The 139241-nt window shown below is 44.0% G+C and overlaps 2 protein-coding genes across 4 annotated transcripts; one reads left to right on the top strand and one right to left on the bottom strand.

Annotated features, from left to right (window-relative positions):
• Positions 1-6306: 6306 nt before the first annotated feature.
• Positions 6307-84464, bottom strand: ERCC6 (ERCC excision repair 6, chromatin remodeling factor). 3 transcript variants are annotated; one of them, XM_081157825.1, is made up of 21 exons: positions 84371-84464; positions 79072-79504; positions 77116-77236; positions 74725-74839; positions 69765-70482; positions 51345-51473; positions 46458-46616; positions 38625-38760; positions 25209-25379; positions 24558-24734; positions 21823-21939; positions 18196-18291; positions 15401-15616; positions 14565-14675; positions 13669-13788; positions 12858-12952; positions 11422-11567; positions 10641-11336; positions 9087-9291; positions 8422-8497; positions 6307-7376 (listed from the first exon to the last, which is right to left on the bottom strand). In XM_081157825.1, exons 2-21 carry the CDS (start codon positions 79488-79490, stop codon positions 6960-6962), a joined length of 4440 nt encoding a protein of 1479 aa, XP_081013951.1. In that variant the 5' UTR covers positions 79491-79504; positions 84371-84464; the 3' UTR covers positions 6307-6959. The 3 variants fall into 3 exon arrangements, with proteins under 3 accessions (XP_081013951.1, XP_081013950.1, XP_081013949.1); XM_081157824.1 differs by having other exon boundaries at positions 74731-74839; positions 84371-84441; XM_081157823.1 differs by having other exon boundaries at positions 79072-79500; positions 84371-84437.
• A 49800-nt stretch (positions 84465-134264) lies between these two features.
• SLC18A3 (solute carrier family 18 member A3) lies at positions 134265-135851 on the top strand (the record flags this gene model as incomplete). The annotated part of the gene is made up of 1 exon (XM_081158494.1): positions 134265-135851. The coding sequence occupies one exon, from the start codon at positions 134265-134267 to the stop codon at positions 135849-135851; it is 1587 nt and encodes a 528-aa protein (XP_081014620.1).
• Between the last annotated feature and the right edge of the window lie 3390 nt (positions 135852-139241).

A 139241-nucleotide genomic window follows, 5' to 3' on the forward strand; every position in this document is an offset into this window, starting at 1 on the left:
GTTGTATGTTCTCAATGGGTTGACCCCTTTATGATAAAATGTCCCTCTTTAGTAACAATTTTTTAAATTTTGAAGTTTTTGTCTGGTATTAGCATAGCACTTCAGCTTTCCTATGGTTGCTGTTGGCATGATATATCTTTTTCCATTCTTTTTGTCTTTGAATTTAAATTGTGTCCTGCAGACAAGATTTTTTTTTAATTCAACCTGACAACCTCTGATTTTTGATTGGCTTGTTTAGTTCACTCATTACTGGTATAGCTAGGTTTCCATTTGCCCCTTGTTTCTTGTTCTGTTTTATGTGTGTCTTTTTGCTCCTCATGCCTTCCTTTCCTGTTTTCTTTTGCACTGGTTTCTAATGCAGTATTTTAATTTTATTAATGATTTCTTCACTATTTTTTGAGTTGTTTTCTTAGTGGTTGCTCTAGGGTTTACCATATAACTCTTCATTTATCAGAATCTATTACAGATTTATACTAGTTTAACTTCTATAATGTAGAGACATTACTACTAAATAGTTCTATTGCCTTTTCCCATTTTCTGCAGCATTGTGATGATACATATTTATTACAAATCCATCATTACATTGTTATAATTATTACTTTACCACCTGGCATTATTCATTAGCCCATGACACCCTTGCTTGCTCCCATCCACCTCCTTTGTGCTGCTACTGGCAAATACGTTACATTTCTGTATATGATAATCTCAGCAATACATTATATACATATTATTTATACAACTGCTTTTTGGGTAAATTTAGAGGAGAAAAACATGCAGTTAGTGCCATTTATAATGATATTTTTACTACAAAATCTATTTTTCTATTGCTCTTTGTTGTTGTGGATTTGCATTACTATCTGAAGTCACTTGCTTTCAGCCTGAAGAACTTCCTTTAGTATTTCTGGTGAGGCAGATCCGCTAGTAACACATTTTCTCAGTTTTTGTTTATCTCAGAAAGTCTTCATTTCACCTTCATTTTTTAATACCTTTGCTGGATACAGGATTCCTGGTTGAGTTTTTTCTTCAAGCACTTTTGAGTGTTATCCTTACCTTCTCACCTCTGTTGTTTCTTCTGAGACTTTAACTGTTAATCTTGAACTTCCCTTGTAAATGATGCATAATTTTTCATTTTCTACTTTCCAGATTTTCTTTTTGTCCTTGATTCTCAGCATATGTACTATGATGTGTCTGTGGGTCTCCCCGCATTTATCCTGTTTGTAGTTCATTAAGTTTCATAGATGTTTTTCAATAAATTTGGGATGTTTTCATCCACTATTTGTCTGAGTACTTTTTCTTCTTTCTCACCCTTCTCCTTCTGGAACTCCCATTATGTGTCCTTTGATGCACTTCATGGTGCATCACATTTCTCTGAGGCTTTGAACATTTTCCTTCATTCTTTTTCTTCTATGTTCTTTGGACAGCATCTCTATCAATCTATCTGCAAGTTGGCTGAATCTCCTGCCATTTCAAATCTACCACTGAGCCTGCCTAGGAAAATTTTAATTTGTTGTTACACTTTTTAACTCCATAAACTTAGCCCCTGAACCTTGAAGCTGGAGAGGATGAGAAATGCTGGCAGCATGCCCTCCCAGGGAGATACTGTTCCCTTAATTGGAAACTGAGGGAGGGAACCCAATTTTCTTAGCTAAACATACCTGGATTACAGCATCTCTCATGACACTGAGGTGGGGAGAAATAAGTTGTGGCTCAAAAGTCATGGACTCTCATTGTAGGTTTCTTAACTGTTTCTCTGTTTGCAGTGTTCCCTTGGGGCTATTTCTGGAAACATTAAATTTTTGGGTGGTGGTGGTGGTGGTGGTTTGTCATCTTAGAATTTTGTCTAGTTATAGTTGCTTTCTAGATAGCAAGTCCATGGGGCCCCTAACACTGCCATTCTGGAAGTGGAAATCTAAGATGTTTTAATGTTGGAAAACTTAACTGTGCACTTTATGACACTAAGAGAGATATTTGGAGGAGAAAAATTACACAATTAAATAAACAGATGCAGGAAAAGTATTTACTACAACTCAGCACTGGATTCAGGACTGCAAAGGGCATTTCCTTAACCTGACAAAGACCATGTGCTACAAAACAACAGCAACTGTATATTAAACGGTAAAACCTTAGAAGTTTATCTTCAGTGTCAGACATAAGACAAGAATGCCAACCACTGTCATTTACATTCATTATCATATTGGAAACATAGAATGTATATATATTGGAATGGAAGAAATGCAAATGTCGTTATTTGCAGCCAACATAACTGTTACATACAGGACAACTGATAGACTATTAGAATTAATAAAAGTTCAGAAAGATTGCTAGATATGACCACTACGTAAAAATCAACAGTAAAATTAGAAAATGAATTTTTAAATGTCACTACTGTAGCAACAAAAACTGTAGGATGATTAGGAATAAATGTAAAATATCAGTGAAAAATACAATGAAATTGTCTTCACAATAAATATGTATTATAAATAGAGTGATATGCCCTATTCATAGATGAGAAACTCATTATTATAATCATCCCCAAGCAATCAAAAACAACAAAATCCAAATATGACAAGGTGATCTCAAAATTTACATGAAACAAAAGTCCAAGAATTACAGCATTTTGGAAAGATGGTGGGAATCATTCTATATATATTGATAGCCAATTATAAAGCTACAGTGATTAAAATGGAGGGTTATTGGCAGTTAGATAAGTGGAGCAATTTAATAGAACAGAGCCCAACAACATTCCCATAATTACATGGAAATTGAGTATGATGTAGAGGTGGCCTTATGAATGAGGAGGGAAAGGATGAACTATTTTTTTAAAGGTGCCAGGAAAAATAACTATCCTTATGGAGTTCATAAGGGAATATGTCAGAATGTAATCATGAGTTTAGGTTATTAAAGAGGTTGCTAAATAAGTCAACAAAACAAAACATGGAAGGACCAAATTTTACTGTACTTAAAAATTTCTGTATAATAAACATAATAAGCAAAGTAGATACACAGATGTTCCAGTTCCTCACATTTTTATGTACAATTGAAAATTCTCACCCCAAACTAAAAATCTACAAAATACCTAGAAATAAGCTTAATATGAAATGTGCAAGATCTTTATGAAAAAAGTTATTAAAAATTTATCCAAGACTATAAAACATTTTAATCTGCCTATCATGATACTGAGAAAAAATATATTAATTATAAAGAAGTCTATTATCCACAATTTTAGTGGAATTTAATAAATTGAATCTAAAAACTCACCCAGAACCGAGTGTACAAGAAGATAGCAAGGGAGACAGAGGGGAATTGCCCATAGCCAGCAAAACGCATACGGAGTCAAGTAACAGTGAAGAGCAAGGCTGGGAGGACAGACGGCCAGACCCACTGTCCAGAAACAGGCACCTTACCATACAAGAAACTTGGCATTTCAAGTAAGTGAAAGAAAGAACAGACTAGTCAGTAACCGCCTTTTCATTTTTGCTGGGGGTGAGGCGGCTAAAACATAAGTAACCAATAGTAAAATTAGGCAAATGTGACATAAACAGGAAACATACAATAGAGGGTCTACAAATGACAAAAAACAAACAAACAAACAAAACAAACGAACATAAAATGTTTGGTTTTAAAAGTAATCAGGGAGCCTGGCCAAGCGTGGCTCGGCAGTTGAGCGTCGACCTAGGATCCAGGCAATTGGGGTTCGATTCCCAGTCAGGGCACATGCCCGGGTTGCAGGCTAGGCAGCCAATCAATGACTCTCTCATCATTGATGTTTCTGTCTCTCTCTCTCTCTCCCTCTCCTTTCCTCTCTCTGAAATCAATAAAGATATATTAAAAAATAAAAAATAAAATAAAAATAAATAAAAGTAATCAGGGAAATTCAAATTAAAGCAAGATTATTTTCAACCACAAGATTGGTTAAAAAAACAAAAGGAACTACTATCTACTGTTGGCAAGGGTGTTGAGTATGGTCTTCTGAATTGAAGGAAACAGTTTTATGACATCCACTAAAATTAAAAATATACCTGACTTTTAATCCAGCAATTCTATGAAGGTAGAGCTGTAATGACAGGAGTGAAAAGATGTCTTGCACGTTAAAGAAAAAGTTAATTCCCAAATAAGGGTGATATAATCCCATTTATGTCAATCATATAATAAAATAAAACTAGCTGCTGTAATAAAAACAAGCCAAAGGGCAGTGGTTTAAGCAAGTCAGGGATTTATTTCGCTCTTAATAGGTGAAAGGAATTTCTCCAGCCTAGACAGGACTGCTGTCGATACCAGGTCACTGCTTAAGCTCCCACTGGCATCTCAGCCAGCAAGAAAGGGGAATGACAGGAGTGTACACCCAACTCCTTAGTTAAGGGCCTAAGCTGGAAGTTCTACTCACATCTATTGCCTAGTCATGTGGCCACAATTAACTATAAGAGGCTGGAAAACAGCCTTTAGCTGAGCAGCCATGTGTCCAGATACAACTCAGGTACCTTATCCGTAGATGAAGGAGAAAACAGGCCTCAGAGCAGCCACCTCTGCCATGTGTAAACAGCTCGGAAGACTACACACCAAATATAGTACTTATCTTGGGAACAGGAGCAAGAGTGGTGGGGAGGCAGTGTATTGCCCAAAATTTTTAAAATAGTAATTAGTATATTTGTATATTAATTTTTTAAATTCACAATTTAAAATCTTTTATTTGTAGCTTGAAACTGATATAACATGTTAAACACATTAAATTACCTATACTGTTCAAAGCTTTTAAAGTTCCAAAAATTAGATTTTAATCTAAATGAGAAAGTTACTCTATATGTTAATGCTATTATACTTAGAGTATCTTTCTCTCAGTCTCTCACCCCGGAACCATAATGGCAATGTTTGTAGACAGTCACACTGAGACACAGGCAGGGCAGTGACCTCCCAAGGTCCCAGCATACTAGTGGCCGAGCCAACTGTGGTGAAGGCCTCCTTGCTTTTACTGAATCATAACTTGACAGGAGTTCCTACTCGTTGAGGTGGCTACAACTTCTCCAACTCAGTACAGTTTAATTTTAGACAATGTCTGTCACCCAAACACTTCCCACTAATTAACTGCATCAGGACTTCAATCTGAGAATGGGACAGAACTCTCTAACAGGCTAATGATTACAAAGATAAAAATAAAACAGGGCTTCTCAGAAACAAAACAGTCATGTATGTCCTGGAATACCTTCTGAGCCAAGTACTCAGTTTAGGATTTACTGACCTGTTTAAAAACCCCTTCTATGGCTTTTAGATAATGATGGCGAGTGAAAAAAATAACTGAATCTTCCTCCTCTAACATATAATGAATCATTCTACAAACAGAAAGAAAATTGAAGAAGCCAGAATCCCCCCAAATCAGCAGAAAATCCTTGTGGTAATCATGACTCTATGACATCACCTGCCAAAGGGGAGGGACTCTTGGTCCAAGCTATTGACAAAATCTGAGTAGAAAAGTAAAACCAAGTCCTCCAACCTAAGATGCATGCTGCCCAGCACAGGCTCTCCCTCACCCCAAGCCCAAACCCCTCTCTCGGGGTGGCAGGGAGAAGCTTACAGAAGATCTGGACACAGCCGCTCACTTTCAGCAGGAGTAAAAAATTTAAAAAATTGAATGAGAGGAAGGCAAGTATAATACAGAAAAACCAGAGGATAAACAGCAAGCCAGAGAACACAAACCCAAGAAACAAGCACGCTGCACTGTAATAGCTCTAGAACAAAAATTAAGGAATACAATTAATTTAAGAAAAGACTTCAGGACCTGGCCAGTGTGCCTCAGTGGTCCTGGCCCTGGTCGGGGTCCGTGCACGAAGCAACCAATCGATGTTTCTCTCTCCCCCTTTCTCTAAAATAAAAAATAAAATAAAAATAAAAGACTTTAGAGCTGAGATCTTAACAATGAGAAGGAAACAAGAAAAACAAGGCTAAGAAAACAAACAGAGGGTCAAAACACCATCACAGAACTACAGACACATAAATAACAGCCAGAAAGAGAAGCCACTGAGAATCAAACGTCTTAAACAGGAGAGTCATCACGAAGGCAGAGAGAGATGGAAACAGCAGGATAGACAGTAACACACAAGAACAGTGCTGACTATATAGAGCCAACAATGAATGAAATATACAACGTCAAGTTACCTCCCATCACGGAAGCAGAGGGCTGGGAGAGTGGTCCCTACGTGCCAACGGCGGTAGATCTGGTTGAGCTCTGGAGTCACGTTTGTGTGCATGTGTGTGCGTTGGTTGTGTTACTTGTACTTACTTTTGGTTCTGCTTGTTTTTTGTTTTTCTGTTTTTAACACATTTCATTTTCCTAAAACCGAGAGTCACTGTAGGGACTTTGCTTGGTATAAAACTGAGTACACTACAACTTTCTACAAACACGTCTCATTTATTACCAAGCTATTTCACACTTTACTAATAAAAGTACCTGCCAATTCAACAGCACCTTAAAAGAGAGACTGTTTAAAGGCGATTAAAATGATTCAAAAGATAAATCTGATTTTCTGGGTGGCAAATGATTAAACATTTTAAAAAGCACCAAAAGTAATGCTTTTACGAGATACTGATGAATTAATTTATTGAATAGGTCTGGCTGAACTTAAGACATGTTTTAGCCCAACAGAAAGCATTCTTGAGATTTCGGGTCCTCAACGAGCAGTAATGTGCTCCTGGACAGCAGCTTTTGGGAAAAGGAACAAATGAGCCCAAGGGCTGTGAAGCCCCTGGTTTTATAACATAATTCACAGTACCAACAAAATTAGCCCAAGTGTTTGTAGAACTTTTAAGTTCCAAAGAATCTCTTCTTCCTTAAAGTTCTAATTATGAGGTAGCTATCATTCAAAGTAAAATCAAATGCAGCCAACCTCTGTTGACAAACATGAGTACTAATCATAATAACTGGAAAATTCCATTGGAAAAAGTCAATTAAAAGTTTAGAAATTAGTTAATCAGCAGTATTCTGGCTTGAGTTTCCAAATTCCTTCACCACCAGAAGTTCTATGAAAAGTACAGAGGTTTCTCAACAGTTCTCGGAAGACACAAGACTGGGAAACTGACAACTTGGACTCAAACTCGCGCAGAATCTCCTGCGTGCTGGCTTGGCCGTCCACGCGGGCCTGGAAGGCGATGAAGTTCCTCATTTCCACCAGGAGGCCATCATGCTCTGCGCTGGGGGGCGGCGCGGAAGCCCCGCCAAGGTGCACGTTTTCACTTTCCAGCCGTTCGGGCAAAATCAGGTGGTTTCTGGCTCTCATTTTAGCCAACAGTGAGGACGAGGCAAGGGCCCCAGATGAGGACTCATCTTCCACCTGCCCACTAAAATGCTCAGAAACGCTATCTTTTCCACTCTTTTTCACGATGCCATCCTGCAGAAGTAAGAGCACTGTACTGACACATTTAACTTCTAATTTACGGTCCCACTAATTTCCCCTAAGGCTCTGAGAAGACATAAAATAACAGGCACGCCGGGGCCAGGGTGGTCAATCTCATGGGGAAAGAATGAGAAACCACCTAGCACAGAGCAAAGGAGAGTCAAGCATCTAAATCCACCCACTATTACAACATTTCCCCAAAAAACAAAAATCGAAAGGACACTATGCACTTGGTAGTCACTCTGAGTGGTGAGAATGCAGGGAGAGCAGAGGGCTGGGGACAGGCTTCCCAAGCAGCTTCTAGGAAGCGGCCTCCAGGAGAAACGAGTCCTGTGGGCACTTCCTGTTCCTCCCAAAGTTGCCTTGATCTAGGCTGGCACTGGGGTAAGGGGCAAGGCTGAGTTGTGCTTCTTCACTTTTAAATCATTTTATTCTTTACTTTATTGCTCACGTGTTGCCTTAAAAGCCACAAAGGTTCTCTATTCCTAACTGTGTCTGTATTATCTTAAAATAGGAGTCTGGACCTGGGAGTTTTCCAATTTTATCAGTAACATAGCCCTTACCCATGAAAGACCAGAGAGTGCTCAGTGGAGCACAGCACTCGGGAGTGAGTTACAGGACAGGAAGAGATGGTGCAGAGCTCTGGCAGCTGGTGAATTACAAGCATTCTAGGCAGTTTCTAGACCTTTATTCTAAAGGGCAGTGGTCTTTGGAATTGGTGCTGGACCTCTGAACGGGGCAGGCTGCATGGGCAGTGATTCACATGTCACCTATCTCTGTATTAACTGCCTCCTATATTAACTTTCTAAGGGCAAAATAGAGATTCTGCTCCAGATCTTGGGTTAAAGACTTTTTCTTTGAGAAAGTTAGCTGGCCCTTTTCAATTCAAATGAAAGTGCTTTATAAATCATAGCAGACAGCACAAATAGCAGGTGTCATTATGCCAGAGACTTTTTTCACATCAAAACTGGGTTAAATTTTCATGACAATTCAATCAGGTCCATCTCACACACGGAAAGCAGACAGGCTGTCATATTACCTGGCATTTCTCCTTCGGAGATGTTGAAGGATGCTGCACAGAGAAGCTGGAATTCCTTTTCTGACCAAATCTACTCCTAAATAAGGAAAAGAATAATAGTAGATAAAATGTTGTTTTTGTGACTTAAGAGATAAAAGTAACTTCTCAACAACTAAACTCTTCCTGGAAAGATTTTTTTCTGCATGATTCTTTCATAACCATGACACCAATTCCTCTATTCTCTCCTGGGAAGTAACTGCTGTGTCTCGAGTAAGAACCACTCAAGATCCTTGTTCAACACATGATGGAAACTTCCCTCAATCCCAGGTAGGAAAATCCTTCCAAAAGAGTATACTGAACAGCATAGCAACTGCTGATTGTTGAAAATTGGATAAGCATCTTATTAAGGTTTAACCGTGATTCTGCATCTCTTACTATTTTTAACTAAACAGATCAGTTCTCCTTTCCCTGAAAAATGGCTTTGGAAAGCAGAGACGAAAGCAAGGAAGAAGGTAAGATTACAACTGTGTTTCCCCCAAGTCACAAAAGTTGGCTGACCCAATCCCTCCCTGAGAGACTTTCTATTACTGCAGATTATCAGGATAGGTGCCATGGCTGCCCTGACTTCATTCCAAGCCTGGGTGGACTGGCCTTCTCACAAGCACAGCAGGGCAGCAAGTTCTTACTTCATTCCTGCTGGTGCCCCAGAAATCCCCCTGTGGCCGGTCCAGGTGGGAACACCAGACTCTGCCCCCAGACACCGCAGCCGAGAGAGTCGTAGTGCCTTCAGGGCGTCCTGGGCCACTCGGTTGGCCTCTGCCTCCACTAGCACATAATCGGCGCTGGCTCCATCCATGATGGCATCGTGCTTCATGACACTGTGCACACCAACTAGCAAAAACACAGGAAACGTGCTATATCAAGTTGTTACCAATCAGTTTTTCTTCTGTTTAGTCTAGCATGTTGTGGGTTTATTCATTCATAAAAAATGAACATTTTTAGCTGCTATTTACCGAGACCCAGAAACTTACATGCGATGGCTATGTATCTCCATCACACCGTATGAGGTAGAGACTGTTACTACCCGTTTTACAATAACTGAAGCATAACGCTCTGATCGCAACGTCAACATGACCTCTTCCCACCTATCTAGAAAAATCTGAAAACCTTCTATTCATAAATTCTTCACTGAAGGGAAAAGTATAAACCAGAATTATAGAAATTCTAAAATGTAACCACCATGAAAATACTACATATCAGAAGAATTTAATGAATTTTCCACATATCACTGGAAAACTCATAGCCTTAAGTATTTATATCAATAAAAATAAAAAAATAAAAATTAAGCCAAAAAATTCACCGGAACACAACAAAAACAAAAGCACAAGGAGAAAGCAAGGAAGATAAAAGTAAAAATTAATGAGGCAGAGAATAATCATGGGTCTAATTAATAAATAAAAATCTTGGTTTACTGAAAAACAAAATCACAAAATAGACAACCACTAGCTTAACTTGATCAAGAAAAAGAAATGGGGGGAATATACAAAATTAGAAATGACAAGGGGGAAATGATCTAGAAACGGAAGCAAATTCAAAAGAAATATTACAAGAGTATTTTCTATATCTCTATGCAAATACACTTGAAAACTAGACAAAACAGGTAATTTGCTAGAAAATTACCAAAGACAGTGATGTGCAGAAGTCAGGGTGTTTGTCACTGCACAGTGACTGCCAGGCCTCAACAGGCCATACCCCCAGCGATGGCTAAGCGTGGACTGCCCGTCCCCCAGGGTCCTGAGCAATTGTTGAGTCTCTTTCCTAATGGCTCTCCCTTGATGTCAGCCATTCAGCTTTCCTGCTTCCGAAGTGCCTGCCTCTGGACATACCCCTGCCTCTCCCCCCTATGCTGTTACTTTAATCTCCTGTGGTTGAAAAATCAGATAAATACAGCATATAGAGAAATTAATGTTCAGACAGTACAAATCCATTTAAAGCACTGCACCCTTCCCATAAGTGGTTATATCAAGTACTATTGTTTCCAAAGTTTCAAATACTTCTAGGCCTTCAAAAAAGAGAGGTGAATACGTTTTTCAAAACTGTCATTAAATTTCAAATCTTAATTTTAGAAGAAAAAATACTCCCAGTGGAGCCCCCTCTGCACTAGCAGTAGGGCTGCTCCTGCTGAAAAGGCCTACGCGTGTTCTGTTCCCAGCACAATGGTAAATTCAGCAAAAGGTTACCTGACTTCTTGAAAAGCTTTTCTAAAACATAGTCATCACTGCTCTGCTGCTTGTTCCCACTCTCGTTTTCACTGTCCTGCTTCTGGTACTTTCTTTTCTTCACAAGGTGTGGAATTCGAGTTCCTTCAAACTTGGCGTCTCTGTGACACTTCGAGCCCTTAGGCTTTCGCTTTGGCCTCAGAAGCTTTTCCGGGGTCTCTTCTTCTGCCACACTGTGTTTGGTTTTTGATTTGTGCTTATAAAAATTATTTTCCATTTGTTCATTCTCCCAGAGGGGTTCCGTTTGAATCTGGCAGCTTTCTCTTTTATCAGAAAGATCTGGCTTTTCAGCGATGTCTTCCTTGCCAGATGTCCTATACGTTTTACTGACTCTTGGAGAAGTTGAACACGCCCCATCTGCACTTTGCACTGAGTCCTCCAGTCCTCCAGGAGGCTCATCTGTCTCCTCTGCAAGTCTGTCACTGTGAGCACTAGATGTCTGAGGGGCCTCTCGCAGAACGTCACCTTGATTAAAAGGTACTGCACTTACTTCAGCTCCTACAGCTGTAGCTGTCTCTTCAAAGGCTGTGCCATCACTGGCAGGTGCTTTAGAATCAGAGAGCTCTTTGCATATTGGAACGTTATGGTCTGTTCCAAAGGCCAGTTGAAGTTTTCTTTTTAAATGGCATTTGGGTGTCTGAACATCTGAGCCAGTTCCTGTAAAAGGAGAAAACACACTAGTGTTACATTTCATAATTCTGATATAATTTATTCCTTCGAGTTAAATGACTTTCTGTAATACCTGCAAAAATAGCACTTGTTTCAGTGCTCTGGGATGCATCAGGACTGGTCAGAGTAAACAGCTCATAAAGGTCATTGGACTTGAAAAACCGCCGCTGCTTCGGGTCTTTTAGCACTCTGTTTGTCAGAAATTGCTTGAAGATTTGTCTGAAAGATAAAAATTACACTGGTAGGAAACAATATGTAGCTCTACCTCGGAATTCTAATTATAAAACAATGTAGGAGAGATATGATCATTGCAGCTGTATGGATGTCTAAAATCCCCAAAACTTTTAACCTTGGAAATTACAATTCAAGAAGTTCAGAAAACATCAGGCGGTCTCGCATGTTTTACAGAATTTAAGTTAGAAACACTAATTTATTATTATTATTCATACCCAAGGGGTTTCTGTAACTTCCAAGATTCACCGCATTTCAAGAAACACCTTTTCACGCACATCCAAATGATGCACAGCCTGTCTAAGCTGGAAAGAGCCAGCCTCCTGGCTCCTGGACCAGGGCGCCCCTGCCTATGCAGGGCTTCCCATGATGGGGCTCAGCAAACTCTTACCTGGGCTTTGCAAAGATTTCACTGGGAGCTATCTCACCAGCTGCCACCTCCTGAGACCCACTCCATGCTAGAGCCCCATACCAATGTCACTCAAAGCAGCCCTGCCAGCGTAACTGCTTATTCCTCAGGCTAAGGCGTGTATTTCTAAGATCAGGCCTCTCAGGACTCAACTCATCTCCAGCCCTCTCAACCAGGCCCCTTAAGAACATGCACATCCCACGAGTGGCCCAGCACATGGTGGAAAGCAGCAGTCTTCCTATATGAGCTGGCATGTGGCTCAATCAAGTCTTCAGCAGGGGAGAGGGGGAAACTGGCAATATCTCCATCCCACTGTTTGAAGTTAGCCTTGCCCAAATCTCCTCCTCTTTATAGAGAGAAAGAAGGAGAAAAAAAAGAGGCGTCCTGGTCAACCCTTCTCTGTGGGGCATCTGACTCAAGGCCCATAGCACACTCACACCAATGACACCCACACTGATGACGCCCGCGTGCTATTTATAAATACAAATATGTTACCATTTCAACTTTGTCACTTCTTAAAATTTTTCTGAAGATGGCACACTGTATAGTAGGTAGGAACATTTCTCTCAAATAACAATATGAAGTTTAAACATAAGTAGTCCTTGGAGTTTAGTAAGGTAGAAAAATGACCATGTTCAAAGACATTTTAAAAAACTTACAATAAGCCATTTAAAAAAAACTAAAGTAAGGCTTACTTTAGTAAGAAAGAAAAAAAACAAAAATTTTTAAAAATTATATTATCCCTCAGGTTACAGCAACTATTGCTCCAAGATGGAAAGACTTTAAAACAGAGCTTTATAAAAGCCCTGCTTGCCCTCGGCGTGTGCTTCTGCCCGCCACAGTCCAGGAGTGGGCACAGCTGCACTGACCGGTGGTAGATCTTCTCCTCAATGGTGCCCGCAGTCAGGAGCCTGTACACCGTCACCTGCTTCCTCTGGCCTATCCTCCAGGCGCGCTCCCGGGCCTGCAGCACAGAGGTAAGATCAACAGGGGCCTCCCAGTAAAGAGCACTGACTAAGGAAAAGAGAGACAGCTGGTTGCTGCCTTCCACTCCCAAAGTGAGAATTTTGGCTAATGAGGCTAAATACACCTAAGGTCTGTTATGGAAGGTCAACAGGCAAGTGAGAGAGAGACCAATCTCTCTACCTGAAACACAGCACGTGTCTGTAAGGTCACACATCCTCTTTTCCAGCCCTGGTGATGGATGCCATGAGCAAACTGCTGGAACGCTTTCTGCCCATGGGGCTGGAAGGTGTCCTCCTCATGCTGAAGACCAGGCAGCAGCAAGGGGAAGCCAAAGTGCCCGTGAGCACTGAGGACACTGCCAGGTGCTAGCCATTAAAACACAGCGGACCCCGCACAGTCAAATAGCCAGTGTAGCTTCTGACTCCCCCAAAACTTAACTACTGACGGCATACTACTGAAGGAGGCCTTATTGATAATATAACTGTTGGTAAGCACATATTTTATATGTTATATGTATTATATACTGTACTCTTACAACAAAGTAAGCTAGAGAAAAGGAAATGTTAGGAAAAAAATAAAAAAGATAAAATACATACATTTACTGTATTTATTAAAAAAAAAACAACAGATAAATGGACCAACACAGTTCAAACCTGTGTTATTCAAGGGTCAGCTATCTGTCACCAACCCAACCCTTTATAAAAATAAACAGACCTGTGTGTCGGTGCTCGGGTTCCAGTCGGGATCGTAGATAATGACTCTGTTTGCTCCTGTCAGGTTGACACCCAAGCCACCCACCCGAGTGGTTAGAAGAAACACAAATATGGATGTGTCCTAGAGGTGAGACACACAGCACTTAGTATGCACATTTAAGACCAGAATCTCTGCCCTTCCATACTCTACACATAGAAATATCCCTGATATAAGGAATGGGTTATGTCCTAAACACCTTCAGTCAGTCAAGATGCCATCTCACAACTCCTTTTTTCGAAGAAAAAAAAAATATATGTATTTTTAGCCCAGCCAGGCATGGCTCAGTGGTTGACCATCGACCTAGGATCCAGGAGATCAAGGTTCAATTCCCAGTCAGGGCACATACCTGGGTTGCGGGCTCGATCCCTAGTCGGGGGCACGCAGGAGGCAGCTAATCAATGACGACACTCTCATCATTGATGTGTCTCTCTCTCTCTCTCATTGATTTCAGAGAGAGGAAGGGAGAGAGAGACAGAGAGAGACACATCAATGATAAGAGAAAGTCACTGATTGGCTGCCTCCTGCATGCCTGCTATTAGGCTGTGACCGGAATCGAACCATGACCTCCTGGTTCATAGGTTGAGGCTCAACCACTCAACCATGCTGGCTGGGCACAACTATTCTTAATATGAATATTAGTAATATGTAAAAGTTGGGCTTTCAAAAAATATATAAACATATTAATAATTTTAAACACACACCCCAATAATCCAGAAATGCACAGAGTTAAAAGCAAAAAGTCCCCCTCCACCTGCTGCCCAACCCAGATATAAGCACTACTTAGGCAGGTGTGCAAACTTCCTGTCCCTCTGCCTACAGCAGCGTTCTCTGAGGTTCCTGTTGTAGTCACTTGTTACCTCATTGTATCTTGTAATCAGTGGTTGTCTTGAAGCTATGGTAGTGGTACCATCCATTTTGAGATAGGAATACTTCCGGGCTCTAAGGAAAACTTCAAGTATGTCCAACATCTGTTTGGGAGAGGGGATGAAGGATAAAAGTTTAAAAATCAAATACACATCCCCAGTGAGTGCTTCCACACTTGCGTAAACAGTCACACTTTCCCACTAGTCTTAAATTAAAAGGGTTTCTTGCCCAGGCTGATGTGGGTCAGTGGTTAGAGCACTGGCCTGTGCACCAAAGGGCTGCAGGTTCAATTCCCCATCAAGGGCACATAGCTGGGTTGCAGGTTCAATCCCCAGCCCCAGTTGGGGGTATGTGGGAGGCAACCAATCGATGTGTCTCAATCACACTGATGTCTCTCTCCCTCTCTCTCTCCTCTTCCCTCCCTCCCTTCCACTCTGTCTAAATATCAACAGAAAAAATATCCTCCAGGGTAGGATTAACAACAAAAAACTAAAAGGGTTTCTTGCTTTGAGGTAGGGAAATTGCTATTTTTGTTATATAGTATTTTTGGCATTTCTCTCCTGTTAATTCTTATACATTTTATAAATAGCTGAGCATTTATTTGAGTTCAGGCCCAAATTCACCCAGACCCCAGAATCACACAGTAACTAAGCCTTTTTAAAAAGCCAACTTCTGGGTGCCAAATCTAGAGAAAGAGCTAAGCTCCCAGAGAGATTAATAGTAGACTTGCTTTGGGAATCATTATTTTAGATTATATCCCATATTCTGGATTAATAATTATAAGCCATAAAGAATCACCTTGCCTCGTGTACGAGAGTTGTCTACTCACCTGTCTTGACTGAGAAAACAGCAGCACTCGCTGACCCTGCTTATGCCATATCTTCAACAAGGACTCAACAACGATCATTTTCCCAGAACGCTTCCAGTATCCAAACTGATCCTCCTCTGGTTCATTATCTGAAATACCTTTGAGATTCTTGGGGCCTCCAGAAAAGAGATCAGGGTGGTTGCAAATTTTTCTTAGGGCTATCAGTCCAGAGAAAATCTATGGTATAAAAGAATTATGTGCACTCAAGACCATTTCGTGTATACTCATATTCACTCAGGAAGGAAGGGAAGGAGGCTGTTTGGTACATAACAGATTAAGAAGTAATTCTTCACTAGCTTCTTAGTGTCCTCCCTAATCACAGCATATTAGGAGCTGGAAGAAATCCACCTTCATGCATCTTCTTCTCCTGACAGGGCAAGTTCTCTAGAAAAAAATTCTATTGGACCAAATATATCTATAGGGGTAATCTTCAATTACTAGCTATTTATTTTCCCTCACTAGAAAAAAGGTATGCAGTTCACAGCATTAGAAAAACTTGATATATAAAACTGACTCAACTTTTAAATACAAATAAAAAATGTCATGCCTATCTAAATTGGCAGAAATCAGTCATGTGACTTAGCAAATGCATTTAAATATTACACTCCTAAGTGCCTTATCTAAAGTTCTATAATTTAGTATGAGTCAGAGTTTTACATTAGTATTATATCAGAAATATATTTGCATGGAAAATACATAAACAGAAAAGATATGAAGGGTAATTCACTCAGCAGGACACTGACCAGGGTAACTGCCTGCCTTCGAAGCCTGGCAGGAAGCATCAGTCACAACTTTCAGAGGGAGAGTGACTCACATCAAGCTCACCAGCATAAAGCTCAACCATGAAAAGATAAATCATAAATTAAGCCAGGTAATCAAAGAGTATGACAGTTCTGACCAGTAAACAACAGTTAAACAAATACACTATAAAAGATCTGGACATGCCCGGCCGGCATGGCTCAGCAGTTGAGCATGTACCTACGATCCAGGTGACTGAGGTTCCATTCCCCGAACATGCCTGATTCAGGCTCGATCTCCAGCAGGGGTGTGCAGGAGGCAGCCGATCAATGACTCTCCCTTACTGGTGTTTCTCTCTCTCTCTCCCTCTCCCTTCCTCTCTCTGAAATCAATAAAGATATATATATATATATTAAAAAAATATCTGAATAAGTCAGGAACATTGTCAAAATTCGAGTCATCCAAACTCATCTTTCTTCCCCTAGGCCTATGCTGTCCAACACAGCAGTCATAAGCCACATGTGGCCACTAGGTACAGGAAGTGTGGCATCTAAAACTGAGATGAGCCACATATGTAAAATACAGCTGACCCTTGAACAACACAGTTTGAAATGAGAAGGCCTTCTTAGATACAACTTTTTTCAGTAAATACAGTCAGCCCTCCATATCACAGGTTTAGCATCCGTGGATTCAACCAAACACTGATTGAACCAGTATTTTGATCTGAGGCTGGGAATCACACATGGAGAGGGCCAACTGTATGCACTGTTCTACACCATTTTTATTAAGGGATTTGAGCACCTTTGGATTTTGGTATCCGTGGGGGATCCTGGAACCAATCTCCCTCGGATACCAAGGGATGACTACAATTAAGTTTTTGAGGAGTCAAAGTTAAAAGCAGGTTTTTGACTGTGTGGGGTGGGGCTCTAGCACTTCAACCCCTGAGTTGTTTAAGGGTCAACTGTATCCAATTTTGATGACTTAATACAAAAAAAGAGTAAAATATCTCAATAATTACTGATTACATAGTCAAGCATTCTGGGTTTATCAGGTTAAATATGTATATTGAAAGAACTGATTTTGCCATTCTTCTTTATCTTGTTTCATGTGACTACTGGAAAACTTGAGTCACACGTGTGGTTTGCACTGCATCCTGTCCCTAACTGGACAGTGTGGATCTAGACCATCAAAGGCTTCACAACTGGGAAACACATGAAGATAAAGGGAAGTTTAGGACAGAAGAATAAATATGAATAATTTTAAAACCTCCAATAGAAGACAAAATAAGAAATTATGAGAGATGGTCAGAAGGACCGACATGATTTAACCTGGAGGAAAAGCATGCAGATGATACGGAACACAGGTAGCCACGTCCCCTGCATTCGTCTCTTTATCTGCCTCCACAGGCGAGTAGGAAGGCATGTACCTTGGAGCATACCGTGCCACTCAGCTGTACCTCCGATGAGGACAGATAAAGGACTAAGAAAGTGTACATGTCAAATAAATAAAGCACAATTTAAGATCCTGAAACACAAACCCACTGAATGGTTTACATGAAGTTTTAGACTTAAATGCTGATTATAAACCTACTACATACACTTATTGAACAGACATTTACCCACAGATTGCTGAGTCCAGCCAATAACTAAAATGTTATAATAGAAAAAATTATAATGATAATTCCTCCTCCATGAGCGTACTAACCCCAGCAGGGCGAGGCTGATCCCCCCATTCTGCATGGGATCCACAGTCCCCGAAGGACTCACCATTACAGACGTGTCATCTAGAGCTGCTCTTCCACTAGACCACTGGTGTTGGGTTCAAGTACAACAGTACTCCACCCAGACAAAAAGGGAGCATGCTGGCTTTTAATCGTGTGCTCTCTTACTTCTGCAAGGGTTCCAAATGAAGTGAAGGCTGGCACTGAAATGTTTTCAAGAGAGTACAGTCCCCCTGACTGGTACTAGTTTCTGTTCTTTCTCTGCTTTAATTTCTCTAGCTTCCATCATTTAACTGACCTGCATCTCTCCATTGAGAATTCTGTAAACTTCTTTGGAATCAATGAAGTTTTGATAGACTTTCTGTTGCTCATCTGTAAGACGACAAAATAAGACCTAAGGGGGAAAAAACAGAGGAACTATAATTTCAAAATCAACAAAATTTCCTAATCAAAACAGCACAATGTATGCAATTTTTAACAATCTCATGTGTAAAAAAACAAAATGAAGCTACATGTCAGAACTGAACAATGAGTACAGTTCCCTCCTCTCACCAGCCCCCATTTCTGTCATCTATCTACCTCTTGGTCCCCACCCCACTGTCCCCAAAGTCCCTGAAGACTGGCTCCTTGCTCACAGGAAGGTTCAGGACTAGGAGCACAGACCTGTGTCCATCCTAGCCAACAAGTGTCAGACCACTCACCTCCCACACCCTCGCCCACACTCCAAGTCAGCACACCTAGGCTGCGACCTTCACTGTACCTGCACTGCCCCTTCCCTGGAGATCTGTGCAGGTCCCGACGCTCACCAGACTCTCTGGCAGCAGCCCCTACCCCCAGCCCCACTGCAGTAGCTGCTTCATGCCCTCATGTCCTCTGACTCTGCTGCTCCACTCTCTGTCCACCACCGCCACCTCACAGCTTGACTTTATTCCTTGGCTAGTCATATTCCCAAGGAATTTCCCTTCAGCCACCCTCTGCCACCCGCTGCATCTGCCCTGCAAACTTCCAAATGGAGACCACCTGGCCCTCCTGCTCTGCTCCTCTCAGAAAGTGCTGAGCCTGTTCGAGAATGTCACCCTGAGGCCCCGGCCTTCAGGGCGACCCCCTATGCACTCTGCCCAACACCTTCCACAACCCAGAATGGCTGGAACAACACTCCTCACTCTCCCCAAGCCACCCACCACCTACGCTGTCTCAACCTCTCCTTAAAAACAGTAAGAAACAAAACAACAACAAGGACTGAGGCTATCAGGCACAAGTCTCTAGCTTTCACTCCTGAAAATGTATCTCCTCCTCCACCTACTTCAGCTTATTTCCCTTTATTCTCAGAGGAAGAGGTTCCCAATGGGGTCAAGAGCGACCCTTCAGCCTCTCTACCAGATCTGAAAGCCCCCTCATCTTCCTCAGGACTGAGGTACCCTTAGGCTCTCCAAACACTGAGGGGAAAGCCCCTGGCGGTTTCATGGCCAGTCACCAGCTCCGCTTCCTCACTTTCCAGTCCCTCGTGAGCCCAGCACGCTCCGGAGGGCGCCTCCGCTGGTACCACTGAAACGGTCATGGGTGAGGTCACTAATAAGCTCCTAGTTGCCCAGATACACCCATCCCCAGGGCGGACTGATTCCACCTCCCCTGGCCCCCTCTGGCCTTTCTGCATGGCCTCGCGCCTCCTGCACGCTCTCCTCGGTGTTGCTGTCCCTTGGGCTGCCTGTCTCCTGGTTCTATACGGACCCCCTGGGCACGCTCACCCCGTCCTAACTTCAATACCTTCTCTGCTCACAGGTCACCTACACCCCAGCCCAGAACTCTCCTCAGAGTTTAACCCCATTTGCTGCCTACAGGCAAGTAGATATTCCACAAGCACCTCAAATGGAACCTAAATTAAACTCATCAGCAGTCTCCTCTGAGTTTGTCCTTTTAAAGCCTCTGTCCCAGCAGATCCACCCCAGCATCCGAGGGAGAAGGGGAATCAGAGGCCCCTCAGCTTCCTGCTGCTAGCCTCACCTTGCCTCGGTTCAGACCCACATCCCTTCTCCAAAGGACTCTGGGGGACTGGCTAACTCATCCCTTTGCCTCCATTTTCTTTCCTCTTCAATGCTTTCAAAAGCTACCTAAGTAATCTTTCTAAAATATGAACCTGAGTCCCTGGCCAGCGTAGCTCAGCTGTTGAGCACTGATCTAGGATCCAGGAGATGGAGGTTCGATTCCCAGTCAGGGCACATGCAGGGTTGTGGGCTGGGTCCCCGATAGGGGGAATGCAGGGGGAGGCCTGTCAATGACTCGCATCATTGATGTTTCTCTCTCTCTCTCTCCTTCTCCCTCTCTCTGAAATCAATAAATACATATTTTTAAAATAAATGAATAAATAAAATATGAACCTGAGTATTTATAATTCTTAATTTTTTAAACTCACATTTCAGTCCTTTAAAAATGGCAACAGAAGAGCCTCCCCTCTCAATCACCAAGTTAATTCAACAAGTTAGTCACCAGGTAACTAGTGTCCACAGCCACACTGTTTTAGGTGTCATGCGGAACCTAAAGATGGGTAAGACAAACCCCCACCTCGAGGAGTCCAGTCTAGGAGAGGCTCTAGTGGAAAGCCTGGGAGGTCTTCTGTGTGTGTGTCTGTGGAGGTGGGAAAACCTTCAGGAAGAGGGAACCTCAGATGCAAATAGAAGGAAAAGTGGCGCGTTTTTAAAAAAATAGGAAGTAATTTGCCTTGGTAAAAATAAATTGTCGCAAATAAACTAAATAGATCTTCTTCATTGGGAGAGGGATATCAAAAGTATTTTGGTGAGAAGCCTCAGATAAACTAATCCAGCAACACTCTAATACTGAATGGAGTGGGGAGTGCCGACGGCTGGAGACCAGTCAGACCAACTGCGCTGATCTGCGAAGATGTGAGGCAGCATGAGAGAACGAACTACCACGGAGAAATCAACCACCAGAGCAACTGACTGATGTGGAATTGGAGACAGCTCAGAGGGCTGTGGCCTGAGCAACTGGCAGGAATGGGAGACCTGTAGGGAAATGCTAACACGGGCTAAACCTGAAGATGAGTTCAGGGTAGGGAGGGAAGAGGCAGCAATGAAAGTAGCCTTGATGACCAATCTCTAAGATCCTTAGAGCTTCAACACTCAAAATTCACATGGCAATTATTTTTAGATGCTAAATAGAAGGTGTGGTCATCTTCTGAGACAACAGAACACTAGGATGAAATTTAAAAGGAAGATCCTTTTAAAGCCTAAGTCAGATGAGGTCACTCCTTGCTCAGTATCTTCCTGTGAATTTCCTCTAGTCTTCACCATGACCACTGGACCTGGTGACCTGGCCAGCAATCTGACTTCTTCCTTTGAGCCCCCTCCTTGCCCCTGCCCTCCAGCCACACTGGCCTCCTTGAACGTACCAACACCCCCCCACTTTCCATCTATCTAGAACACTCTTCCTCCAAAATCCCCTGTAACTGCCCCTTCACCATCTTTAGGCCTCTGCTCCAATGACAGTTATCGAAGGTCTTCTCTGGCCATCCCATATAGGAGCCTGCTTTCCCAAATCCTTGCCCTTATCACCCCTTAGACCCCATACCTTGCCTCCTCTTTATCTCCACACTTACTAGCACCTGCCATCTGCTTTATTTATTTACAACTGTCTCTCCTCAAGAATGAATTGAGTTCCGTGAGAACTGCTACCTCCCAGGCAATGGCTGGCACCTAAAAAATTTGTAGCATGAATAAACTGGGGACTTGAGGAAAATAGAGAAGTTTAGAAAGAGTAGCTGTGGGGACTCATGGGTTAATAAGAGAGATCTAACCTCTGGACTAGAGAACAGTCCTGCTGAGGGCAGAGGCCACAGCAGACTCACCTGTCACATACTAGTACCTACAAATGTAGATCAGCCTGCCCCACAGTAACTCCTGGATTTACAGACCTGTTCATTTTTATCTGGTAAGGAGAGGCTCATTTTGACATCTGACTTCATTCTCCGCAGTAGGTATGGATTTATGGCATCTCGTAAGACACACGCACACTTATAAGCAGTTTTAACCTGTAGTAAGACAAAAGCAGAAACAATTACTGTATGTTTAAGGAAGGCATTTGTTCTTACTTCTCAATTCTAATGCTTAAAAAAAGTTTTCAAAAGAATGACCAATGACTATACAAAATTGGTTGGAAAATGGTTTGGAAAAATTAGTATAAGTCCAACATGATGTTCATAATATCAGTAAAAAAAACTTATTAACCAAAATGTACAAAGAGAAGAACAGCTGGTAGCTGTGCACCCTATTCCTCTCCTATGCTTTGCTTTAGCTGTGATTGCAGTTAGACCCCACAACAGAGATTCCTCCAGTTCTCAGCCACCCTCTAGGGAAAAAACTGCTTTCAAGCAAATCTTTTTATAATCTTGTATTCTCCAAAAGCTACAAAGGAACTGCTACTCTGCAAGCTGAAGATCAAAAGGCAACTGTGGGGGAAGCTGCAGCAATGCAAGCACCAGATCATCAGCAGAGATTACTGCCCTTTGGAGACTTGGGAGAGTAAGTTCAAGACAAGCCCTGTGATCCCAGAAATGAAAGGTCACTCTAGTCTGAAAGGGAGCAGATGGCTCTGTAATGGAGCACAGCCACATGAGATGGGTGTTAACTACGTAGAAAACCAAGGGCCACAGCGCAGAAGCCACTCTCTACAACTCGCTTAAAGGCAAATAAAGAATTCAATAAATTATTGAAAGTAAAAAAAAATCTACATAGGTCTTAACTAGTAAGTTTCTGTTAATGGAATAAGAAATATTCCAACCGAAGTTTAAATTTAAGAAAATCAGCTGCAAAATGAATGAGAGGTTGATCATAATAAATACAGAAAAATTCATGTTACAAAATTAACATGGTAAAAAAGAAAACATTCTAAAAGACCCTAAGAACACCTCGAGTATGTATACATGTATGTGCATATATGTGTGTTTATCTTCTATGATATTCTTGCCAAAAACGCATAACCTGAATCCAATCACAAAGAATGGAAGACAAACCCTAAGTGAGGCACATTCTATAAAATAACAGGCCTGTGGTCTTCAAAAATATCAAGGTCATCGAAAGGTATAAGAAAAGTTAGAGAAACTATCCCAGACTAAATGAGACTAAAGAGACACAGATACTACTAAACTGGAAAATGTAAACGACATATACTTTAGATAACACAATTCTATCAAAGTTCAATTTCCTCCTGATTCTAATGGTTATGCTGTGGTTCTGTAAGAAAATGTCCTTGTTCTTAAATACACACTGAAGGACCTGGAGGAAAGGGCATCATCTGCAACGTGCTCTCAGATGCTTCAGGAACAGCACCTACATCTCTGTGCATAGAGAGAGTCGGGAGACAGAGGGAAGGGAAGACCAAGCAAATGTGGCAAAACGTTAGCAAGACGCTAACAACTGGTGAATCTGGGTGGCGACTATACAGTCCTTTCTATGATTCTTGCAACTTTTTGTTAAACTTGAAATTATTTCTAAATAAAAAAACACTATAAATGAAGAATAGGGATTCAGCAGAGGAAAAGAGCCCTTACAAAAATTAATTAAAAATCATTCAATCTCAAAATGTAAAAGGTATTAAAATAGTTGTTGACAATCCTCTAATTGTAAAGGTCTAAAATTCTATTTCTAATTAAGCATTTCAAACACAGCAACGGCTCTTTCATGAAAGGCCTTGTGTCGTGGCTGTCATGGCCCAGCGCAGGCCCCAGGGCTGTGCAGAAGCCCTGCCTCACCCAGGATGGAGCCTGCCCTCAGGCCTGCTTCATATCCTGATGTTCCTGCCTCTCACAGCCCCATCCTACCAGTCTCCCAGGCCTAAAATTTCAGGGGTCAGTGGCAGCAAGCTCACCACCACCTATCCCATTTCCTTTATCTTGTCAGCCTCCACATTTCATTTGTTCCGACTAAAACATTGCCACCAGGGGCCCTGCTCTCCACCTTCTTTCTCAGGACCAACATCCAGGTCCAGTTCCAAGTCCAGGTCCTCATCACCCTCATCCCCAATGATTCCTGCAGGTCCCTCAATGCCAGCCTCCCTTCCGTAATGGCCTGAGTAACCCTCCAAGAACAGTGCTCTTCCAGTCACCTGTTCAGACAACCTCAGTGGTTCGTCCCTGCCTGAGTGCCTCTGCCTGCTTCTCAAGGCTCCCATTTCCAGAATCCACAGCTCTCCTGGTACGTCCCCCACAAGCATCCGGTCCAGTCAAGTGTGTCTCTTCACTGCCCACGGCCACATAATGTGGCTGTTGCCTTAATCTAATGCCCTAGGTTCTTCTCAGCCTGTTTTTCCAGAATCAGGATAAGGGATACCTGTCTCATTAAATCTTCCCTAAACAATTCTCTCTGGCTTGCCCTTTTCTAAGACTTTATACTACTTTATAAGATGCACTACCCAAATTTGCAGTAAATTATATGCTGTCCAGAACTGATTCACTGTTGTTTCATAATTTCTGACTGCTCTTGAATATTTTACGATTTTTAAAAACTCATCTGGAAAAATATGAGATATCAAACAAACATAATTTTGTGATTTTTATCAGACACCAATTTATAGGCTTGGCCATTTTCCTTATTTCTGAACAACTTGGCTACAAAGTATAATATTAAAATATTGAAATACTGGAAGTGTTACCTGTACTGGGGAGGCATTTGAATACCCCCCCATGGTGATGGGGACCGAGAACTGCTCCATAAACACGGGCAGCGTGCCCAACTTTCCCGGGAAGACAAAGTCAAAGAGTGACCACAGCTCACGGAGGTTATTTTGCATGGGGGATCCAGACAAGATGATGCGATGCGGGGTACGGAACTATTTTGGGAAAGAAAATATTTTCTTATTAAATTCAGCTTTTAACAGATGATCACTAATCCTACACCAAAACACCCCACTCAATCTTCTTATTTAACACATTTACATATCATTTTGGTCACCTCCAAAACATAGAAGGCATTTTATGCAGTTTTAATTCTTCAATTGTATTAGGGAAGAATTTTTTTTCTTATTGTCCAAGCTGAATACTATGGATTTTGGTTGGATTTGGTTACATTCTAACAACCAATCCTTACAAGAGACATTAGGCAATATGAAGAATTAGAATTTCAAAAAACATGATTAAGAGCAAGAACAAAGAATTTTCTGCATGAAGGCAAAAAGTATACTTCAAATTCCTTATGCAAGGGCACAAGGAAAGATTCAGTAAGTGCATTACTAAAATCAGGGAGTTTATTCTCAGTTAAACACTAAGATCCACCTGAAAATCCCTCTTGTTATAAGAGGTCATACCTGTTTGCAAGCAAGGGTGATGGCAGCATTTGGATTTCGAATTTTGTGTCCTTCATCCAAGATCACGTAGTGCCAGTCATGCCTACTAATATCATCTTGCATCAGTCGAATGTAGGAGTAAGAAGTGATCAAAATTCCATGACAATGAGCAATATCTTGAATTAGTTTCTCCTAAAATGATGATAAAATGGAAAAGCCAGTTTTAAATAAGAAGTTGAATTAAATAAGCATGACTCTTAAAATGACAATCTTCCAATCATGATGCAACCTAAAGCACTTTATAAATATGTATACAAATGTAACACATACAATTGTAACTGTGCGTTATCAGCAATGGAAGGTTACTGCATGTTTCATTCATCTGTAACTAGTAAGCACTAACATATCCACTGGGGGGAGGGGCTCAAAAGAAGACCACAAAAAGTTATACAAACCCTGGCTCAACTTTCATTTTTCCAAAACATCCTTTGTGTCAATCCTTGTTAAACTTAAAACAAGGTAGATGAAAAGTGACTTCTTTTAATATGAAAGCAAGAAAATAAAGAGAAAAGCTAAGGAGACAAAAAAAAAAAATCCAGGAGCTCTAACAATTTATAACATGAATTCCAGGAGGGTAAAGTAGAAAGGATATAAAAGTAATCTTTTTTTTTTAAATAGTAGAAAAAATTCTGAGGAGAGACTTGTATCTATAGAGCAAAATGTCTGAGAGTGTTAGGTAGAAATGCTGAAAAAAGACACAGACCTAGGCAAATGCCAACTAGATGTCTGAATTCCAAAAATAAAGGAAAATATGAGAAAATACTGTTGCTTCTAGTCAGAGCAGACGAAAAGATTTCCTTCAGAGGAAAGACAACTTGTGTTGAACACCTTTTATGCAACATTAAAAATTTCAAAAAGCAACGGGAAAATCTTTTCCATAATTCTAGGGGAAAGCAGTGACCCTGGAATTCTGCATTGATCCAAAGTAGCAGTCATGCTTGAGAGGAAAAACAAATTCCACCTTCAGATAGGTAAGGGCAGCAAATAAAGCAGCAAGAGGTGGGCTAGGTTTAGTATGCGACAGTCAGCCAGCACAGGGTTGAGGTCACTAACAGAACACAGTGAGCCCAAGACCACAGACCTCCCAGACCGGAAGGCTCTTCACTCTCTCAGAGTACTCAAGGCAACTCTGAGAGAGGACAGAGATCCTATTACTAACCCCATTTCACAGATGAGGAAACTGTGGCTAAGAGACAGTAAGTAATATATCAGGTCACAAAGCTGATAAGTGGTGGAGTCAGGATTTGAATATAGAAAGGCAGCTAAGTCTAAAGCTGGATTAACTAAATATTACGCAGCACTGCCTCTTACTTAAGAGAATAGGGGAAAATAAAAGTGTACTAAAAATCCCACCCTGTCCAAGAATGGTGCATAGGTGATAGATACAGTTTAATTCTCAATCACAAGAGAAAAAGGTTGAAATATACTTGTAAACCATTTATGCCCACTCAGATTCACAGTTGCTACTCCAGCATAAATACAAAAAAAGAAATAGAGTAGAGAACTAGCAAACCACTATGGGGAAAAAATGACTAAACATGCCAGGGGTCTCCATATGACAGTGGATTACTAGCAGCTACACTTTGCACTGGGCAAGTACAGCAAAAACACAGTCTTGTGTTTAAAAGAGAACCAAACTGGACTGGCATTAAAAGCTGAATTTATGGGGATTATCAAAGATATACCAAAGGAATACAAACAAAAACAGGGCAGGATGAGAAATATAGATATCAGAAAAAAGAATTGAACCTAAAAGAGGGGTATTTTATATTTTAAAGGAGACTCATAAAGAAGAGCCATGAAACTTTACCTACCAAAAAAGCACTATAACAAGACATGAAAGCAAAGCCCTTAATGCTACAATGACAAAGTGGCACACCCACAGCCTTCAGGGGACGTGACCACTGCCTCTCAGAGTGTGGTAGATCAAAAGAGAGAAAACATTAAAGAAAACAAAAATTTTAAAATTAACATACAAAGGATCTGAGTGTCATCGTTAGTGAGCTCCTTTTACTAGCTATCAGCAGTGCTTCTCAGCTGTGGGGGGGTTCCCACTGAGAGATCTGGTAGGTCTAAACCCCAAGCTGGGCTTCCCAGCCCAGAGCACCAGAACTGAGAAAGGTGCCCACATAACTTCTGGCTGTGAAAAAAGCAGGGTTTCTGTATGCCAGGGAGAGACAGCTGGAAATGTAGGCACCCTCTTAAAGGCCAAAATGCACAAAATTTCATGTGCAACCACTCATCCTGGGCTTCGGGAGAGGGAGGGTAGAGTGGACTAGAGCAGTGTGAGGAGACTCCAGGGTTGGGGGCTCTGGGGATAGAGCCCAAAGGGCAGCCATCTGGATTCCAATGCTGAATCATTCCCATATACGGCAGAGGACATCATTCTCAGGTAGATCTGACGAAGTTTCTGCCTGTGGGGGAAGCAACTGCCCCACCCTGGTGGAAAAACACTCACCCTACCCTGTGGAGTTTACACCCAGCTGTGGTCTACAGCCTGAGGCTCATTAGGACACTGAAAGTAACAATCAGCCTACAGGCAAAGGTGGATCTCTGGATGCTTTGAGTCTTTACCTGATCTGCTTCTGGGCCTAGGGCTTGGAAAAACAGATCATGGTGAGCATCTTGGTCCTTTCCAAATGCACCCAGCCCCAGGAGAGAAAGCCACAAGCTGCGGGTTGCTGATAGCTCCAAACAGGGTGCTCAGGGTCAGTCAAAAACAGCATCTGACACTGTCCTGCACCAGAGACTTACCAAAAAGTCTGGAGGCATAGCAGATCTACCTAATACATAGAAACAAACCCAAACAGGGAGCCAAATTGGGGAGACAAAAAAAAAAGAGGCCACAAATGAAAGAACAAGAGAATTCTTCAGAAGAGATAAATAAAATGGACATAAGAAATTTATCAGATACAGAGTTCAGAATAATGATTACAAGGATCTTCAACAGCATGAGAAAAGATACAGAAACTATGAAAAATGACCAGACGGAAATGAAGAATGATATAGAAGAAATAAAGAATACACTGGAAGGGATAAAAAGCAGATTAGGGGAAGCCAAGGATTGGATCAATTAATTAGAAAACAGGGTAGAAAAAAATTACTCAATCAGAGAACCAAAAAGAAAAAACAATTAAAAAACTGGAGGATAATCTAAGGGAGCTATGGGACAAAATTAAACATAAAAATATTCACATCATAGGAATGGCAGAAGGTGAAGAAAGTGAGCAAGGGTTAGAGAACCTGTTTGACGGAAACATGGCAGAAAACTTCCCTAACCTGGTGAAGGAAAAAGTCACACAAGTTCAAGAGGCACAGAGAGTACCAGGCAAGAAGAACCCAAAGAGGCCAATGACCAGGCACATCATAATTAAAATACCAAAAATTCAAGACAAAAAGAGAATCTTAAAGGCAGCAAGAGAAAAGCAATCTGTTACCTACAAAGGAGTTCCCTTAAGGCTGTCAGCTGATTTCTCATCAGACACTCTACAGGCCAAACGGGAACTGCATGAAGTAGTCAAGGTAATGAAAAGCAATGATCTGAAACCAAGACTATCCCATAAGGCTATCATTCAAAATAGATGGTGACATAAGGAGCTTCCCAGAAAAAAAATGGCTATTGGAGTTTAGCACCACTAAACCAGCATTGCAAGAAATGTTACTGTAATAATAAGAATAGAGAGAAACATAGGCATAAAGAATTAAAATGGCAACAAATAAGTACCTATCAATAGTAACCTTAAATGTAAATCGATTAAATGCTCCAAACAAAAGATATGAGATAGCTGAATGGATAAGAAAACATGGCCCAAATATATGCTGTCAACAAGAGACCCTCCTCAAAACAAAAGACTCAGTGAGAATGAGAGTGAAGGGCTGGAAAAAATTTTTCCATGCAAATGGAAATGAAAAAAAACACACCACAAAACAAAACAGGTACCAACACTCGTATCTGAAAAAACAGACTTCAAAATGAAGACCATAACAAGAGGCCAGGACGGTCACTACATAATACTAACGGGATCAATCCAACAAGAGGATATAACTCTGATAAACATATATGCACCCAATATAGGAGCACCTAAATATATTTTAAAAAGCTTCTGGTGGAGAGATTAACAGCAATACAGTCATAGTAGGGTACTTTAACACCCAACTGACTTCACTCATCCGTCTTCCAGACAAAAAATCAAGAAGGAAACAGTGACTCTTAATGGCACACTAGATCAGATGGATTTAACTGACATTTACAGAACATTTCATACCAAAGCTGCAGAATATACCTTCTTCTCAAGTAAACATGGGACATTCTCAAAGATAGACCGCATGTTAGGACACAGAACAAGTCTACAAGTTCAAGAAGACTGAAATCATATCAAGCATCTTCTCAGATCACAATGGCATGAAACTAAAAATCAACTATAGTAAAAACACTCAAAAACATTCAAACACGTGGAGGTTAAAAAGCATGTTATTAAACAATAAATGGGTTACCAATGAGATGAAGAAAGAAAAAACTTCTTGGAAAAAAATGAAAATGAACAACAACCCAAAGTCTATAGGACACAATGAATGCAGTCCTGAGAGAGAAGTTCATAATACTATAGGCCTGCCTCAAAAAAACAAGAAAATTTTTTAATGAACTATCTAACCTTACAACTAAAGAATTAGAACGAAAACAACAAGAAGAGCCCAGAGTAAGTAGAAGGAAGGAAATAATAAAGATCAGAGAGAAAATAAATGAATAGAAAGTAAAAAAAAAAGTACAAAAGATCAGTGAAACCAAGAGCTGGTTCTTTGAAAAGATATACAAGATTGATGAAAATTAAGCTAGACTCATCAAGAAACAAAGAGAGAGGACACAAATAAATAAAATCAGAAACAAAAGTGAAGTAACAACTGACACCACAAAAATATAAAGGATTATAAGAAAATACTATGAACAACTAACTGTATGCCAACCAGCTGGACAATGTGGATGAAATGGACAAATTCCTAGAAAAATACAATCTTCCAAAACTGAATCAGGAAGAATTAGAAAAGCTATACAGGCCAATAACAACTGATGGAATTGAAGCAGTAATAAAAAAACACACCCAGCAAACAAAAGCCCTGGTCTGGACGGCTTCAGGGGGTAGTTTTACGAAACACTCAAAGAAGAACTAACACCTATGTCCTCAAGCTATTCCAAAAAACCCAAGAGGAAGGAACACTTCCAAGCTCTTTTTACGAGGTCAGCATTAGCCTAATTCCAAAACCAGATAAAGACACTACAAAGAAAGAGAATTACAGGCCAATATCCCTGATGAGCACAGGCCAATATCCCTGATGAACATAGATGCTAAAATAATCAACAAAATATTAGCAAATTGGATCCAGCAATATATTAAAAAGATCATACACCATGACCAAGTGGGATTTATTCCAGGTATGCAAGGCTGGTACAACATTCGCAAATCAATAAATGTGATACATCACATAAACTGAAAGACAAAAATCACATGATCATATCAATAGATGCAGAAAAAACACTGGACAAAACCCAACACTCATTTTTGATAAAACCTCTCAGCAAAGTGGGAACAGAGGGAACATACCTTAACATACTAAAGGCCATATATGACAAACCTACAGCCAACATTATACTCAATGGGCAAAAACTAAAACCATTTCCCCTGAGAACAGGAACAAGACAGGGATGTCCACTTTCACCACTCTTATTCAACAAAATACTGGAAATCTTAGCCACGGTGATCAGTAAGAAAACATAAAAGGCATCTAAACTGGAAAGGAGGAAGTAAAACTCTCATTATTTGCAGATGACATGATATTGTACATAGAAAATCCTAAAGACTCCACCAAAAAAACTACTAGATTTAATAAATGAGTTTAGCAAGGTAGCAGGATACAAAATTAACACCCAGAAATGGATGGCATTTTTATAAACCAATAATGTACTCTCAGAAAGAAAAACTAAAAAACAATCCCATTTACCATTGCAACAAAAAATTAAGATACTTAAGAATAAACATAACCAAGGAGGTGTAAGATCTGTACTCAGAAAACTACAAGATGTTGAAAAAAGAGATAGAGGAAGATATAAACAAGTAGAAGAATATAGCATGTTCATGGATTAGAATTAACATCATTGAAATGTCCATACTATCCAAAGCAATCTACAGATTCAATGCAACACCTATTAAAATACCAATGGTATATTTCATAGATGTAGATCACTGCAAAAATTTATATGGAACCAAAAAATACCCCAAATAGCCGTAGCAATCTTGAGAAAGAAGAAGAAAGTTGGAAGGGTCACAATACCAAATATCAAATTATGCTACAAAGCTACTGTAATCAAAACAGCCTGGTACTGGCACAACACCAGGCATAAAGATCAATGAAACAGAACAGAGAACCCAGAAATCAACTCAAGCCATTATGCTCAATTAATATTTGACAAAGGAGGCAAGAACATACAATGGAGTAAAGACAATCTCTTCAATAAATGGTGTTGTAAATATTGGACGGGTACATGCAAAAAAATGAAACTAGACCACCCACACACACCATACACAAGAATAAACTCAAAATGGATAAACAATTTAAATGTAAGACGTGAAACCATAAAAATCCTAGAAGAAACCATAGGCAGCAAAATCTTAGACATCTCTCAGAGCAATATGTTTGCCCACACATCTCCTAGGACAAGGGAAATAAAGGAGAAAATAAACAAATGGGACTACATCAAAATAAAAAGCTTCTGACAGGAAAAGTAACCATAAACAAAACTGAAAGGGAGCCCACTGTATGGGAGAACATATTTGCCGATGATACATCTGATAAGGGGTTAATATCCAAAATACATGAGGAACTCATACAGCTTAACAAAAGGAAGACGATCCAATTTAAAAATGGGCAAAGGATCTAAATAGGCATTTCTCCAAAGTGGACATACATATGGAAAACAGACATATGAAAAAATGCTCAAAGTCACTAATCACCACAGAGATGCAAGTTAAAATGACTTGAGGTATCACCTCACACCTGTCAGAATGGCTGCCATCAACAAATCAACAATGACACGTGCTGGCAAGGATGTGGAGAAAGGGGAACCCTGGTACACTGCTGGTGGGAATGCAGACTGGTGCAGCCACTATGGTAAACAAAATGGAGTTTCCTCAAAAAACTAAAAATGGAACTGCCATTTGACCCAGTAATGTCACTTCTAGGAATATATCCTAAGAATCCCAAAACACCAATCACAAAGAATATATGCACCCCTATGTTCATAGGAGTGCAATTTACAATAGCTAAGATCTGGAGACAGCCCGAGTGCCCATCAATAGATGAGTGGATAAAACAGCTGTGGGACATGTACACCATGGAATACTATGCAGCTGTAAAGAAGGATCGTGTACCTTTTGAGACAGCATGGAGGGACCGGGAGAGTATTACGCTAAGAGAAATAAGCCAGACAGAAAAAGACAAGTATCACATGATCTCACTCATATGTGGAATTTAAGAACATAATAAACTGATGAACAAAATAGATCCAGAGGCACAGAAGCATGGAACAGACTGAGGGATCTCAGAGGGAAGGTGGGGGTGAGGTAGTGGATGGGAAAAGATTAACCAAAGAACTTATATGCAATATGCAGAAACAAGATTAGAAACTCAGTATAATTTTACATTCTCCTTCCTCTCTCCTCCAACTCTGTTGATATGATCTGGGTATTAATCCATTGTTTTACATTCTATAATTTTGCATTTAAGAATAAATTTTGACAGTTGTATTTGGCTTATTAAAAAAATGATGCACCACTCTACCTCGAGCACCACAGCCCACCAGTCCCAGGACTTCTAGAAGCCGTGATGATTTCAATAGTTCCTCCACATCTAAATTTTCAATAGTTCCTCCACATCTACATTTTCCATGGAGATTCTGGCTGCTAGAAGTCATGAAGCAGGTCAGGCATGAGACACATGATAGCAAGGGGCCAGAATGTTCCAGGCCCCATTTAATCCAGGCACAAAGCTGTGCACATGCACAGAGAGAAAAGGAGATAAAAACAACTGCTTGGGGCTTGAAATACAGCAGAAGTTAAATTACCTCTCATTTATAAAATTTCCACTGGGTCATGGCTGACCCCCACTGCTGGCCACACAGAATTCCCACGCTCACTTCACCGACTCCAAGGGTCGCCACCCAGAAGTCGCTCCCGGACAGCTCTTCACCAAGTTACACAAAAGAGACCCCAGCCTCTTGAATGTGTGCCCCTGGAACCATGTTCAGCTTCTTTTGTATGTTTAAGAGTTCGAGTTTATTTTTTAAATTCTGTAATGTCAGCTATGAATGCATACTGATGAATAAGAAGAAGACACTTTTATAAAGAGAGTAAGAAAAATCTGAAAATGACCCCAATGAAAAGGTAACCTTCACACACTCAATAGCCACTGAGTAAAAATACATCAAAGGCTATTTGTTTTCACCGGACTCAATCACAGAATTCTGTAACTGCTAAGACTGGAGTTTCGATAATGGTGAATTGTTGAATATTATGGACGTCTCTATCCAAATACTTAAGACAAATTATCTCGGGCGGTTTCAAATTAAAAGCTTGTAAAATATGTAACCTCTCTCCTAGTTTTTGCAATTAATAGGGTACGTCTGCAATTAGCCTGACTTACTGAACGCAGTGCTGCTGTCATTAAAAGATGTCTGTGCAAGTGCTGCTGTTATTACGGAGGCTCAGGAGACCAATCGCTCCTAGAGGGCAAACAGTGGACTGGTAGGAAACAAGAGCCATAAATCACACTGTCAGGCAGCGGGAGAGCCGAGTGGAGCACAGGCACATGAAGGCCATTCACGGCAAACACAGCATGGCAGCTTCCCAGGCAGGATTTACTGCACCTGTAATTAATTAAAATTTCCTTCAAGCTAAATCTTTAATAAACAAGGATTTGTGCTGACAATGAAGAAAAAAGGGCTCCAGCAACATAATTTTACAATATACCTCACAGAACAAGCATAACATCTATCATTTCTTGTATCAGGTGAACATACCGTCTCTAAAGTTAATAGAAATTATATCACTTTGCGTAATAATTTGTGTACATGGAATGGGTCTAAAATATTTTGGATGCTTGAGGGACCGTGTGGCCCTTTTCATTTATTATGTTTTTACTCCCTTCCAGCTTTTTAAAAAGCCAAGTGTTTTTACTGTAGTGTTTCAGAAAACAGGACTTTCTAAAAAACACACGATAATAGTTTCATAAGATGCTCATGTTTTTGTGTGGTTTGTTCTTTAATCACACCTTGTATTACCCAAAAAGAAGTTTAACATTCTATTTCACTGTTTCCACTGGGGGGCCAAATGCCAGGACATGAGAAAAGAAGGTCTATTCATGAATGACCATGAACATTTTTTATGTATTTACCTGGAATCAATCAGAAATGCCAGGGCATTTTTCCTTTCTCAGCAACTGAGATAGAAGCCTACAATATTCTTTGTTTTTAATAGTTCCCTGAGTAAATGTAAGCTTTTCATGCATAGTCCGTCTCACAGGAGATCAAACAGGGCTCATAGAGGCTAAGTGACTTGCCCAAGGTCACAAAGTGATAAAATGACAGATTCAAGATTCAAACCCTGGTCTAGTAATTACAAAATCTATGCTTTACACCTTTAAGCCATTGTAATTCTCACTCTTGAGCCTCTAAATGCCATAAATGGATCAAAATGAGATAAAACTCTGAATTATCTAAAATGCCCCACAGAATTACTATTCCCTACACAGGAGAAGGAGGTGGGGGAGACTTAAAGGGACAACAGTTTCAGAAGCAAGAAACTTCCCGTTATAAATCTTCCAACAAACTGAAAAAGAGGTCCTAATAATCGAACAAACTGTACAACAAGTGTTAAAGATGCCGCCACCACAGTGAGTTACGGCAGAAGTATAACAAAACTGTCTTCTTTTATTATCTTTTCATATATTTTCTTTCCCCAACAAAATAGTTAGCTTTTCAAGGTCAGTTAAAAACAACATATCCATTTTGGGGAGCCCTAACAGCATCAAAAACCTGGAATATCATGTTTATAATTATTTAACAAATAAATACTAATTGACAAGTTAAGATTCTCTACGTTAGAAAAAGGAATCACAAACCATGAGAAAGAGAAAATCTTTTGACTCCTATTAAACAAGGTTTCAACTGACTCCTGAAGGAGATTCAAAAGACTAGAAATGTCTTTATCAGGGTGGATCATTTGGTTGAAAATATCAACCATACATTTTTTTGCATGGAAGCTGGGTGTTCATTTGACAATTCTCAATTATGCTGTCAAAGAGAATATTAGCACAGATAACATAAGACAAAACAGTGAGGAGGTGGGAAGCTAACAGGTTGAGGAAGAACGGATGTGCCCCATTTAGAAATTGATCATTTAATATGCTGTCTAAATGCAAACATTTCAAAATTTTATGTCATACCAGCTAAAACAAGTCATTACGAAAATAGAATCTATTTGAATGATAAACAGAACAACTCTGGCATCATTACTCTTTTAAGTATTTTAGCCCTAGCCGGTTTGGCTCAGTGGTTAGAGTGTCAGTCCATAGACTGAAGGTCCCGAGTTCAATTCCAGCCAAAGGCATGTACCTTGGTTGCAGGCTCAATCCCCAGCCCTGGTTGGGGTATGTGCAGGAGGCAACCAATCAATGTGTCTCTCTCACATGAATGTTTTTCTCTCTCTCTCTCTCTCTCTCTCTCTCTCCCCCCCTTCCACTCTCTCTGAAAGGCAATGAAAAAAATATCCTCTGATGAGGATTTTTTTAAAAAGAAGGAAAAAGGTACTTTAAAGAGAAAGTCTCTTCTCTTCCTTATTTCCCCAGCACTGAATTCATTTAGACAGGGCAGCTGGTAGGCACAAAAAGCTCCCCGGTGGAGAAAGGAATCTTAGCCAGTAAGGATGGAAAGCAGGTCAGACAATAGATTCCAGGTTAGAAGCCAGACTGGCATTGACAAAATATTTGAAATATGATTAAGAAACATAAATTCTATTGCAATCCAACGTACCTGTAAGCCAACAGGTGTGCGTGGGGTGGCAAAGATCTGTACATACAAGTGTGAAAGGACAGAGCAGAGGGATCAAATACCACTTGGGTGCTTGAATACAGAGGCAGAGTTCTGATCTTGGAAGTGTTACTAGTAAGGCTTGGGCAAGGAATTAACATTTTTTTATGTGTCATCATCACAAATAGTAAAATTATATTAGCATTGATTGTGTTTCTAAGTCGAGAGTTTGGTTTGAATGATGCAAGAGAACATCGTTTTGATCTTTGGCTTGACAACTTCCATATTTAGAGATCTGAGATATTTTGCAACAAAAAAGGAACAGTAGAGTTAAAGGTCAGAGTAAAAACACAAGCCTACTGCTTTTCTTGAAAAGTTAAGAAACTTCACGTTAAAGTCCTGAGTGAACTGTAAAGCACTGAGAAATAATCATGGCTGCATGTGTCTGTGCATGCAAAACAGCCTCGGAAGGTAGAATCACTATGATCAGAAGGGAAACATCTATCCTTAAGGTTTGCCTTCTGAACAAGTTAAGGAAGCAAGTGTTACCAAGAAACACTGGCCAATTTCAATTCTATTTCCATTAATGAGTCAATGTATTTCATTTACACGAAAGTAGTTCTTCAGGTTATAATTACAGAGGAAATGCAGGTGAGTATGGTCCAGGTGAAGGTGTGACATATACACCCTTTACCACCCCAAAGAAAAGGGTAAAGATGAACACATAAAAAATTTGCCTTTTAAAGACAAGCATCAACTAACAAACCCTTCTACAGAATTTTGCAAAACAAAACACTAGAGATGTCAATAGACGATGGAAGTCAAAAAAGGAATCAACATGTTCACAAGGGTGATGACAGGATGGTTACAACTTATTGTGACTAGAAAAACAATCTAAACTGTTATTTCCATGCTGCCAGAATATCATTTTTTTGCCCAGCTGGGCGTGGCTCAGCGGTTGAGCATCGACCTAGGATCCAGGCGATCAGGGTTTGATTCCCGGTCAGGGCACATGCCCAGGTTGCGGGCTGCAGCCAAATCAATGATTCTCTCATCACTGATGTTTTTCTCTCTCTCTCTCTCTCTCTTTCCTTTCCTCTCTCTGAAGTCAATAAAGATATATTTAAAAAATAAATAAATAAATTAAAATAAAATAAAATATCATTTTTTTATATCATAGCATTATATTTTAACTCAGTTTGTTTTCCATTTATCATTTAAAATTCAAGGCAAAGTCAGTTGGTTTTAACAACAGCTAATATGTAAAGTAAGATTCTGTCTCACCAAACTTGAGCTACCAAACTATGGATATTAATGATTCACTTCTATCAAAAGTTCTGTTTATTCATAATCACAAACAAGATGAAATCTGGGAGAAAGGGGTACTGGCAAAACTACAGAAACACTGAAGTTTGGTGGCTCAGGTGTGTCTGTCTCAGCAAGACCAACATTCACCAGCTCTTTCATGGATACACAAGCACTCACTAAGAGCTCCAAAGACTCAGGAAAGAAAGAATTCGTAACAAACTGCCACTTCTTGTCAATAAAAGAAACTGCAGACCCACAGTGAGAATGTGTAATTATTATTTAGTCAGCAAATGCTTATAGGGCACTTGGGATACAAAAATGAGGAACACAAAGTTCCTACTCTAAGGAGCTTACAGTCTACATGGTGAGACAGATGAGAATAAAAAAAGCATAAACAACATACTTAAGCTACCCCTAGGAGCACAGATAAACCTCCTTTTAGATAATGTGGTAAAACTATGAATAAGTTAGGAAACACATTATCAAAATAGAGTGATTATAGTTACATGATGATCAAGGATTCAGAGAAAAAATACAAAACGCAACAATGCAAATTGTAAAATTCTCCAAATGGCAGGTTGTTCTTTTGTTCATTAAAAGCATGTTTTAAAAGCATATTAACAAATGCATTTGCCAACTGAAAGTTATCATGATATTTTGTACCCACCTTCCTAAAACTGTTTGAAGCTGCCACTGCCCCAATCAGCCAGTGGGCTGTCTGTGGGCCCTGACCTGTGCTCTCAGGCAGAGCCCTGTCTGTGCCCAGCGGCTTCACAGACAACAAACATGTTTCAATCCCGCTAGGGCCTAGATGATAAACCTACTTCACAATTGTTTTCAAAATACAGAGTTAAATTAGCCATAACAGTTTAACTGCATGAAGAGAAACACAGAAACATACACTTGATGTACATGGATCAAAGGAAAAGCAAGGATGTAAAATGGAGGGCTCTAAGATGAAACAAACGAAAAGGTGTGAAGTGCTGTGATGTTACCTTTTTGTGGGTGTAGGAGCCTGTTTCATGCAGAACTGCCACTCTGAACGGAGGCCACCACGTGTGAAATTCCTTCACCCACTGATGCATCACTGTCGTGGGGCAGACAATGACCGTCGGACCCAACCCCTCAAACCTGCACCCAAATGTCCAAGAAGAAAATACAACCATAAGTGACAGCACATGATGATCAACTGCTAAATATAAAAAAGAAACAAACAAAACTCAACAGTTCAAAAAAAAATCCTAGCTATGGAAATTTATTGATATTTTCTATAAAGAAAAAGCTACTAAGGCTAAAACCCAGTCAGTGAAATCTCCAGGATCCCATTCATCAACCAGTGACTGCAGGTATTAAGAGAAAACACCAGCTAATCCACTGAAAGGTAACATCTAAAGTAAAAGAAAATCAAACAAAAAGTATGTAATAAAAATAGTTTTCTTTCCTCTATTCCAGATTAATGAAGGTATTATACAACGTATCTTAAACTAAGGGAACATAAGATACCTTCCATTTGTTTCACCCTATATAGTCTACCAAAAGTTTTCACCACAGAACTCCAACCAATCTCACAGCCCTGGGGAATAACAGGACAGAAATGCTCTGGTATTTGGGGTCTGGAAGGCTGACATGTCCAAGGAAACCAGGAGATGGGGCGATGCCTAGAAGTCAGTCTCCTGAGTCTGCAGCCTGCTCTTTTACTACTTCATGCTGCTCACTTCTCCATGCGATAAACAAGTGGAGGAGCATCAAAGTGACCGTCTCTAGTGGTAAGCCCACGCCAATCGAGCGCAGGCTTCTCTGTTCTTGTGGAAAACAACTGAACAGCACTCAGCAAGAGCCTTAGTAAGTCACACGCTCACCCAGCAATCCCAGAGACATTTTTGTACCAGAATAAGCACCGTAGCATTATTTACAGTTACACTGTGGAAAAAGTAGGCCTATTTTTCTACTTATTTCCTAGTTCTACTTACACATCTACAGAAAAGAGAAGGGTTCACTAAACCACCCTGTTCTTCAGTGCAGCACACGCTAGTGGTCAGGAGCACGGCCTGGGTCTGAATCCCAGCTCTGTACACACTAACTCTGTGATCTTGGGCACATTATTTAATCTCTCTGAACTTCAGTTTCTCATCTTAAAGTGGGAATAATAACAGTACTGATCATACAGAGTTATATAAAGATTAAATCAGTCAATATCTGTAAAATGCTCACAAGACCATACAGTAAATACTGTAAGTGCCTGTTAATTAAGATGGAATATCATGTAACCATTAATAGTCTTTTTGAAGAATATTTAAAGCCTAGAAAAATGTTCATAAGTCTTTTAAAGGACAAAATTATTTGTGGAATCACCCCAATCCACTTACGCATAGGTAGCTGATAGACTGGCCATGACACTATCTCAGCACGCCCTTCTCTTAGCTCCTTCCTAACAGAACCACCATTCTGGGCAGGTATCCACTCTCCCTTCCCAGACGTGTGCTTGGCGGGACTCTGACCACTGTCTGGCTCTAGTGAAGAGGGGAGAAGCAGGAGTCCTGGTTCCTCTACAGGCTGTCAGCACACACCTTCCCCTGGCAACGCTCACCAGTCCACTGAGGGGCTGGGAAGACTGGCTCACTCGGTATAAGGAAGGACTTATAGTAGTCCCCCGTTATCTTCGGTTTCACTTTCTGTACTCTTGGTCCAAAATATTACATGGAAAATTCCAGAAATAAACAATTCATAAGTTTTAAATTGCACATTGTTCTGAGTAGCATAATGAAATCTCACAGCCCAGCTTCATCCATGCATCATCCCTTTGTCCAGTGTACACGCTGTATACACTCCCCACCATTAGCCACTTAGCAGCCACCTGGGTTATCAGATCGACTGCTGTGGTTCCGCAGTGCTGGTGTTCCAGTAACCCTTAGATGGCCTAAGGCTATGTGACAGTGCCTGCACCACTCACCTCCTTTCATCTCATCTGTACCATCCCACATCATCACAAGGGAAGAAGGGTGAGAACAGTACAATAAGATACTTTGAGCCCTGGCCGGGTTGGATCGGCCTACAGACTGAAGGGTCCTAGGTTCGATTCCAGCCAAGGGCACATGCCTCGGTTGCAGGCTCGATCCCCAGCCCCGGTCAGGGAGAGTGCAGGAAGCAACCAATTGATGTGTCTTTCTCACAATGATGTTTTTTTCTCTCTCTTCCTCTCCCCCTTCCACTCTCTTCAAAAGCAATGGAAAAAATATCCTTGTGAGAGGATTAAAGAAAAATTTTTAAAATATACTTTGAGTGAAAGAGACCACATTCACGTAATTTTTATTATAGTATATTATATTTATTTTATTTTATTAGTTATTATCGTTAGTTGCTTACTGTGTCTAACTTATAAGTTAAATTTTATCATAGGTGTGTATGCATAGGAAAAACAGTATACAAAGGTTCGGTACCATCCCAGGTTTCAGGCATGCAGTGGGAGCCTTGGAACACACCCCCTGTGGATAAGGGGACTGCCGAGCCTTCTTGTTGGTCTCTCCTGCTGAATGTGCCCAAAGAAATAGCCCAATGGCCACAGGGCAGCTGGGCTACAGTGCGAGGAGATCTTATGACCACAAGGAGAATTGGCCTTAGAATGTAAGTGCCTGGGTCCCTGATGACATCCCCAACCTACTGATCAGGCTGTTACAGCCCACTCCTGTAGGTCTCTAGGTATAGCACACATACTGTGAACACTGAACCCAATTTGAGACCGGGTTTTATTTGCTTAGTCAAAATATCCTGATGGGCTGTGCACCACAGGTACCTGCCTGAATCTACACCATCCTGCCCTCCTGGAACAATGGCACAGTGTCCCTTTGCCTTGCTATAAGCCTGGGTCCCACCACAGCAGCACTCTCACTATGGTCGGGTCGCTGCTTCACCATCAGTCCTGCAGGGAGTTGGGTGCTAGCAGGTACACAGGTGAATATTAAGCAAGTCAAACTAACTATGGGGATCTCTTAACACTACACTCATGCAGCTCATGCTACAAGAGGCAACAGGGAGCCAAGACTGTCCAAGGACACTGCTGACCCACACAGGCCCCTCTCCCTCATTTTGGAGCAGTCACCGACACTTTTTAAATTGTCCTTCTTCCCCTCCCCTACCTTTTTCTGCCCTACGCTGTATTGACTATCTAAAGTTCGATGCACACAGCATACACTTTCCCCATGTTATCTCATTAATTCCCAGTTTCAATTACTCCCTCTACAATGATGATGCCAAATCCAGGTCTCCAGCCGAGATCTCCTTCCTGAACTCAAGTACCATATGCTTGGATGTCACACTGCTGGTTATATTTCCACTTACATGCCCATGGCATCTTCCTCCCCACACCTTGCCCTCCTTCCATGTTTCCTAATCCAATGGAAAGAATTGTCACCTGTTCTCCAGGTGCCCAAACGAATCCAGGCCTCACCCTTGGTCAGCCCCTCTTATCCTCCACCAGACACAACCTATGGAGTTCACGTCTCGTCTGGCCCTAAATCCTCGCAAAGCCATCCCACCTCTCCCCTTATGCTGCTGATACTCATTTCTGACCACTATCATCTCTCACCTGGGTTACTATACTAGCATTTCAAAAAAGCAAACTGAATCCCTTTGCTTTAGAAAGCCTTTTAATGTTTGCCTGTTGTTCTTGGGACAGTTTAAACGCCTTAACCTGGCCTAGGAGACGACGAGGATCTGAGCTCTCCTCTCCTCTACAGCCTCACCCCTCACTGCCCCACCCCAACACCTGCCCTGAGGCTCAGCACTCCGATAGCCAGCACTGTCCTCAGTTCCTACAAAGACCACCCCCCTGGCCTCACGCTTTGCGTGGCCCCTTCTTACCTGGTTACCCCAGCTATTGTCTGTCTGTCCTGCAGACCTAAGCTACTTCTATAGCATCTCCGTGTCCCTGTCCCTCCAGGGGGCTAAGGACCTTCCTCGGTGCATCCATACTGAGGAGACCCTGCACTACCCCCATCATAATGCTCTGAGAGCCTCCTAAGCTCCTTGAAGGCAGAGACAGCCTTTCTTCAAATGCTCTCTGCTTAAACCACAGGAATTAATGAATATTGGGTTTATTAAATGAAAACTATTCTTAAAGATTGGAAGAAAACATTGAAATGTTAAAAGAGATAATTTCTGAGTTGGGGAATCATGGGTGATTTTTATTTTCTTGTTACAGCTCAATAAATTATACCTGAACTTAAAAAAATATAGAGTATATCACACAGCGCTTGAAATATTAAAAACAATCTTCTGCAACGCTGAAAAATACCTTGCAGTTCTAATAGAAAAACAAGCCGTAACTTAAACGAGGCTTACTCTTATACTTCAATGTGACAAAGTGTCTCCACCTGTTTCTAAAATCTTTCAACCTCCAGCTACAGTCATGGCCCCTGCCCCTCTGCTCCGCACCAAGGGCTGAGGCTACAGAAGCCAGAGGCTGCAACAGACTCTGACACCTGCAGAATTCCCCAAACTCTCTGCTTCTCACAAAGACAGGCCCTATGCAGGCTCCCTCGGGAGAGCGTGACCCTGCCCAGGCCCCTTCCAAGACAATATTCCTTTCTAAAAGGATTAAATGCACCAGCTTCTATCCTCCAAGGGGAACAAGAGTTATCATCAATATGTACTTAGCAGGGATTAGTAAACAACCAATCAAAACCTGTCTAAAATAGTTAAAAACAAACTCACTTTAAAATAAGCATAAATACATACATATGCTTTTTTTAGGTTCTACAGTTTTTCTCTTCCTGCAAACTGCTACAATGATGACTCACATTTTGTTAAGGCCAATATTTTATTCTGGCTGAACATCTATCTGGCATTATTACACCTTTTAATTTCTGCCTTTCTCCCTTTATTTGAAGACTATGGAGGTTTTCAGGCCTAGTGGACATCTAGGAGCATACCCACCTTGTTCCTGAACCACAGGAGGGGCAATCAAATCCATTAACAGTCACATCTACTAAAGCACCCTTTCCAACCCTCAATACCGGTGAGATGACCATTGCAAGTGACTAAATATACTAGAGTGATTAGCATCAATTACCAAACTGGCTACAATTCCTTTCATCTTTGACTATCACTGACTGTCTACTAAATTTAGGGCAAGCCGATAGTACTAGAGTCAAATATTTCAACCTGCAGGATGATAATCTGCTACTTGTAGCCTAGAACTTAACAAAAATTACAAAGTAAAATATTTACCTTTGAAAGTTTATTAACTTCTCCAGGCCACTTATTTGTACTTAGGAATTTACTAAATGATATCCAAGACTTTTAAGTATTAACTGAAGTTTTAAAGATAAATAATTTATTTCCTCTCCATCATAAAATTTGGGGGGTGTCTATCATAATATGAATGGCAAAGTGAAAAATAAGATGGTATGTGCACTATGAACCGGAAACACAGCAACCATATAGATTTTTATTAACCACATGTCATATGCTTCTCCTCCTTAAAAACAAACACAAGTACACAACACATTAAAAAAAAATCCACCAAAACTTCTTTTACATTAAGTTTCTTCTTTTATCCTAGAGATTCACATTATTTTAATGATCATGGACCTTAAAACTGCAACACTAAGACCATCTCAAATCAGGGCCCAAAACTGTACAGCTTGGAGGTGGTCAGGGAAATGTGCACAGCCAAAGAAGTAAGGCCGGCTCGCAGCACTTGACCGCTCAATTTCATTTGAACTTCATTAGACTATTCACCTGACTTCCTTTAGGACATAACACAGAGGAAAACTCTAAATTCATTCAGTTTCAGAGAAGGACATGTTATAAAACTGTTACACAGTTTGCTCTGGCACAGAGGAGTGGGGGACCCTCAGTGCACCTCTATTCATACAGAGCCCAGTTGTTCTGATGATGTACAACCACATTCTGGGAAGCCACTCACACCAATACTATTTCAATGAAGACGATCTGGGCTACAGTCCAACATGTCACACTATTTCATTATGAAAAAGAGGATATGAGAATTGATAGTTAATTGATTACAGCTGTTCTCATTATTAGCCCTGACTTCACTCCTAGTAGGATTGTCACTACTCTGGAGAGCATGTTTTAATTTTTAGATCAAAATTATACTGCAGGGATGACTTTAGGTTTCCTAGGCTCAGATTACTAGATTCCACACAAGTTTCATAATAATAGGAAAGGAAAGGAAGAAAAGACATGGGAAATAAGAAAATCCCAGAAATCATTTAAGGAAAGAAATATAATCCTAGAAAACATCTGGGGCAGCTTAGAGCATTCTAGTTGACAACAACAACCCAAGTGGAGTTACAGAGCCAAGCCCACCTAAGAGCTCTTTAGAACAGAGAAAACATTTTTACAAATCTAAATTAATGGCAGTCATAGAAAAGAAAACATTAAATGAGCATCTTCAACTCTGACTTTTCCCCTGGGTTAGAATGTCTTCACTAGTTTCCAGGCAAAACGTAACAGAATTCTAATATTTGAAGAAAAACCTCTGCTTCAATGCAGCCTCCTTGTAATAACAACAAAATATTTAGTAGTTTAAAATCTCCAAATGATTTTTTCCCTTTCCCATATTTACATAAACATTTCTAAAACATTCTAAACCTTTAAATACTCACAAGAAGTGTTGCTCTGCTAAATGAGCAAGAGTGAGAGATAAAAACAAAGCACTAAACTCTGAAGGTAAAAACAGTTCTTCACTCAGGAGCCCAGGGTTGATCTGGCTCCCCACTAACACTGTCTGTGATGAACCAGAGGACAGCACGGCACAGCGACTTTCTGCAGCCGTGACCTCAGGTACCCTGAGACATATCTAGAGAGAGCCTGAGTTTCTACCACATAACCCTCTGGTAAATATCTTGCTTTTGCTCCTAGATAAGCCTATTAAAATCTAAGAAGCTCTCAGATTAACTAGGTTCAAGATTAAATAGCCCATGTAAGTTACCTAGCATTACTTTTCCCAATACCAAACTGCATAAAGCATCTTTACAGCTTAAAGATGGAAACAGTCACTGAACTGATTTTAAGATAAAGTATTTCAGTCCTATCATACCGAACTAACAGTTTAAAATGCTTATTCTTTCAGAATACTAAAGCTTTAATAGTTTATTTAAATTCCTAACGAGAATAAAGACTAAAATCTAAACATAGTTTTCTATTATTTTAGCATTTCAGATAGTCATTTAGGATGTGGCCTTAGAATTTACATAAAACCCTTAAAGACTTGGAAAGGGAGTAGAAAGCACAGTGAGCAGACGAGTAACTTCATTTAAAAAAAATCACTGTCTATAAATGCTCTCATGCATACCAATTATTAAAGAAATTCGGGAGAATGGCTTTTCCAAAGCTCCAACTTTCCCCATGAATAGACTTTGTACTTACTGTAATGCTCACCTGGTCTCCTGCCAAAACAAATATTTTAATATAAAATTTAATAAATGGAACTAAAAGTATTATGTCTAATTTAAAATTCCATATTGTGTAAACTATTGATATTAACATAATTGAGTTTGTAAACAATCCATTTGTAGAAGCTAACCTTAGACAACTGTATTGACCCAAAATATCTAGTGGGGCTCATCTGCAAAATGAAGCCTCAATGCCTGGAATTCATTAAAAGTGTTACATGTTTAATTTCTCTTGCCCTACAGCTCCATTGTCTCGTAAAAATTTTCCTTTGATGTCCCCCACTAAAAGAATTAAAGGAATATTGTAATTGAAATGTCATCAATAATTCACAAGACCCTCCTCCACAGCAATACATCTGATAAAATATTAATTGAGCTCCACAGACTGACAGTCTGCAGAGGAGCACTTGCCTGTAATTTGAACCACGAGTTCTGATCTTGCTGTAGCTCAGACCTGCCAAGAAGGCAATTATCTGGATGGTCTTGCCCAATCCCATTTCGTCTCCCAGAATTCCTCCTGCCTGCTGGCAGTGCAATTCCCACAGCCACCTAACACCTGTCTGCTGGTACCTACAACAACAAACACCAACAAGAAAAAGAAAATGGCAAATGGTAGATAATACAGATCATAACAGAAAGTCCTCATGAATTAATCATTTCGCTAAGTTCTAGCACCAGTCAGAGAAACACGCCGGATGTGTGTTTTACATGAGTATTATAAGGTCATACATTTTTTATTACCTAGGCATAAAATCACAAATTTTTCTTTACAGAATGTTAACACATTTCTAATTAAACTGATAGATAGGGTAATTAGGGAATATTTTATTTCTTTCACAACGTGAAAAATAGCTTGGTAAATACGCATAAACTTATTACCTTTTATTCGGTATCTCTCTGGAAAGAAATCTCAAATATTTTTAGTTTTATAAGTTCCAATCATTTTTCTATTAAGAAACAGGCATGAACAGCGTCAAAAAGCAGGACAAAGAAGACCAATTTACAGCATATACTGTTGAAAAGTCACTTGGTAATCTTATTATCTTTTTATAAGAAAAATTAAATTCTTTAAGGCCATAAACAAGTCTGAATAATAGGGGTCCTCACAAAATTAATACACAACAGATGATTCTGTCATATTACTAGCAGATGCAAAAAAAATAACAGTTTAAAAAATCAACAAAACAAAAAAGCTTTTAAGCATTTTAAAGCAGAACTTGATTCAGGGACTTTTTCATAGATACAAAAACATCAGAGCTCTTAAAATTTTAAATAAGGAATACAGGTCAAAGAGAATAACACAGTTCCCTCTATAAAAAAAGATTTTAAAAAGTTAGTATTTTCCTTTCTCAATGCATGTTTAGTTAATCTATAATCTAAAAATGAAGTTTAAAAAAGGAATAGTCCAAAAAGAATTTTTGACAGTGAAAGAGAGAGTTAACATCATGGAAAAGTATAAAGATTATATGCCAAGTTAAAAAAAAAATCTAAAACAAAAAACACCTAAGTTAAAAGACAATTAAATTGATTTTTTTCCCCAAAGAAAATACCAAGACTATGAGTCTCCCACCTTAAGAGAAAGTGACTTTGCTGTTTTACTGCCCAAATGTTTACTATGCATTTGGTATGTGGTATGTCTACCTAAAGTAGACATAGAATCATAGTCCTTGTTGAACTAGTTTTAATCTTCTCTCAGTAAATGTGTCATAATTATCTTTCCCCCAGTATTTTGCAAATCAATTCCAGAAGTTTGACTCTAGCTATTGCCATTATTGCCAATCATACAAGGAAAACTCTGAATGAGAATTTTGTTGCTTACTAAGTTTGAGAATCATGAAATACATTTTGAATATGCACCCTGGAAAAAGGATTAGAAATCAAAACATAAAAAGTGCACTATGAATAAAAGATCACGTAACTTGGGAAGGAGGACAAGTTCTATTAGCACGTGGCATGTAACCAGAGAACAATGGCAACTACTTAGGGAGCCCAGAGCCTGCTGCCAGGGAGGCACCAGGCCAGGCAATTGGGATACAGTCTCAAAATCACCCTATGGGGAGATGGTCAGCCCATTTAATAGTTAGGAAATGAAGGCACAGAGAGGTGAAGTAACTTGCCAAAAGTCACACTGCTAGGAAAAAATGAGCAAAGCAGAACTGAAATCCAGAACCTCTGATTCCAACCACTTTAGAGATAATCCTGGCCAATGGTTCTCAAGGAGGGGGTTACTTTGCTCCCTGGGGGACATCTGGCACTACCTAGAGACATTTTTGGTTGTTACAAGCTGGAAAGTGCCATTGTTATCTAGTGATGGAAACCAGAAATGCTGGTCAACATCCTACAATGCAAAGGAACAGTCCCTACAACAAAGGATTATTCAGCCCAAAATATCGTTGTGCTAAAGATGAGAAATCCAGATCTAGAATAAAAGCTGACTGTGGCCTGGCTGACGTGGCTTAGTGGTTGAGCATCGACCCATGAATCAGAAGGTCACGGTCCGGTGAGGGCACACGTCCAGGTTGCAGGCTCAATCCCCAGTAGGGGGCGTGCAGGCGGCAGCTGATCAATGACTTTCTCATCATTGATGTTTTTCTCTCTCTTTCCCTGTCCCTTCCTCTCCCTAAAATCAATAAAAAAATATTAAAAAAAAAAAAAAAAAAAAGCTGTTTGTGAACTGGCTACAATACTCTAATCCCAGCTTTGGAAAAAGATGTATTCAAAAAGCTCTCCAAAATACTGATGTACAGTAGTAACCCCTTCCTTATTCATGGTTTCACTTTCTGCAGTTCCAATTACTTGCAGTCAATCACAGTCCGAAAATATTAAAGAAAAAATTCCAGAAATAAACAGTTCATAAGTTTTAAATCTGCACACCATTCTGAGTAGCATGATGAAATCTCTAGCCTTCCCACTCCATCCTGCCCAGGACATAAATCACCCCTCTGGTCCAGCGTATCCACGCTGTATATGCTCCCCACCCATTACTCACTTAGCAGCTCTCTCAGTACCACACTGACTGTTGGGATATTACAGTGCTTGTGTTCAAGTTACCCTTACTTTACTTAATAATGGCCCCTAAGCACAAGAGTAGTGATGCTGGCGATTCGGACATGCCAAAGAGAAGTGAAAAGAAAAGTTTGTTAGTATCCACAGTTTTAGGCATCAATTGGAGGTCATTAGGGAAAGTTAACAACTTTTACAAACTACTGTACTATAGTAAAGACATTATTATACTCTGTTTCTCCCATGAGACTAAAACATTACAAAACAACCACAGTTAACTGGTATATTTTGGCATTGTCACACTAACCCAAGATTGCATTTACTAGTGTAGCTAAAAGTAAGGTCAAAGAGTGAAGTTTGTCATTCGATTGCTAAATTATACAGATGAATGCATTTGCTGGGCAAACTTTCAAAACAGTTTTAAAAGTTAAACATGACCTTGCAGAAAATAGCACATAAATGGATAATTGTACCTTCTGACTCCCTTGTGTACAATACCCTGTTAATCTAATTCCACAGAGTGCAGTAAATACAGTAAAAATATATATCTAGAGTTTAAAATTAAATTGGCCTACCTAAAATTTAATCATAAAAGAAAAATGGAGACTATCAATCCTATTACTTTTTTTTCATATAACAGAAGGAAAAGAACAGAAGTTTTATAAATTTATAAAATATTTAAAATCCTGTTTTTGAGAGATGGAAGACAAAAACAAAATACTTTCCAGGAATGTGCAATGAAGATAAATTTAAAAAACAAACAAATGTGCTTACATTAACTACAATAAGGTTAACAGTCAATACACTGAATCATATACACTCTTAATAAGCAAAGTTTGGTTGTATTAGCTGTGAAGATTTTTTGCTAGAAAATTTCACATGTATAAAAAAATGCACATTCGACTTGAGTCCTCAGGGTATTTGCCAGATCACTATACAAACAGAAGTATCTTGTCTTTGATAAATCAATTTAATCTGTAATTTGGCCATTCCTCCTGCTAGTACAATACTGATATTATCTGGCCTATTACTTAATAAGCAGTTGCTTTAGAGATGAAAAGAGTTGCCAATAAATGTCTTTATTTACCGTTCCATAGTTAATTTTCATTTGGGAAAAGCCATAAACAAAGTAGCCACTTCTCCAAGATAGATAATCTACAGAAATTACTAGAGAGGTTCAGATTTTAATTTCTTTCCAGCCCTTCTGCCCAGTTATGGCAACCCAACCAAAAAACTTCACATCTCTAGGAGTCAGCTTTCCTCTATGTTTAGTGGAATAAAATAACTCTCCCAGTCTTGTTTTCTTTCCCACACTCCAAGAAAAATTAAAACTATAAATAAAAGCTCCTTAAGAGGAAATATAAAAAGCATGCTCTTTTTAAATAGACATCTTGCAAAAGTTTAAAGCATGGCTGACAGGTAAATCTATGAAGAACATTAAACATAACCATCTTAAAGAAAGAAGTTTGCGTCCTGCACCCAACTACCAACTGATGATGAGAAACAGCAAGAAGCTATTTAATGGTTTAACTTCCTATGCGCATCTAAGAAGCCTTCCTAAAGTACCTTGTTAAGCAAGTCCCAAGAGTGATGAGACTGAAAGTGTGCCTCAGTGTTCACATTCATCACGGGAGACTGGCCGGGCCTTGCAGGCTTTCGGCGAGTGTCTACCACACAGCATCCGGTTCTCTCTAACACTGGGGCCACTTGACATATGAAACATAGTCAGTTTCACACAGCAACTTAATCCTGAAGGTGTTTGCCTGTATCTTCCTTTTTGACATTAGAACATCTACATAAAATATTTAGATGCACATTTGGTCAGCTCGAAAGTATTATACCCTTAGGTACAATATAAGGCACTCAGAAAATAATCTAAACAGTTTTTTTATTCCACACAGGAGTAAAAAAACTCCCCAATATTGATTTTAATATACAACTCTTCTTAATTAATCTGATTTAAGAAACTGGAGGTTTGGTTCCTTAAAATTACTAAGAACAAAAAAATAACTCAATGTAAATGGCTTTTAAATGTGCTGCTTTTAGTCCGCTAAGACAGGTCTATACAGATCCATCAGTTTACAAACATACCCAGTGCGCACTTTACTCAATTTATTATCATCTAATTTTAATGAACAGCATGTGGCTAAAATTTCATTTGACAGTATCTGTATTTGCAATAAATTGCTGCTAGTACCTAAGGGCCCACAGGTAACTACTATGTAATTCCTAAAATATTAATCTGCACACAACAGCTTGATGACAGATATAAAGGGAAGAACACATGGCACATACTTAAAAAGCTTTTTGAACAGAAAACCTGGCACTTTAAAACCTTCATCAAACTCGGCATCACTTTCCTCAGAATCATCTTCAAACTTCGGATGTTTCTCTTTGTCCTGCAGTCGCAGTTTATTCCATCTCCTACCATGAAAAGAAAAATCATATTTCCATTATTTTGATTATAAGACAATTTAAAATAGATAGTTGTAGATAATGCACAGGAAAAAAACAGGCAAATTAGAATGATCTTTTATTACCCAAAGCACCAATATTCAAAAAAGAAAAACAAATTCTCTTTTTCTTCTTTCTCAATTCAATTCTTATTTGAATTATTGTAGCTGTGCTAGAAATATTTTTGTAAGGTCCCATTTCATTATCAAAACTACTTGCTCCTCTTGTGGCATATACCCTAAGGGGAAATTTCTCTGTTAGTTTCTAAGATATATGAGCTTAATTCTACAAAAGATTCAGTGAAAATTTCAACATGACTATCTCCAAAGTGGCAGTATAACAAAAAAGATTTTATTTATAATTACTATTTCTGTGCAAAAAATATACAAGTAATAGTATAAAACAGCACAATATCTTGAACATAAGGCAAATTTTTGGTCAAAAATTTTTGGTCATAAATTACTATATATCAGGTTCACATATTGATTACTTAATGGGGGGGCATCAACAATATAAAAAGACTGATAATTATACCACTAAGGAAAAAGTGATCACTAAATAAAATCTAAGTTATAAATTTAGTAACATGATGCTTTTTAAATATCAAATAAAATGAACATTTATATTTCAGAAGGGCAATGCCATAAAAGGGTATGCATAAAAGAACAAAATGTGTAAGAACTGGGAGTCTCAGCAACACACCAAGGTTGTTGGTTAGCCAGACTAATTCTGTGTTCATATAACGATAATGGAGACTGGTGGCACAAGTTAAAAAAAAGTCAGTAGCCTCACATTCTATTCACTTCCAAAATAAATGGATGACTTTTTCCAGTATGCAAGTGACATTTTGAATTTCACAAAGTGGTGAACATAAATTAAAGCAATGATACAGATAAATGCCTTCGCAGTAAAAAGCTCACAGGAAGGGGATGAGAGCAGCAACATACACAAGAAGGCATTTATCTACCTGCACTCGTGCAGGAGCAGCAGCGAACACGTGAGGGCAGGTAAAGGAGAAAAGGGAAGGCTAACATCGCGCACACGGCCGGTGGGGCAGCGGTGGGCTTTCCGTTATCGATTAGCAAACAGCATGGAGGCCAAGCCGAGTAACAAGCAACCCCATCCAGGGAGCTACTAAAATACATCCTCTGATAAATTCTTGCCTTGAGGAAAATTTCGACTCTTCAAAGTAACAAAAGGAAGGGTCAGCTGAAGTTTAACTGTAACCAATAAAGAAGAACTAGCTGGTGATCTGAAGCTGCTTCTCAGGGTACTAAGAGAACCTAAAAGCAAGCACTCTTGGCAATTTCCAGAGAACAGCAAATGGAAGAGGCAGTATATGGTCAAGTCTAAGGGAACAGTTATTGTATAAGGTTTAACACGTGATATCTCTTTATGTAAAAAATTAATGACCTTTTTGCGCTTAACTTCTAAAGGCACTCTCTTCCTCTCTTTCACTTGTATTTTCCCTTCCTTAATAATAATTTCCATGTACTTGATGAAATGAAGAGTGATGCAGGGGCTATAACAGTCTCTGCTATTCTCCTGCGTTTCACACTATCTGAAACTTAGTTCCGTGCAATGGCATACAGCAGTGGTCCTCAAATAACCATCCTCCATTGTCCCCCTTTGCTCCCAGGGTAATTTGACAATGCCTGGAGACATGTTTGGTTGTCACAACTCCTGGAGGAGGGGAGATATACTACTAGAATTCTAACGGGCTGAGGCTAGGGATGCTGCTAAGCATCCTACAACATACAGGACAGTCCTCTACAACAAAATGTTATCTGGTCTCAAATGTCAATAGTGCGAAGGCTGAAAATCCCTGGCATACAGGTATCCTTTACTAGTGGAACTTAAATGTTCAGACATTCTCTTGACATACATATATGAATTCTTGCTGCTCACTACATGAAATTCAGCAAGCAAAAAAATTCAGATGAGATATTCCTCAGTATCCAACTCTTACTATCAGAGCTCAGAACCAAACATCTGCATAACAAAGGATACCTGTATTTAGCAAATTTGTGGGAAAAATCACAAAAACTATCACAGCCACTTAAAAAATACTTCATCTGCAAATATGCAAAAACAACTCTATAAGAAAAAAGAAAAACACCAGAAGTTACTGGTTTTAGAAATCTGGCACAACAGGTCATTAAATACTTGACATACAAGAGGATCACATGTTAAGCTTCACTGACAGGTGATCACCATTTCCTTAGACTCAACCAGTGGCTATTAAATTTCCCACCGCATCACTGTATCAACAACAGGGTTTCAGCTTCCTCCTTCCTTCTCCCTCCCTCCCTCCCTCCGTTTTAAAACACAGGCATCATGTCAGCACAGAGCACACAGCACTAGGAAACCACAGAAGCCACTACAGAAATGACTGCATCCCAGTGCCTTCCGCTTCACAAAGAAAGATGAAAAGAAACATACATTTATCCAGTTTGGCTAAAGAATGGCTGAAGGCGGTGGGGAAAATCATTATTGCCTACAAATATCTGTATCACTGTGAAGACAAATCACCCCAGTAGAATCGTATACACATTATTAAAGACAGAAAATACCAATTATGAAACCACATGCCCATGTGGCCCAGACTGAGAGATTCTTGTTGCACAAAGCAGCAATTCCTCGCGTGGCTTATAGCCAAAACAGACCTGCCCCTCTCACCGGTGCCCACTGATGCAGCGCAGCACCACGCGCAGGCTGACAAGGCGGACAAGGCACGCCGTGGAGGTGGAGGACGCCAGAGCCACCTGAACCCTGAGAGAAGCAGGCGCTTTTCTCATCCTCGATGCCATCGAGGCTCTCAGGCTCTTTTCAGTGTACGAAGCCTGCTTCTCGCAGCCTGGAGGGCTAAGGGATCTGTCTGGCCAGCAGATGTCGAGGGGATTCTGTGCTCTGAACAAACTGGGTTAGCCATGCAGTAAGCACAGGCCCGAACATCAAGTCCTGGGTGCGGGCAGCTAGAACCACATCCTGACTGCCGCTTATTCGCTCCTTAACCCACAGCAAGTAAACTGACCTCTTGAGCAGCTAAGTTTCCTCAGCTGTGAGATGGGGAAAACAGCATCAGCCACACCCCTGGGTTTGGGGGAGGGTTAAATCAGTTGACACATGTAAGCACCTATCGGCATAAGCCTATAATAAAGTAAGTGCAAAATGAATTAAAAGACTGTTATATATAACGCCATCTATCTGTGCAAACCCTCCACAACCCTGAGGCAGGAGCTATTACTACACTTGCTTACAGAGAGAAACGAAGGCAGTATGTAGCCCAATACAAGCGCATGCGATACTGAAAAGCACCATCAAGTTTGACGGAACTCCCTGAACAAGTTTTCTGAACTAAAACTAAACTGGTTTTTCAAATGGATGCTAAGTTATTACGAATAACATGATCACCAGGAATAAAGACAGCTAGCCATCAGAGGGTGCCTGCTGGAATACCTCAACTTAAAAATTCCGTAACAGACTTGTTACAGTGAACCACCATGAAGTATGTCCATCTTTTATAGAAGAAAAAATAGACACAGATTGGCTTAAAATTAGTTGATGGTGGAAAAAATAAGATCCAGGCCCAAGTAATAAGAAATCTTAAAAATTCGAAATGGCTCCAAAAATGTCTAAATTCTGTTATTTCAATAAGTAGGCTAGATAACCGATTTAAAAGTGGAAGGAGGCAGTAAGTAGTCCAACATTTACATTTCTGGAAAAGAAATAATTTTTTCCTGTTTCCTATTCTCTCATTTTAAAAAATCCACATGTGTAATAGTCACAGCTGCAGCCACATAAAACCAAGTGGGCATGGTGCTTCTGGCAGTGTCTCTAACTCCTCACACAACTACCACAGTCAGCCTGCTGCTGACTCCACTGGCAGCCACTTAGAAGAGACCTAGTAATAAACATAAACTTCAATTCCAATCAGATGCAAGCAGAGAAAACACTCCCTGGCTCCCCTACATTCATACAGGAATGAGAACCTGGCCCAGGCCTTGGGGCCTGGGGATGATACTACAATAATCTATCAGAAGCAACTCAGACCCAGGGCCACACTGCCAGCAACAACAGCAATGCGTAACCAGTTGAACTGCACCAGGAACAATACTTCCTCCTGTTGTAACCTACTGGATGCCTTGTCAACGAAACCCTAACAATACACTGGAGAGCTAGTTGCCACCATTTAGTTAATTTACTTCCAAAAGAGAATTTCCAGCATGTCAATGATGTTCAATACACACAAGCGGAAAAACACAGCAGGGTGGCATTATGTCACACCTTGTAGCCTCTTCATGTCTGTGCATCTGCATTCCTGCACGGTCCCCAACCTCCCTCCCTCCAACACACATCCACACACTCTATGGACCCTCTAGACCTCTGCCCAAGCACCGCCTCCAGAAAGGAAGCCTTCCTGACCAGCCAGTTAGCCATCCTGTCCTTTCGGTGCCTTCCCAGCCCAATGGAACCATAGGCACACCTGGTGTGTCTACAAGAACACTCATCAGGTATTAGCATCTTCTGAAATCTGTATCTGTCTCTCCCTAAGACTGGGAGCCACTTGAGATTACAGACTGTCTTAGTCATTTTTACATCCCTAGAGACTAGTACTAATGCCCACCTCACCACAGACACTCAATAAATGCTGAATGAATGAACGAGTGAATGAGGTTCAAAACTGGGTTAGGGAAAAGGAAAACATCAGGAACTAAGAGGCACAACTTGAAAACGGTCCAAGTGGGTCACTCAGAAATGGGTTCAAGAAACTGCCAGTTCCATCTCATTTACCGACTCCCTCCCACTGCATTTCCTACTCCTGGCTGTATCCACTGGATGAACATGGGTAAGGTCCACTACAAAAAATCAGCCATGGCAAACAGCAACTGCAAAGACAAACTCTTAATTTAGAATTTTGTAACCAAAAAATGTTATATTGAATATAAAAAATATGTAAGACATTTTCAAGTCCTGAGTTGTTTTTTGGGTTTCCCAGTGGATTCACTTTGCAGCTGGGTTCTGCACACAGGGTGATGGGAAAAATCAGAAGCCCCAAGTTAGGATTCAAGTTTCCCTAGGACAGGTGGAAAAGGGGGCAAAAGATTAAACTTTTTAAGAAAAAAAATCTGTCTTCTGATAGAGGAAAAAAGATATTTAACTAGCCCTAAAGTATATTTACATTAGCAGAAAGGAAAGAATGTTTTTGATGTTCCCACCTTCGTCTTTTTCTTTAATCCACACATATACTAGTCACAGCTGCAAGCAAATAAAATGAGTGGGCATATTATTCACTGGAGGGGGCGGGTTCTAACTCCTACAGCCCCTCCGTCTCCAGTGGTGGCCACTAGAGAACCCAGTAAAAAGCAGATTTAAGACATCCAGTGAGAACAGGATGTAGACAGAGAGCTGCATTATAGATCTGTAACAGGTAAGGAGAGGTCTGAACTTTAGAAACATCATTTAACAATTGCTGCATTTGTCTCCCTGACCACAAAATGAGCAAATATTAGGTTCTTATAGAACTAAATGAGATTATATATGTATTATACCCTTTGGAAATGGTTTGGTGGGTTTTTTTACACAACATACATGTCAGATGCTTTTATAATTATTGTTAGATCATGCACAAAAAAGGTAAAATCGAGAAATTTTAGTTAACTGTAGGTTAAATGTGAGTAAACAGTAAACATCAAAACCTATACAGCAATCTTGGGCAGGCAGGAGGTAAGTGCAGCCCCCAGTCTAAAGGCCACCGTGCTACCCCATCCCTACTGCCAGCCAAGGTCGCGATCATTATAGTCCACCCTGGGCATGACCTTCTGCACAGCTAGGACAGCAAGAGTATGGAAATCAAGCCTTACATGGCAGAACAGAAGGATCTGGGACACTGGCCTTAGAACAGAGGGATATGTGAGGAACCAAAGTAATCTTGACCTAACCACAATTAGAACCAATGAAGTTTGAAGAATACTCCCTGGGCAGATGTCTAGCGCCCCCTAGTGTGTTTAAAAGAGATATAATTTTTTATTTTTCCCCTAACTACTAAAAACGTACTTATATTTGTATATCACTAAGTGGAGTCTTAATCATATTAATAAAAAGGTATGAAAGGTAAGAAAAGCCTAACATCAACAATACTAAGTTTATATATAACAGCTAATGATCTGGCTAAGCATATTAATACCAATTGTGAAACTGCCTTTTACCTCAGAAAGAAATCACCTTTTCATATATATCAGTATTTATTATGATTTGCATGGACCCCCTTACTGGCTTGATGGGATCTTTGTAGTAAATGTTTTACCTAGTGGGCATGTAAATGACACAAACTGCTAGTATTTATTGAGTGCCTGACACGTGCCAAATATCTTGGGTATATTACTGTTTGTAATCCTTGCTCATAATGCCTTGACGAAGGTACTGCTATGATCCTATTTTATGGATGGGGAGACGCACAATCTCAGAGCTACGAGGTGAGACTCAGGCATCCTGATTTCATGGCCTGCGATTTCTAACCTCTATGCCAAATAACACTTCTTAGGTAATGTGGGCTAGCTCTGGTCAAGTTGTTTTTTGAAATTATATGTATACACATACATACAAAATATATATATACATATATACACATATATCTTGTGTGTGTGTGTGTGTATATATATATGAGAGAGAGAGAAACATCCATTTGTTGTTCACTTACTTATGCAGTCATTGGTTGATTATTGTAGTGCCCTGACTGGGGATCAAACCCGAAACCCTGGTGTGTTGGGATGATGCTCTAACCAACTGAACTACCCGGCCAGGGATACGTTTATATGTATTTTTAACTTACAAATACTAAGCAATAACAATGGCTTATAATTACTGATGCTTGCTGTGTGCTGGGCACTATTTTAAGTAGTTTTCATGTACTAACTCATTCAACCCCTACCATCCTTTGAGGCAGATACTATCATTGATGTGTTTTTCACAGTTAAAGAAAGGTGGGCAGGAAGAGGTATAGCAGCCTGCCCCAGGTCACCAATGTGAAGATTCAAACCCAGATCATCGGGCTCCAGAGTCTGCACTCCTAATTCTTACATAACCTTGCCTCTCAAAAAGTATTTCTCAAAATCCCTAAAACCACCTCTTTTCTCCTAGTACCAGTCAAAGAGTCAATAATCACTTCTTTAATTGCTATACAATGAAAACAACTATACATGAGCAAACCAAATTCTAAAACTTCAATTCAAACTTGTCTCAAAAAATGTCAATGCTAAAGTTTAAGGAGGGGAAAGACGGCCTTCATTGTTGTACATGATTTCTTGCCCTCTTTCCAAGGAGCAGTAAAATCAGCGTAGTTCTTGACTGCAGATAATATGGGGTGAACAAGTACATAAGATACATTTAATATCACACAAACCAATATACTCAACTGCCTATACCAACCCACAAAAAACACAAAATATACCTATTAACAGGAATTGTCAAATTACTAGTAACCTGACGTCATATATTAATAAAATGAACATGCCCTCTCTAAAACTTCAAGGAAGTCACATACTGAGCTGCTTGAAATTCAAATTTTACCTTACTGCTCTGTCTTCGCTCTTACATTTGCAAGGCCACCAAGCCCAGAGCAGTTCAGATCTACACTGACTGTGAGGAAGTCGCGCATCATACAGTTAAATCATTCTTAATACAGGGTGAAATTTCAATCTGAGGATCATTCTCCACTTATTGCAATATCCATGAAAGAAATTCTACAACAGAAGCACAATAAGTACAATTTGATTTTTAAAAATATATTCAAGGCACCAAGCTGGGTATTTAATATAGTTTGCATTTCTGCAGTGCACTAGGTTTTCTATTTCAGACAGCTAAGAATCCCTTACAGATTAGTCTAATTTGCTAAATTGAGATACTCGGTGTTTTACTTTTCTTATCTGCCTTTTTATGGTCTTTCTGGGTGGACTTAATTGGCACATCTAAGCAGATGAAATAGCCTCAGTTAGGAGTCCAGATCTCACAGAGTAAATTAAGACTGATGCAGACAATTATGCACTGAAGCTGAGAATAAGAGGTGTGTGCAGAGCACAAAGCAAAATTAGTCTTCATTTGTGTCTTAGCTTCGTCATTTAAAAGAAGTCAAGACACGCTCTAAGAAAATTCCTTAAGGCAGTAACTTCTGCTTCTCTTCAAAACACAGACTCTTAGAAGAAAACAAAAAAAGGACATAGTTTTATTTCTTGAGAAAGAAATTAAGTCCCAGCAACTGATTATATTTAGGTTTCTGGATCAAGTCTAGATTAAACTGTTCCTAAACTCAGATTTTGAGAACTCAAATAATTTTTTTTAAATTGGGATAAAATTAACAAGTAATTGACATATATAGCATTGTATTAGTTTCCAGCACACAACATAATGATTTGATATTTGTATATATTGCAAAGTAACCACCATAATCCATCACCATACATAGTTACAAATTGTGTTTCTTGAGATGAGACCATTTAAGATTTACTCTCTTAGCAACTTTCAAATATGTAATACAATGTTATTCACTATAGTCACCATACTGGTTTGTGTTTTTTAAAAAGAGGTACAAGCAAATCAAGCTCCACACGGTAATTTGGCCTTTGTCTAAGCTGAATTGTCATCCAATGTAAACCAAGATCCAACTGAAGGACAACCAGGGGACAATCCCAGTACCAAGGAAGGCATCTCCATGAAGACAATAAAATGGAGACAGGGCACCTGGGAGAGTGGTTCTAGGGGAACAGCCTTCGGCAGCATTCAGGTGAGCAGCGGGAAAGCATGCAGTCTTCCTCGAGTGACAGAGAAAGCAAACACTGAGGCCAGGCTCTTCTGAGTACACCCCACCTGACCAAGCTGACAGTTCACTTCCCCTGACCCACACCACCTTCAGACCCCAAATTACTTCAGCTTTTTGGGCTCAGGTTCCTATCTCCTAGGGGGTGGTGAGGATCAAACCAATGAACCCACATAACATGAGGCACTGCAAAGTGGTAAATGTTCAATAATGTTAGCTATCGTTGTTCTCACACAACCTCCTCTCACCACAATGATGCCACCTTTGCTCAGGCTACTGAGGCCTCCCAATTTCCAAATCCAAAAGACTTTTTTTCAACAGATATCCTACTTAGCTTGACCCCTCTCAGCAACTGAAAATGCTAGGTCTTTCTTCCCCTTCTAGGATTATGTGTGTATACAGCCAAACCCTCTGAACCAGAATGCAACTCACCCCTGGTCACAAAAGCCCTAGTGCTCAAGGGGGAGGACAATGAAGGTATTGTTTTCCCAAAGCATTGAGCCTTGCAGAGTATTAGGAGATTTTCTGTAAGATTTACATAATTAATGGAGTCATCAGTCCTATTTAGCTCAAAGTTACTTAGTAAAATAAAGTAAAAAATAAGGCAAAAGAAAAAAAATCTTTAAGGTCAAAAAGGTCAGTCACATGAACAGACATCATGGCTATGGATTCATGTTACACCAGATCTTGAGGCAATGGGTTCAATTTCTGGTCTGGGTACATGCCTGGATTGTGGATTCGGTCCTCAGTTGGGGCGTGTATGAGAGGCAGCCGATCAATGTTTCTCTGGCACTGATGTTTCTCTATGTCTCTCTCCCTCTCTTACTCTCTCCCTTCCTCTCTCTCTAAAATCAGAACATATCCTCGAGTGAGAATAAAAAATCCCATCTGCACCCACACCACACTCAAGTCTAGACTTCCTAGCAATCTCCCCAAATCTCCATCCACTCTGCTTTTTTGGTTTGGTTATAGTCAGGGAGGTTGCCACAGCTGTGTGCTGGTTCTTGGCCCCACCTTGTGGTCACATTTAGATATTACACATTCCACATAATTCCACAAGTGGAAGGAAACTGATATTTACACAACCCTGTCCTGGTTCCCAACCCCAGTTCTCTCTCTTAACAGTGAGATCATGGACAAGCTGGTCAACTTGAAAGGGACAAGAGAAAGTGTCTGTACTGACTACAATTACAACAACTGAAAGATATGCATACATCGAATCTAAGACTGCAATAAAATGTACAAAAACAACAAAAAAGAGGTGTAGGCTGTCAAAATGGCTGTCATCAATAAATCAACAAGTGCTGGCGAGGGTGTGGAGAAAAGAGAACCTTCCTGCACTGTTGGTGGGCATGCAGATTGGTGCAGCCACTATGGAAAACTGCGGAGTTTCCTCAAAAAATTAAAACACTAATTCAAAAGAATATATGCACCCCTATGTTCATTGCAGCGTTATTTCCAGTAGCTAAGACATGGAGACAGCCTGAGTGCCCATCAACAGAACAGTGGATAAAAAAGCTGTGGGACATTTACATAATGGAATACTCGTCGACCATAAATAAGAAGGAAATCATACCTTTTGTGACAGCATGGATGGAACTAGAGGGTATTATGCTTGGTGAAGTAAGTCAGAGAAAGACAAGTACCATATGATTTCCTTATATGTCGAATCTAAAGAACAAAATAAACAAACAAAACAGAAACAGACTCATAGATACAGAGAACAGACTGATGGTTGCCAGAGGGGAGGGTGATGGGTTTTAAAAAAAGGTGAGGGGATTAAGAAGTACAAATTGGCAGCTACAGAATAGCTGCACCACCTATGAAGAGTCTGTTTCTAAGCTCTACTGTTTCAGTGACTGGAGGGGGTGCAGGGAAAGGGAGTGGTGGTGGAGATTTACTCCAGCAGCAACACCAAGCTGACTTTGGGCTAGAGGAAAACATTACATTCTCAAACCCCAACATCCATTCCAACCGCCTCAAAGGTTTCCTAAATGGGAACATTAAGTGCCTATGACAATGAAGAATGCCCCCAGCCTCACCTCAGAATTCATGGGAACTTGGTCATAGTGCAAGTACAGGACCCGGGCTCCTCCTACCCCTGACCTGCTGCCTCAGGTATTCAGGCTAAGCCCTGGAGATGCTCCTCAAGTGATTCTGCAGCACATGCCCCAATAGGAACCAGATGACTATTATGTATAGCACTTAATTGCATGAACTGCCCCAAAGTTCCTCTCCAAACCCACTCCTATGTAAACAAAATTTGCAGGGTACACATAAGAGGATTTTAGACAAAACTGATGTACAAACAGAATCTGCAAAAAGCTACAGCCTCAGAAAGGAAAATATATAAATCGATTTACATACATCAATACTGGTTCCCAAACTTGACAGGGCAGTAGAAGCACCTGGGAAGGCTTTTTAAAATTATTGCTGGTAGCCCCACACTAGACTTCTTGAATCCACACCTCCAACAGTGGGACTCCCAGGAGATTCTGCAGAGTCAGCCTGTGGACTAGGAGCCTTCGCTTCAGTCTATGCTCATTGCCTAGGAAACATGGGCTGTTGGTCAGCAAGTGAAACAATAAGGCCGGCAAATGGAAACAGAAGAGCTTCAGGGTATGGGTTTAAGTCAAATTATAAACACTAACTCTAGTCATGCTGGCAGAAGACAAATCTATTTGGAAGTGCACCCTCTCACTGAAGATGTAGCATGACCTATACCCCAAGTCTGACCCAAGCAGTGTTGACTGCTGCTGGAGAAAGAGGCAAGAGTTGGTGGCATTTGTTGTTTGTGTTGTATCTCAACATTGGCATATAGCTGCAATGAATGCTACTGCTTGCCTCCACTGTCCCCCTGCCAAGGTAGACATCACTAATGGACTCTGGCACTCTTTTCCAGGGCACCCACACATGGTCTCAGTATGACTCTGAAAAGACTACCGCTGCCCGAGACGGGAGCTGGCTGCTGAGGTGAGGGCTTCTGCTCTCCCTGCCCTGAAGGAGACAGCTTAGAAACCAGGCCTCTGCGGATGATGGCCACCACACCACTATCTAAGGCAATCCAAACAAGACATCCAGTGAAATAATGTGCCTCCAAGCAAAGCAAGCATTTTCTTTTCCAATGATGCACCTGAAGTTTTGGGCAAACGTGGCAAGTGTTTCACCTGCATTCTAAGGTCCATATCAATGTATCTGAACTAGAAATCAGCCATCAGACAAGGCCCACAAAGCCTTCCCCAAGTACCCAGTCTGAATCCATTATTTTCCTCACACTGGTTAGGCCCTGTCTGTGTCCAGGTTCTCTAAAATACTGCAGGTTCTCTGCCAGAAACCTCAGCAGCCACTCCTAGAATGCAGACATGCATTCGTGCACTGAGAGCAAAGATGAAGCTGTGGCAGTGGACCTACCTCAACTGGGAACTGAATCAACAGCAGAGGTGAGAGGCCCACTGAGCTTTGCTCACCTTGAGGAGAAAGTACACATATGGAGTCTGGTCTTGTAGGCCACCCTGGGCTGCCCTGGCTTTACGAACAGGACTAGATAAGTGACATGTAAGTGCACATCAGGGACGCATATCACTCAAACACTGAAAATGTGTTAATTCTACTAAGTCTTTATTCGGCTCCTGAAGCTCCCAGACCCAAGCTTTCCAAAGCAGCAATAAATTTTAAGAGCCAAACCTCACTTCTAAAAGCCATACCCTCATGGAAACTTTGGTACCACAAAATTAAAATTAAATAATAATGGATGTTTTTAAGAACTGACAGAATATTTACTTCTAAGAAATGGCTCATCCATCCTGGTACATTATCAGAGATACAAAAATCAGGGAATACCCCCGAGGAGACAGCTTCTAAAAGCAATTTAGCAAAGCGAAGGAAGCAGGATAAAAGTGTGGGAAAGGCAAAAGACACAGGCAGCTTAAGAAATGGTTAAAAGGGCAAAGACTGATTTGAGGTCTTGGGTTAAATCAGAAAGTAGGATCATAAGTGCTATGATCCAGTCCCAGAAAGGGTTAAGCTATAGAGAAGGCTTGGTAGGAAATTCCCACTAAGCGTCAGCTGAAAGATGCCTAGTTAGGACTAACCTAGAGCTAATGAAAGACCTATGGCAGAAGTTGAAAGCATAAAGGCGATGAGATGTCTAGGAGTCACCCACTTTTACTTTTAAGAATTTAAAAGAGCATTATAATTAACATGGCTATAATACAGACTTAAGTTCAAAAAATGTGCCTAGACATTAGTATGTAATGGGGGTGGGGGTGCAAGTGAGGTCATCGAGCAGGGTCAGGTGGTTTGAACAAGACCAAGACGAACTACAACCAGGCACGGGCAGTGGACGAGGTTCTGCCAATCGAAGATGGCAGTGAACATAAACTCAGCGTCAGTCAGGAGCAATAACCTAAGTCAACGTGACTGCTGGCCTGGATCAATGCGTCAGTCTCTGCAGCTGAATCTGACAAAGATCAAACAGTTGTGCTCAGGGGCTGCTGCTGTCCATTTATGGACATGCTGTTCCCTGGCTCCACTGCCTTAAAGAAAGGGAAATTCCAAGCTACGTTAGGATATGAACACATCCAGAACTTCAAAATACAAGCAGGTTTTAAGAGGATGGGTGTTGACAAAATAATTCCTGTGGACAAATTAGTAAAAGGAGTTTCAGGACAATTCTGAATTCATTCAGTGGTTTAAGAAGTTTTTTGATACGAAGTATGATGAAAAAACTATGACCCTACAGCTGTCAGACAAGGTCAAGAAACTGCAGTGGCTCCCCCTTGTTGCTCCAGCTCTAGCAGTGCAGCCACACAGAAGCCCACTGCGAAACAGCGACCACACCGCCTAGGCTGGCTGGGGCGAAGGATCCAGCGTGGGCAGCAGGGGGGAGGAAGCAGCCGAGCTGATGCCGGTCAGCGCACTGAGACTTACTGCCCAAGACTTGAGCAAAGAGCCGTTCAAACTCTGGGAAGCTAAGGAACGGTGGCTTGACCTGCCAGAACGAGGGCGAAATCACCCTGTACCACAGAGGACGGTGGACACTCTCTGTGCCACAGGCGACGGGGGCCCATAGGAGGAACAAGAAGAATGTTAACAGCATGGACCAGCAGAGCAACATCTGAACTCATTCCAAACCATGCACTTAACTGTAAAACACTTTTAGTATTCTGAGGAATCACTGATTTCATAAGAAAAAGTACCTCTTCTTAAAGTGCACTTTGCAGAAGTTTCATTCCTTTTCTAGTAAGTTTGGAGCTTTCACCTTGTAGCAGAGCAGTATTAACCCTCGGTGGTGCACCTAGGGAACAAAGAGGCTGACCATGGGCCCACCATACGGCTGCTGGTGACGCCTTGCTAGAAAAAGTGTTCTTAAGTGATATGCTGAGGTGCAGACCTCAGTAGAGAAATGTAAAGGCTGATTTGAATTTTAAGCTAATGTAAAATCTTGCAGAGAATGTTTTAATAAATAAATGCCTTAAGAGTATTTGTTTTGAAATGTGCTTCCATATTTCAAAACATAAAAGGTTAACCTGACAGGAGATTTTGTGTTTGACACTGTATCTGGGAAGAAAGCGCCAGACCTTGGGAGCTGCTGTCAACAGGACTTGCAGGGCTGCTTGAATCTTCATAGTCCTAACCTTGGCCCAGAAGGAAAGTTCAAAAAGTTGCTCAGGAAAGCTATTGGGTGTCCTTGACCAACTGCATCTCTGCTAAGAAGCAAGAGGCATTGTTGCCTGAATAAAGGGTGTTTCAGCCCTGAGATGTTTTAGATGAACAGCTTGATTTTCACTGAGCATTTCTCTGATGATTTTTCCTATTATCCCTGAAATTTCTATTTATTGTGCTTTGTTTTTTTCACTCTGGGACCTGAATAAGGGTTGCATCCCATTTTACTGTCTTTTAAGTTTACATTTAGCCCTAGCCAGTGTTGCTCAGTGGTTACAGACTTGGCCCATGCAATAAGGATTATGGGTTCTATTCCGTTCAAGGCCATGTACCTGGGTTGCAGGTTTGTTCCCCGGACCCAGTTGAGGCACGTGCAGGAGGCAACCAATACGTCTCTCTCACATCAAAGTCTCTCTCTCTCCCACACTCCCTCCCTCCCTTCCACTCTCTCTAAAAATCAATGGAAAAAAAATATCCTTCAGTGAGGATTAACAACAAAAAATTTAACATGCTTCTCTTTTCTGCTCCCCTGCCCACAGGGGATTCCTCTTTGGTTCCTTAAAGTTTGCTGCTTAGAGTGGAAGTTCAACAGGCAGGTGATCAAGTTCTTCCTGCACCTCTGACAAAGGGAGTGAAGAGTGAAGACCATCGCCGCCTTGGGATCTGCAACGCTGGGTGTTTTGGCACCTGCTTCCACAGCCCTCCATTTTTACCAGAATACTTTGCCAGTGCACTAATCTCTTTGGAGATAAAATTCTTTAGTGTGTTACTAAATGTTAATTTTCTTTTGCAAAAATACAGCACCATGTCTGAATTATTAAAATATTCCATTCCTTAACACTCCCTCATTTGCTTTGCCCATAGCCTATTCAGTTTGTGATAGGCAGTTAAGACAGATATGAGCAGAGCAAGGACAATAGGCTAGGTTGTAATGTCACCAGGGCAGACAGCCCCAGACACCTAGCAATGGATACTTAGCATCGGGCAGAACAGGGAGAGCAAGTATTGGAAATTAGTATTGTTAATCAGGACCTCGCCCTAAGGCACTCTTTCCTTCCCTAGACTGTCTCTGGTCATGTGGGTCAGAAGGAGCCATAGCCCACACCCCAGAGCAGCTCTTTGAGCCAAGCTCAAAACTTTCTTTCAGATATACTTTTGCTTTGCTTGCTGAATAAAGCATCTCTCATGAGTTTGAGTCTTGGCTCTGAATTCTTTTCCTAGCCAGAACTCAAGTACCAAAGTCTACTTTCACAGTCGTTTACAAGTTCATTTGGGAGAATTCTGAAATATGTGTGTCACCCACTACTGAGATTGTTCAGCCCCTGGTGCATTTGTATTGATTTGTTTCTGGTGGTAGCTTGTCCTAAAATGTATGTAGAAAGCAGGTATTTCACAATAAACGGTTGTGTAGTGCAAGCCCTGTGTGGAATTCAGAAGAAAGTCCAGTGATTAACAATGCCAAAAGTGCAAGTAATTAGCCACTGTTCAAATAACAGTGGTGCTATTTCTCTTTTGTGGCCTTTGACTTTTGTTGTCCTAAAATTCCATTTTATTGGGAACCCAGTTTCTACCTGGTCTTGAATGACAGGGTCTTTTCCTTTGTTAAGCAGTTTCTAATTAAATTCTGTATTAAAAAAAAAAAAAGTTCCTAGCCTGGGTACATATTCCTAAATTCTAAGCATTAAGAAAACCTCACTTTCTATGTTGTAAACTACATGGAGCTTTATTCAGATCACCCATCATTAAACCAGGGCTAAGCTAAGAAACCCTAGCCTTTTTCCACTCAAGGGAATGCCATTACAATTTCAACCTGTCCATAAAGATCAACAACTAGAAGTAACAAAATACAGAGTGACTGGCAGTTCTAAAATGTTCTCAATATGCTTTCTCAAGCCTGAGCATTTTATTTTAACATCCCCCAATCCAAAGAGTACCAGAGGAGATTAGTACAAACATTTCAATTTAGATATCTGCAGTTTAACAGCCTTAATAACTATAGCTACAAAGTTTTTAAGAGCTATAGTATTTTGGTGGCAATTAGAGTTATTGATATTTTTGAAATTCAGTTGAGGTTTTACTGTAACTTTAGCAAAAAAATTGACTTATGATACGGCTTTAGAAAAAAACTGGTTTACAATCGAAACATTATGAAGAAAAAACTTAGAATTTAAACTAAACCCATATTTAAACTTCAATCAAAACAAATTGTTCTTGATCAAAATACTGATATAATTAAAATATACTTAATATTGACCCAATTTAATGGGAAGAATATATTGTTCCGTTTAATCAATATATTGAGATTAACTTTTATTAATTCTCCACAATAGTTAAAAAAAAGACTGTTCAAGAGTATTGGGCAATATCCCCCCCAAAATTTCAGATATTAAATATGCAAAATAACTCTTAAAGTTGCGATGAGAAATAACAAATTTAAGCGACTCCTCCTCAACTATGTATTACTACTACAGTGTGGGTGTAACAGCTCTAGACAACTGGATTTAGGTCATAGGTCCTCAAATTATTTGTGAAAAGAACTATGTTGCATAGCCTTTTAAAAGGTTAGGGAATGTAGATGGCAGTCTGGATGTGGGCCACCAGCAGTTCTAAGTAACATAATTAAAAATATCTGGTCAATCTTCCTTCAAAAAATATCATAAACAACCTGTTGAGGATTAGGAAACAAGCCATCCTGGGAGCAAATATTTAAAAAGCAATCTGTTAAAGGGATTCCTCCATTCTGTGAGTTTCTTGGTGCTCTCAGTAAGCTACAGTGTGAGCCTGGTGAGACTGGAGACACGGCAGTGTTGTGCTCAGAGACACGGTGGAGAAACTTGCAGCATACACTGTTAGCTCAGAGAAAGTGTGTGGCAACACGGAATCCTGACGTTACAAGGAATACGTTCACCTTCCCTCTTATCTTGTAACTTACTTGCATCATATACTAACAAAGTCATGAAAATAAAAGCCAAAGTCAGTCTTTAGCATTAAAAAAAAGAACAGTGAACAGGAAAGGTATGCTGTGTATACGAAGTACATTTCTGGCATGACAGTGGTTTATAATTCTGTAAATAAATAACTACTTTTTCAAGATAAGGAGGGAGGGTTTAAGAAACCAAGCTTATTCTTTCACATGTTAAAGCTTAAATTTCAGCTCTTATTTGAAGTAAAGTCCTCTTAAATTACTTCCCGGCTTCAAAAGAAAAAACAAACCATCCAGCAAACCCCACATAAGTCAACCTTTTCCTTCTCCTGACCCTTGTCTCTGGGCAACCACTCCTGGTGCAAAGCAGGGATGGGGAAAGTCCGGCCTACAAAATCATCTGGTCTGGCCTGCTAAAGCAACCACAGGCAGGACTCAAAATTCAATAATCTAGCAGCTTTTTCATAACTAATTTTTAAGTTGATAATTTTGTATGGGCTTCAAATGATGTTATAAATATCCAAATGGCCCTTGAAAGAAAAACGGTTCCCCACCCAGGCACACAGCTCGTGCTTCAGACCTCCGCATTTCTTCTTGCCCAAGCCCTTCTCCTAGGCTTTTATTCTTAGACTTGCCCCCAAATCTGAGTGAAGACCCAGAAGCAGAAGCATTTGGGTCAGCTCCCAATGAGGACTCAGGGGCTCTGATAGTTTGAGCAGGCTAAGGCTGCAGGAAGTCCAACCTTTGGATAACGGGGGTCTAATATATTATGTGCGATCTAGACCTCTTATTTATTAATAAACCTGCTGCCTAAGATAAAGCAAGCAGTACAACCTGTTTATAATCATCTCCGCAGACTGACCTTAGCCGCTGTTTATAATAATCTTCATCTCCGTCATCTCGGCATCTCACTACTTTCCGACTTCCTCCTCCTTCAGCAGCTTCAGCTTCTTCCCCAAAACTTGGGAAAAAGTCATCACCAATCTCCTGCACTGTGACTTTCTTCTGCCCTTTTCGGCGCCTGGGCACAGGCCCCAGTTCAGAGTCGGTGCCTTCTGCAGACAGGTCCAGCCCCGCCGCCTCCCGCTCCTCCTCCTCAGTGGGTAAGTACTCGGACTCTTCACCCTCAGAGTCCCCCTCTGCCTTTGGCCTCACTTCAGACTCCAAGCGTTTCTTGCCCCTCGGCAATCCCACTTTCCCCTGGAACTGGAGAGCCCTCTTCTGGAGTTTCCTGATGTGCTTTTTCAAGCGCTTGTCTGTTTTTGAGAGAACTCTGCTTCTCTTGTTTGGTTTGTTTTCACTGAGTGTTCGGCTTAGCTCAGATGTGACCAAGGCTGGAGTCTTCCTAGCTGCCCTTTTATTACAAGCTTGCTTCTTCCTTTCAAAAGACAGTTTTGCTTGATCTGCCAAATACTTTTCAAAGCCTGATGCTTCATTGAGCATTAGCTTCCTAGGCTTTTTCTCCTGTTTCTGAGGGATCCGGGTACCAAAAGGTGTCATCTGGCCAGTGCGGATGAGCTCTTCCCAAGCAGCCTCCTGACCAGGCATGAGCATGCTGCCGAGGCAGGACGGCCCCGCTTCTGAAAGAGGGACAACAATGCATCGGGCACGAGCGTAAAACTTTCCAAGAGTACAAGGGATAGATTCACCTACTCAATAAATAATAGGTGCCTACAAATAACTCATATTAAAAAAACATATCATTAATGTACTAAAGCATATTATCTATGAATAGAGTAAAATTTATTATAGCATTCATCATTCCACCTTCAGTATACTCCTGTTCAAAGAGGTGATTTCTCAGTAACTTTTTCCAAAATATGGCATTATAAATATACTCTCATGCATCCAAAGACAGACCTAGTCATATGTAACATAAAGACAGACAGACAAATTTAGCTATGTATCCTTATTAAAGAGTAACCCAGGAGGAAGCAATCTCCCAAGTTTCCATGTCATTGCCAATACCAGCCTTCAGGTGGACTTAAATTCAAGAGTCAGTAAAACTGAAGACAGACATCTAAAGAATCAGCATGCACCTAAATAGGTAAAACATAACTGTTAGATCTGCACTGCCCAATATGAGAGTCACCATGTGGCTATTTAAGTTGAAAATTCAGTTCCTCGGTTGCACCTGCCATATTTCAAGTGCACAATAGCACAATAACACAGACAGGCACGTCCATCACTGGAGAGCACTGTGCTAGGTGTGAGAAGTTAACTGGCTGAAGGGATAGACTAAAATTGGCAGCTGTGCCATAATAATAGAGAGTAACCTAGAAATCATCCTTCTCTCATTTGTTGAAATTAATAATCTCTGGCAAGATTACTTTAGCTATTGCCAAAATACCAAAAGAAGTAAGGCTTAACAGGAAGAAATTCATATTCTAAACTCTACATTTCTTGTAGGCCAATAATACCACCACCAGTTTCTCACTGAACTTGAACTTAAAAAAAAAAATTTACAAAGTGCACAAATCCTAAGTGTACAGCTCAATGAATTTTCAGAAAAAGCATACCCATACACCAGTATCCAGATCAAGAAACAGAAATCACTAGCACCCCAGATGTGCCCTTCTTGGCACCTCCAAGCCTCTATCCACCCCCTCAAGATAAAGACCTGACTATCAACAGTAAAGACAAGTTGTACCTGACTTGGAACCTTATGGAAATGGAAATGTTCATACTATTGTCTGGCTTCTTTTCCTCATTACACTTGTAAGATTCACACTTGCTGAACACAGTTGCAGTTTGTTGATTCTCACTGCTGTTAGTATTCAATTATATAATTATACTACAATCTTCCCATTCCATAATTAATGAACATTTGGGTAGTTTCCAGTTTGGGCTGCTAGGAATAATGCTGCTCTGAATATTCTGGTACACATCCTATGGTAATATATGTTTACAGTTTTGGGGGCACGTTAAGCTTTAACAGGCACTGCCAAACAGTTTTCCAAAACGGTCCTATCAATTTTAAGTTTCTCCAACGTTTGAGTTTCAATTGGTCCACATTCCTGCCATTCTGTTTTACCTATTGTTAGGCATGTGGCTGTATACTTTATGGTATAATTTTTATTTCCCTGATGATTAATGAACTATGGCACCTTTTCATAGATGTACTGATATTTTAGATAGCCTCTTTTGAAGAAAATGTTGAAGTCTTGAGCCCATTTTTCTTAAAGGTAGTCTGCCTTTTTTAAAAAGATTTCTAGTCCTCCATGCATTCTGGATTCAAGTCTTCTGACTGATTCATGTATTGGCAATATCTTCTCCCACTCTGCTGCTTTTCATTCTCTTAATGCTATCTTTTGACATACAGAAGTTCTTAGTTATAATACAGTTCATTTATCAGAACTTCCCCATTTTTGTGTCTCACTAAGTCTTTGCCTCAAGGTCATAAAAACTGTTTCCCTGTATTATACTGTAAAAGCTTTGTTTTACCAATCACATTTAGATCTACAAGCCATTTAGAATTTATTTTTGTATATATGGATTAACTCAGCACACTTACTGAAAACATGACTATTCTCCACAGAATTGCATTACCACATCTGTCATAAATCAAGTGACTGTAAATGGGTGGGTCTGTTCTGTGCCATTGGTCTGTTTCTCTGTCCTTGTGCCACTACTGCAGTGACTTAATTACTATAGCTGGATAAAAAGGTGTTGATATTTTGTTCTTCTTTAAGATTGCCTTAACTAATTCTTGGCCAATGAATTTTTATATAAATTTTAGAGTCAGTTTGTTAATGCCTTATCCTACACTTTCCACTCTACAACCTCTTCCTCAAAAGCCCTGGGAAATTTATATTGGCGTTGCACTGAAACTATAGATAGACAGAACTGACATTACAATATCACATCTTTGATCCATTACCATGGTGTGTCTCCCCATTTATTTAAGTCTTCTTTTTCAATTACATTTTCTAGTTTTTAATGTAGAAAGCATTGCAAGAAACTATATTTTTTGTTAAGATTTATTTCTAGGTATTTGATTTTTATAATTGGCATCCTTATTAAATTTTATTTATTGTTTTTGCTGGAATATAAAAATATGACTGATTTTTATATATCAGTCCTATCTTCAATGATATTGCTAAATTCACATATTAATTCCAATAGATTGTCCACTGATTCTTTTGGATTTTCTATATAAACAATCATGTGTTGTATGATTAATGATAATTTTTTTCTTCATTTCAATCCTTACGCTTTTTCTTTTTTTCCATTACTACACTGTCCAGTACAATGTTTTAACAGAAAAAGAAGCAGTGAGTACTTCATCTCATCCAGATAAGAGCAAAGCCTACTTCCAGGAAAGGATTCATCATCAGATAGTCCTCACAACTGCCTCTGAAATGGATCACTATGTGGAGAACAGGGGAAAGAAACCTCAGGGAAGCATGTGAGCAGAAAATGAAGCTCTACCATACTTATGCCTATCTCCTAAGTTCAAAACAGGCTTGGAAAGGTTCAGGAACACAGTCAAGGTCTATGCCTAGGCAATGCAGAGCTGGGTCACACAAAGCCTGGGCTCCTATACACTGTTTTACTGCCTCTCCAAATCGGGCACAGGGCACCAAGGACCAAGAAAGGACAGAGGAGGGAGAACAATAAGAGAGACCAGGAGTCTGAAGTGCTGGCTGGGCCCCCAATGGAGAGATATAATAGGAACCAAGAGCTCACAAAAAAGGCAAGGCCATAGGTCTACAAATTTGTAAGATACTAGAACCAAAGTGCCCGCAAAAGCCATGGGGAGTGGATGAGATTATTTGGGTAAAGATCCAACAAGAGGGCTCAGTAAAAAATCCTGAGAACAATTAAAGTTTAAGATAAGGCCAGAAAAGCTAGCCAAAAATAACTAAACGGGAATGGTCAGAGGGCAGAAAGGAAAATCAGGAGAAAGCAACCCCGGGAGCCCCAAGAGTATCAGTTGCTGATACAGACCAGTGGAGCAGGGTGAAAGGAGGCTTTTGGATTTGGGGAAGTACCTATTAATCCTGGGCAACGTTTTACCAAAGAAGCAATAGGAGGTGAAAGATAGTAGCAAGTTTTAGGCAGCCAGACAAGAACAAAAATTTGTTCCCAATGAGAAATATGGCACCCAAGCAGCATGAGCTTTAAAAGCACATCTCTCAAATATTTTTTCTATTGCCTCAATTAATTCTTCATAATTCTCTTGTCTTATTGAATGAAGTTCTGGAGCTAACAGAAAATATTTACTTGAAGAGCTTAAATGGTAAGAAGCCTTAATCTTAATTTCAAGTAGTAAATGAATGAACAGCTACCAATAATTTCTAAACACATAATTCACACACACTGACTTACAGGGGTATTTCGTTTCAGAGCTTATGCATTTTCTCAAAAGGTTTCCCAAAAGACGCCCATCCAAGGCAGTGATATAAACAAAATCATGGCCATGAAGGTATCTTTTCTTAAACAACAGAACGGATGTTTGAAAAACCTGTCAAATATGTCTCAAAAAGATATGCGAAAGCATTTCTAAGAAATGCTGATTGATGACGCTGGGCTTCCAAAATGTAACTGATTCAAGATGTTAGTTTTCTTTATAAACTTAACTATACAAGAATGTTAAGATTTCTAATAAACATAATACTAAATGTGGACCAGCAACCAACAGTAGACTGAGGTAAAATTTTACTTTCACTCTCTAACTTTGGTTCTGCAGGTGTAGAGAATAAAATTTTCCTAAATCAGTTTTGACACTAAGGCAAAGAAATATATTTTCAGAAAACCTAGGCCAGGACTCACTACCAGCCTCAAGCATCAATTCCAGAACGGAGTCAGTATCCCAGTACCTTCACCTGTGTCCTCCTCTGGATTGGCATCATCTATTTCAGCTTTTACCTCCACTCCTCCCAAGAGGGCCTGTAGACGCTTCTGTTTTGCTGTGATCTTCTTTAGCTGTTGTTCCTTAAATGGTAAATAGTGAACACAGAAAACGCCAATGCAGTGATTGATTGTTAAGTACAAAAGATAGCATTATAAAATTTAAAAATTTTAATCAAGAGCAAAATAAAACTAAAACAGAAAATCCATGTATTACTATTACTATAGAGAACCTTATTTGAGCAACTGCCATTTTTCAAGCAGGAAGTAGGCCTCGAAGCATTTCCATCAGGCAGGTGTCCCTGTCCCCACCCGCTCTCCCGACACAACTTTCTAAGTGCCGAGTACTGATATCCACATGTACTGACTCTCTGCTGATTTGAGAGGTGGCATTGCTCTATACTTGGTTCCCCCATTACAACTGGGTAAATCACTACCCTTCTCGGTGTTTCAGACCTTAATAGCCAATGGGCTATGAGGTCAATAGGCTGTAAGGATAAGAAACATAAACATGAATGTCCAAAAGTTGAAAAAGTGAGCACCCTTTAATAACCCACCATATTTATGATTGTCCTTTACAGTATTCTACCCAATAACAAACTTGAAAAGGAAAATATATTTTGCCATACCCTTTTTACCCCACTCACCCTGTTCCTCTTTGTCTTGTCACCCTCTACATCACCAAAGTTCAGATATGAGAACATTCCTGTGGCTCCCCAATTAACTAGGCTGGTGGTACCTGGTTCTTCTCAAGGTCAAGAATATTTAAATACCAAATATGAATGTGGGGCAAGGGGAAATCCTGAAGATAAAGGCCATGTTAGAATGACTTGTAATTTTTCTCTTGCAGTTGTTCTCAGCAAAATCTTATTTAAAACAGCCTTTCTCTCTGAATAGTCTACCTCTAATCATGAAAGAGCCACTAAAGAAAAACAGGAATAGCCTGGCTGGGTGTGGCTCAGCGGTTAAGCATCGACCTAGGATCCAGGCGATCAGGGTTCGATTCCCGGTCAGGGCACATGCCCGGGTTGCAGGCTACAGCCGATCAATGACTCTTATCATTGATGTTTCTATCTCTCCCTCCCCCTCTTCTTTCCTCTCTCTGAAATCAATAAAGATATATTTTTAAAAAGAAAAACAGGAATATATAACTGAGTTGGACTACCTAAACAGCCTAAAATTTGACCCTCTCCTCCCCTTGAAACTCCAGTCCACCAGGAGTCCAAGGTCAGAGAGGGCCTCTGCACATTAATGCACATGCTCTCACAAGAGGCCAGACGCTCCCTTTCTGATTTGAGAAGGCCAATAGCTGCCTCAAGCCAAGCTATGACTTTTGGGCTGCTATTCTGTAGGCGAGAGAAGGTGGGGTAGTGAAGACAATGGACTGGTGAGTGGAAAGCAAAAGGAGGAACTGAGTCTATACACCCCCCACTAGCAGAGTTTCAATAAAAGATGCACAGGCTCTACTCACTGCAATGAATCAACTGCAAGCACAAGGATATCCATTGGCTATTTCGGATGGCAGAAATAAAATGATCAAAACTGGTCACTCCTATCTTCTGCAATGCATTTCCATAAAGTGTATATAAATCCTAAAAAGTGTTTCGAATCTCATGAAAACAATGTCATAAGTAACAGTCCCCATCCTTAAGCCCTACAACTCTAAATGCAGGCGCAGTGGGGCTGGGTGACGGCTATAACACCTGAGGCCAGCCTCTCAGAATGGTGAGCATATGTGAGGATGATGGCTACAGTGCACGCAGGAGCGAAGCAGGGGAAAAAAGAAAGTCCACACAAGACAAGGAGACGGTGCAGAGGCCGCACACCAAACAGGAGCCCAAGCTGGGTGACAGAAAGTGGTGAGGTAAGGGGGCCTGTGAAAGCACACGAGAGAGGAGGCATGCAAAGCCACAAAAAAAAGCTTCCTCAAATATGTCTGTATGTATGTGTGAGTATGTCTGTGTGTAGTTTTCTTTTCTTTTTTTTTTAAATATATCTTTATTGATTTCAGAGAGAGGAAGGGAGAGGGGGAGAGAGAGATAGAAACATCAATGATGAGAGAGTCATCATTGACGGGCTTCCTCCTGCATGCCCCCGACTGGGAATCGAACTGCGATCTCCTGGATCCCAGGTAGATGCTCAACCGCTGAGCCACGCCCAGCCGGGCTGTCTGCATGTATTTTTAAAAATACTCTTTAACAGAGGATATTAAAGGGAAACAGCTGAAAAATTAAATATACAAAAAAACTCAAAATTTTCTATTACAAATATTTGCTTCACATCTTGTAAGTACTCTTCAGAATACTTTCTAAACATTAAATGAGTCCAAATGATGACTTTTATGTGTTATTTGAAATCACCTTATTATGTTTTTGCCGGTTTACAGAATCTAGTTTCCTTTTGATGTCTCTGTTGGTAGCAGCTTGAGGGCTAAGTTGTTCAATAATTTTATTGATTTGCCTTAGGGATGTCGTACATGACCTGAAAAATAAAATAAAATGTCTATTTTCCACCCTGGTAACATTTTTAATAGTATAATATAAAGAAAGAAATACTAAAAACATGTCCCTTTTACTTCCTATTAACTAAGATAAAAGAAACTAAACCAGAATGCATATTCTTGTTGGCGACAAATAGAACTTGAAGGGTTGTTAGAAGTTTAAGATGACTACTAGTGTTTTATCTGGCTTATTTAAATCAGCTCACTCCACTTTGTAATTTATTCTACAAGCATTTCAAGTGCCTATTTTATTCAAGAGACTGTGCCAAAGCAATGTGCAATATATTGTCCTTTTATGTGAAAAGATGCATACATGGTTTCTTTAAGACTATTTTTTATAGCAGTCTTAGGTTCACAGCAAAATTGAGAGGAAGGTGCAGAGATTTCCCATATGCCCCCTACCTCAAGCATGCACAGCCTTTCCCATTGTCAACCACCCAACGTGGGTTTTAAAAGCCCATTATAAAAGTCTTCCGAAGTTTGGAAAAGTACTATAAATGCTTAAACATCTTCTTGTATAAGTCAGACATCTGTGGCAATATTTTTCTGTCATATGACCAGAAGACATATTTGCTGTAGTATTACCCTTTGTAGAGTGAAGGGAAAAAATCCATTTTTAATACATTGCTCCTAAAATAGACACCATAGAATTATAGCTCCCAATTTTCAAAACACAAATTCAATCTTGACACTTGCGTAATTTGCTGTTGTATTCTTTCAGGATTTTACATAAAAGATGTTATCAACGCAAGTTACTGGGAGGCTGAACACCACATGTCACTATCCATCTAGTGTTAACCTGCCTTGTGACTCTGCTGCACTCTGCTCTGTCACCTCTTTAAGCAGTGGACACAATTCTAAAGACAAATGTAAAAGGTGTGTTCATTACAAAGAGCTGAGGTGCTCATGCCCAAAGGTCATACAGCAACTATTTGAGAACATCTGCAACTCAAGAGGCCAAAAGTGCATACAAGGAAACTTAATAGAAAGCATGTCCTTTCAGTGCCAACAGCTACCTGTACTACAGCCTTCCCCAGTGGGTAACCAGCAACTCCATGTTCCTCCTTTCTCTCCACCACCCCCAACCACCCTCATCTAAGATTGCACAATCCCTCCACTCAGTCCTCCCCTTCTCTTTCTTGCTTGTCTGACACTGCCTAGAATACTGACCAAGGGAGAGAAGACCAGCGATGGAGAGTGAACTCAATCCTGCACCCCCTCCTGTAGCCCAGGTCCAGAGTCTCTCCCTTCTCTACCAATGTGTTAGGCTCCACAGAACCCAAATGAAATCACCATGGGACTTCATCTTCCCTTACAGTCAAAAGTAGGACAGAAGAAAGAAAAAGCAGAGAGATGTTTCTCATTATTTCTAGAAATGAAAAATGTGAAAAATTACCAAAAGACTGACACTTGGTTTAGGGACAGGAAACTGGAAAGAAACTACAGGACAGAGAGAAATGTGAGGGGCAGGTGTGTTCCTGGTTTCTCAAGCAGGACACCTAGGAACTGTAAGTACACTTCTTCTGAGAACCATTTTGTGCACATGCTTGTGAGTTCTGGGTCACTTCTCTCCACGACATTACGCATAAACAGGCTGAGCTGGGCTGAGACTTTAAATACCATGTGCAATGCTGCTCTGGAGGGAAAGGGCTGAGGCTCACACACAAGGCTGATGCTGCCCTTACTGACCCTATCCTCCATACAGGAAGTTCTACAGATCTCCTAGTATTTCTGGACTACTACAGCTATTACCTGAATTTCTCCATCATACGTAAACATAAACTCTGCAATTAGAGAAAAGGTGGTCCACACTCACGTGAGGTCATCCAGGACCGACTGATACTCCTTCTCTGCATCAGCGAGCTGGGCAGCATGGCTGGCCTCCTGGATGGCACTGTCCACCTGCTGAAGCACACCTTGCTCCAGCACATCCTGGTCATAGACATCCAAGCCCAACCCCTGCAGTTCAAGGGCCTGCGCACTCTGCTCCACTGCCTGGATCTGATGTCTGTCGATGTGCAGCAGGGCAGGCCTTCTCCTCCAAACTTCCCACGGACACCCCTCAGTAGAGGTGGATGGCCCATCAGCAAGGGAACAAGAGGGGAGGCTTTCCTCCATCTCTGCATCACCATCATTTTTTTGCTTGACTATCATTTCTTCATTATCACTGACACAACAACTCTGTAAACAGTCTTGCTGAGTTTGACTTGAATGGGAAATTCTCTCATTTGGCATCCTCTACAGACTATCTGAAAGGAAAAAAAAATTTTCAATAAACTTTTGGTTATATAGAACGGATAGTTACGTAGTTTCTTAAATATTTTATGAAGCAGACTGATTTCTCAAAAGATCAAGTAATCATCCTCCAATTACACAAATTCAAGTTTCCAAGTATGACTTTTCTAAAAATCGATATATTTTCTTGAGTTCTGATAATAAGTAAGAAAAACTGACAAGAAGAAAAAAATGCAGTGTCATCGACAAAGGACATTTGGGTAGCCAGCTAAAAAAGCTGGCAACCAAAATCCTAAGTGACACCTACAGTCTTCTCCAAATCAACTGAAGTCATCTGACTGGTACTTTCCACGTCAGCATCTTCCCTGCACTATGGCATAAACAACTTACATTATCATGGCATGATCAACCATGTATATATTTACATTTAGTGGTGTAAGGAGAGAGATTCTATATGAATCTGACACTAGAAACTTTGAGATTGAACATTTATTTACACCAATAAACAGAAACTCTGAACAAGAGATAATCAGAGCACCACTGAAACCAGAATCTGAGAAAAATTTAAATATTCTCAAAAAATAACTCCATTCCAATGTATATCATAATTTCAGGTTGGCAAAAACATAAAGCCAGATAATATCCAGTATAGACAAGGAAAATACACCCTCACACAATGCTGGTGAGAATATAAATTAGTAAAGTTCCTTTGGAAGGCAATTTAGCAATATCTATTAAGATTTAAAATGCACACGACTGGGTATTCCAGAGAAATACATATGTACAAGCATCCTTATTGTAGCATGTTTTAATAGTTTAATGTAGGCATTAAGCATATTCAGTGGTACTGATGTAAGTCTTGTAAAGTGAAAAAAAGCAACATAGTATAAACACACTTATGGTGAAAAAATGCGTATTTGCATTTGTGAGTATGCAATGCACCCCAAATGAACTAGAGATAAACACTAAACTTACAACAGTGGGGAGGGAAAGCAGAAGGGGCAGGGAGGAATGAAGAGGAATTTTCACATTTCCAAGCAGTCAGGAACTCCTTCAATAAAAATATGTTCAGAATATTGCCTGTATAACTCTAATCAATAGATAAAGCAACACAATGACCAAGAGACAGCCTTGCTTTTAATTTAACTGTGAATTAATTAAGGTGTCTTTTAGCTCTGAAACTTATTTCTATGAAATGACAAGTTCCCCAATGAGCTCCACTCATTCCTCATTAGATAAAAAGATCCCAGAGGCCAAGCACTGGGATACATTGATGGCAGGAACTTAGCATCATCCTGCCCTGAGTGGCTCAGTCTCTAGTGAAGAGTGTCAAAAACAACACAGTGGGGGATATCCGTGGGAGAGACATGAACAAGAGGCCACATGGACAGAGGAAGAAACGATGCATTGGGTATGGAGTTCAAAAAACATGTACACACCCTAGCCAGTTTGGCTCAGTGGTTAGGGCGTCAGCCTGCGGACTGAAGGGTCCCAGGTTTGATTCTGGCCAAGGGCACATACCTTGGTTGCAGATTCAATCCCCAGCCTGCCGGGGTGTATGCGAGAGGCAACCAGTCGATGTGTCTCTCTCACATTGGTGTTTCTCTTGCTCTCTCCCTTGCACTCTCTCTGGAAAGCAATGGAAAAAATATCCTCAGGTGAGGATTAAAAAAAAACCGCCTGGCCGGGCGTGGCTCAGCGGTTGAGCATTGACCTAGGGTCCAGGCGATCCGGGTTCGATTCCCAGTCAGGGCACATGCCCGGGTTGTGGGCTCAATCAATGACTCCCTCATCATTGATGTTTCTATCTCTCTCTCTCTCTCTCTCTCTCTCTCTCCTTTCCTCTCTCTGAAATCAATAAAAATATACTTTAAAAAAAAAACAAAACACAAAAAAAAAAACCATGTACAAGATTTGAACACCTGGCCCAGGGTCAGATACACAGGAGCTCAATATATGCTGACAAGAAGTCAGGCTCAGAGAGTAGTCTTAAATAACAAGAAGTCTGGTCTGGACAACTGACTCACTAGTGAATTCAGTCACAGAAATGAAATCTCTGAAAGAAAGCAGACGGAAACAAGGAGATGGGCTGGCGGGGAGCTTATAAACAGCATGTAGTCAGAATGCAACCTGGGCTCAAGACAAAGAAACACTGATGCAGCACCAGAGCAAACGGCCAGGGATCTCTAGGCTATGACAGGTACCAGAGATCCTTTAGAGGTTAAAAGTGAACAAGAGTGAGAAAGTTCCTCGTTTTTTTGGCCTTCTGATTATTTTCAGGAGAAAGAATTAGCTTAGTGCTCCATCATTAACTAGTCTCCACTTTCAACAGAGAAGGCAGGATGCTGGTCAGATCCTCAATACTAGCTGGAATTTAACAATTGTTTTCATTTTTCTTATTTGTATGTATGCAAGGTTTTCTTTTTCAGTTAAAAAGGACATTAATTCAACCAAATATATTAAGTAATAATATTGCAGAATAATACATTAAGTAATAACAGTATAGAATAAAGACAAGGTTAAAATAATGATATTCAAAGAAAACTTCTAATAGAAAAAAGAGGGAAGATTAAGTGGAAAATGAAACGGCAAGTTCATGTAAGAAAACTAGAAAGAGTCCAGTGGATCTGGAAAGTAGCAGGTCACTGGTTATCTTAGTTAAAAAAAAAGTTTCAGTGGAGCAATGGTGACAAAAACCTGAGTACAGAGTTAAGAAATGAGTAGCCACAAGTGGGTAGCCTACCCCCTAAGTAGCTTGCCCGTGGAAGGGAGAGGGCTGGAATGATAAAGTGATGATGAGTGGGAGAGGAAAGCTAGGTCAAGAAAAACTATAAATGTAATAGCTGGGAAGGAGTAGGGAGATAACCTACACAGAACATTGCACAAGAGACAGAAGCAGGAAAAGATAAAGTATAAATGTAAACAGAAGGCCCAATACATCGTTCTCTAATTCTCGCAGAAAGATGACTTCTGATGTACTTAAATTTGTAGGTACAGAGGAGAGAAGCCGAAAATATCCTATCAGGTAGAAGTCTGGGCATTTCATGAGTTAGGGGACAAACTTGGGAGTGGGCTGGAGAAGAATAGGAGTCTGTAATAAAGGTTCTATAGAAGAGAAAAGCTGATCAAGAGCACGCATTGGTGACAGGTGTAGAGAGCCTACCTGAATTGGACACCCCTAACCCTAAGATTGTCAGCAGTCCCCAAGGCTGTAAAATTTCTTTCTTCTGCAATTAATCCCAGGGGAAATGTCACTGTTGGGGGTTTTCAGAGCAGAAATAGCAGAAGGACAAATGGGAGTGGGGGTAAAGATGCTAAGGAGAATGGCTAAAGTTACTTACCTTGAGGTCCAAAAGCTAAGTAGATTAAAAACAAAACAAACAAACAAAAAAACAAGCCAGAAGGGACTAGAGGAGGGAAGGCAGAGGGCAAAGAAAGCAGGGAGACGGAGGGAGGGAGAATGGAAGAATGAAAGGAAGACATCAAGAAGCCACTTTGAGAGAGTCTGTGCACCAAAGAACATGTTTTATGGAATAAGAGCTGAAAACGAAGGTAAAGAGATTCAGAAGTGAAATCAATCATCCATTCAACAAATATTTACTGAGAGTCAATTATACCAGGCAATGTGCTAGGTTAAGTAGTTTCTGTCCCCATAGCTTAGTTTCTAGGGGAAGACTCATATTTTAAGAATTACACATACATATATAATATACATATTTGTATAGTATATATACATATATGTATATGTAATAGCATACACACACAAATGTCATTATGGTAACTGCTGTAAGAGGAAAGTACAAAATTCTTTATGATAAAATAACACAGGAACCTAACTGACACTGTGGAGGTAGGTATGAGGTCAGGGAGGCCCCTCCGATACAGTGATATTTAAGCCAGTAGCTAAGAATGAACAGGAGTTAATCGGGCCAAAAGTGGACTGAACGTTTTTGCAAAGAAACAGCCTGTGTAATTTCTAAGGCTGGTAAGAAGAGCTGGTGCATTCGGGAAAATGGAAGAAGTGAGCACTGAGAGAGCTTCCTTTACATTCACTGTGCAAATGCAGCGCGAGGCTGAACTCGCCTGCAGAACAGCGCCCTCCCTTCCTCCCCTAGAGCCTGGGGCTTCCGCGGGGCGACGCGGCTCTGGTTTGGAGGTTCGGCTGCGCGGGCGCGCACACGCACACGCACGCGCACACACACGCACACGCAGCTGAGGGACCGGGTGAGCGAGAAGGGAGGCGAGGCCGCGATCACACGCGGCGGGTTACAGCGCGCTTGGATTTCACTCCAAGTGCAGCGGTGCGACTTTGCAGAGTTGTAAACACGGTGACGACAGCGTGGCCCAGAAGATGCTCGTGGGCCGCTGCACCGCTAATGGACTGCAGGAAACAGGGCAGCAAGCAGAGGCGGGAGACGCACGGCGAGCAGGCCGGCGCGGCACGGTGCCGGCGGCGCCGCGGCCGCTACGCGGGAGGTCTCGCTACAGCATTTTCACGCAGGCTGCTCAGCCCGCCTTCGGGGCGCCGACTCGACCAGCGCCCGCAGCGCCTGACCCGCACTCAGCCCGACTCCCCCTCAAGTCGCAGTCCACGGTGGGCCTCGCTGAGCCTGCGCGGGCCCCACACGCAGCCCAGAAGCTGATGCTCGGTCGCTGGCCCCGGCCGGCCCGGGACCCGTCAGAGTTCGGGGGTCCGCGGCCCGGCGACCGCGCGCCGCAGCGTCACTTCCGACCGCAGGTGGGCGGGAGCCACCCGCGCCGCCGGGCTCCCTGACAGGGACCCGAGACCCGGGGCCGCGGAGCGGCCGCGGCTGCTGGGAAGGCGGGCAAGGCCCCGTCACTACCCGCCCGACGTTCAACGCGGCCGCGCCACCACTCACCCAGGGCCACCGGGTCGCCGGCAGGGAGACGCGGACGCCGCCGCCACAGCCCGCAGCGAGGACGTCGACTGGGGGCGGCACGGCGCATGCGCCCGGGGCCCGCCGTAAGCACCGCCCCCAACGGTGACGAGCGGGCCGGCGTGGGCGGGGCCGGCGGCGGCGGCGGGCGGGAGGCGGCGAGGCCGCGGGGTTGCGGGGCCGTGGCGCCGCCCGCCTGCCTCTGCGGGGCGGCGCAGGACCCGGGCTCTGGCCGCGCGTGGAGGCGGTGTAAGGATTAAAGGACGAGTTGAGAGAGAGGTTTGCGTAGGCCGCGCGACGGACACGCTCCCAGCCCGAGCCCCGGAGCGGGCGCAGGCTTGGGAGAGGAGCGCGGGCCGTGCCTCCCGTGGTTCACCCGGCACGGCTGTGAGCCCCGAAAACCTGGGAGCGGACTTACCTCTGTGCGGGCTCGCCTCGGCCGCACCCCCCCCCCACACACACACACACCCCCGCGCGGACGGGGCGTGCTCATGGGGCCTACGTGGACGTCTTGATTGCCTTAGTGAGTCGATCATTTAATACCTGCCCTTAGGTCTAAGAGACAGGGAGCATTTTGAGCCAGGTGAGAATTTTAGCTTGGCGCATCCGAAGAAACGAAACGCCAGCCCCCGGGCTCAAAACTAGCAAGCGGGAGGCGGCCGGGGCGGGCGCGGAGCCGGGCGGGAGGCGGCCGGGGCGGGGGCGGGCGCGGAGCCGGGTGGCGGGTTCCCGGGGCCGGAGCGGGAGGCGGCCGGGGGCCGGGGCGGGCACGGAGCCGGGGGCGGGTTCCCGGGGCCGGAGCGGGAGGCGGCCGGGGCGGGGGCGGGCGCGGAGCCGGGCGGCGGGTTCCCGGGGCCGGAGCGGGAGGCGGCCGGGGCGGGGGCGGGCGCGGAGCCGGGGGCGGGTTCCCGGGGCCGGAGCGGGTCCCCTGGGAGAGCCGGGCCTGGAAGAGCTCGGCCCGGGCGGAACAGCGCCTCGCTCGCCTGGAGGCCGGAGTCGGACAGAGGCAGGGGGCTGGGAAGCGGGCTCGGCGGTGCCCCGAAATGACCGCGTCTCCCGTGCGCGGCGCTGGGCACATAGCCCCCTGTCGCCCACATGACCGTGTGACCTGGTTCTGAGAGGGAGTAGAGAATCCCGTTGGCCTCGTGAGTAAAGTATGGGGAATAGAAAGGCATTTGGTAAGATAGTTTTCACGCTTGACTCTGAAAGAATTCCCCCCAAATATATAGAGGTGCCAGCGTTGTAAGAACGAGGCTCCCTGTTCACTGTGTGCTGCCTGGGACAGCTCCTGCCGCCCGTCGGAATCTGGCCGCCGGGCGGGCGGCGCCTCGGACTGGGTGGCTGCGGAGCATGCGCGGCCTCTGCAGCTCGGGTGGCACCGTCCCCTAGGGCGAGCTGGGGGCCAGGGGTTGTTCCAGCTGTTATGGGCTAGATAGCATCCCCCCAAATTCCACTGAAATTCTAACCCCCAGTAACCCTGAATGTGACCGTATTTGGAGATAGGGTCTTTAAAGAACTTTAAATTAAAATAGTATCGTTAGGGTGGACCTTAATCCTGTATCACTAGTGTCCTTCTAAGAAAAAGATAGAAGGACACAGATGCCCCCAGAGGGAAGACCATGTGAAAGCACAGGGAGAAGACAGCCGTCTGCAAGCCAAGGAGAGGCCTCAGGAGAAAACAACCCTGCCAACACCTTGATCTCAGATTTCCAGCCTTCAGAGCTGCAAAAAAATAACTTTTATTGTTTAAGCCCTTCAGTCTTTGATTGTGGCAGTTCCAGCAAAGTAATCGCCGTCTCTGGGCCTGAAGAGGTGATGGGAAGAAACAAGTTCAGAAGAGAACAGCTGAAGAGAGAACCAGAGAAATGCACCAACCAGTGGTCACTCAGCAGGAGGGAGCTGGGGAAGTAAATACCCTGACCTCACTATCCCCCAGTATTTAATCTGCTGGTGCCTCCCACTGGTCAAAACCAGCTGAAGCCAGAGGGCAGAGAAGCCTGTTGATGCCCGTGTAGATTAGCCTCTTAGGGCACCGGGCAGGATAGAGAGATGCGGAGCATCAAACAGAAACTGTACATCATACCCCACACAATTTCAATCATCCTTTTAGTGCCCCTTTCATTTAGATAAGGCATAATGCTACAGAGTCACTATTAATTCAGTAAAGCTTTTTAGATGGATTTGTATTTAATTAAAGGATCTGCATACTTTCTCTAAGACAAGTTTCCCCTGACCTCTCAAGCCTCAGAGCAGTAATAAGGTAACATTAGCAGCAATAACTCAGATTTTGATGATTCCTGTACCCACCTGAATACTCAGGACCCCTCTTTTCACTCGTGTCCTTATTAAAGACCCTGGAGAGATCCCTTGCCATCATGTGAGGACACAGTGAAAAGATGCATCTATGAACCGGGAAGGGGGCTCTCACCAAACACTGAATCTGCCAGCATCTTGATCTTGGACTTCCCAGCCTCCAGACTGAGAAATAAATTTCTGTTGTTTATAAGCCACCCAATCTATGATATTTTGTTATCAGCCTGAACGGACTAAGACAATATAAGAAATGGTGGAATTTGTAGTAACTTATTTGTAATACTCATTTACAAACTTAGATTTCTGGATGTCAACCAAGACGCCTCCTTTCCTCCCTACATCTACTCAGTCCCCAAGTTCCGTTGTTTCTGCCCCTACCATTTACATACCTATCCCATGTTCTCCAACACCTCTGTTCGGTTGCCTTGGTTGTTGCAACCAGTCTCCTAGCTCCACTCCTTTCCCTACCCATGCATTTTCATGCAGTTGCCAGAGGGAACTGCTCAGGTCATGTCTCTCTCCTCTGCCTCAGACGCAGCCCTGCTGTATCCAGCCATTTTATTATCCTGCCCAATCTGATTTTTCTTCATCATTTCTGTCCTCTCCCTGGATGCCAATGCCCAAGATTTAAGAAACTACTTACTATTCTCCTATTTATGGTTTGCTGCAGTCAGTCCCTACTGTGTGCTTCTCTTCCCAAATGTCTTAGTCATCTGGGGCATAACAAAAACCATACACTAGGTGGCTTCAACAGCAGGTACTTATTTTCTCACCGCTCTGGGGGCTGGGAAGTCCAAGAGTAAGGGACCAGCTTATTCAGTTGTGGTGAGGACTCTCTTCCTGGCTTGCAGATAGTCACCTTCTCACTGTATTTTCACATGGTGGAGATTAAGACCTACCCCACTAGTAAGGCCTTATTTACTTTAAGTACTTCCTACAGACCCTGTCTCCAACACCATCACATTGGGGATTAGAGCTTCAACATGAATTTGGCAAGGTGGAGGCAGTTGTGGGGGATGAGGACACAATTCAGTCCACAGTCAACTCTGCCTTTGGTGACCTCACACTGGTAGCTTGAAATTGACCAGGTAGAAGTATTTACACTATAGGAATGGACAAAGGCTATGAACATAGGCTTTTGGTAGAAGGGAGACAGTTTATCTTTTCCCAGCATTCCTGTTATTCTTAGGCCTACCTATGTGACTTTGCGCATGGGTCTCTTGGTTTGGAATTCTATCACCCATTCCAAACTCAGCCCAAACTTTTTTTTCCGAAGTTTTCCTTGACCTTCTAAACAGAATAGGCCCTTGTATCTCCCCCATACCCCTAAACCACTATTTCCAATATCTCTAGATTAGCACTTCTGCTTCGGATTTTAATGTATTTTACTTAACAAGCACTTATAGAACCCTTACTGTGAGCTGGGTTTTGTCCTGGAGAATTTCACAAATACTAATATAAATATGATCAGAATTGTCCTTGCCCCTTTACTTTAGTGTGAAGTATAAGAACCCTCCCCCCTCCTGCCCCCGGTTACAAAGCAAAAGGGCTAAGTTGACTTTCACTTTTCAGAACTTCAGGGTAACGACAACGTGCCGATTTGGTTCTCCATTCCCCATAAACATGGAAAACTAATTTTAAAAACTGTAGAACTATATTGGAAGTTCATTGAATATTGTGCAAAATTGATAGGCTTAAAATCGAGGTAAAAGCATATTAGAATTATGTTGGCAACCACTAGGAAAAGTAATGCTAAATATATGTTGAATAAATGAACAAATAATTTTAGAAGCAATGAACATATAAAACCATATAATTCCATTGAAATGTGTGTGTGCATGCATGTGTGCATGTATGTATGTGCCTGTGTGTGTGTGAGTTGTGGAGTACAGGGTGTGGGTGAGGAACTGTCTTCTCACTTTTGGGTCACACCTCTACCATGGTGCTCTGTGCCTTTATCTCTCTTAATCTCATTGTTTCATATATTCTGTCCAACTTTGTCTTTGCCCTGACTTTTTCTCAAATCCCTCCCCAATTAATTTTGGGCATTACTTTAGCCTGTCTTTTAGGGGCATTTTGGTACTCTCCAGCAAGTAGCTTGCTCTCCAAAACTGATTTTAAAAAGAAGAGAACAGATATGTATAAGCAAAACTCTGCTCAAAATTTGGAGAAGGTATGGGTTAATCTCAGTGTGCCCTGATTTGAGCAGGCTCCACTATTTCAGTGTAGTTTTACAATTAATGACCAGCATTGTAACTAACATCTGCAGTCACACGTTAAGGAGATTTTAAAGGGAATTGTGATGATTCTGAACCTATGAGGAGAAAAGTTATTGTTGATCTATTTTTCATATCAATGGAAACTGAGAATATTAAAGTAAAGAAGTTGACAATAGTAAGAATAACCTGAGGACATGGATATACCTGAGGATGTCTTATTCCAGATAAAATTCATGGAAAGAAAGAATCTGTGATCTTAGTATGTTGTACACTGTGAGGCAATTTTCACTTGTTGGTTCATTATCAGCGCAGCTCCCTTTGCACAGTTGACTTTCAGAAAATACTGTTCCAACAAATGACCACGAGAAGAAGCAGTGCACCAACTATGTAATGGCTTTTGGGTAATTTAATTTCAATAATGCATTTTATTGAGGAGCTACTATGAGTCAGGTGCTCTGTTGGATGTGGGGGACACAGAGGAGAGCAAGGCAGGCAAGGTCCCTGCTCTTGTGGGACTTACATCCTAGCAGAGGGGAAAATAAATGCATTAAACAAATAAAAATATGAAATAGTAAAAGCTATTAAGAAAAATAAAATTGGATAACATGTTAGAGAGTGACTGGGATGCCTCTTTAATAGGTGTGAAGTAGTAGCTGAAATAGGAGACATTTTAGCTACAATCTGAGTGACAGGCAGAAGATTTCTATGTGGGGATCAGGCAGAAGAGGATTCTCAACAGAAAACAGTAAGGCAAAGAGGGTAAGGCAAGCACAAACTTTGCAAATTTGGGTCACTGTGGTTGAAGCCACTGTAGGCAAGGGCCATTTATCTAGAATCTTAAGCCAGGTATGAAATTTAGATTTGATTCCAAGTGCAAATCAAATCCATTGGATGATTTTAAGTACAGAAATGACTTGGTAAATTTGCATTTAAAATATTATTTGAGCATAAGGATAGTTATACAGATCACGGAAACAGAATTGAGATTCCAGAAATAAACCCATATATCCATGATTAATTGGTATTCAACACGAGTGCCAAGACCATTCAATGGGGAAAGAATAGTCTCTTCAACAAATGGTGCTGAGAAGCTTGATATTTACGTATAAAAGTATGATGCTGGAATCTACCTCACACCATATACAAACATGATTCAAAGACATAAATGTTAGAGCAAAAACTATACAACTCTTAGAAGAAAACTTTGGAATAAATCTTCATGACCTTGCATTTGGCAATGGATTCTTACATGTGACACCAAAAGCTCAGCAATGAAAGAAAAAATAGATCAATTGCACTTCATCAAAATACAAACTTTCTGCATCAAAGAACACTATCTAGAAAGTGAATATACCACCCAAAGTATGAGAAAAAATATTTGCAAATAATATATTTGATAAGGAACTAGTATCCAGAATAAAAAACTTTCAATTCAACAAGAACAACAACCAATTAAAAAGTAGGCAAGGGACTTGAAGAAGAAAAGTTTCTCAAAAATTATATTAAAATAGCCAACAAGCACATACATAAAAAAATGCTCAACATAATTAGTCCTTAGGGAAATGCAAATCAGAACCATAGTGGATACCACTTTGCACCCACTAGGATGACTGTGATTTTTTTTTTAAAGAAAAATAAGTGTTGGCAAAGATGTGGAAAAATCAGAACCCTCATACATTGCTAGTAGTAATGTAAAATGCTGCAGCTACTTGGAAAATAGTTTGTCAATTCCTCAAAAATTAAACATAGTTACCATATGGCCAAGCAGTTTTACTCCTAGGCATATAATCAAGAGAATTGGAAATATAGATCTACACAAAAAATGTACAAAAAGATTCATGGGTGGAAAATCACATACTGTATTATTCCATTTATATGAAATGTCCAGAATAGGCAAATGCAAAGAGACAGAAAGTAGGTAAGTAATTGCCAAGAGATGGGGGAAAGGGGAATCTGAGAGTGGCCGCTAAAAGTCACATCTCACCCGGCCGGCGTGGCTCAGCGTTTGAGCATCGACCTAGGATCCAGGAGATCTCGGTTCGATTCTGGGTCAGGGCACATGCCTGGGTTGCGGGCTCCATCCCCGGTGGGGGACATGCAGGAGGCAGCCGATCAATGACTCATCATTGATGTTTCTATCTCTCTCCCTCTTCCTTCCTCTCTCTGAAATCAATAAAGACATATTAAAAAAAAAAAAAGTCACATCTCCAGTACCAACATTCGTCGCTCTCAGGAACAACACCTGCTTCAGTCAGTCTGCACTGCAGCTTGTCACTTTCATGTGATTCCACAGGCAGACACAAGCATCTTCCTATTCATTTTGCTCCTGCCCAAGCATTTACATGTTGAAATGAAATACTATTTTGTTGTGAATTACCTCCCCTTTATTTTATTCAGCTAGGGCATTATACTGATTTTTTAAAAATGGATGCATATGTGTAGAGGGCGTTTAGAAATGTTTGTTGCAGAAATGAGTGCATTGGATTAGATGAGTTTGGGGACTGTTGTTCATGCCAACTCCTGACTATAAAAATTGCTGAGAGTGTTTTGGAAAAGGTGCTCTCTCACTGCTCCTCCTATTTTCTGTCCTCGCCTTCTTGTCAGCTCTGATTCAAGTTCTGGGGGACTTCCAGAAGCCATGTCTGGGCCCCTGCAGCTGTTCTTGCCTCACTTCCACACAGGTCATTGGCCTGGGCAAGTTGTCCCGGGTCTAAACCCTCCACCCAGCTGGCTGCCCTGCCCAGTTCTTTCTTTAGCTCTCTGCCCCTACACATCCCACACCCATTCCCACTCCTGTAACTGTTGAGGAAACCCAAGAGTTTTCCTTACTTTCCTACTCACTATTATGTCCAGGGGTTAGGGTGATGAGGGTAGGGTTCCTTGGCCTGGGCTAGATACTGGGGCAGTGTGTAGGCAGAATTGCAAGGTGATTCCCTGACTCCCCACCCCTGCTGGACATGTCCTGCATAGTTCCCTGGTTTTATGATGGATTTTACCCCATGACCAGGTTATGTTAGTCTCAGTTGACATTAATTAAGATAGGGAGATTTGCTACATGAGCCTGACCTAATTATCCAAACCCTTTAAAAGCTGAGCATTTTCTCTGGCTGGTGGCAGAAGAGGGAGGCAGAGCTTCCCAATGTGTCACTGCTGCATTGAAGTTGGGTGGGGCCATGAGACAAGGAATGCAGGCAGCCTCTAGGAGCTGAGAGATGTCTCAGCTGACTTTCAGCAATGAAATGGGACTACGGTTCTACAAGGAACTGAAGTCTAAGAATAAAAGTGTACTTGGAAGCAGATATTTCCCCTAGAGCATCCAGGTGAGAAGCCAGTCCTGCTGAACCCTGGATTTTAGCCAGTGATACTCTGAACAGAGTCACACTCTTCCAGTCATGCCAAGCCAGTCTTCTGATCTACACAACTGGGAGCTAATAAATGAGTGCTGTTTTAACCTGCTAGATAATTTGTTGTGCAGCAATAGAAAATTAATACATACAGACACTATTTTCCTGAGGACCACAGGGTGAGGTGTTCAGAGTGATCTGATGAGTAGTACCCGTGAAGAATTGAAACCCAGACCTGACAGAGATGGAAGACTGCAGCACAGGGGCAGATGGAAGGTCTGAGCGGGGGTAGGAGTCAGCCTGGTGTCTTCAGCATTGACAAGGTGACTAGTTCCCTTTAAAATGTTTTTTGCCCAGCCGGGCATGGCTCAGCAGTTGAGCGTCAACCTAGGATCCAGGTGATCAGGGTTCGATTCCCGGTCAGGGCACATGCCCAGGTTGCGGGCTCGATCAATGACTCTCTCGTCGTTGATGTTTCTCTCTCTCTCTCTCCCTCTCCTTTCCTCTCTCTGAAATCAATAAAGATATATTTAAGATAAATAAATACATAAATTTTTTTTTTCTCTATGCACATAAACATAGCAAAAACTTTTTATAGGAAATTCAAGCGCCACCAAAAAGTAGTAAGAAAAAAACAGAAATCCCAACACTGAGAGACAACCACTGTCAACCTTGGTTACATCCTTCATGTATCTATGCAATGTGGAGGTAAATAATTTGACATAATAATTACAACTAATTTTGAGGACTTGCCATGGGTCAGTACTGTGGTAAATGCTTTACACATAGTAACTTATTTAATTCTCACAACATTCATACATACTGATAAGTGCTTATATTCTTATGAGATAAGTACAGATCTTATTCCCATTTTACAGTGGATTCACTGAAGCCCAGAGAAACTGAACAACTTTCCCGTGGTCATCCTGCTGTAAGTACCAGAGCCTGGATTAGAACACAGGCCCTTGGACTCCAAAAGCTGCGCTCTTAACTGCTACCTCTCTACTGCCTCCTGTAAACAGGATTTCACAGTAAATGCAATTTTACAAAGTGTTTTCTCAGTATATGTAATGAGCAGTATCCCAGGTTGGGTTCCTCAGGAAGCAGGTCATAAGCCAGAGATTTGTGTGCAGGAGATTTATAGGGAGTGAGGAAAGCAAGATTGGGTGGAGGGAAGGAGTGGGCCATAGTATAGTTTCAACACAGACCTTCCCTCATCCCATAGGGAGCTTTAGAGCTGGGATAGCTTCCAGAATGAGGCCTCGAGGATCTAACTTTTGCCTTTCCCCCCAGGATGCAATACAACTTCGATTTTCTACCTTGTCTGGAAATGGAGGGGAGCAGTTTCAGAAACTCCTACTTGGCCTTCCCTATTGCACTATCTCTTACCCCATAGGCCAAGGGACGACTTTGGAAATCCTATCAACTAAAAAATATGTGGCTTCTCATTGTACATTTGGGGACTGGGAAAATCACCCTGCGTGCATCTGTGAGTCCTTACACAAAATTGCCCTCAGCTAGAGAGAGCTAGCTACCGTGTCCAAAATCACCTGCCCTCTAATGACTGGTCGATGGAGGAGTACAAAGAACAGCCTTCATGCCCCAATTCAAAACATCTATGAAGGGCCCACCCAGCTTGGAAAGGATTGGCTTCTGCCTTTCTTGCAAAAGCATTACAGTTGAACTTCTTCCTTCCGCCCAGTTCTGCTTCCCTCACTTCCACGTTGTGCTGCTACCAAGAGCTCTTCCAATAAACTTCCTCTGTCTGAAAAAGTTTCCCGGGGATCATGACCTAAAACAGTTGGAGTCAGGAGTGGTTCAAGGAAGCAGACTCTAAAATGGGATTTCAGGGTTGCATTGTTGGTGGCAGTGTTAGACCTCAGTTCTTGAGTTTGGCAAAGAAAGAATTCAGAGCCAGGAACTCTAACACAAGAAGTTTATTTAGAAGAACTGAGCAGTCTGCAAGGAAAATCACAGAGGTAAAAGAAGTGAGTCAGCTGGGCTGCGTGGACTCAAGAACAAATTACAGAGGCAAAAGAAGGGCCCTTGGAGCTTAGGAGAAGGAAAGCAAAGGTATGTGCCTGAAAGAAGGGTGGGAGAAAGGCGAAGGGGTGCTCCAGAGAGAGAGTGCACACCTAGTCCTTCATAAGCATTTTTGTTTTGTTTTGTTTCAAAATACATTTTTATAGATTTCAGAGAGAGGAAGGGAGAAGGAGAGAGAAGGTAGAAACATCAATGAGAGAGAGTCATTGATGGGCTGCCTCCTGCATGCCCCCCACCAGGGATCGAGCCTGCAATCCAGGAATGTGCCCTGACCGGGAATCGAACCGTGATCTCTTGGATCATAGGCCAATGGTCAACAGCTGAGCCACACTGGCTGGTCTCATCATAAGCATTTTTATCTGTTTTCTAAAGGTAGGAATTTTAGGAGAGGTCTCGGGGAGGATCTCAATAGAATATTCATCAGCTTTCAGAGGTCCTTTCAGGGGTTCATGGTCTTTACTGATTGGTCAGCGGTAGGGGAAGGGTCATTAGTTATTGCATCTGGCCCTGATGTCGCTTTGTCTGGTTTTGCTGCTTTTCTGGGTCTGGAGCTGAAACACAACTGAGGCCTAGACGTTATCTTCAGTTAGACTAAAACTGTGTCTCTGTGGTCAACAGACCCAAGGCTTGTTCCTAAGATTATTTGATGCTGATCAGAACCTTATTTTCCCAGGGGTTTAATGCTTAAGGGAGTGGTCTGCAAGGGAAAAGGCAGGTGAGTTGGGGTGCTTGATGGAGGCCAGTTTGAATCAGCTATCTGTCTTAGTTTCCCCATCCCACTTGCCAAGGAATTTTCCTAACTTCTTGCTATCCTGCCTCAGTATCACCCACTGGGTGACAATGAGAACCCCATAATTGAGATAGATGGAGTAGATAGCCCCCCGCATGCTGAAGCAGTGCAATTTTAAAAACGTACACCAGTCATGCACTGGAATGAGAGAGCAATAGAAGAATATTACAGGTATAATGTCTCAGGCTTCTGAGAAGCTCAAGAGACGTAATGATTGTAAAGACAATAAAATTGGTTGGCTCTTACTGACTGCTTTTGATGCCCAATGAAAGAAAGAACGTAAAGCCGAGGTGATTAATCATCAACTAAAGGCATAGTGTGAAAGAGCATTCTTGGTAACATAGAGATTCTCTTCTCTTACAGAAAGAGCTGAGATCAAGCCAAGATTAACTATAAAGGTAGTGAAACTCCAAGGAAGATTAATTCTCAACCCCAGCAAGGTCAGAGCCAGGGTTAAGAAGGTGGAACCCTGGGACAAGATGAAGACATCTGGTTGAAGCATTTGGGAACTTGAGAACTCCATGTCCTCCTGAACTTTTGAGTCTTCGGAAGTAGTCTCTCCTTCTTATTAAAAGCAAGGACACACCCTCTTCTCCTGCTCAAAGAAGAGGGTGTCTGTTTTTCAAGAGCATGCACACCTCCTCAGGATCTACCCCCACCCCTTCTACAAATCGCCAGACCTATAGCTAGGGTCACATTACAACATAACTGAGCCAGAAGAGTGCTAATCTGACTGAGGGAGGAAAGGGACTTTAAGACTTAGCCAACATTTACCAACAAGAGCTAGGATAAAGTCACCACGATCCTGGCCTATAGAGAGATGTAGAGATAAGACAGCAGAACATGGAATTCCCAGTAACAAGAGAGGTGGGCAGTCAGCCAGGGTTTTTCTCTATCTACACATTTAAAAGAAAGCCAAGAGAGATGAATGGAATTCCAAGGACAGCCTCTCCAATAAAACTCAAAGTCTGTCTCTGTCAGCTCAGGCCGCCCTAACAAATACCATTGACTGGGTGGCTTAGCAAAACAGAAATTTATCTCTCGCAGTTCTGGAGGTTGGGAAACCCAAGGTCAGGTGCCAGCATGGCAGATTTCATTCTGAGTCCTCTTCTCTTGGCTTGTTCAGGGCTGCGATTTCACTGGGCTCACATGACCTCTCCTTTGTGCACATGTGGGCAGAGAGAGGGAGCAAGCTCTCTGCGTCTCTTCACATAACACCATTAATCCCATCATGAGAGCCCCGCCTTCATGACCTCATCTGATAGTAATCACCTCCCAAAGGAGGCATCTCTAAATATCCTCACTTTGGGGGTTAAGGGTTCAACATATGTATTGGGCAAAGATACACTCAGATCATAACATAATGCTTTGCCCCACTTTTGGACTGCAGCCAATTTGGTAATCTGAAGCCCATTGACTGGAGCAGAGGCTGGGTTCCAGCAGGATGGACCCTGCAGCCCTAGGATGATTTCCCAGCCCTAGGGGAGCATTTCCTTGGGTGCTCTATCTTATCCCCAGAAGTAGTGACTGTTCCTCATATTTGCTATTCTAGTGTTCTTTAAAGTGATCTTTATTTTTTACTACCCAATCCCTTATTACTCCATTGCCCTGTTAGAGTTAATACTTCTTTATATTAAACTCTCTGTATTCGACTTAATATGTGATTTCTCTTTCTTGATTAAACCCTGACTGATAGAGTTGGTACCAGGAATGATTTTATCTTCCACCCTATGATATATGTCATATTTGTTTATACCTTACTAAGACACCTAAAAAACTTGTGACTTCATGCTCACCAGATCTGATCAGCATATTATTGTCAATGCAGTGGATCACTGTAGTGTTTTCTCAAATGTCATGATGACCAAAATCTCTGTGGACAATAATATGGTAGAAAGTAGGAGATTGGCATAGCTCTGAGGCAAGGGTGCATAGGTATACTACTTACTGTGCAAGGTAGAAGCAAATAAATTCTGGTGATCGTTATTAATTTTTATGGAGAAAAAAATACTAGCTAGGTCAATAGCTACATACCAAGTGTCAGCAACCGTGTTTATTATTTTTAGTAAAGTTATCTGGGACAGCAGCTGAAATTGGAGTCACCATTTGATTAAGTTTACAATAGTCCACTGTCATTCTCCAAGATCCTTCTGACTTTTGCAAAGATGAAATTAGTGAATTGTATGGGGATGTGATAGTCAGCATCACCCCTCTTCCTTTCAAGCCTTTTATGGTAACCGTAATCTCTGCGATTCTCCCGGGGATGCAGCGCTGCTTCTGGTTCACGCTCCTGGAGAAAGGGGAAGTTCGCCCTTAGCCATTCCTATAATGATGATCCTCACCTCGTAGGTCAAAGAGGACATATGGGTATCTCACCAATTGCTAAGTATGTCTAATTCAATTATACATTCAAAAACTTGAAAGATAACCCTAGAGTTGATCCATGGACCAAGAGGGCCTACTGTAAGTCAAGACTTTGGCTAAAATTCCATCTATCACCTGACCACCATCAACTCCCACACTGATTGGTGGACCACTGTAGCTTTTGGGGGTCCCCAGAGTCGGTATCTGGTAATCTTGGAGAGCTCTGGCAATTTTCTTTTCCCAAATGCACAGTTACTCTAAACAGCTATAGATGTCTTTGGAGAAGGCTTGGAATACTATTTACAGTGTTTATTTGTGGAAATGACACAGGGTTTTTCTCAAGGGACTTCTTCATTCAAGGGGCTCTGAGAGTGTGAACCAACTTAGATGTAAAAAAGGCTTGAAAATCCATGACTCAAGTCAGATTTTAGTATCAGAGAATTTTTATATAGATCAAGCAATACTGTAGTAGACTGTTCATGTATTCCATTCTTGAGAACACTATAACTAATTGGCCACAGCCGAAGACCTCTGTGGGTAAAGGCGTTCTGTCTGCCTGAGCATCCATCCCTGCTGTCCTTTACAGTAGATGTGTCTCAGGCAGTCCAGTGCTGCCTCTTGGCCCCTACTATTCTGAAATCTCATCCTTACTGCAGCCAGAGAGCCCGTCTCAATGTCAGCATCGCCTACAATCATAGCTGACTCCAAAAAAAAAGCAACCACAGAGTTGTTCAAGGTGCAGGTGTTCTGATCACTCACATATTTCTCAACGCCTGAGTGAAGGGAGTGTTTCCTGGGCCTTCTCCAGGAACATGGGTGGAGGTAGATGTACAGATTGTATGTGATAAATCTTTATCTGTCTAAACTTCAAATTCCATTCTCTGTATCATGCCAGGGCAGCTCTAGCAACTCAGCCTCATTAAATGTAAGCCAGCACTGAGTCCAAGTTTCAGTGAACCAAGCTGTTAGAATCACCTCCAGCTGCATGAGCTAACACATTAAATAAAGATATATATACAAATGTATATACTTGTATCTTACACACACAAACATATTCGTAGCAAAATAAAGAAGGAAATGCACATAATAATTACAGTCCTCATACTAAGAGACACCGAAAGGGGTCTTCTACATTCCAGATGTGCTCTTCCTCACCTCCACTGTGGTAGGAGTCCAAGTTCCCTTTGGTAGTCAAGGTCAGTCACCCCAGCCAACACCATAACTACGTATTTGCCTGTTGGCTCAGAGACACGAGGTGCCCAAAGTGGCCAGATGACAACCGTAACTTCCAGTTCAATGGAATCATCATTGTGTCTCCTGGTGGAGGCATTCCTTCCTCTGGAACCAAGGCTTCTAGACAGCCGAACGTAAAAGTCTCAGGAACAGGAAGGAAAAAGTTGCCGTCTTGTGCCGTGAAGCGAGTTCCCCGGTCGGAGGCAAGGCTGTGAGGGATAACGGATGGTGAACAGAAGGCACCCTGCAAAACCACGGGTGGGAGTTTTACCAGAAACATCGCACGCCGGGAAAGCAAACCCGTGTCAGATGGTTTATCCCCATGAGGACAAAATGCTGCCCCTTCCATGACGGGGCAGTAATCCTACCTGATCAACCTGCCAGCAGGTATCTGGCCGATCACCCCAGGAAATGGTACCATATTGGGGCTCAGTGTTGGTCGCGGCTGCTGGCGGATTGGGCCCTTGGTGGTGGCACAGCCAGGGCAGCCTAGGTGGGTGGGAGTTCAGTCGCTGATCCCACACAAACTCCCTGCCTGCCACATGGCCAGTTGTTCAGGGGCCCACTGGGCACTGACAGGGTGGCTGAGAAAGAGGCTGAGTGGTACCCGCAGAATGGGCCATCCGCCAACCTGTTTATTAAAGTTCTCCTCTGCCCAGATCACCCTTTGGTGAGTGTTTACCTAGGGCACAAGTATATTCACATTTTTGCCCATTCGGAGAGTTCTCTCTGTATACCTCTTCCCCAAATTTCTTGGTCACTTGTTATTCAAACATGTTCCCCTGAGTCCCAGACAATGCAGTCAAACCATTAGCTACAGCTCACGAATCGGCATGTAACCACGTCTGGCAAATTCTCCTTCCAAGCAAAGTAAACAACCAGGGGCAGTCCTCAAAATCCTGCCCACTAGAATGATTTCCCTTCGTGACTTTTCTCCAGGAATGTCCCAGAAAGGAGCCGTATGGTTGCAGCTGTCCACTTTTGGGTGGTGCCCACATATCCTGCAAAGCACCTGTCAACCGGACCTCGGTCTTTTCCTCTGTCAACAGAGCGTAGGGGACTCCCCATGAGGCCATCAGTGCGGGCTGGGAGAGGGCACAGCGGCAGGAGTGGGGACCGTGGGCGTCTGGGCCACTTCTCCATGTAACTTATTGTACCTTCAGGGCTGCTCCGGCCCGTCGTGTATATACCCTCCCAGTCCGTGTTGGGGTGTTGCCGTGCACACCCGATGTCATGGCTCGGTGAGTCAGATAATAGCCAGTTCATGACGGGCAGCTCGGGTCAGTGGAAACTTGGCGCCGTGGTTAAGTGTTGCATCTGAGACCCAGTAGCAGGCCAAGAGCTGCTTCTCAGGAGAGTGGCTGGCTGTGGAAGACGGCAGGGCCTTGCTGCAGAGCCCTCAGGGCTGCCCTGCCATTCACGGGCAACGCTGCTGGTCTCTAACCCGCATGCCCATCTGCCACTGACGCTTCAGCTGTCTGCAAGGCTAACGCAGCTTAAGAAACATACAGCAGCTAAGTATGGCACTTGCTTTTTCACCTGAGCAGCAGCTTCTCCCTCGCTCCGTAAATAATACTTGTTAAATACAGCAGGAGGCTTTCCCAGCGTGAGCAAACGCGTGAGGCCCTGGGGGGCCTGCCAGACACTCCTGTTAGCTTGGCACAGCGTCCTCACGGGTGGTCCGAGGCGACCTGCACCAGCACCGAGGGTGTACTTGTCACAGACTCTGGGCCCCCTCAGACCCCCAGAACCGAATCATCAGGGGTGAGCCAGGAATGAAACTGCCTCCTCACCTCCCTGGGGACCTTGCACATGTTGAGAGGAGCCTCTGGGACGTCCAGATCAGGGGCGGCATTTCTGACCACCCCACTCCCCACCCCCGGCCTGGGGCAGCCCCTCTCCTCCTTCACTCCCGGCCTCAGTGCCGCCCCAGGTTTGGCATTCCCTGCCTTACCTCCGCCTCCTGGATATTTCTCTTCCAACGGTTTGGCCTGTCTTACACACCAGAATAACAGTTGTGGAGTCCAGTGGTAACTTTTTTCACAAAGTTACACTGTCTCACATTCCCCACTCCAGAAAGGTGGTGTTTTGTGATACAGGTAGGGAGCGAGAAGCAAAAGTACAGAAATCCACGAAGGCCCCAGGAAGAATCCCAGCTTAACAAAACAACGTTCAAGAAAACCACGCGCAGCACTCTCAAACAAGTAATGCCTGAGCATCGCGGCTTTAATATAAGAAAGTTAAAATCCTTACTGGGGAGGAGGGTTGGGATTCACAGCCAGTGTGGTGTGTGTTGTTTCCTGACTGATAAAAGAATTGAGGCCCTTGGTCCAGGGGAGAAAATGCCCGGCTCAGCAAGATTCTAAAGTGGAAGCAATTTGGAAATGGTTTGGAGATCAATTCCCTGACCAAAAGGTCTGAACAAACCCAATCCAGAGCTTTTTACACAAATGATTAGAAATGAAAGCAAAAATTTTGTCAAAACAAAGGTGTGTGTGCAACATATTGGCCCCTTGGTGTCATTTGATGGAAATTAATGTGGAGGGCCAAAGAGACGGAGTCTGCAAGATGCAATGCTCCAGAGACCTGCCAGCTATTTTGTTCCTAGTGTAGCAGAAATAAATGCTCCCAGCAAACCTTCAGGGAGAAATAAGACATGTGCATAAGTAAGATTAATCAGTAAAGCTGGCGTCAACCTAATGAGTCATCTTTGACATCACAAAACTCGAAAAACATGAGGTTGTGGCCTCTCAGGTCTGTGCACTCTCAGCAGAAGCAAATGGGCTGCCCAGGGGCACAACTGGGGGCAGCTGCTGGGCACATTAGGCCCAGAGGAGGGAAAATTATAGGAAAACGGCTGCTTTGGGGCTTATTGACCCATGTGGGTCTGCTTCTGTGAGGAGACTTCATGTGGGGTGCTGGGGTGGGGGAAATGAAGGTTTGGGGCCCATGCCCCTTCTCCCTTAGGGAGCCCCCTTCCTTCTATTCAAATGAAGCTCCCAGGGAGGCTGTTTCCATCCAAACAAACCATCCACCTGGATTCCCTGGATGCAGCCCATTTCAGGGAGACTGGGAAAGGAGGGGCCCAGAGTAGGCCCAGGACATGGCCTGCATGAGGCAAGACCTCATGAAGGCTCCGGGCCTGGCAGAAGAGTGTCCAACGAGCTGCCAATTCTCCACTCCCATTTGTCACCAGACCCTGTGGCCAGCCTCATCCAGCATCAGCCCCTGCTTTCTTCGGTGCACCTGCACTTTCACCTGCACCTGCACCTGCTCACACACAGCCTTCACTTCCCGCGAATCTGAAAACTCTTCATGTTCCTCCCCTCCCAGCCTGGATTATCCCCAGACTCAACCAAGGCCAGGCCAGGTGGCAGGGTACTGTCCTCACAAAATCATAGTCCCTTCTAGGAGGTGGTCCACTTTATTCAGTGCCTCAGACCTGGGTCTCCAGCCCTGCCACCTTTGCCAGCCGATGCCACATGTCTCCCTGGGGGAACTATGGTTACAGGGCAAGCCAGACCACGGCCTCCCCAGTACTTCCTGGCTTTGAAAGCTTTCTTTAAACACCCAAAAACCTGAAACCCACCTTTCCTTTGCTGACTGATTCCACCTAGATAGTGGGCAGCTTACCCAAGAGCCCTCGAGAGCTCCTCCACGGCCAGAGCCCCCTGAAAGAACAGCCAGGCCCTCCTCTGTGCACAGCCAGGATCTGTGGGAGCAGTGTCCTTCCTCAGAGCCCACACCAGGTCACTCCCGCTGCACCAGCCACACCCGGAGTCTCCATCTCACAGCACACCCCGCTGCGTGCAGCGGCCTGCCTGGCTTGTTCCACTCGGGGACAGCATCCAAGGTCCTGGGCGCACAGAACCCTCCCCCAAGCGGCTGATCCAGAAGTCTTCAGCCAGGGCCTCTGACCTGGACCTCTTTCCTGGGCCATGTGCTCTTGTCCGTGAACACAACTAGAGGAGAGGTTTCTGGGACTCCTCCTCAGGACAGCCACTGAGTGTCTGAAAGAGCATGAGCTCTGAGCGATGTGGCAGCACACCAGCCCCGCGTCCGGGCTCAGTCACTGATGTGCACCCTGACTAGAGGGTTTCTATCTCAGAGCCTCGGTTTCCTCATCTTTCTCTCAGTCGTGGTAAAAAATGGGCCACATGCTAACCTGACAAGTTCAAGGAAGGCCTGCATGGCGGCCTTGCAAACTCAGAGACCTAAAGTAACCACAAAAGATGGTCTGAAATTAAAACTTTTTAACCAAAGGCAGTTTATGGCAGGTCATGTCCTAAGCCGGCATCTTCCCTGACAAAGGTCAGTCTTTGTTTTAAGTGAGCCTGTCTATTACTTTTTGCATCTAGGATAACAGACCTTTGGAATGTCAGGGTGACTTCCCTTTTTCTGGACCCCTCAGGGCACAAACAATGCATGGGGCAGAGACTACAAATCCTCTCATTGTTATTTTATCATGTTAATTGTTGACTATTAACTATCCTGTACCCACCTATGTAAAAGATGTATCCTTGTACTTTTTAAAAACCAATCCCAGAGGTTTCCGCACTTTGCTTTCTCCCTCCTCCCTAATCTATCACCAGTGGATTTCATGTGACCCACTTATGTCTCCTCTTTTGATTGTAATGGATAAAATAAGATGCAAAACTGCCGTTCTCCGGAGCATTGCCTCAGTCCTTTGAGGTTTTGCTTCCCGGCAATTGTTTGGCTCAAATAAACTTACAAAAATTCTTCACAGGTTTGAATGTTTCTCACGTTGACAAAGTCAATGAGTAACTATTCTACTCTGTGCCTGAACTAGTCACTGAGGACACAGCAGCAAGCAACAAAGATACAATCTCCACTCTCCTGGAGCTTAGGTTTTAGGAGAGAGAAAAAAGAGTAAACAAGTAAATAAATGCATCAATGTCACCCCGAGGGAATGTCATACAGGAAGTGCACACAGCACAGGGGCTGCTGCTGGACAGCTGGGAGGGACTGGATGGAGTGGTCAGGAAAGGCCTCTCTGAAGGGATGATCTTTGAGATGAGACCTGATAACCAAGAAGGAGCCAGGTGTGGGAAGGTCGGAGTGAGGGGAGAGAAAGGAAAGCTTGCTGAGGTCACAGTGAATTCCAGGTATTCGAGGGGCAGCAGGGCAGCCAGTGGAGAAAGCGAGGGGGATTGGGGGTGATATGGGTCCTAGAGGTGGGTGGGGGCTGGGTCATTTAAGACCTTGTGAGGTATAGGGTACTCCTGGCTTAAATTTTATTCTAGTTGTAATAGAAAACCTCTGGATGGTGAAAGATAAGGTCAATGGTGTGTGGGCAGGCTAAATAGCCATCCCAAATGGTGGATAAAGAAATATTGAATTTATTTAAAGAAAGGGGATGGGGGTGGGGGATATCCAAAGGGAAGGGCTACACTGCACTGAGTCAATGGGTATTGGATCCATGATGGCACCAAAAATATACTTGGGACTGTGAAACAATGAAGAACATAGAAGAGTCAACAGGAGAGCGTAGGCGGGGCTGCTCTGACTCACTGATGGGTCAGAGAGAGAAGGGGCCTTGGAGACAGGTTCAGGAGGTAAGCCCAGGACAAGCTGCCACTGCTCATTGCTCCCCTGGTTGCAAGTCTCGTGGGGTCCGCTCAGAGGGAAGAAGGGGGATGAAGATGGCATGCTCCCCTGGTGGGGAGTGCACACTGGGCCCTTTGTCCTGAGCGTATTTATCTTTTTCTTGCAGGCGGGAATGTTAGGGGAGATCTCAGGGGAGGGTCTCAATAGAATATTAGTTTTCCAGGTGTGCTCTTTAGAGGTTGTGGTCTCCACTGATTGGCCGGTGCCAGGCAATGCAATACAGGGATGCCCAAGAGATGGGAAAAAATTTGAGATGAAATCTACTATTGCTTCAGTTCACTACGTTGGAGCATTTCTCAGAGTACAGAGCACTGTACTGCGGTACACGGAGGAGGAACCTAAACAGAACAGGTCCAGCAGACTCCCTGATGTTAGAACATGGAGCTGATAGTTTGGGACAACCACAACAGCTACAGTTCAGAAGGTAGAGTACCTGAGAGAAGAGAGAACTATGGAGATTTACAGGGAGTCTCCCTTGAGTATTTAGCAGAATATGGACCAACATGTTTGTGTTAGAAAATTACCTAGGTCTGGGAAAAGAGCCATCCTAAACTATTAGAGGAAACAATGCCCAGAACTCTCACAGTGACTGGAATAGTGCCTGGTCCTACCAGGCAGACTGGGCAACCTCATAATCAACAATAGACGTTCTCAGGAAAGTATTTCCTCTATAATGCAAAGTAATTAACCTGAGACTGGACATTGCTCCAGACCCACCAAACAACAAATATGTCAAAATTTAAAGGAACAAACTGTCTCCAAGTAAATTAACAGTATCCCAGGACAAAGCTCAAGAAGATTTATAATAAAAAATATTTCACACTCAAAAATGTAAACTCACAATTCAATCAAAGATTACCAAACATTCAAAGAGGCAGGAAAATATGATCCATAATGAGGACAAAAAAAGTTGTTAAAAAATGACCCTTGTTAAATTCCCGAGATTAAAACTACAATGTATAAAATGAAAAATACCCTGAATGGGATTAATGGCAGAATAGACATTGCAGAAGAAAGGGTTAGTGAACTTGTAAACACTGTGATTAAAACTATACAAAATTAAACACAGAGAAAAAATGTTTTAAAAACAAAAAGAGCATCAGTGAGTTGGAGGACAACTTTAAGCACCCTAGTATGTGTGCGATTGGAGTCCCTGAAAGGGAAATATAGTCCTCTCTTCTTGTCCATGGGGTTTGCTTCCAGGACTCCCACCAGTGCAAATACCAGAATCCACAGATGCTCAAGTCCCCTCTATAAAATGGCATAGTATTTATAGATAACCTACACACATAACCCCATATACTTCAATCATCTCTAGATTACTTATAATACTTAATATCATGTAAATGCTATGTAAATAGTTGTTATACCTTATTGTTTATGGAATAATGACAAGAAAAAAGTCTGTATCTGTTCGATACATTGTAGGTCTAATGACATAGTAGATGTTAGCAGCAATGTAACATTTTTCTCTGGAATATTTTTGGTCCATGGATGCAGAGCCAACTGTGCTTGAAAAATAATGGTTGAAAATTTCCAAACTTGATGAAAATAATGAACCCACATATCCATTAAGCTTAACAAACCCTAAGCAAAGAAATATGAAGGAAACTAACACCGAGGCATATCATAATCAAAGCCAGTGGGGAAGAGAAAATCTTGAAAGCAGTCAGAGGTAAAAGACATGTTATGTACAGAAGAATAAAGCTAAAGATAACTAAGAATTTCTCTTGGAAACAATGTAAGCAGGAACTGCATCTTTAAAGTTTTGATAGGAAAAAAAAATCAATCTAGATTTCTATACCCAACAAAAACGATGGTGAAATAAAGACTTTTTCTGACATATAAAAGCTGAAATAATTCATCATGAGCAGACCACCTGCAATACAGGAAATTTTAAAGAATATTCTTTAAACCAAAGTAAAATAATACCAGATAGAAATCTGGATCTATACAAACAAAGAATACCAGAAATGGTAAGTGTCCAAGCTATTTAAATTAATTAAAGGATAACATGTTTTAAACAAAAATGATGACGATATATCATAATATTTATAACACAAGTAAAAGTAAACTGTATGGCAAAAATAACATAAATGCTAGGAGAAAGAATAAGTATGCTATTATAAGGTTCTTATACTATATGTCAGGGTTTCTCAACCATACCACTATTGACATTTTCGATTAGGTACTTTTTTATTGGCGGGGGGGGGGGGGGGGAACTGTTCTATGCATTGTAGGATTCCTAGCAGCATCCCTGTCCTCTACCCACTGGAGGGTCCTAGTCTCTACACATTGCCCACTGTTCTCTCGAAGACAAAATTGTCTCCAGTTGAAAACCACTGCTGTATGAAAGGGTTTCATGTCACTTGAGGGTAGCCTGTGGTAAGTTAAAGATATATATACTATAAACCCTAGAGTAAGTACTTAAATTACAAAACAGAGAACTAATAGGCCAAGAAAGAAGATAAAATTAAATATGAGAAAACATTCAGTTCAAAGAAGGCATGAGAATAGTTAAAAGGGAATAAAGAACAGACGGGATACATAGAAACAAACAATAAAATGATTGACTTGAACTTAACCATATTAAAAAAATCCTATTAAATGTGGTTTAAACATTCAATTAAAAGGTAGAGACTGTCAGACTGGATTAAAAAGCAATACCAAAACTACATTCTGCCTTAAAGAAATGTACTTTAAATATAAAGACAGAAATAGATACAGCATCAAGATGGAAAAAACATATACCATACTAACACTGGTCAAAAGAAAGCTGCAGTGGCTACATCAATATCAGACAAAGAAGATTACATAGCAAAAAATAATATCAGGGATGAAGAAGTTCATTTCATAAGCTAAAGGGGTCAACTTCTCAAGATGTAACAATTATAAACATTTATGACCCTGATAAGATAGCTTCAAATATATGAAATAACACTGATAGAACTGACAAATCCATATTATACTCAGAACTTTAAATATGCCTTCAATAATGAAAGAACAAGAAGACAGAAAATCAGCAGATACAGTCGACTTGAGTGTTCTCAACCCACCTGGTCTGCCTGGGTTTACAGGACGCTCCACGGAGCCGAGTACTAACTCTGCTCGAGTGCACGTGGAACAGTTACCAAGATATTCCAGCCTATAAAGTAAGTTGCTCTACATTCAAAAAGACCCCAGTCAAAGTATACTCTCTGGCCACAGTGGAATTAAGTTAGGAATCAGTAACAGCAAGGTATCTAGAAAATCCCCCAATATTTTGAAATTAAATAACATACTTCTATATAATCCATGGGTCAAAGAAGAAATCCAAAGGGAAACTAGAAAGTATGTTGAACTGAATGAAAAGGAAAACACATATAACAGTGCAGGGGAGGGGGCGATTACAGCACTGAAAACCTGTGTTAGAAAAAAGAAAGATGTCAAATCCATTACCACAGTTTGCATCTTAAGAAATTAAAAAAGGAAGGTCAAACTTAAATACAGAGAACAAAAGAAAATTATAAATCCCAATAAAGAAATCAATACAATTGGGAAAAATGAGAGAGAAAATTCATGAAACCAAAAGCTGGTTTTCTGAGAAAATCAACAAAACTTAATAAACTAATGAGGGGGAAAAAGACCCAAACTGCCAATATCGGAAATCAGAGGGGTGACAGCACCACAGATCCTACAGATTTTAAAAGGATAATAGGGAATGTTATGAACTATTTCATGCCAATAAATTCACAACTTGGGTGAAACAGACACGTTCTGAGTAAACCTTTGCCACGTTTCTGCTGCCCCTTACCCTCTCTGACTTCTAAATATTGGAGTGCTCAAGAGCCCAGCGTTTGACAGTCTTTTCTTTTCAGTCCACTTTCATTTTCCATGTGATCCCAATGATCTTATACCCCTAAGCACCATCTACATGCTGATTTTTTCCAGCTGTTTTTCATTCAGCTTCCTACTCAGAGCTCCACTACGATATCCCACAGGCATTTCAAATTTGAATATCCAGAATGAACATGCTGATTTCCTCCTACTCACACAGAAATTAGTCGCTTTTGAAGGGAGGGGGACACTATTTCCTGATCTCAATAAATGCAACCACCGCTCCTCCAAAGTCTAAGGCTAAAACCCAAGGAGTTCAATTCCAATCCAACACCAAATCCTCTGTATATATTTAGCTATATTAATTATTTCATATAAATGGGACCATAAAATGTGTGAACTTTTGTGTCTGACTTTTTTCACTTAGCATAACTCTTTCAAGGTTTGTCCACATTCTAGCATGTATCGGTTCTTCATTCCTTTTTATGGCTGAATGATATTCCATTGCAGGGAATTTTGTTTCATCCATCGATGAGCAGTTGGGTTGTCTCCATCTTTTGGTTATTGTGACTAGTGCTGCTGTGAATATTCATGCACAAATATTTGAGTACCTCTTTTCAATTCTCTTCTGTCTATACCTAAGCGTGGAGTTTCTTTGTCATATGGTAATTCTGTAATTAACTTTCAGAGGAGCCACCAAACTGTTTACCATGGTGGCTTTTATTTCTAGAACTTTCAGTTCTGGTCCATTAGTCTATATGTCTACACTTGCAGTATTACCATACTCTTCTCTATTATTGTTGCTTTGTAGTAAGTTTTAAAATCAGAAAGTTTAAGTTTTCAAACCTTTTTCTGCTTTTTAAAAATTATTTTGACTATTTAAGTCCCCTTTAATTGCATATGCATGGAGGATAGGATTTTTTCATTTCTGCACAAAAGCCATTGTAATTTTGATAGAAATTGCATGGAATCTGTAGATGACTTTAGGTAGTGTTGCCATCTGAACAACGGTAAGTCTTCCATTCCTTTCAACATTGGATATACTGCCATTTATTTAGGTCTTAAATTTCTTTCCAAAATATCTTGTAGTTTTCAGTGTACAAGTCTTGCACCTCCTTGTTTAAATTTATTCCTAAGAATTTTTATGCTATTGTAAATGGAATTTATTTCTTAATTTCCTTTTTATGTTTTTCATTACCGGGGTTTAAAAGCACAACTGATTTTCCAGTGTCCATCCGATACCCTGCAACTTCGCTGCAGTTGTGTATTAGCTCTGGTAGGCTTTTATAAAATTGATTCTTTGGGATGTTCTACATATAAGATCATGTCACCTATGAATAGATACACTTTTAGTTCTTCCTTCCCAATACGAATGCCTTTTATTTCTTTTTCTTGTCTACTTGTTTAGCTGGAAATTCCAGGGCAATGTTGAAAAGCAGTGGTAAAAGCGGGTATGCTTGTATTGTTCCCGATCTCAAGGGGAAAGTTTCAGTTTTTCACTACTGAGTATAATGTAGGCTGTAGATTTTGTCTAAATACTCTATTATTTTGAAAAACTTCCCTTCTATTCTTAGTTTTCTTAATGTTTTATCATAAAAGGGTTCAGGTTTTACGAAATGCTTTTTCTGCATCAAACTGAGATAATCGTGTGGATTTATTTCCTTCATTCTCTTAATGTCATGTGTTACGTTGATTGATTTTCTTATGTTAAACCATCCTTATATTCCTGAATAAATTCTATGTGGTCATAATGTATACTTTTAAAATGCTGCTTGTTTTGTTTGCTGTATTTGGTTCAGAATTTTTGCATTTATATTCATAGGATATTACAGGCCTGTTGGTTTCTTTTCGTGTTCTGTCTCCGTGTGGCTTTGGTATTAGGGTAAAAATGGCCTTGTTGAATGAATTAGAAGGTGCCTCTTCCTTTTTTTTTTTTTTTTTGCAAGATTTTGAGAAGGATTGATGTTCATTTTCTTTCAATGTTTGATAGAATTCACCAGTGAGGCCATCTGGCCCTGGGCTTTGTCTTTTGTTGTGGGGAGGTTTTAGATTGCTGATTTAATCTCTCTCTTTTTTTTTTTTTTTTGTTACAGGTCTTTTGAGTTATATATGTTATTGCTATAAAGACTTCTTAAGTAGTTTTGGCATATTGTATGTTTCTAGGGATGTTTCCCTTTGATCTAGGTCATTGGTTTGTTGTTGTACAGTTGTTCATAGCATTCTCTTACAATACTTTTACTCCTGTAATGGTAACAATGTACCCACTTTAATTTCTGACCTTAGTTATCCCCATCTCCTTTTTGTCTGTTAGTCTAGCTAAATGTTTGCCAATCCTGTTGTTCTTTTTAAGTCCGGCTTTTTGTTTTGGTAGTTCTCGCTATTGTTTTTCTAGTCTGTTTCATTTATCTCTGCTCTGTCTTTATTATTTCCTTATTTCTGCTCACTTTGGGTTTGGTTTGCTCTGATGTTTCTAATCTGTTAGGCTGTACAGTTAGGTTGTTGACCTGAGATCTTTCACCTTTTTAATGTAAGTGCTCAGCACTATAATTTCCCTCTGAGCACTGGTTTTGCTGCGTCTCATACGTTTTGGTATGTTGTGCTTGTTTTCATTCATTTACACATATTTTATAATTTCCCTGTGATTTTTGAAATCTGTTGATATTTATGAATGTGTTGTTTAGTTTAAACATATATGTGAATTTTCCAGTTTTCCTTCTGCTGTTGATTTCTAGCTTTATTCCATTGTGTCAGAGAATATACTTTGTATGATTTCAAACATTTAAAATATTTTGAGAGTTGCATTGTGACCTAACATATGGTCTATCCTGGAAAATGTTCCATGTGCATTTGAGAAGAGTGTGTATTCTGCTGCTATTAGAGAGAGCAATATATATGTAAAATCTGTTAGGGTCTAGTTGACTTACAGTATTGTTTAAGTGCTCTAGTTCCTTATTGATGTTTGATCCATTACTGAAAGTAGGTATTCAGAGTCTCCAATTATTATTGTAGAATTGTCTATTTTTCCCTTCAATTCTGTCAATGTTTGCTCCCTTTATTTTGGGGCTCTCTTTATTGGTGTGCATATGTTTATACTTATTGTATCTTCTTGATGAATTGACTGTTTTATCCATAAATATATAGTAACTTTTTCTGTCTCTTGCAACAACTTCTGACTTAAAGGCTATATTTTTTCTGATATTAGAATAGCCATCCCAACTCTCTTAGTTACTATTTACATGACATGTCTTTTGCCATTCTTCCACTTTTAACCTATTCATGTCTTTGGATCTAAAGTTAGTTTTACTATAGGCAATTTATATTTGGGTCAATCCATTCTGCCAATCCCTGCCTTGACTGAAGAGTTTAAGCAATTTACATTTAGAGTAATTACTGATAAGAAAGGACTTACTCTTGCCATTTTGCTATTTTTTTCTGTGTCTTATATCTTTTTTGTTCCTTATTGCCTCCATTTCTGTCTTTTTAAAATTTGTTTATTGTAGTGTACCTCTTTGATTCTCTTATTTTCTTACTGCATATTTTTATAAATATTTTCTTAATGGTTATAATAAGGATTACTATTAAGATCCTAAGCTTATAACAATATACTTTGAACTGATACCAAATTAGCTTCAGTAGGATACAAAAACTTTGCTCCTATACAGCTCCACCCACCCCTTTTATGTCGTCAGGATTCTGCCTTAGCCTTCGCTTCCTTCGTGCCACTCCCTTCTGGCCTGAAGTGTTTCTGTTGAGAAATCTTCTGTCAGCCTTATGGGGGTTCCCTTCTGGGTCGCTGCTTGTCTCTCCCTTGCAGCCCTTAATATTCTCTCTTTGTCCTTAACATTTGCCATTTAAATTATGATGTGTCTTGGAGTGGGTCTCTTTGGGTCCCTCTTGTTTGGAACCCTCTGTGCTTCCTGAGCTTGTGTGGCTTTCTCCCTCACCCACATAGAGAAATTTTCTGTCATTATTTCTTCCACCAGTTTCTCTATCCTTTGCTGACTTTCCTACCCCTCTGGTACCCCTATGATGCGAATATTGTTCTGTTTTATGTTGTCCCAAAGTTCCCTTAAACTATCATGCTTTTTAAGTGTTTTTTCTTTTTGCTGTTCTGATTGAGTGGTTTTTTCTACCTTATCTTCAAAGTCACTTATTCTATCCTCTGTTTCATTGAGCCTGCTTTTAATTCTTTCTACACCATTAATATATTGATAGGAATTGTATTGAATCTATAGATTGTTTTAGGTAGTATGGGCATTTTAATGATGTTAATTCTTCCTATTCATGAACATGGTAAATGCTTCCATTTATTTGTATCTTCTTCCATTTCTTTCTTCAGTGTCTTATAATTTTCCTAGTACAAGTCTTTTACCTCCTCTGTTAAATTTATTCATTGCCACTTTATTTTTTGATACAACTGTAAATGGGATTGTTTTCTTAGTTTCCCTTTCTGATAGTTTGTACTGGCATATAAAAATGCAACTAATTTCTGTATATTAATTTTGTCTCCTGCTACTTTGCCGAATTCATTTATCAGGTCCAGTAATTTTTTTGTGGAATCTTTAGAGTTCTCTACATTCATTTCATGTAATCTGAAAATATTTATAATTTTACTACTTCCTTTCCAATTTAGGTGCCTTTTATTTATTCTTGTTTTTTTATTGCTGTAGCTAGGACTTTCAGGACCATGTTGAATATGAGTGGTGAAAGCAGACATCTCTGTCTTGTTCCTGATCTTAAGGAAAATGCTTTTAGTTTTTCCCTGCTTAGTATGATGTTGGCTGTGGGTTTCCATATATGACCTTTATTATGTCAAGGTATGTTTTCTCTATTCCCACTCTGCTGAGTTTTTATCATAAATGGCTGCTAGATTTTTTTCAAATTCTTTTCCCACATCTATTGATATGATCATAAAATTTTAATCTTTTATTTTATGTGGTATATCACATTAATTGACCTGTGGATATTGTACCAACCTTGCATCCCCAGAGTAAATCCTACTTGATCATTGAATATGATCTTTTTAATGTATTGCTGGATTCAGTTTGCTTATATTTTGTTGGGGATTTTAACATCTATGTTCAGCAGGGATATTGGCCTATACTTTTCTTTCTTTGTAGTGTATTTATTTGGTTTTTAAATTAGGATAATGTTGTCCTCCCTCCTAAAATGAGCTTGGGAGTCTTCCCTCCTCTTGAATTTTTTTGAATAGTTTAAGAATAGGTTTTAATTCTTTGAATATTTAGTAAAATTCACCTATAAAGCCATCTAGTAAAGGACTTTTGTTTGCTGAGAGTTTGGGAGTTACTGCTATGATTTCATTAGCTATAATCAGATTTCTGTTTCTTCTTGATTAAGTTTTAGATGATTGTATTTATTTAGAGATTTATTCATTTCTTCCAAATTGTCCAATTTTGGGGCATATAGTTGTTTTAATATTTTCTTACAATCCTTTCTATTTCTCTGGTGTCAGTTGTTACTTCTCCCCTTTTATTTTTGATTTTATTTATTTTGAGTCCTCTCTCTTTTTTTCTTGATAAGTCTGGTTAAAGGTTTATCAATATTGTTTATCTTTTCAAAGAACCTGCTCCTGGTTTCATTGATCTTTTATATTGTTGTTTGTTTGTTTGTTTTTTAGGCTGTATTTCATTTATTTTTGTTCTGATCTTTATTATTTCCTTAATTCTACTCACTTTCGGCTTTGTTTGTTTTTCTTATTCCAGTTCCTCTAGGTGTAAGTTTAGTTTATTTTAGAATTTTCTTATTTCTTGGAGTAGGCCTGTATTGGTATGAATTTTCTTCTTAGGACTGCTTTCACTGTTTTCCATTGATTTGGGGTCATTGTGTTTTCATGTTCATTTGTCTTAAGGTATCTTTTGATTTCTTGCTTGATATCATTGTTAACCATTCATTGTTTAATAACATGTTATTTATACTCCCTGTGTTTGTGTGTTTTCCAGTTTTCTTCTTTTAACTGATTTCTAGTTTCATACCATTGTGATCAGAGGAGATGCTTGGCATGATTTCAATCTTCTTAAATTTATTGAGACTTATTTTGTAGCCTAACATGTGGTCTCACCTAGAAAATTTTCCATGTACACTTGGAAACAATGTATATTCTGCTGTTTGGGGGTGAAATGTTCTAAAAATATCAATTAAATTTGTCTAGATTTAATTGTCCTTAAAGACTATTGTTCCCTTGTTGATTTTCAGTATGGATGACCCATCTATTGATATAAATGGGGTATTAAAATTCCCTACTATGGGCACCCAGATTTTTAAATCTCTTCTAGTGATTTCAATTGAAGTCAAGTTTGAGAGCCACTTACTTAAAGGATGATGGAAGAAAAAGATGAAAGGAAACTAGGTCTCTGAATGACCACATGGAGCAGAGCCTCCTGCTGACTGTAACATTTCTTTGGATCCTTGGTGTGAGAGAGAAAATTCTCTGTTCTTTAAACTACATAATTGTTGGTTGTCCTGTTAGAGCAATTTTAGCCTAACTAATACAGGACTACATAAGAACATGAGCCAGAGTTAGTGGTTCACTCTGCTCTGCCCAGTATTACCTAATTGGTCACCTTAGATATATTGCCCCACTCCAGCTTAATCTTGGGATCCAAACTCTAGTGCAAGTCTAACTGATTCACCTCAGCCACTATGGAAGGCCTTCTAACTAAGGGACCAACAGAAACACTGGAAGAAAAGGTATTGTACAAGTGTAAATGAGTGGAAAGCAAGGGAAACTTAAAGGGAGCAGAAGAGCCTAAGAGACTGGAGTTCCTGGTCAGAGAGTGAGAGGAGGAGGTTATACTTCCAGGAGTGGAATAGCACCAGCCGGCACAAGCTCATGGCAACAGCTGTGGGTTTGAGCAGCCACCAGGTGGTGTAGGTGAGAGCCTTGGGATCTAGGGAGTCGAGGTGCCAGGAGGCTGTTGGAGGATAATACTGTTCCCTGGCTATTCCTGCCTCGCCTTGCCCAGAGCTTTCCCATTATGTGCTCATAGCCCTACAGAAGAAGGGGAGATTGTAGCAGGACAGAAAGAAGCTAGGAATATCCCTGGGCAAATAGAATGGGAAACTGAGACAAGAAAATTAAACCAGGCCAAATAGTTTGGGCAGCTTGTAGCCAGCTTGTGAATTACAGACTTTATCTTCCCTAACCAAGGACACTTGAGAGCAAATGGTTTATACTCTCCTCCCTAAGCAGAGAATACATAGTTTAAATCACTCTGGCCTGGGGAAATAGAGAACAAAGACCCAATTAATGCCATTTGTGCCAGCTAACCCCAAGGACAGATGAAGTTGGGGGAACAAATAACAAAAACACCATTAAAGCCAGACAGACCTTAGATAAAAGTAAAACAGACCAAAGAATTATCCAAGACTCCCTTATTCACTCATTTAAATGCATCAGCATATTAAAATGCACCTGGAAAGCTGATGAATATTCTGCTGAAACCCTCCCTTAAGACTCTTGCCTGCAGGAAAAAAAACAACAAACAATAAAAAGCCCTCAGGACAAAGACTTAGTGCGGCTCTCTCTAGACCATGCTCAAGCCCCTTCCCAGGTATGAACTTTTTATTTCTTCCTAATTTCTAAGGGTCCCCATGAAACTTGCAGCCAGGGGAGTGGTGGGCAACGGCAGTTTGACATGGGCTCACCCCCCGATCCTGTCTCCAAGCCCCCTTTTTCTCTGATTTCCAGTAAGCTAAAGCAGCCCCGCTTTGGCTGACTTCTCTCACTGTGACCTTCACTTCCCAGTGAGCTAAAGCAGCCCCACCTTGGGTCACTTCTTTCCTATAACATTTCTAAGGACCAAAGCAGAGCCCCGCCTAGGCTCTCCCCTGATGTTTCCTCTATCCTAATGTCTTCCTTTGTTTCACTGTCCCCAAGGTTAATAAACATACTCTCAAACCCATCTGGACTCGTGTTGCGAAATCTCTTCTACACGAAGTCAAGGGCCCACACACCACAGCCGGCCTGAGGCAGACCTGCTCTGGCAGACCCCTGTCTGTTAACAAGACCACAAGCAGATTATAATAAAAAGGGACCATTCCCCGACTTTGAGTTTCAAAAGCTAAGAGGCTCTTTGATGACATAAGCAATAAATTTGGGAGAAAAACATGATGCATAAGAGTAAGGATTTCCCCCCATCCTTACACTGTCAGGAATCAGGGTTTGGAGGGAACAATGATCCTGCATGTGGCCCTCAGGCATCAGAATCCAGGGACATCTGTGGGGGGTGTGAGCAGAGGCAAGCTATCCACGCCTCCTGGCACAGACCTGGGAGAAGCAGCCGTGGTTCCTAGAGGGAGGGGCTGAGTTGGATGTCTAAGCAGGGGGGAATGTGGGCAGCCTCTCAACCCTCTGGGTGGGGGTAGGGATGGAGTACAGAGGTGGGAAACCAACCCCTTAACAGCCCAACAGCAGTAGGGAGAGGAAATACACCCCAGAGTGGAGACTCCTCCTTGGTCCTCAGATGGACCTAAGGGCAAATCAGAGGTAACCAGGTCAGAGGGGAGGGCAATGACTTCCCAGGAGGAGGAACAGCCCATGTGAGAGGGAGCCAGCTGCTCAGGCACCCACAAGGAGTTGGGCAGGGCTGGAGTGGTTGATTCCTGAAAGCCAAGATCATCACAGGAGACAGGAAGGCAACTGGACCCTAAGAGGCCACACAACAGGGATGAAGGATGCTCTTCTCCTCACCCTCATGACCTTCATAAATGACACTAAGGGCCAGAATCTCTCTCTTCACCAAATTTTAGCCTCAGCCATAGGAAGGGAGCAGAATCTGTGTTGGCTGAGATTAGGATTCCCTCACTGCCTGAGTGGGGGCCGCAGAATCAGGAGCACTCATATTTCTTGTATGCCTGAGCTGCCGACTGCGATCCTACCCCTGCAGCAGAGTGCAGGCTGCTAGGAGGGGCAGCGGGCAGAGGGTGGAGGCAGGGTGTGCACTGGAGGGAAAGACAGGGACAGGGTGGGTGTCACCACGTCTTCCCAACTCCGCAACCAGTGGCCTGGCTCTTCTGGAGTCATGTGCTTCTCAAACCCCCCTGGAGCCTGCTGGGTGGGGTGCGGTGGGCAGGGAGGCATCCTAGAACTGGCAGGCTGGCAGTTGGTCTCTGCTCTGAGCTGCAAAAGGAGATTCAACTGCTACCAAGATCCCCTTTGCTCCTTTCCTTCATTTTTTTTTACTCTAATGACCCAATAACAAATCAGTGGGTCAACTCAGTGAAATAACCCGAAGTGACCACTCCTGGCTGGTCCATTCATTCATTCGCAGAGGCCGGAGTCACTGAGAGGTGCGCCTTGAAAGGTGAGTATAATATCATGGACAAGAGAGGGTGACGTGAGCGAGTTCATCACCAAGACACACGAGGAAAGGCTGTTGGGTCTGGAACCCGGAGAGCAGGAGCCATGACTGTTTTCCTCTGTGTCCCCATCACCAAGCAGAGGAACAGGTGGGCACAGAGGGTGACGGATGGGGGGATGGGTCGATGGATGGGTGAAGGGACTATGGCTGTTTCAAGCAGGGTAAAGAAGACTCAGGGAACCCAAAGGGAGTAAAATAAAACAAGAAGCAAACTGAAACCCGCAGTGCAGTCGGCCGGGCCCCGGCTAACCCTTGTCTCACGCTGCTCCCTCAGCTCGGATGCTGCCTTCTGGGGGACGGGCCCCAGCCAGCTCACTGCGAGCCGAGCCCAGAGGCTGGAGGCTCGGCCGCCCTTCCAGCCCCTCACCCCCGGACAGGCCCCCAGCCCTGCCGGCCCCTGTGGTGTCTGCCTTCCACAGTCCTGAAGCGGCCCAGGCAAAGCAAGACACTCGACTCTGCTTTTTAACTCCAGCAACACTCTGACGAAATTGCCTGGGTGGGGGAGGAATTTGTTAAAAATATCAATACAAAATACAATAGGTAAAGCTGCACATATAAAAATTTTAATTGACTGTAGAAATGGATGAATTAATAATGACAACAATGACTCCTAAAGAAAACACACAGAGGCAGACGTTCTAGGGGCAAAATGTGATGACTTTTAAAGCCCAAAGGATAAATCAAATCTTCATTGAGAAATTTACAAGAAAAATAATTTATCCCAGTAAAGGTGCTTTTAGTGAAATTAAAATTAAAATAAAGAGCCAGATGGAATCGACACATCAGAGGACAGCATGTCATTCTGCAGAGTGACCAGACAGTGGCAGCAAAGACCAGTAATGGACTGTCCAGGCCAGTGGTCCTCAAAGTGTAGTCTGGACCAGCAGCCTGCCCTGGAAAGATGCAAGACAATTCCAGGCAAGGGCAAAGGAAGCCCTGCTGGGAACTTGTTAGAAGTCCAAATCCAAACCCACTGAATCCTCGGCTGCTGCTGGGGCCCTTACTATGCGTTTTAACAAACCCTTCAGGGGGTGCTGCTGCCCAATAGGAACCCTCAGGCAAGCCCCGGTCAGTTTCCTCCCAAGGGAGCGGCGCTACTGTAGGCGTTGATTACGGTTCCTTATTTCTGCAAACAGCTCCTGCCTCGCCACTAAGCTGCATTTCTGAAGGAAATAAAACAGCTGGCTCTCTGTCAGGCTGGGCTCTCTGCTTTAAACCTGTCTCCAGGTCTGACCAGGGATGGGGGATCAGTGTCCTGTGTCTGCAAAAACAGTTCCCAAGCTGGCCACCTTGTCCCCACTGTCCTGGTCTGGGCTCTGTGGCTGCCCTGTCTCAGGCCTGACCCTCCTTTCCTGCCTCAGTGCTTCTCACACTGATTCTGTGAAGGTGGCATTTTTCCTGCTTTCTTGGGTCTCCTCTTAGAAAGGAACCCCATGGTCAACCCAGGGAGCAGGCTCTGAAGTCCTGAGCTCTTACCTCTCCCCAGCCCTGGCGTAGAGGTGAGACTATAATACACCATGGAGCTCTCTTTCCATAGTTCCTCAACTGGTAAGTTAGAGAAAATCCAGACCTGCCCCCAGTTCTGCCTTGGCTTCTCCTATGAATGTCTGGGCTGCACCCACATTCACACTCCACTAGGTACCCCTCCAGCAGTGAATGGAGGCAGGTGATTAGATAAAGATGTTATTGCCACAGAGCCCTGGGACAAGGTCTGGGCACAGCCTCCAGAGCATGGGCTCTGGAAGAAGACAGAACTGTTCCAGGCAAAGATACGCCACTTGCTGCAGGGTTTGCACAAATCACAAGCCTTGCCACATCCCAATTTCCATCCCTGTAAGATGGAGCTAAAACTTCCTTTCTCACAGGTTTGCTAAACTACCAAGCATGCCAGTGTCTGGCCCGGTGCGTTGTACCTAGAAGGCTCTTGTACGTGGAGATAATTTTCCTTCCCTCTGAAAGCAGTGAGCCTGTGCCTGGCAGCTTGTGGGCCGAGATCTGGCCCATTTGTCAGACACTGTAGAGCAGAGGTTACAAGTTCAGATGCCTCCAGGAGATGCAGGGATGCAGGAGACTAACAGAAACGAGTGCAGGAGCTGGATGGGACTGTGAGGAGCTGCTGACCACACTTTCTGTCCAAATGGAAGCTGCTACTCAGCCCAGTGAGCTCGCGCCAGGTGGAAAAGCGGGTCCTGGTTCATCAGACTTTCTCGTTTTTCAGTAGAAATTGAGATGCGTACATGAAGCCCAGGCTCCATCCTGCCGCCTGAGGACTCCAACTGATGGGACCCAAGCCCTAGGTTACTCACGTCTGTGACAAATTGAAACCATTAACTGTGGAGCCTTCCAGCCAGCCACAGAAGGAGCAAGGAACCTGGCCTCTGGTCAGTAGGCCTGGATTTGCCTCTTGGCTCTGGCACTCACTAACAGGTCTTGCACGCCACGGTTACCAACACAAGCCTCTTCTGCCTCTGTAGAACTGGCCTAGTAACCACACCCACGTTGCTGTCTTCGTGGGGGTTAAGAAAAACTGTGAAAAGGCTTTGAGACTGGACATGAGGTATTCCTGCTAATCAGTGACACAAACCCCATTTGATAAAGACGGCTGGGGACACGCCATTACAGCCCAACAAAATCAGGCTTGTGAACCTGCCGCAGCAAGGGAGACTGCACACCGGGCAGCTGTCGCCTCCTGCAGAGGGGTGACAAGGCTGCTGAAGGACTTGGGGGAAGAGCAGAATGTAGGAAGGAAGTCAGATGAAGGAGTGTTTGACGCAGTCAAGACAGAGCGAGGCTGTATGGAAGGGAGTCTGCTGAGATGGACCCAGGGTCCCGTTTCCTTAGAAGCTGCAAGGTAAGGTGGTGTGGGATGCTGGGTGTGAAAACCCTTCACCCCGAGCTCTGTACCTGGTTGGAGATGGGACGGTTCTCCAAGGCCCCATGAGCCCCTGGCTCGGGTTCTGTGATGACCAGGAGGTCTCGTTTCTGGCCACCTTTGATTTTAGAGAGCCCGTCTCTCGGTATCATACCCTGATTGTTCTTACAGATGTGCTGTATTAACAATAGCAGGTGCCCCTCCAGTGCCGCGCAGGCTGCGAGCCTGCTGCTGGGGCCCGAAAGCCTGCCCCGAGCCCCGGCTCTGCCATTTCCTAGCTCTGTGACCTTTGCTCACTTAATTTCTCAGAATCTGTTTGGGAACAAGTACAGACCCACAATCCTAAGTCAGTAATCTCAAAATCTAAAAAGCAACAAAAGCCAAAAGATTGTTTGTATCTCATGAGACTGTAAAATCTGTCTTGACCTAATTCATTTGGTGGCAAAACCTGTCTGAACTGCCATGCGTCTATTTATGGTGTCCATTAATTCTGCAAAGTGTAAATGTTGACATGTTTCTCTGCACGACATACTGACATTGTTGATTATGGGGATCTCCCCCAGATCCTGCTGGGGGTTATAAAAGATACAGTATATGTACCATCTTATTTTCCTAAACTGTGAAACATTTTCAATTCCCAGAACCCTAAGGCCCCAGGGTTTCAGGCAAGGATTTGCAGACCTCTGGAAGCTCGCTCTGGAGGTGCCTGGGGGTGTAAACGTGGAGCCTCGGGAAAGTTGCTCCCCGCAGAGCACCTGGGAAGTGCGAAGAGACGCCGACATGCAGGTTGTGGCTGCCAGCTGTTAGTACCCTTCCTCCTTCCCCGGGATTCTGGGCGCCTTGCCCTCTCCCCAACCCTCCATGCCTCCTCTGGGCATTGCCAGCTTTGAGGGGAAAGCCCCTCTTCCTAGGACAGACTTATGACCAGATGTGGCCCTCCCTTCCTCCAGGACACCCTCAGACCCCTTCCTCCATCTCCCATCGGAGCCCTCAGCCTGGCCTCCCAAGCTCAGGAGCAAGGCGAAGCCAACTCTTAGCCTGGCAGCTTTCTCCTTCCCTTCCCGGATCTCCACGCCCAGTGCTGAGGCCGCGGGACTGGTTAGACGGGCGGGGCGGCCTCTGCGGAATTTCATGAGTCAGCATGTCTCCTGGAGCTCGGTGGCAGCACCTGCTGGCCCAGTACCATGGAGCCTGATGCATGAGTTACTCCGAATGTGGAGGCCCGGAGGCTTTGGGCAGCTCCAGGTTGTCTCCGGGGATTTCCGCGGACAGTGGCTCCCCCATGTTCCCACTTCCCACACACCCTCCACCTCTGGGCTTTCCTGCATCCTGACTTTCTCCATCTCTTCTCCACCCTCCCTCTGGGTTAATTCAACAGCCCCTCAAGGGCCTTGGTGTGCCAGCCCTGCCACCTCCAGGATCCCCTCCCTGGACACCTCAGGACCCCTGTCAAAGGGACCGTGTATTCAGCTTTCGTTGCATGTCATGCAGTCACCCAAACTGCAGCTGAGACAAGAATGGCCCAGAGGTCTTCCCTGCATTAACACGCTGCTGGGGCGGGGTGAGGGGGTGGGGAGTGAGATCCCCCCCCCCCCAGCCCTCCCTGAGCGCAGCAGAGGGTCAGACACCGGGAGGCACCCCATTCCTCCCCATCTTCTCAGCAGCTCCCTCAGCCCCTCTGTCCACTCCAGCCCAGCAGCCAGGGCTGGCTTGTCCCTTCAACTCTGCACCCCGACTTTGTTCCCCTTTTCTGGTGCCCTCCAAGGACATCTAATCCAGGGAGGGGTAGACAGTAAACTTATCTATGAACTATGCATATGGGGGACACACACACTGGAAAAATATTAAGCAATTAGCCAAGGGGAATGAGAAGTGCTGGGTGCAATTTTAACAACGAGGCCTGGGAAGGCTTTATCACAAGAGCTGAGAGGGACATGACAGAATGAGGCCTGCGGGGAGGCTACTGTCCTGGCAGAGGGGAGAGCGTGTACAAAGGACCCAGTGGGTGGAGCAGGCGTGCCAGGACCTGCCCAGGGACAGTGAGGGCGGGGTGTGACACTGACTCTAATCATCGAAGGGCAGTCATTAAACCAGATGGCACGGCTCCCCTATTAGCTTGTTGGTTTTTTAAGGTAATAGGCCTGGGTGCTGTGGGGGCGGTGGGGAGGGACAAGCGCCTTCACAGTCAGCGGGAGCAGAATCTGACTCCGTGCTTTGGAAAGCCCCTGGCTCTGCGCATTGAGAGATGGGAAATGATCCTGCCCCTTGGACCAGTCTTTCTACACCTGGGACTTTAGCCTTAAGAAAACTCCAAACATGGGATCACGGTTCCCTTCAATTCCCCATGGAAAGCTAGTTGGCTCCCCAGGGCCTGGCACACTGCCCCTCCCATCCCAGGGCTCTGCACTTACTCCAGTGCCCCACCCCACACCCGGCCTCCCACCTGGAGCCCCTGCCACATGTGACCTCAGACTCCTGGCCCCCTGGACAGCTCAGTGGGGCTCCCTCCCTTGCTCAGGAGAAAGCCCTTGTGCTCTGCCTTTCAAGAAAAATAGCCGGGACTGATCCTGTACCAGGGGCCTCTCTCCATCCCTCCTGCTGGGGTCTGAAGTTGGGCCAGCCTCTCACTCCCAGGAATACAGGGTGTTACCTCGTGATCCTCCATGGGGTGCAGCCTGGGCTCCTCCTGGGCCCCCTGGGAGTGCTCAGGGTCCCACCCCTCACTAGGCATGGCTGAGAAGGGCTACTCAGGGATTCTTGGCCCTGATGTTCCCCCTCCTTCCAGCTACTAGGGGATGGACAGGCTTTCTGAGCCCATCAACCATGCAGACTAAACACTCCACAGGGAGGCTGAATTTGCTATCTGGGGTCAGGCAGAAAAGATGTTCCAGGTGATACAATTTGCTACCAGATCACATCCAAGAGGTTCAGGTGAGAAAATGGCAACTGCCCACCTGCCACTTGTTCATTTACAAACCCAGAGATGGTCCACTTGACGCCAGCCTGGCCAGGCACGAGCCCCCACAGATGGTCAGACAGCCCTGGGGCCTCACAGCCCACAGAGACGGACACATTCTTACAAGGGACACAGGCATGTATCATCAAGTATTAGTTTGAAACTAGCTTTAAATGAAGTTTAATTATCTGGGAAAACAAAGCTTAGTGTTCTTAACACTCAAAGCTGATCATGTTTTCAGCTGAGTCAAAGTGCCCTCCCTCTGACCTTCCCACAGCTCCCGCCCCAGCACTGGTCCCCACACCCCTGCGCAGAGAGGGTGACCACACCTGCACTCGTGTCTCCAGGTAAGGGGTCTCTGCATCCCCACCTGTGTCACCATCCAGAGCTGCAGGACTATTCAGGGGGTACCCTGCCCAGCTCAGATGGCCTGGAGTTGGGCCTCTGTAGAGTTGGATTCAGGTGGCCAGTACTGCCAGAGTTAGGGTCAGCCAGGTGTCCTGGGTCACCTGCCCATGCCCCAAGGGACCAAATCTTTCTATCAAGATGTAGGCTTTTTCTCCAGAACCTCCCACATCACCAGGAGCTTGAGGGTCAGAACCCCACCTTGCTGGCCCAGACTTTCCCCCCAAGACCTTTTCTCAGGGCTTCATCTTGCTACACACCCCTGGTGCAGACCCTGGGTTCTTCAGATGTGTTTTAACATTGCTTTAGTTCAACAAGAAAGGGTCGGAAATCCAGCACTTGCCTTCCTGAGAACACTCCACAGAGAGCCAAGCACAGCGCTGGGTGCTGGGGACACGTGGTGACAGATCCAGGAGGGTCATAGCTCAGGTGTGTGCAGCACTGACCATGGTGGGAACGCAGTCACAGGTGGGACTAGGGGTGTCATTGTCCCACTCATCCCTCAGCCTTCCCTATAGGCCTGCTCTGCCTGGTCCAGCCTCATCCCCTGAGACAGATGGCAGGTGAGGAGATGACCCCTCACTTCAGCACTGGCTAACTGCCCCCATCCCTGGGGTGAGGGACAGGGACAGCACTCTGGCCAGCATCACCAACAGTTGCAGCCAGACCTCCCCAAAGTGTGTAGGGAGCTGGGAGCCCGCCCTGCAGTGGCCTCAGCATGGCCTCCTGTCCCACCGAGTCACCCAGCCCCCCAGTCCTGACCTACTGTCAAAGCCACATTAGTGGGTTGGGTGTGGGAGCGCGGGCTCTGGGCCACTCGCCACATGTGAACCCCAGCTCTGCGGCTTGCTAGCTGCGTTACCAGAGTATACTTCGTGTCTCTGTGTCTCTGCCTCATGGATATAAATGCCAAGGATAACAAATCAGCATGATAAGGTGGTGTGAGCAATAAGTAAGCTTTTCAAGCTGCAGGTGACTAACCATTTGTTGATTATAAAATCAAGTCAGTGGGTTGTGACCAGCATTGAACATAAATATGGTGGAAACAGGAGTATGCCTTGCTCCGAGGGGGCTGCTACACACATCTGTATGTGCACGTGAAACAAACCGTTCCCAGGTGCTTTTCCACCTGTGAGGCCCCACTGTGGGCCCGGAAGATGTTAGATGGATTGAATACAGGCTCAGATGGGGAGAAGACATTCAAGCCCAAGGATCCCTGCGGGCAGTCAGGGGAGAGGCCTGTGCACGTGGGTCAGGCTGCATCCGGGTAAGCAATCCATTCTGCTGGCAAAGAGAACACGGACCACAGAGGGACTGGGCACGTATCCTGGTATCCTGGACAGCTGAGCACTGTGGCAGGGGGTGCTGGCAGAGGCAGCCTGGGACTTGACCCTGGGCAGTGGGAATTTAAAGCATAGGATGACTGATTTAGCAAATACCTATTGAAAGCCTACTATGGGGAAGATATGTTTTAAGAAGTTGACTGTGAGAGCAGTGTAGGGGGTCAAGAGCTGGTGGCAACAGTGGAGGCAGGGGTTCTACCAAGTGGCCACGACAATAGTGCTAACAAGAGAGAGAGTAAGGACGGAGGTCAGATTGTCTGGAGAAGGGGTTGGGTGGGCTCCACACCCAGGGGAGGTCTGCAGCCATGGTCCGGCACACAGCTCTGGGGAAAGAGCAGGCTTTGAAGGCCACAGAGGAATCCCCAGGCCCCCAAAACACGAATGCCATATGGCCAAGTGGATATACTGATGGTGTGAACCAGACACATGGGTGACCTTGGCACGGTACTCAGCCCCCTGCACAACCGATTTACGAAATGGGGCCCAGAGGAGGCCTTGGCTCATAGGACTGCTCTGAGATTGAAAGCTGATAGTGGTAAGCACCTCCTTCCGGGCCTGGCATGGGGCCGGGGCTCGCACTAGGACTGCTTTCTTACCTTCATCTCACAGATATACCTGAAGAAGGCGCTAGTGGGCAGCCTGGGAAAGGACCAATTTCTGGCCACAGAAACACAAGTTGGGGAAGCTGGGCTGACTTTGCAGTGCCCTGTGCCCACCAGGCCCATGTTCACAGCGCGGGCTTGTCCACAGGGAGTTGGAGCCAAGGACCCACAAGTGTAGTGCACGGGCCCTTTCAACAAATGGGGCCTCCCTCTTGCATCTCCACCACCCATAACTGGGGCCCCTCTGAGAGGGGGTCTATTTTCAGAGGCCTCAGACAGATGATTGTGAACATTACCCAGCACAGAGGGTTTCCACAGTTCTTGGTGAAGATGGTCACTACATCCCCATTCACTATCTCCCTTGGATTGCACTGAGCCCTCTGTGTGCAGAGGAGTGGTGGTGCTGGGGACGTACCAATGCCATCGAGCACGCTGCAGCCCTGTGCAACAGGCACCTGCAGGGGACACCCGCTGAGGGCCGTCCTCTGCCCTCCCTCCGAGCTGGTCTCTGAGACTTCCCTGCCCAGAACTTACACTTTTCAAGCCTGAAAATGGAAGCAGCTCTGACTGGTCAGTGCTCGCTTTCCCAACCAAGACAAGCCTCCCAAACCAGGAAAGATGCCTGGCAGCTGTCATCTGTCTTCTTGGGTTGCCAACAGAGCCAACCCTGACTGTAAAATGCAGTTTCCCTTAAGAATCTCTGCCCACTCTGCGAGTCAGCCGGGGAGCTTTCCACTGAGGCTGCAGTGTCAACGTGCCTCAGAGCAAATCTGCGTTCTGGCTCTCCCCAGGGTGCAGCTGGGACATTTGTCAGGAACACTTTAGTTTCCCTCTAAGTGTCCCTCTGTCCGTTCCTGGCTCAACAGGATTTTGGCACAATGAGGAAGCCTTATTCTTTCCAAAAGTGACAAACAGATTTGTCCTTCTGTCGCAGTCTCCTACTAGGCATGTTGCGTCCCAGACACTGAGCACAACCCAGCCACCTCAGACCCTGTCCGCAAGGGCACACACTCTGGTAGAGGAAAGAGGCAAGTGAACTCCTCCTCGTAATACACTGTGACAAGTACAGTGATAGACGCATGGTCTTGGTGCAAAGGAGAGAGAGATCAGTTTTATTTGGGGAGAGAGTGAGACAAAGAGGCATGATTTGATTACAAAAGATAGTAGGAGCCATCTAGGCAGACGGGGGGCGGGTATAATTAACAACCACGTCAACTTACTTCAAAATGAATCTCATCCCTTCAATACCAACCCTGTGAGACTGCCAATGCACCCACTTTATAGATGTGTAAGTAAGGACTGGAGAAATTAAGTGACTTGCACAAGGTCAGAGTTAGAGGACTTGCAAAGAAGGAACATTTCTGTGCACTTTTTAAAATGACAGAACCTAGATCCAGAGCATTGAAGTAAATTTGCTGAAGGTTGGACAGGTAGAAGGTGATGGAATCAGGAATTCAATCCAGGTATTGCATTGAGACTATGGAGGTAGATGGATTATAGACGCCCTTTTATATCAAGCTAAAGAATTTGGCTGCTGCCTGGCCGGGCGTGGCTCAGCGGTTGAGCGTCGACCTAGGATCCAGGAGATCGCAGTTCGATTCCCGGTCAGGGCACAGGCCCGGGTTGTGGGCTCGATCCCCAGTCAGGGGCTTGCAGGAGGCAGCTGATCAATGACTCTCTGATCGCTGATGTTTTTATCTCTCTCTCTCCCTTTCCCTGTCTCTCTCAGAAATCAATAAAGATATAGTTAAAAAAAGAATTTGGATGCTCTCCCTTTGGTGCTAAAGAGGTTCTGAAGGGTTTTACTTGGTGTGGCAACTTCACAGTACCTGTAATTTATCCTGCCTGACAAGTACAAACTACAGATTCTAATAGTGAAAAAGTGACAACAATTTTTAGCTAGACATGTCCAGGGAAAAATATTTTATGGAATGGTGTTTTCTTATTTAATGATGGTATTCTATCGAATGAGAATTCCTACAACTTAGGAAGAAAAAGACAAACAACCAAATAGAAAAATGTTGAGAGATAGTAACAGGCAACTTACCAAAAAACCCCCACAAAATCAAATGGCAAAAAAACATATAAAAAGGTACTCGGCCAATTAAAACAACAACCATTTTTCTCCCATGGGGTTGACAAAGGAGATTAAGAGAGAAGAGATCAGGAGTTGGCAAGGCGAGGGTGCTGGGAAGTGAGTCCTCCCTTCTCTGCTCGCAGGGGTAGGTATCTATGCAGCCACTGTGGAAGGCAACTTGGAAATTTCTTTTAAAATTGAAAATGTGCACAGATTGCTAGGACCAGCCGAGTTGTTGGTGTGTCTCCTGGGGATGCACTTCTGCACAAGCAAAGGTGACTCATCACAACAGCCTCACACCTAAAAATTAGAAACAACCTAAATGTCCATCATAGGAAAATAACTGCAAACACGGCAGCACGTTCATAACAAAAACACTATGTGGCCGCTGAGAAAACTGAGCTATTTCTGTATCAACTAAAGTGGATATGTTGTCGAGTGGAAAAGGAGAGAGCTATGAATGATACACTTACAACACATGTTGAAATATATTTATGTATGTCTAATAATAAATAAATATATTTCAGTTTATCTTACATTTTACATGGGTTCATTGATATGTTTGGAAAATATCCATAAAAACAGTAATGGTGGTAGTTTCTTTTCTTTTCCTCCCCCCCCCTTTTTTTTCCAGTGAAGAAAGATTGGCTATTTTATTGAAAATCCAGTGAGAGTTTCTGAGAGGTGGCAGAGGGGACAAGAGTTTGGGGCCACAGATGAACATTCATAATGTTCTAATTTCTATGAGCATCTCTACAAACAATTTCTATTTATCTTTTACTTACATGATTAATGTTTCTGCTAATAACGGTGACACATCAGCCTATGGAAGGTGCGTGCTGTGGCCAGGGCTTTGCAGGATGCGCAGCACGTGAAACCTTGTTACCGGACACACAAGGCAGCTCTGGCTTCAAGGGGCTCTCAGCGGGTGTGGGGGACATGTCCATCACCACAGAGAATCAATTCCTGAGGAGAGGTAGAAAATGCAATGGGATTCACGGTGAGACGGAGGGAAGGTTGTTCACAATATTTCAGGAACCAAGGACTGTGATCATATGGCAAAAAGGAGAGGCAAAGCTGGGCATGGGCCAAGAGAACTCCAGGTTCTGCGCCCGTTTGGAGGACAGGAAGGGATGGGCGCACTGTGAAAAGCGGTGATTCTGGGAGAAGGACTTGGACTCCAACCCCAGGCAGCAGGGAGTCCTGCAAGGGTCTCCCTGGGAGCATGTGGGAACTTGCCTGAACCTTTGCTGAGAAAGGAAGTTTGACCTACCTGCAGGGGTGGGCAGGTTGGGTCAGGAACATGGGACGAGTGGGGGTGACTGACTGCCCCAGTGTGGGAGACAGGGAAGGTTGGGGGAAGATTAGGGGGAGGGATGGTGTCAATGGAGGAGGTGGATGACCCTGAGAGACTCGTTGGATTGGGATGGGAAGCGAGCAGAGGGAGTGAGGAACCAAGATTTTGAGGCTTTGCTGCTACATTATTCACGGGAAACGTCAGTCAGAAGGAAAGCAGGCAGGGGCAACCCCTTCTCTCAGACCTACAGAGAGGATCTCCGAGGCCCACCCGCAGTGCAGGCCTGCAGTCCCTTCCCTTTCCCTTTGGGGCTCAGCTACTTTCACAAGGCAGGTCTAGGCCCTGCGGACGGGCTGGCCAAGGGCAGGCAGGCAGTCACGTAGTCCCTCTGGCTTCCAGCCACCAGACTCATAGGCTTCCGGGAAAGGCTGACTGGGAGGCTCTGTTCCTTTGAATCTGAGAATATGTGGCTGGGGAAGCCTAAATTAATTAAGTGATGCTGAAGCCCTGAGGCGCTCCCGAGGAACACACAGGGGTGGGTAGCAAGGAAGGCCAGAGTAAACTGCCTCCCTCCCCAGTATTGGAATCCAGAGGCCCATGAGCTTTGTTGGAACTAAGCCTGCACTTAAGTGCTTCCAGGGAGACAAAGAAATAACAAATCAGGATCAGGTGCCCCACCCACATGCTGCCACCACCACGAACCTGTTTCTCCACAGAAGCATAGTTGTTTCATGTCTCAGGGACCACGTCTCAGTGAAGCAACAACTGGCAAGACCCTGGAACTGACTTGGCCCACGACCTTCTCAGAAAACAGTCCAGGATCAGCTGATGCTTTCCTCCAAAGTAGCACCCCCCCACACACACAATTCCCCCAAGATCACACCCCCCCCCACACACACAATTCCCCCAAGATCACACCCCCCCCACACACAATTCCCCCAATACCACACCCCCACACACACACATACGCACAAACCAGACGTCGCCTAGGCACAGACGCAGGAAGGCTATCCCCCTCCCCAAGCTCCCATATACCAGGAATCCCCGAGTCCACAATGTGCTCCACTAGCACTAGCCCAGCGTGACAAGGACTTGGCTCTAACAGACTGAAGCCACAACTGTATCCTGTGGATAAAATGAAAAGTGTCATCCAGAAATCACCAAGGTGCCTCTGCCCATATAAAAGCACAATTTAGCTCCTACAAAGCATCAGGCATTGAGCTAGATACTGTCAAGTAACCTGTCTCCTGTTCTTCAGCCATCCTGGAGCAGGACAGCATGGTGGCTGAGAGCTGGATGCCGGAGTTAGGTTGTCTGCATTTGTTTGTTTTTTTAAATGTTTTTATTTTGGGTTTTTTTATTTGTTTGTTTGTTTGTTTATAGTCTGCATTTGAGTCCTGTCTCCACCACTTGTGAAATGTGAGCAATCTGACCTTGGGTAAATTATTATTACCTCGGTGTCCTTGTCTGTAAAAAGATAATATGAAGGTTGGTCAGAGGATTAAATGGGTTAATGTTTGTAAAATGCTTAGAACTGTGCCTGGCACATAACAAACATGTCTCTGTGTCTAATACATAAATCCCTTCCTTTACTCCTTTGACATACACTGAGTACCAGGTAGGCACTTTGTAGCAACAGTTCCTATGTCTGGCTGAGACAGGAGAGGGGAAAAATGCTTCCATTTTCTTCAACAGGATTGGAAGGGAAGTTCTCTTATGCCTGTAAAGTTAAGTTTAGGAAAAGGAGTCTCCAGAAAGGAATTTACCAAGAGTTCTGTTGAAGAGGAAGCCACAGGTGCAGGAGGACCCAAGGGCAGGGCCTCTGCGGGAGGGAGGCTAGTTGGCAAGCGGTGCAGTCAGGACCAGCACCCTGGACAGCTCCCTACAGGCCCGCTGGAAAGGGGCGGTTCCGTCCTGCCCCGGCTCAGGCCCCATCCTTTTGCTGAAGCAGAGGGTCCTCACCTCCCTGCAACTCCTGCACCCTAGCTCCTGGGGCTGCTGAAGGATGGGGGTGGGGAGTTAGTTGTCTTCTGGGCTTGAAGTTGGAGGGTAAAGGAGTTTAGCGCCCCTGAGGCCTCCGTAGAGAGCCAGCCCAGGACTTTCTTTGTCCCATGGATCTTTATCGGCACCTCTCCCCGACACTGCCAGGCTGTGGTCACCTTGCAGGTGGCGTAGCAGAAGCACCCTGAAGTTCAGGGTGTAGGGAGGCAGTGTGAGGACCACGTGACGAGTCACACAGCCTGGGTTCAAATCCAGGCTCTATTGCTGGGATCTTGGGCAAGTGACCCAGCGACTCTGCCCAGTTTCCCATCAGTAAGGCAGGAGGAACGGCACCAGGACTGAGGGAGGATTAATAAACAGCACACATAACACCCCTGGCACAGAGTGTTTAATAAGGGAGTCTGTTTCCTGCCATTAGGGAATGGAGGGCTGGAAAGTCAGGCATGATCCCAGAGACAACTTGGCTCCATGCTCAGGAACAGCCATGAATTATGTGGGCCAGGGCTGGGAGAAGGGATCTGTACCTTGAAGGCCATGGGAAAGTCTCTTCTCTAAGATTCCATTAAGTTCTAAGATCTTCAGGCACTAGACAGAAAACTTCTGCTTTAAATCCCCCCTTTTCATCAGACAGGGCAAACAATATACACATAAATCATAATTGGCCTGCAGGCTGGAAGGCTGCCTCTTTTAAAGCCTCACAATGGGAGAGTCAGAAGAGGCCTGAGATTTCAAACTAAATGACTGGAGAGCCAGACATGTGACATAAATGTGTGAAGCCAGTTAGAGGGGGCCTGCAATGAGCTGGAGAGAGTGTGTGTACTGACTAAAGGCCCTGAAATAAAATTTAAAATAATTATCTCATCCCAACAGAGCCCTTCTGCAGCACCCGTTTCTGCCTAAGGGCTTCAGTGAGAAGGGGCTCCTCTGACCCCTTACTTAACAGAGACCAGGGTTGGAACCCAGAGAGAAGCTATGACTTGCCCCAGATCATGCAGAGCCAGGCCCCCCCCCATCCTGTGCCTCTTTCCCTCCCTCAAACAGAGCAGTCTGACTGCTGCAGAGCAGGTGCCCGCAGCTCCTTAAGTGGAAGAATCTGTCCTCCTTCCCCGCAGCCCTGGGTGAGTGGGGAGATTAGACAATAGGCCGCTTCCTCTCACCTGCTGCTCTGGTCCCCGTCATCTCGTCCCACAGCCATCTCAGGTACAGCCAACTTTCCGGGGCCCTCCAGCCTCCCGCCAGCCAGGACAGAGCCTGGAATCCCAATGCTCACCAGCCAGGGGGACAAGCCAGGGACCCAGGCTGCCCCTCTACTTTCCTCTGCTCTTCACAAGACCCACGCTGTGAAGCGAAGACAACGTAGCACATGCTGCAGATGGTTATTATAACAGGAGCAAGCACCTCCATTGCTCTTACTGTGCGCCAGGCACCCGAGTTGGTAGGCACCATTGCACCATATTACGGATAAACAGACACCCACGGGTGAGGCGATTCCCGGCACCCTAACTAGGAAGCGGCAGAGCTGAAAGCCATCTCAGTCGCCTGTCACCTGTCGCAGAGCCCCAGTGCTCCCCAGGGCATCAGGTGCTTCCTGGGGTGGGAGAATGGTGGGGGAAGAAGCTGGGCCTAAGGCTAGTTTGCTTTTGAGGTGAGGAGGGCTCTGTCTGAAGAGAGAGGCAAACTGTAATCTCAAACCCCAAGTCTCCCAGCCTCAGCTGCCTAGAGACCGGAAGGCGGACTCGATGTGCCATTCAGGGTCAGCGCTCTTTTGGGGACCCACTGGATCCAGCGCACAGCCAGGGCGTCGCAGTGGGTGCGGCCCTTTCGGGAGGTGAGCCTCCCTCAAGTCTCTGATGAGAGCAAAGCGGCTGAATCCAGCCTGGGGGGGGGGGGGATAGGGCGTGGGGCCCAAAGGGTCTTTCTTACAGAGGGGACCCAGGCCACGCGCCCCCGGAGCACACCCGGGTCTCGGAGGCGGCTCTGGCGATTAGGGGGTGGGGTGGAGTCGGGTAGCGAGGGGGGCTGGACTCGCAGGAGCCCAGAAACGGGGTCCTGGGGAGAACAGGGGGCCCGGGAGGAGTTCGAGGGAAAGGGGTGAGGAGGGGGAAGGGAGAAGAGGTGGAGCTGGGGGACCAGGGCGGCGAAAGAGGAAAGAAGACGGGCTGGGAGAGGGCGGCGAGCGGCGGCGCCGAGGGAGGCGCGGGGCGACTTTCCCTCGCCCCAGCCCTCTGGGTCCGGAGCTCTCCCAAAGCCCGGCTCGGAACCCGCCCGGCTGCCCCTGCGCCTCGCCCTCCCTTCCTGGGGTGGAAGGGCTGGGGTACCAGGACCCTCGCCCCTCCGGCCCCCACCCCACGATCCACCTGCCGGGACAGAGGGGCGCGGCCGCGGCTCACCCCGGGGCTCCTCGCCCGCCGCGCGGAGGTCCAGGCTGGGGCGCAGATCCGGAGCCGGGGCGCCCTCTCCGCGGGGCCGGGAAGCCGCCGCCGCGCCCCGCCCGGGCGCAGGGTGGGCTCGGTCCTAACTGGGGGGCGCAGGGGGCCGGCTCCTCGCGCGGAGCACCCACTGTCCTCAGGGGCTCGGCGGGGCTCTTCCGGCACCAAGACCCCTCTCTGGGGTTTCCAGCCCCGTGCCACTGGGAAGGAGACCCCCGCGGGGCCGCGCCCCGCCCCCGCCCCCGCCCCGCCGACGTCGCATTAGCATGAGCGACGCAAGTGGCCCGGGCACCACTCGGGGGCCGAGACTCGCCGCGTCACAGCCCCGAGTGGAAAGGGAAAAAATAGGAGGCGGAGGCGGAGGAGGCGAGAGCGGGCGCTCGGGCGGGGAGCGCGGCGCAGGGCGGCGGGCGCGGGCTCACGCCCCTCGGCCCGGGGCGCCTCTGGGCGCGGGGGCGGCTCCCGGAGCTCCGGAGGCGCCGCGCGCTCGGTCTCCGTCCCCGGCCCGGACCCCTCTGCGCACCCGCCTTCCCTGATCACCCCTGAGTCCAGCGGCGACGGACCCGGGGTGCCGCGCGGACCAGCGGCGGCGGATCAGGGTCCGTGACTTTCCCGGGGCGCAGGGCCATGATCCCCGCGGCCACCTGAGGCACAGGGGCGCCGCGCCGACCGCGCCCCCGAAGGGCGGAGCTCTGGTCTCTGCCCCGCAGGGCGCGCGCGTCCGGCCCAGGCGGAGGTGTCCTCAGAGGAGCGGCCGGGGAGCGATGGAGCCCGCGGGCCAGGCCCGGGAGGCGGCCACCAAGCTGTCGGAGGCGGTGGGCTCGGCGCTGCGCGAGCCCCGGCGGCAGCGGCGCCTGCTGCTGGTCATCGTGTGCGTGGCGCTGTTCCTGGACAACATGCTGTACATGGTCATCGTCCCCATCGTGCCCGACTACATCGCCCGCATGCGTGGGGGCAGCGAGAATCCCCTCCCCACCCCGGAGGCGTGGGTGCCCACCCTGCCGCCGCCCGCTCCGGCCAATGCGAGCGCCGGCGCCGCCAACAGCTCGGCGTCCCCGACGGCGTGGCCGGCCGGGCCTGCGCTGCGGCCCCGCTACCCCACGGAGAGCGAGGACGTGAAGATCGGGGTGCTGTTCGCCTCCAAGGCCATCCTGCAGCTTCTGGTGAACCCCTTGAGCGGGACCTTCATCGACCGCATGAGCTACGACGTGCCGCTGCTCATCGGCCTGGGCGTCATGTTCGCCTCCACCGTGCTGTTCGCCTTCGCCGAGGACTACGCCACGCTCTTCGCCGCGCGCAGCCTGCAGGGCCTGGGCTCGGCCTTCGCGGACACGTCCGGCATCGCCATGGTGGCCGACAAATACCCCGACGAGCCCGAGCGCAGCCGCGCGCTGGGCGTGGCGCTGGCCTTCATCAGCTTCGGAAGCCTCGTGGCGCCGCCCTTCGGGGGCATCCTCTACGAATTCGCGGGCAAGCGCGTGCCCTTTCTGGTGCTCGCCGCCGTGTCGCTGTTTGACGCGGTTCTGCTGCTGGCGGTGGCCAAGCCCTTCTCGGCCGCGGCGCGGGCGCGGGCCAACCTCCCGGTGGGCACACCCATCCACCACCTCATCCTGGACCCCTACATCGCCGTGGCGGCCGGCGCGCTCACCGCCTGCAACATCCCCCTCGCTTTCCTCGAGCCCACCATCGCCACGTGGATGAAGCACACGATGGCGGCGTCCGAGTGGGAGATGGGCATGGTCTGGCTGCCGGCCTTTGTGCCTCACGTGCTCGGCGTCTACCTCACCGTGCGCCTCGCGGCGCGCTACCCACACCTGCAGTGGCTCTACGGCGCGCTCGGGCTGGCAGTGGTGGGTGCCAGCTCGTGCGTGGTGCCCGCCTGTCGCTCCTTCGCGCCCCTGGTGGTCTCGCTCTGCGGCCTCTGCTTCGGCATCGCGCTGGTGGACACGGCTTTGCTGCCCACGCTCGCCTTCCTCGTGGACGTGCGCCACGTTTCGGTCTACGGAAGCGTCTACGCCATCGCCGACATCTCCTATTGCGTGGCCTACGCGCTCGGGCCCATAGTGGCGGGCCACATCGTGCATTCGCTCGGCTTTGGGAAGCTCAGCCTTGGCATGGGTCTGGTCAATCTGCTCTACGCACCTGTTCTGCTGTTGCTGCGCAATGTGGGCCTCCTGACGCGGTCGCGCTCGGAGCGCGAAGTGCTGCTGGAGGAGCCGCCGCAGGGTCTGTACGACGCCATGCGCCTGCGGGAGTGCCCCGTGGCGGACCCGGACCGCGCACCTCACAGCCCGCCCGGCCCGTTTGACGAGCGCCAGGACGACTACAACGACTACTACACCCGCAGCTAGCAGCCCTGCTCCTCCAGGCCGCCCGCCCCCTTCCCACCCCTCGGGTCAAAGTGGCTGCTCCGTGAGCGCACCGGCCACCTCAGGCTCAGGGCCCACCCCTCGAGCAAGCACCCGGCGCCAACCCCTGTCTTGACTTCCTCTGCCCGGTTCCCTCTCCGTGACCCTCCCAGTGCCCCGTCCCTCTCGCCCAGTGGAGCGTGGAGCACTGCGGTGCGCAAAGCCTGCGCTACTTTCACAGAAGAGGCGTGCGGGCCTCTGCCTCGGGGCCGCCCTGTGTAGGGCCGCGTGTCTGTCTCCTCCCTTCCGTTCCTTGGCCCGCTGCACAGCGCTGTCCTTGGCCCCATCAATAAACCATATCTGTCCCAGACTGAGTCTCTTTACTGATGGGGGAGGGCGGCCAGGCACAGAGCCAGGAAAGGGGAGGGTGAACTTGGTCGAGCCCCAACGTGAGTCTCAGCCTGGGGAACCCTCCGAAAGCCTGTGGTTCCTTTGCTACCTAGGTAAGGAGGTACTTGCGAAAAAGAAGCCAACCCAAGTGCTCTCCCCCACGGACACCCCAGGATTCACCACCCCCTCAGCCCGCCACAGCCCCACCCTCCTAAGCCCAGCTCAGTGCCCAGGGTGCCACCCTGGGGAGCCAGAGGACCAGCCCGCGCGGAGCACAGGCCCGGCCCTCTAGGCCACGCCCTGTGTCCAACACCTGCCTCCGAGGCGCCGGGCGGCGCTTTCCCTTTGAGCCCGCATCCTACCCAGTGTAAGCTCCCGAACGGAGTGGGGGCCAGCTGTTCTGCGCGGAGCTCGGATCTCTGGAAACACGTGTGTTGATGTGTGTGTTGGTTAGAGAGCCAGGCTCTGTCCTATGAGTGGGAAAATAGTTCTCGGAGTGCCTTGCTGGGTCCCTGCCCCGCGGGTCTGAGCGGGACTGGAGGGGGTGCCCCTGTGGGATCTGGCGCCAACCCCCCACACCTCCCCATCCCCACCCGTCCCGAGTGGAAGCAACGTCCTGGGCTGTCAGAGACGTCTCCCCGCCTGGAATGCGGGTCCCCAGGAGCCTGAGGCAGGCATCTGTGTGCCACTCCCAGTCCCGTAGCCGGAGGCCTGCTTGAGGGCGCAGCGTCCTCCGGTTCCAGCGGGGAGAGGCCGCCAGGTTCACACGCCTGCGTTAGGCGAGCCGGTGGGGCTCTGGGGGCTGCTGTGCGCTGTCTGTCCTGGGCATGCTGTCTGGCTGTGTGTTTGTCTGGGCAGGGTCCGTCTTCGTGGGTCCGTCTGTGCGCCTCTGTGTGAGGATCTACACGCGGGGAGGGGAGCCGTGCTTTGTTCGGGAGGAGCGCGCCTCTGAGCGTCCCCCGGTCTGTGTCCCCCACCCGACAGCGCCAGCAGCGATGGGGAGGGACGGCGCAGATGAACAGCCAGGTTGCTGTGAGCAGCGTTCTCGGTGGTATTTTGAAGGGAGTTGCATGTAGGGTGTGAGCCTGGCTAGACCCTGGGGAGGGCACAGATTTCTCCAGACCCAGCCCTCCCCAGGGCCCGGCAGAGCTGCGGCTGCAGACGGCGGGGCTGGGCGAGCCCGGAGGGGGCTGGCGGGGGCGGGGGGAGCCTGGGCGGGGCGATGCTCCGCCGCCCGTCTCAGCCCCGGATCCTGCTCTCCGGGTACGAGCGGGTCCCGGCCGGCGGGGAGCCTGGAGGTGGGGTCCGGGAAGGCTGCGGGGAGGGGATCAAGGACCGAGAGGGAGGGAGGCGGGGGGGGCAGGGGGGCTGGGAGAGGGAGGGAAAGAAGGAAGGGGCGGGACGCGGGGAGACGACAGGCGCGGCCCTGTCGCCGGCAGCCAGCCTGTCGGGAGCCCGTGCGGACCCGACAGCTTCGTCGGGGGCTCCACGGCGGACAGAGGCGGCAGCCGGCCGCCCGCCGACGCGCCCCGGCCCCTGGAGCGCGCAGCCGCCCCGGGGTGCCCCGCGCGGAGGCCGAGGCGCAGGGGGAGCGCAGGTGAGCGGGGCGGCGGGAGGGGGGCTCGGCCCGGACCGCGGGCCCCTCGGAGCGCTGCCCGGCGGCGGCCCACGCGGCGTGGGGACGGCGCGAGCCGGGCGGGAGGCGTCAGGGCAAGGCCTGGGGAGGCCTCGCCGGCCGCGCTCCGCGGCTCCACGTGCCGCGCTCGCCCCCGACCCCGTCGGCTGCGTGGGAAACCAGAACAAGGGCCCTGTAGGACTGTCAGGACTGCCTGATGCGCATCCTCAGGAATTTCCGTGGCGCAAACTTAGTGTCTTTTCTGTCAGGTGCAGATGAGCAGCGACTTGCCTTTTGCTTTTGTGTCCCGCTCGCTGACGAGGTGCGGGAGGGCTGCGGTTGGGCATTTAGCAAAGAATTAGGCAACAGGAGTGTCCCGCAAGGCTGGAGGGTGTGGTTTCTGTGCTTCAACACTGTGCGCAGCTGCCCTCGGGCCGGTCCATTTGGGTGCCGGGCCCCTGGCAGACCCAGCGGCTGAATAAAGAGTGTTCCCTTTTGTCTCTGGTGGCGGAGATTCCGTCCGGCGCTGGTCCGGCGATAACGCTGCCCTTTTAGTGTTACAGCGAGAGGGTCTGCGGGTCCCGCCCCCCACCCTGAGGCCCCGGAGCACTGCCTCTCCCGCTCGGGAACCCGCAGGGCGTGGGGCGGGGGCGAGCGAGAGCCAGGTGGGGAGGGGGCGCGTGGACGGCGCGGGGGGCCGGGCCACCTGGGGTTGGCCTCTCTGGGCAGAGCAGAGATCTCTGCGGGAAGCAGGGCAGTAGGGAGGGCGCCGGACAGACAGACAGAAAGGTGCGTGTACACATACACCCTCCAGACCACGCCCAGGCCAAGGAGGAAGAGCAGCTTGCGCAGGGGGAACCTCCTCTTGGGTCCCCAGGAAACCTTACTGCTTTGGTCTCTGCGCCTGAGAGGAAGGGCCTCTGAGGCGCGCCCCGTGCTGGGGCGGGTCCAGAGCAAGAGGAGGCATGGGCTGCGCGGCCTCTAGGGCCTTTACTAACCTGACCTTGGCCTTCTTTGCCCCTCAAAACCTCCCCCGCAGTGGGGGTGGACCCTCACCCGGATACCACCGCTGCCTGGGTAGGTAGGGGCAGCCCCTAAGGTGCATGTTGCTGGTGGGTGTGGGGACCACCTCGTTGGGGCTCTGGTTCAGTGCCCTGAGGACTCTGTTCCCTGCCGGGGGCTTCCAGGCAGCCCCAGGCTGCTCCGTCACTGTACCCAGTTCATGCATCTTTCTGGATGCTCCGGACTTGAGTCAGCTGTGCCCATGCCCAGCCCCCTCCCCCCACTGTGCCTGCCTGGGGGTGGGGTAGGGGTGGAATGGGTGAGTGGAAACCATGGGTGTATGTCTCACGGGCTTACTCTTAGCTTAGAGGGGTCTCTGAGGGTAG

This window comes from Miniopterus schreibersii (assembly GCF_964146895.1).
Source record: "Miniopterus schreibersii genome assembly, chromosome: 14".
NCBI lineage: Eukaryota > Metazoa > Chordata > Mammalia > Chiroptera > Miniopteridae > Miniopterus > Miniopterus schreibersii.

Bases quoted from the DNA above. Each gene is read 5' to 3' on its own strand.
- ERCC6 (XM_081157825.1), bottom strand. From the start codon at position 79,490: ATGCCAAATGAGAGAATTTCCCATTCAAGTCAAACTCAGCAAGACTGT. The intron at 12,953-13,668 runs GTCTGTTTATTT...TCTGTGCTGCAG, and splicing joins ACCCGAGCACCGACACACAG to GCCCGGGAGCGCGCCTGGAG. The intron at 7,377-8,421 runs GTAATATGACAG...TTACTTCTGCAG, and splicing joins CTCCGAAGGAGAAATGCCAG to GATGGCATCGTGAAAAAGAG.